This window comes from Macaca nemestrina, chromosome 6, assembly GCF_043159975.1.
Source record: "Macaca nemestrina isolate mMacNem1 chromosome 6, mMacNem.hap1, whole genome shotgun sequence".
Taxonomy (NCBI): domain Eukaryota; kingdom Metazoa; phylum Chordata; class Mammalia; order Primates; family Cercopithecidae; genus Macaca; species Macaca nemestrina.
Window position 1 is genome coordinate 170,574,491 of NC_092130.1, and position 121,896 is coordinate 170,696,386.

Consider the following 121,896-nt stretch of genomic DNA (forward strand, 5'->3'; position numbering starts at 1 on the left):
TAGGGACACCATCCACCCCGGAGGGGTCCCCTCCTCTCAGAAGGCCCCAGGCCAGGCCTCTTCACCACGCCTTACTCTAGGCTCTGGGAGAAACGGGGGGCTTCTCCTGGGGACTGCTCGCCTATTCTTACCAGGATTGGAAAGATTTGGGCCCAGATGGTCTGGGACGCTGTTGCTGGTACTGAGGACACCACGGGGTCTTCCAGACCATGATGACAGCATGGCCCTAGGGGCAAGGAGCAGGGGTATCTCTTCACCAGCTGGAAGGCCATGCACGGTGTAAGGCAGTGCACCAGAGCCAGGGCTCACACAGGGCCTGGGGCAAAGAGCTGTGGCCTGATTCTCCTGGAGACCTATAATGGAAGGCGTGATCATTCAGAAGGATTTTAAACAGCAGTCCCCAACCTTTTCGACACCAGGAACTGGTTTTGTGAAAAAAAAATTTTCCAATGACTAGGAGTGGGTGGGTGGCCAGAGAGGGGGCAGCAGATGGTTTCAGAAGGAAACTGTTCCCCCTCAGATCATGAGGCAGGTACTAGATTCTCATAAGGAGTGTGAGACCTAGATCTCTCGCATGTGCAGTTCACAATAGGGTTCACGCTCCTATGAGAATCTAATGCCACCGCTGATCTGACAGGAGGCGGAGCCCAGGCGGTAATGCTCGCCCACCCGCTGCTCACCTCTTGCTGTGTGGCCTTGGTCCAGGGGTTGGGGCCCCTGCTTTAAAACACACCCCACTGCAGGCTGTATTATGCTGATCTACCTTCCATCAAGAATCGCTGGGGGGTGGCGGAGTTTGGGGAACTGCTCCTGATCACTGGGAGAGTGTGGAGGCAGAGATGGAGAACTCCTGAGGACTGTCAGTCAAGGTGATGGGCACAGAGTCTATGCTCAGAGTGGCCCCCAGCATCGTTCTGTCCAGGACTGGCCCAGGCAGGGTTTGCAGCGAATTCAGAAATTCGCTCTTCTCTAGGACGTAACACCCTGTCAGAGTCACACAGAGAGTATGCATCCAAGGCTGGAGAAACTGTGTAGCCAGGGCTGGAACCCCGCCTCTGCCCCAAAGCCCCCTCCCCACACAGCCTAGAATATGTGGACTGCTGCTGGGTTTCATTAAGCTGGCACAGTGCCTTCATCCAGTCTGCTTTTCTGGGAGGAGAGCCAAGCCAAGCCTAATGGAGCAGGTACTTTCCGCGTTGCTGTCTCCTGGAGGGCTGATTTCACTTGTTTCCATTGTCATTTAATATGTCCCTAGTCAAACAATGCCCTCATTGAAGCAGGCTAATCAGCAATGTCCTGCAGCATTTGGGAGGACAGCCACCTCCCACAGGCCAATAGGCAGCCCCTGGCGGCAGGTCACTTTTCTGACCCCTGGGCACAAGGGAGGAGGTGGACCACTGCCCTGAGCCTCGCTTCTGGCTTCCTCCAGCTCCTGCTCCTCTCCCAGGAAGGCAGCTCTGTCCCTGGGAATGAGTCACTGCCAGAGATGCAGAGGGGAACAGGTGCCAACGGGGGAGCCGGAAACCCCAGCTGGGCCCTGGGCCCTGGAGCGCGGAGTGACTGGAGGCCCTCTCTCCGCTCCTGCCTCTCTGTGGGGCGCAGGGGGCTTTCATCTGGGGTCACTGGGTGGGTTTGGTCAGGTTCCAGCTGTGAACATTCTTTTAGTCTCAGGAATGGAAAAGCCCAGGCAGCCACGGCTGTGGGCCCTGAATAGTCAAGAAACTTAGAGCTGATGGAAAGTGAGCCGGTGGGCGTGGCAGACAGGGGTGGGGTTGGGTTAAAACTGCCCTCCCTCACCTGCAGCCTCAGTGACTGACCCTCGGGAAGATGACCCTGGGTGGTCCTGGGTTTTGTAGCCATCTGTTATTTAGTTTGAAGCAGGACAGAGGAAGGCAGGAAACCACCTTTCAGTGACCTCCAACTCTGCAGCAGCCTCGTTAAAGATCTGAGTCGAATTTCTGTCATTTAATTAAATTGTTATGCAAACCCTACAATCCCCACTTTACAAATGAGGACCCTGGGCATGGGAAATTAAATAACATGCCCACACCACAGCCAACGCGGGCAGAGTTGACCCACAGGCCATGCCGTGACTCCGAGGTCCAGGCTGCCGCTGCCGGGGTGAAGAGCTGGGCTCTGCTCACGGCCCCTGCTCAGTCGCGAGGCCCAAGTCAAAACGTGGCCCCGGCTCTCCTCTCTGTCAGCTCACAAATACCAGGTAGCAACTCCCGTGGGCCAAGCCCAGTTTAGGTGCTGGGACGGACGCATCATGGGGAATGGACTCCAGGCAGAAGAGTAGAGAAAATGCCATAAAGGAAAGAGGAGAGTGACAGGGGGCAGTGCACTTCAAGGGGAGCTAAATTTAGCTGGGGGTCCGGCAAGGACCTGAGCAATGACACTGGGCTGAAGGCCGAGCAGGGAAAGCAGGAAGAGGAACAAGCAGGTAGGCCACACCCCATGGGCCTCCAGGCCATGGGCCAGGGGCTGGGTGGCTTTTCTAGGTGCAACCAAAGACTGCTGGCAGGTTTTGAGCAGGACAGCGGCAGGATCCCATCCATACCCTCAACAGATCCTCTGCCCATTGTGGGAAGGATGGATTTGCGGGGAACGAACGTGTAATGAGGCCGTTGTCAGGGAGGTGTGATGGTAGCTCAGGTTAGGCTGGTAGCAGAGAACGGGTGAACGATTTGAGGTCTATTTCACAAATAATACAATATAAAGCCTGAAATTAAAATTCAAGATGTTTTGCTCCTGACACTGGGTGAACCCAGGAGAGAACGGAGTGGTCCAACCATGCGCTGTGCTCCCTGCTCTGCTGCCGTGGATACGGCCCCCAGCCAACCTGCCCTCCTGTCACCGGACCAGATACAGTCCTGTACTGCTCTGCTGCCGTGGATACGGCCCTCAGCCAACCTGCCCTCCTGTCACCGGACCAGATGCAGTCCTGCTACCCCTACAGAGCGGCTTCCATGGCCCACCAGCCCCTGCAATGTTCCTAACAAGCCGATTGTATCTTCCTGTGGAGATGGGGTGGGGGCACCCCACCTTCTCGATACCACAGAGCCTGCCTCACCCAGGCCCTGGTTGTTTACACTGTTCCCCCTGTGGTCTGACAGGCAGTGGCCTCCTCCCGGGCTGTGAGTGCGTGTGATAAATACACCACTGTTGATTGAGTGTGCCCAGTGTCGGGTGTTGGGTGTGCAGCCATCCCGATGCCCCGGGGTGGAAATGTCTCCCTCACACAGATGGAGAAGTTGCCATCAGATTTGCAGCTGGCCAGGGTGGTGGGGTGAGGGCCCTTCCAGGCTCTCAGCATCCTGATTCAATAGTCTGTGGTAGTGGTGTGGGTTTAATTGTGTCCCCCCCAAAATATGTTCAAGTTCTAACCCATGTCCCTGTGAATGTGACCTTATTTGGAAATAGGGTCTCTGTACATACAAGCAAGTTAAGATGAGGTTGCACTGGATGAGGGTAGCGATGAGCCAATGGCTGGTGGTCTTATAGAAAGAGGAACATTTGGACACACACACAAAGAAGATGGCCTCGTGATGACAGAAACTAGAGCGATGCTGCTACAAGCTAAGGAATACCAAGGGTCGCCAGCAGCCGCCAGAGGCTGGAGGAGGTGGGAGGGAATTCCCCCAGAGCCTTCAGGGGGAGTGCGGCCCTGACAACATCACGTGACCTTGAACTTCTGTCCTCCAAAGCTTTGAGAGAATACATTTATTTCAAGCTATCCATGTTTGTGGTAATTGGCTAAGGCAACTCGAAGAAAGGCATACAGGTGGGGCTGGAGAACCTGCATTTCTACAGTTTTCCAGGTGATGCCGATGTTACTGGTCCGGGGACCGCCCACGGAGAACCACGGTGCAGGTAACTGCGGTTCATCACCGAGAAGATAAGAGTTGCTGCAACGTCTCAAGGGCCCGCTGGCCCTGAGTCCACAATGAGGACCAGCGTGTGGAGTTAGAGGAAAACAGCCTGGGGCTGGGCACGTGGAGGAGACCCTCAGGGGCAGCACCTGCAAAGCAGGGGGAGGAAGCGCAGGTGGCCGTGGTTCTACCACCCCACCTGCCCCCTCACACCCTCCAACAGACATTGTGGGCTTAAATCAAGCCAGGAGAAGCTCGTGTGCACCTGGGAGGCCCTTTCAGATGGGGCTTGGCGAGGCAGGACTTCTCATCCCTTCAAATGGTCACCGTGGACTACGAGCAGGTCAGGGCCCCTGTCACGGGGTGAAGGGGCATTGGGGTGCTCAGGGCTGACACCAAGGCAGGCCCTTTTGGCAGGACACAGACCAGCCATCTTTAGCCCAGGCTGGAGGGCGGCTTCCCCAGGTACCCCCTTGCACTGGGCGTGAGGACATTCCACAGCGTTTTTCAGTACAGGGCACCGGCTTCCCCGCACAGTTCGTGCACCCGAACCCTCCTGTCTCCCACGGCCCAGAGAGGGGCCTCCGGGTCTAGCTTCTCACCTAGGCTGTGGGGATTAATAAGGCTTTTCTTACATAAGAGCTGACAAAATGGTGAAGTCTTTTCCTTGCAGCTGACCGATTTCTTGATTTCTTGTTTTAAAAATACTGCTTTTGGAATATCAAGGTGCTTTTGAGTTGGATTGATGTATTTTAATTATTTTTACCCAAAAGAACCTATTAACCTTTTGCTAGGTTTCTGTTGGCTTTTTAAGGGAGAGCAGTAAAGGGCTTAGGCAGCATAAGGCTGGAAGTACAGGCAATGTGAGGGGTATGGCAGTGGCGGCCGTCCTGCCCGGGGGCTGTCACCCCTTCCCCACTCCTGCCCAGGCCACACTGCTGGGGGAACAGTGACCCCTCAGGTCTGGGAAGCCCCTGGCTGGCAAGCTGACAATTTCTGCCTGAGCAATTTGCACATCAAAGTTGTCATCAGACTGGAAGCTTTGGGGCCACCTTTCATGTCCCTGGATGGAAACCAGCCTGGACATCATCAAGGAAAATGGCAGGCATGACCTGCTGGGAGCAAAGACCACGTAAAGGGTCTTGGTGAAGGAGGAGCACAAGGGGCTATGTGCAAAATCCTCAGCGGACATTCTGGACCGCTTCAGCCCAGCGTGGGCAGACACAGCCGCGAGGCAGCTGGACTGGGCGAGCTCCCTGGGAAGGTTCTCCTCTCTTCCACAGGAAAGAACTTAGCGCACGTGCCCCCAGTATCTCCAGTCAGGAAGATGAAGGAGACAAGACCACCTTTCTCCTAGCCCTCCCCAACCCCATTTCCCTTTTCCCATCCCAGTTCTCTGGATTTCCCATGGGGATCCTCCCTTGTGTGTTACCTTCCTTTTCTTTTTTTTTTTTTTTTTTTTTTAATTAATTTATTATTATTATACTTTAAGTTGTAGGGTACATGTGCATAACGTGCAGGTTTGTTACATATGTATACTTGTGCCATGTTGGTGTGCTGCACCCATCAACTCCTCATTTACATCAGGTATAACTCCCAGTGCAATCCCTCCCCCCGTCCCCCTCCCCATGATAGGCCCCGGTGTGTGATGTTCCCCTTTCTGAGTCCAAGTGATCTCATTGTTCAGTTCCCACCTATGAGTGAGAACATGCGGTGTTTGGTTTTCTGTTCTTGTGATAGTTTGCTAAGAATGATGGTTTCCAGCTGAATCCATGTCTCTACAAAGGACACAAACTCATCCTTTTTTATGGCTGCATAGTATTCCATGTATATGTGCCACATTTTCTTAATCCAATCTGTCACTGATGGACATTTGGGTTGATTCCAAGTCTTTGCTATTGTGAATAGTGCTGCAATAAACATACGTGTGCATGTGTCTTTATAGCAGCATAATTTATAATCCTTTGGGTATATACCCAGTAATGGGATGGCTGGGTCATATGGTACATCTAGTTCTAGATCCTTGAGGAATCGCCATACTGTTTTCCATAATGGTTGAACTAGTTTACAATCCCACCAACAGTGTAAAAGTGTTCCTATTTCTCCACATCCTCTCCAGCACCTGTTGTTTCCTGACTTTTGAATGATCGCCATTCTAACTGGTGTGAGATGGTATCTCATTGTGGTTTTGATTTGCATTTCTCTGATGGCCAGTGATGATGAGCATTTTTTCATGTGTCTGTTGGCTGTATGAATGTCTTCTTTTGAGAAATGTCTGTTCATATCCTTTGCCCACTTTTTGATGGGGTTGTTTGTTTTTTTCTTGTAAATTTGTTTGAGTTCTTTGTAGGTTCTGGATATTAGCCCTTTGTCAGATGAGTAGATTGCAAAAATTTTCTCCCATTCTGTAGGTTGCCTGTTCACTCTGATGGTAGTTTCTTTTGCTGTGCAGAAGCTCTTTAGTTTAATGAGATCCCATTTGTCAATTTTGGCTTTTGCTGCCGTTGCTTTTGGTGTTTTAGACATGAAGTCTTTGCCCATGCCTATGTCCTGAATGGTACTACCTAGGTTTTCCTCTAGGATTTTTATGGTATTAGGTCTAACATTTAAGTCTCTAATCCATCTTGAATTAATTTTCGTATAAGGAGTAAGGAAAGGATCCAGTTTCAGCTTTCTACTTATGGCTAGCCAATTTTCCCAGCACCATTTATTAAATAGGGAATCCTTTCCCCATTTCTTGTTTCTCTCAGGTTTGTCAAAGATCAGATGGCTGTAGATGTGTGGTATTATTTCTGAGGACTCTGTTCTGTTCCATTGGTCTATATCTCTGTTTTGGTACCAGTACCATGCTGTTTTGGTTACTGTAGCCTTGTAGTATAGTTTGAAGTCAGGTAGCGTGATGCCTCCAGCTTTGTTCTTTTGACTTAGGATTGTCATGGAGATGCGGGCTCTTTTTTGGTTCCATATGAACTTTAAAGCAGTTTTTTCCAATTCTGTGAAGAAACTCATTGGTAGCTTGATGGGGATGGCATTGAATCTATAAATTACCTTGGGCAGTATGGCCATTTTCACTATATTGATTCTTCCTATCTATGAGTATGGTATGTTCTTCCATTTGTTTGTGTCCTCTTTGATTTCACTGAGCAGTGGTTTGTAGTTCTCGTTGAAGAGGTCCTTTACATCCCTTGTAAGTTGGATTCCTAGGTATTTTATTCTCTTTGAAGCAATTGTGAATGGAAGTTCATTCCTGATTTGGCTCTCTGTTTGTCTGTTACTGGTGTATAAGAATGCTTGTGATTTTTGCACATTAATTTTGTATCCTGAGACTTTCCTGAAGTTGCTTATCAGCTTAAGGAGAATTTGGGCTGAGACAATGGGGTTTTCTAAATATACAATCATGTCATCTGCAAACAGGGACAATTTGACTTCTTCTTTTCCTAACTGAATACCCTTGATTTCTTTCTCTTGCCTAATTGCCCTAGCCAGAACTTCCAACACTATGTTGAATAGGAGTGGTGAGAGAGGGCATCCCTGTCTTGTGCCAGTTTTCAAAGGGAATGTTTCCAGTTTTTGCCCATTCAGTATGATATTGGCTGTGGGTTTGTCATAAATAGCTGTTATTATTTTGAGGTACGTTCCATCAATACCGAATTTATTGAGCATTTTTAGCATGAAGGGCTGTTGAATTTTGTCAAAAGCCTTTTCTGCATCTATTGAGATAATCATGTGGTTCTTGTCTTTGGTTCTGTTTATATGCTGGATTATGTTTATTGATTTGCGAATGTTGAACCAGCCTTGCATCCCAGGGATGAAGCCCACTTGATCATGGTGGATAAGCTTTTTGATGTGTTGCTGAATCCGGTTTGCCAGTATTTTATTGAGGATTTTTGCATCGATGTTCATCAGGGATATTGGTCTAAAATTCTCTTTTTTTGTTGTGTCTCTGCCAGGCTTTGGTATCAGGATGATGTTGGCCTCATAAAATGAGTTAGGGAGGATTCCCTCTTTTTCTATTGATTGGAATAGTTTCAGAAGGAATGGTACCAACTCCTCCTTGTACCTCTGGTAGAATTCAGCTGTGAATCCATCTGGTCCTGGACTTTTTTTGGTTGGTAGGCTATTAATTATTGCCTCAATTTCAGAGCCTGCTATTGGTCTATTCAGGGATTCAACTTCTTCCTGGTTTAGTCTTGGAAGAGTGTAAGCGTCCAGGAAATTATCCATTTCTTCTAGATTTTCCAGTTTATTTGCGTAGAGGTGTTTATAGTATTCTCTGATGGTAGTTTGTATTTCTTTGGGGTCGGTGGTGATATCCCCTTTATCATTTTTAATTGCGTGAATTTGATTCTTCTCTCTTTTCTTTATTAGTCTTGCTAGTGGTCTGTCAATTTTGTTGATCTTTTCAAAAAACCAACTCCTGGATTCATTGATTTTTTGGAGAGTTTTTTGTGTCTCTATCTCCTTCAGTTCTGCTCTGATCTTAGTTATTTCTTGCCTTCTGCTAGCTTTCGAATGTGTTTGCTCTTGCTTCTCTAGTTCTTTTAATTGCGATGTTAGAGTGTCAATTTTAGATCTTTCCTGCTTTCTCTTGTGGGCATTTAGTGCTATAAATTTCCCTCTACACACTGCTTTAAATGTGTCCCAGAGATTCTGGTATGTTGTATCTTTGTTCTCATTGGTTTCAAAGAACATCTTTATTTCTGCCTTCATTTCGTTATGTACCCAGTAGTCATTCAGGAGCAGGTTGTTCAGTTTCCATGTAGTTGAGTGGTTTTGATTGAGTTTCTTAGTCCTGAGTTCTAGTTTGATTGCACTGTGGTCTGAGAGACAGTTTGTTATAATTTCTGTTCTTGTACATTTGCTGAGGATTGCTTTACTTCCAATTACGTGGTCGATTTTGGAGTAAGTACGATGTGGTGCTGAGAAGAATGTATATTCTGTTGATTTGGGGTGGAGAGTTCTATAGATGTCTATTAGGTCTGCTTGCTGCAGAGATGAGTTCAATTCCTGGATATCCTTGTTAACTTTCTGTCTCCTTGATCTGTCTAATGTTGACAGTGGAGTGTTGAAGTCTCCCATTATTATTGTATGGGAGTCTAAGTCTCTTTGTAAGTCTCTAAGGACTTGCTTGATGAATCTGGGTGCTCCTGTATTGGGTGCATATATATTTAGGATAGTTAGCTCTTCCTGTTGAATTGATCCCTTTACCATTATGTAATGGCCTTCTTTGTCTCTTTTGATCTTTGATGGTTTAAAGTCTGTTTTATCAGAGACTAGTATTGCAACCCCCGCTTTTTTTTGTTCTCCATTTGCTTGGTAAATCTTCCTCCATCCCTTTATTTTGAGCCTATGTATGTCTCTGCGTGTGAGATGGGTCTCCTGAATACAGCAGACTGATGGGTCTTAACTCTTTATCCAGTTTGCCAGTCTGTGTCTTTTAATTGGAGCATTTAGTCCATTTACATTTAAGGTTAAGATTGTTATGTGTGAACTTGATCCTGCCATTATGATATTAACTGGTTATTTTGCTCGTTAGTTGATGCAGTTTCTTCCTAGCCTCGATGGTCTTTACATTTTGGCATGTTTTTGCAATGGCTGGTACCGGTTGTTCCTTTCCATGTTGAGTGCTTCCTTCAGGGTCTCTTGTAAGGCAGGCCTAGTGGTGACAAAATCTCTAAGCATTTGCTTATCTGTAAAGGATTGTATTTCTCCTTCACTTATGAAACTTAGTTTGGCTGGATATGAAATTCTGGGTTTAAAATTCTTTTCTTTAAGAATGTTGAATATTGGCCCCCACTCTCTTCTGGCTTGGAGAGTTTCTGCCGAGAGATCTGCTGTTAGTCTGATGGGCTTCCCTTTGTGGGTAACCCGACCTTTCTCTCTGGCTGCCCTTAAGATTTTTTCCTTCATTTCAACTTTGGTGAATCTGGCAATTATGTGTCTTGGAGTTGCTCTTCTCGAGGAGTATCTTTGTGGCGTTCTCTGTATTTCCTGGATTTGAATGTTGGCCTGCCCTACTAGGTTGGGGAAGTTCTCCTGGATGATATCCTGAAGAGTGTTTTCCAACTTGGTTCCATTTTCCCCCTCACTTTCAGGCACCCCAATCAGACGTAGATTTGGTCTTTTTACATAATCCCATACTTCTTGCAGGCTTTGTTCATTTCTTTTTCTTCTTTTTTCTTTTGGTTTCTCTTCTCGCTTCATTTCATTCATTTGATCCTCAATCACAGATACTCTTTCTTCCAGTTGATCGAGTCGGTTACTGAAGCTTGTGCATTTGTCACGTATTTCTCGTGTCATGGTTTTCATCTCTTTCATTTCGTTTATGACCTTCTCTGCATTAATTACTCTAGCCATCAATTCTTCCACTTTTTTTTCAAGATTTTTAGTTTCTTTGCGCTGGGTACGTAATTCCTCCTTTAGCTCTGAGAAATTTGATGGACTGAAGCCTTCTTCTCTCATCTCGTCAAAGTCATTCTCCGTCCAGCTTTGATCCGTTGCTGGCGATGAGCTGCGCTCCTTTGCCGGGGGAGATGCGCTCTTATTTTTTGAATTTCCAGCTTTTCTGCCCTGCTTTTTCCCCATCTTTGTGGTTTTATCTGCCTCTGGTCTTTGAGGATGGTGATGTACTGATGGGGTTTTGGTGTAGGTGTCCTTCCTGTTTGATAGTTTTCCTTCTAACAGTCAGGACCCTCAGCTGTAGGTCTGTTGGAGATTGCTTGAGGTCCACTCCAGACCCTGTTTGCCTGGGTATCCCGCAGCAGAGGTTGCAGAAGATAGAATATTTCTGAACAGCGAGTGTACCTGTCTGATTCTTGCTTTGGAAGCTTCCTCTCAGGGGTGTACTCCACCCTGTGAGGTGTGGGGTGTCAGACTGCCCCTAGTGGGGGATGTCTCCCAGTTAGTCTACTCAGGGGTCAGGGACCCACTTGAGCAGGGAGTCTGTCCCTTCTCAGATCTCAACCTCCGTGTTGGGAGATCCACTGCTCTCTTCAAATCTGTCAGACAGAGTCGTTTGCGTCTGCAGAGGTTTCGGCTGTGTTTGTTATTGCCCTGTCCCCAGAGGTGGAGTCTACAGAGACAGGCAGGTTTCCTTGAGCTGCTGTGAGCTCCACCCAGTTCGAGCTTCCCAGCAGCTTTGTTTACCTACTTAAGCCTCAGCAATGGTGGGCGCCCCTCCCCCAGCCTCGCTGCTGCCTTGTGGCGAGATCGCAGACTGCTGTGCTAGCAATGAGGAAGGCTCCGTGGGTGTGGGACCCTCCCGGCCAGGTGTGGGATATGATCTCCTGGTGTGCCTGTTTGCTTAAAGCGCAGTATTGGGGTGGGAGTTACCCGATTTTCCAGGTGTTGTGTGTCTCAGTTCCCCTGGCTAGGAAAAGGGATTCCCTTCCCCCTTGCGCTTCCCAGGTGAGGCAATGCCTCGCCCTGCTTCAGCTCTCGCTGGTCGGGCTGCAGCAGCTGACCAGCACCGATCTTCCGGCACTCCCCAGTGAGATGAACCCAGTACCTCAGTTGAAAATGCAGAAATCACCGGTCTTCTGTGTCGCTCGCGCTGGGAGTTGGAGACTGGAGCTGTTCCTATTCGGCCATCTTGCTCCGCCCCCCTTACCTTCCTTTTCAATCATATTTCACCCAACACACAGGCACATTGGCTCTTTCACAAATGAGCACAAATAATCGCCCATAACATTCTCCCCCTAGGACAAAGGTTCATAGATAACATTTTATTCCCTACTTAGACCCTTCCTTAATAATCACGTAGGATTATGATATTTAATGATTGAGACTTCCAATTTCCTACATTCAAAACGGAGCTTCCCAAATAAATAGGGGCTGGTTGTTTTCAGTCCCATCAGATACAACCTAAGTGAGTTGTGTACACATGTACATGTCTTTCAGCTAAAGGGAAACAAAGTACCTATATGTCATTAGAAGAAAGTATAGAAGAAAAAGATTGTTCATTGGGGGTAGGAAAGGCCTTTTTTAAAAAAACACAGGATGCAAATAACAAAACAAACAAAAGTTGGACAAATTTGACTTAATTATAATTTAAATCTTCTACATTACAGAAGATACCTTAATAAGTGATAAAACAAGAGAAAATGCACGCCACATGAATGAAATATGATCCCAAATACATATCAACCTCCAGCAAAAATGACACCAAAAAGTGAAATGAAAACCAAATGAGGGGCCAGGTGTGGTGGCTCACGCCAGTAATCCTAGCACTTTGGGAGGCCGAGGCAGGCGGATCACTCGAGATCAGCAGTTCGAGACAAGCCTAGCCAACATGGCAAAACCCATCTCTACTAAAAATACAAAAATTAGTGCCCGTAATCCCAGCTACTCGGGAGGCTGAGGCGGGAGAATCGCTTGAACCCAGGAGGCAGAGGTTGAAGTGAGCCAAGATTATGCCACTGCACTCCAGCCTGGGAGACAGAGTGAGACTCCGTCTCAAAAATAAAAAAGTAAAATAAAATTCCACCCACCACTCCCACCCTTAGGAAAAAAAAAAAAAAAAAAAACCAACATCAGATGAGACATGGATACAATGTGTAAAAATAGGAAATTAAAATGGCTGAAAAACAGGTGAAAAGATGTTCAGCCTCATCAACAACTGGGAACAAGAAAATTAAAACGAGATACAATTTTCTAACTGTTGGGAAAGGACCTCTCTTGCCCCCTGCTGGTGGTTGCACACACCGCAGAGCTTTGAAAAGGCCGCCATGGCAGTGACTATGGCAATTAAAACACATATTCTTTAAACCCCGGCAGATCTCACTTCTGCACTGCTATCTTAAAAGATATCCATTTGTGTATATAATTGGGTAGGTACAAGGATCTTCATTACTAGCAAATCGTAACAACCGGGACCATTTGAATAGTTCACCCATGAGAAAATGGTTAAATGAACCATGGTGCACTTCTGCTAAGGAATACTACACAGCAGTGAAAAAGAACAAAGTGGGGACCAACACACCCTTCTCAAAACACAGTGAGTGAATGGGACTGTATGTCCCATGGGGTCCTGTTTGCACAGCACAGAGGGAAGAAAGCATTAAAAAGATATTTCTAGAAGGATGTACAAATAGCTGGTCTGAGGGACTGCCCTGGGGGAAGGTAAGTCACTTTCATCTGAGAACTTTGTAAAATGTTTCGGTTTTTTTCTCTCATATTTGTGTATTACTTTTTTAGCTGTCAAAAGAAAATAAAACTAATATTTAAATTATTTAAAAATCTCTCTAGGGACATATTTTAAGTAAAGAAAAGAAACTGACAGACAACCTGTACAGTATACCATTTAGGCAAAAGAACACACGGAAACTGAACTATATTCTTGTTTTTATGTATGTACATAAATTCATGGCAACACCCCTGAAGGATGCCCACCTGCCAGTGGGTTCTTCTGAGAAGAGGCGGATTGTAATGAGATCATCTGAACATGTGACAAACTATTTGTGGGGAACTCACAATTTTTAAATATTATCTTTGAAAAATAAAGTGAAAGTTTGTCACAATAAGAAGGTGCACGTCTATTTCAATGAAAAGAAGGGAGTGACATGAAAAAATCCTGGTATAGTTCACTGTATCACTCTCTAATTTATACACACTCAAGTTTATTCAAATATCACACATTTGGACCATAAGAATGTGTTTTAACAAGTGATTTTTTATTCTTTAGCTACAATTCTCCCACATTTTTACATTATCCCATTTTTTCCATATTTTTTTAAACATTAGTACATAATTTGTTAGAAGTTAAAAGGGAAAAACATTTTTTTCTGACTAATATCACATTATATTTAGCTTAAAGATTATTAACTTTTTGAATATCAAAAATTGAAGCTGCTGGGAATCACATTTATTTGTAGGTTCCCAAATAGCCCTGAGGTCTGAATAGGAAAATATCTTTTATAAACTATAACAAAACTCTCACCTCAAAATAAAACACTATGAAATTTACACAATATATCTGTACTTAGTATCTTTACAATATCCAGAAACCTAATGGATTATTAGAAATGACAATGCAAATAGGTTTACATTCAGAAAAAAAGACAGCTTATACTAAGAGGACCTAACTTGCAACCTGGCACCCTGTGCAGGAATCTGTTCAATCCTTAGAATGGCCATAAAGTCATCTTTGTTAAAAACACAGGTCCTTGGACACCCCCAAATGCCGGGCAGACCAAAGACAATTCCAGTACACTGGCTTTTACAGTTCATCTGAATGGGGTATAAGTTTCAAATTCCTTCGGATGCCCCGAAGGCTCACAGGGATGCTGGTCATATTTCTGGGACTGTCATCGCCTTTTGCAGTTTTCATCAGGTGTATCCATAGCTGTGCAGTTCTAAACCAGCTACCAGAACTTTTGCTCAAAAAACTGGTGTTAAGGTGCCTCCATACCTACCTCCCCAAACTTCTTAAAGCATCAGGCCAACACAGACCATTGCTTTACCGGATGGAAAGTTTCGTGGTTTTTTTTTTTTTTTTTCTTTTTATTTAAATACAATAGAAGGGTGTAGTATTATGACAAAACTAGTTCCTTCAAAAACCAAACTGTGTTAGCATTGATTAGAGTATCTAATACATAGGCAGACTTGGGGAAATACCAGGGCTTCCTCAGGATAAGGTGTTGATTCTACGGGTAACCTGCAGCCAAATGTCAAGGGCTGTAGGCTGAATTCCTGGGGAGCTCTTCCAGGGGTAAAGAATCCTCTTGGGCCTGGGCCCCTTGGGTTTGGGTTCCTCCGTGCAGCCAAGGTAGGGCAGAGGCAGAGAGATGGCCCAGAGCTGGCCAAATGGGTTCTCTATGAGCCGCCTGGGTCAACGCTGCCTTTCAATAAAAACCTGGACTATGATGACCCTAGCCGTGTTCTGTGCCACAGCAGGCGGAATGCTGACAGTGAGACCCCACTGAGTACACTGAACAACACACCATCAAAGCAGGTTCCATCTGACATTGCCCACAGCCAAGCTATAGCAGCATTGTAACCTTTGCCAGCACAAAGCCCAGTGTCCCTTTAGTTCATTTGTGTGTATGAGTACACACACGTGTGCTCGCCTGTGCACACACTCACACCTTAGTGTACACTGGCCACATTGGCACTGCCTGCTGCCGAGGGCTGTGCCTTTTATCAAGTCTTATTCAGGCTGGGTGAGCCTGAGGAAACTGTGTATGTAATACCGGCTTTCAGCTGAGTCGCTCGAAAGTAAGTCAAAGCAATCCAGGTAGTGTGTGTTTCTTTTTCCTGTTTCTTTCAAAACAACCTCCAGAGGAGATTTTTTAGTCACTTATTTAAAATGTTAATGAAGGAACCTGGGAGTGCAAGGGCACAGAAATGAGCAGCTGATTCAAGAGTTATACCAGTGCGTAAGCAAGTTCCAAACGCACCGAGAGGCGTGGAGGGGAAGATGCAAGCAGCGCCTTGAGAGACACTGCTTTTGTTGTAAGCTCTCCGCAGCTCCCAGCATGACCGCCGCAACGGCATTCATCCCACTGCAGTTGTCATCAATGGGACTTTATTGTTTTAGAAAGATGTCATAGTCACGGTCCCACCTGTCCTTCCCTGGACCGTGGCCCTCCAGGCAGTCCCAGGCAGGTGCCGGCTGAAACAGGCTGGTGTAGAAACCAAGGACCAGGCCCAAAGAAACAGGGTCCCCAGGTGTTTCCAAGGGGAAGCACTGATTGCCAGGTGCAGAATCCACACAGTTACCCACTGTGGGAGGCAGAGGGACCTTTGCAAATCCCCAGGGAGTGTGCTAGAATTTCCCCAAATACTGCAAAAGGGAAAAAGTGCTTGCGCTTTATCATGTGAAAGACTAATGGTGTCTAGGAGCTGACACAGCACAGGGGGACTCTGACCACTCAGGAACAGTGAGCTGTGTCAGGACGGAAATGAGCAAGCCTGAGTCTCCAGTGCACCTGGGGAAAGAGTAGCGCAGGGCGCACATCAGGGCTGTGCCTCACTCCGCAGAGCACACTCGGGTCCCCAGGGTACAGATGAACAGCAGCCTTCCCACGTCATGTAGTGTGGACAGCGGGGCTGGGGGGAATGTAGTGCTCTTGCAGGCGGGCTACCAGGGATATGGCAGACCCACTTTTCAGGGCCCATTCATTTCCTCTCTGGGATGCATTTCATCATAATCACTCGGTACCCACGCTTCTTCCCAACAGCCTGGAAACAGCAGGCTGTGCATCCTTTTCAGGCCTGGGGCCTGGCCCTACTCCAGGGGCTTCTGTTTCACTCACAACAGCCTCATCTCCACTCCTGAAACCTGGTCACCACCAACAGCAGGGAGAGAAGCGGGCAGAGGGGCCCAGCATGGCCCTCCTGCATCCATAAATCCTATTTTCCAACCGACATCACGGACTCCCTCTCTCCCGCTCCCAGGAGGAGCCTCTTGCCTCAGGAGTGGCCACGCTGAGATGACAAAGCCATTGCAATTCTGATCTCCATAGTCCTGAGGTCTCCAGTGCTGCCAGGAGTCTGTCAGGAGGAGCTTGACAGGACGGAGGACGTCCACGATGTTCCCAAGTGCAGCCAAGGGGCAGCCTCTGCACACCGAGGTAATTCCAGATGAACGGCTCCAGGCTGTTCCCTCCTCCTTTCTGGTGAGTTTAGTGCTGGGCTGACTGTAGAACACTTTATTCACAGAAACAAGTAGAAACAATTGTCACTCTTAGTTCATGTGCTCCAATGTCAGACCGGGAGCAGCCGGTTCCGGAGGGAAGAGAGAGGACTGGCCTATCTGTGTTCTCATCAGCCGCCTCCATGCACACGGAGGTGGATTTCATTGTTGTTGATACACATGTTCCATCCACAAGAGGCAACTCAGAGGGACTGAAGCGACTTCACACCCACCCCAAAGCCATTTCTGCCACCAAAGTCCCCGATCTAGAATCACCAAGAAGTCTCCATCAAGGGTAAGCCCCAGGTATCTCAGTTGTTACCAGCAGCATCGACATTGTCTGAGAAATATTTTTTCTGTCCAGTTAAAGCATAATTTACTCAAACACTAAAAAGTAGTAAAATAGACTTCAACTTTTCCTCTATTTTTATATATAAATTTATATATAAATCCCTGAGAAGGTACCTGTCAACTTGAAATTCACTATCTACAGTTAATCAACATCAGGGTGCAGGTAGGGACCCCAAGTCCCATCCCTCTGCACAGCAGGGGCTGCGCTGTCCTGGCAGGAGAGCAAACCAGGCCTCCCTTCCGAGCAAAGAAGAGGCGGTGGGAGAGGCACAGCTGTGGAGGAATTCGAAGCCATCAGCGCAGACACTAGCAGGCCTGCCACTCATTCAGTCTGGGGTCTAGGAGGTCCCACCATGATAACCCCGCAGGGACACCACATGCCTCGCAGAGGCCCTGGCTTTTCTGTCCTTGGTAGACCTTAGTGTAGGTGGTGCCAGGGATGATCAAGAACTTAACCAGCTGGGAGAAGAAAACAGGCAAAGGAAGGAAAGGCTAATGAGGAAGAAGAGATGAGGTGATGGGGGCAGGAGAATGTGGAGGCAAAGCCAGAGAGGGCACTGCCGTGGCCACTGACAGAAGAGGAGAAGGGGTCGGTGCTCATCGGTCCCCTCCTCCCTGAACCACATTGGGGATGCAGGGAGGGTGAGCCCTCGGTGAGTGAATGCAGCTGTTCAAAGCAATGAAAATAGACAAAAATGAAAAATGTTCTCTGAAGACACTAGGCTTTTGGAGAGGCCACTGTGAGACCCCTGACTGCCAGATACCCAGCAGTGCTGAGTGGGGATGGGACAAGAAGCCTGCCCCTCCCAGCCCTGTCCACATCCTGAGACCGAGGGGCCTGTGTCACCAGTACCTAGGGCTGGAGGAAAGGGCTTCCAAATGGCTCAGGAAGATGAGGGGGTGTTTCTCCCCACCTCTATGACCAGATGACCACACCTCCCGTGAGGAATCCCTTACCCAAAAGAAGTGAACATAATAATGTTGCTTAAGTATAAACTGACCCGTCAGGTCACCCCGACACTGACTCCATGACACCCCCTCAAGGTGGCTCTGTTTCCCCATCATCTGGGCTTCCCTCCCTGGTCTCCTGCACTCCCTGAGCCTGACTGAGGGCCCACCTGTCCCCTCTGTGCCCACTCCAAAGAGAACAAGAAACAAAGAGCAGAAGGCCCCCCACAGGTCAAGGCTAGAGGCTTGGCAACACTTCCTTGACTTGAAAAATTCCTCTACTAGCAAATCTGCTTCCACATGGCAAAAATGAGAAGTGCTGGGCCAGCAGCCATGAGCACAGCTGCAGGAGCTGACTGGACCCACTGCATGGGCCAAAGGGAAGGGCTGTCCACAGGCAGGCTATGGCTAGAATGAGTCTAGAGAGGGACTGGGGAGAGTCTCCAACTCAATCAGGAATGACCCTTCCTTCAGTTGGGTATGGCAGGTTTTCAAAATCCAATCTTTCCACTGAGGCCACACCAAAGCTCCCCGGGAGGTCAGGCTTCCCCCCATGCAGCTGTCGTTTTCCCTCAAGTTGCAAACACTGGCCAGGTAACAGCAGCTTCCACTCACCAGGCAAGTGGCCAGCCCTCCTTCAGGTTTGCCAAAGAAATCCATGTCCTGCCCCACGCTTGTTGGCTCAGCAGGCTTTTCAAAATGCAGGTATCTCTAGAGCTGTTTTGTGGACACCAGGAGCATCACTGGACAAGCCCTTTGCTGGCCCCAGAGTATCCTGTGTACATGGATGAGGCTGGAACACATTGGAGGCAGGGCCGTAACACGCCCACTCCAGAACAGCGTGGGACCTGGGGAAATCACCAGTCATTTGCTGTCCCATCACTGCTGTTCCACACAACCCTGGAGACTCTGAGCATGGGTTGTGGTGAGGTAGCAGCTGGGCAGGACCAGAAATGTCCATTTTTGATATGGAAGCAGCAGACACCCAGGCTTGGGGTAGAAGTGGGGGCTCCATACCACTCCCATACCATTGCCAGGAATGCCTGGCAACCCACCAAGGGTCAGATGCCACGTCAGCCCAAGCAGAAGCTGCCTGGCCCTGGCTGTTCCAATGACAATCAGACATTCTTGGGAAGGTGGAGCCTTTGTGGGAGCTCAGAATGGGTGTCCTCCCGAAATCACTATGTTAGAGCCGCAGTTCTCAATGCAGGCTGCAGTGCAGTCACCTGCAGAGCTTTAGGACGCTCCCAGGGCTCAGCTCCTGGGACCAGGACCTTGAGAACTTTCACAGCAGGGGTCGCCGGTGTTGAGAAGTGTGCCTGGGAGACCACGTGGCACTGCCTGGCTGGGTCCTCGGTTGACAGAGGTGAGGGTGGGGCTCGTGGTGTCTTGGTAATGCTGTGAATTATGTACATGTGGCAGGAAGGTGCCACATGCCAAAAGAGTCAGAAAAGACAACCCCCAAAGATAACCAGTCTCAGTCACAGTCCCCACCTCCTCAAAGGGGACATGGCCAATCCCAACTCCTTGGCCACGAGAGTGACCCACAGTCAACTAATATCTGCAGTTCTCAAAGAGGGACCAGTCTCCTGCGGCATTCATCACGGTACCTTTCTGGGATTAAGGAGGAACTCACTGCAATCTGACCTTAAACACTGTATCATCATCGCACCAATCTTCCATTAACCTGGGTGCAGCCTGCAGTCCTGTTCAATGGAGTTTTTGGAGAGGCCAGTTTAGGATCCCTGGTTGCTCGATGCCTGATGGTGCCAAGTGGAAGGGAGTATGAAGAAGCCTGCACCAGCCCTGCCTGCGTCCTGAGACAGACACTCTGTATCACGATGTATCTAGGGTTATTAGGGTTATAGTACAGAGCCTCCAAATAGGCCTGTGATTGTGCGTGTCCAAGTATTTAATACTGAAATAAAGTGCATATGTGACAGATACTCTACAACCCACACAGCCAGAGCCATTAGAATTAGAAGCTCCTGCCTGAGTTTCCAGCTTTCATACCCTGCACTGCCAAATTAGAATGCTGCAAATCTGATAATGATTAAAAATACAAAAATATGCAGAAAACCCCCTTTGATAAATTCAAATTTGATCACCGAGAAAAGTGATCTTCATGTCACCTTGGAGAGAAAAGTGATCTCCATGTGACTTTGGAGATAAAAGTGTGGATTTAAAACCCTCACCGAGAGCTTGTGACCCAAGGCAAATCACACCCGTGCCCTGCCCTGCTCAGGGCCCCGCATCTTGGAAATTCTATGAGGTCGGCATGAGGATGAACTAAACACCAAGTGCAGCCCTCAAAGGAAAAGGAAAAGAAATACCCACACAAGGGACTCTTTGGAACTGAGCCTGGAGGAGGGGGCTGCCCCGTCTACTCCAGGAGAATTTGCCGAAAACAAGTCTGTTCCCCATTCCATTCGCCTGTTCTACAAATCGCCTCCTCCCCATTCCTGTAATTTGTATCATTCTGGGCTCCTGACTCTTGTTGCATCTTTTTGACGTATTAAGGATATCTGGATTTGAATTACTTAAGAGCACATATGGCTTAATTTTGTATTTCTGGTAATCATTTATTAAATTTGCCCCATTTTATCGAATGACAGTTTTTTTCTCATATCTATTTTTAATGTTAAAGATTTCCTATCCAGTTTATCTAAAACCCTTTGCTTAAAATGAGTTTAATTCTAGCAATAAATAGATGTTTATCTCTCCATTGTTTTATAATTTGACAATATGTTTTCCCTCAATATATTACTGTATGGATAAGAGTTTTAAAAAGATACAATAACATCTGATCTCTCTGTCTCACCTGATCATGTGGCTAAACGAGTCAATGCCTCTGTCAAACAGAACTATCTGGCATCACTTAAGCTAATTAGTAAGAACATCCAGTGCACACCTACACCCACGAGGAGGAGAAAAGACCAAACAATCAAAAAGGGGGAGAATCCTATGATGTCTGTGTGAACTCATACAGGTATCATGAATACTTATTGCTAGAAACAGTATTTTAAACAAAAGGTCTTCAGGCAAGTGTATTAAAACTGCCTTGGATATAAGGGGCCCTATCACTTGTAAAACGTTGCAAATTTGATAAATAATGATTAAAAATACAAAATTACGCAGAAAACGCCCTTTGATAAATTGATCTTAAAAAAAAAAAAAATCCTAATTGAGGTTCTCTAAATGGAGCCTTTTAGGCAACGTGCCCGCTAGGTGTACTGATTGCTAGGAGGGCTGGTGACAGGCGAATCGATGTGGCTCTCCCAGCCCTCTCCTGGAAGCAGCCTGGACAGACAGCCTGGAAATGCGCGTGGCCCCGTGGTCCATGGAGCGTCCGTGGCGCGATGCGCAACGAGGCCGCCTCCTTCTCCGCGACCAGCCCCGCGGCCTCGCCCCGGACCCGGCCCCTGCCCCGGCCCCCACGCCAGGCACACAGGCCCTCACGTCCTCTTCTTCCAGGGCGCGGAGCGCCTCTCCTTCTGCGCCTCGGCCTGGCGCTTCTTCTCAGCCTCCTCTGCCTTCCGCTTCTCCTCCTTGGCCTCCTTGTACCGCCACTTGGGGATCTGCAGGTGGCCGCTGTCCTTGGTGCTGCCCTTCCGCGCCGGCCGCTCGGGCTGGAAGGTGGGTGCCGGCGCCTTGCTGACTCGGACCCGGGGCACCACCACGCCGGGCCTCACGCTTCTCCGCCGCAGGCGCTGCAGGGGCAGGAGGCTGGCCTTCCGCGAGGAGGGCGCGGCGGGGCCCCGGGACGGGGGCGGGAGGTCGGCTCTCGGGGAGCCCTCCCGGCAGTGCACATCCTCCGTGCCGGTCTGCCCGCGTTGCCCTGCGCCTCCCACCTCATCCGCCTCCTGCGCCTGGGGGCCCCGCGCCGCCCGCGCCGCCAGGATCTCCTGCACCGCCAGCCGCCTCTTCCCCACGCACGGGGGGCTCTCGGGGCACACGGTCTGGCACACGATGGCCACGGCGGGGCTGTAGAGGCTCGTGGTCATCCGGACCATGTGGTCCAGGGCACCCCCGTCCTCCGGGCCCCGCATGGTGCGCGGCGTCAGCGCGGACAGCACGCAGTCCGTGAGCCTCTGCAGGCAGTTCTTGGAGCCCGCGGGCTTCCGCGCCGCTTCGGGGGGCGGCGGCAGCTCGGGCCGGTACTTCTCCCAGAACTGCTCCGGGCAAGGGCGCTCCAGCAGCCTCTGCATGAGGCGGACGGCATCCACGCGGCCCGTGTAAGTGGCCCATTCCTGCGGCGACATCCCACGGCGAGGGTCCCTCGCGTGGACATCCGCCCCTGCAAAACGCAAAACACACACAGGAGTGGGTGGCGGCAACAAGGACTCTTCCCTCCCAAGGCAGAGCCTGGGGCAAAGCCGAGCCTCCTAACAGAGGGCACCCTAGACCCGGCCACTGCGCGAACCCTGCGCTTATCGGAGCACCCAAAGTTGGGCCTGGAGTGCAGTGATGGGAACACGGCCCACTGCAGCCTCGACCTCCTAGGCTCAAACCATCCTCCCAAGTCAGCCTCCCGAGTAGCTGGGACTACACCACGGCCCACCTGTAGAGATGGGGCCTTGCTCGGTTGCGCAAGCTGGTTTCGAACTGCTGGGCTCAAGCAATTCTCCCGCCTCCACCTTCCAAAGTGCTGGGATTACAGGCGTGAGCCACCGTTGCCCAGCCCAGTCCAGCCTGCCTTTTAAGTGCTCCATTTGATTATCTGTCTTGAATGAAACCCTGCCTGAATTCAGCACCTACATTACAGATTTTTTTTTTTTTTTTTTTAAGATGGAATTTCGCTCTTGTTGCCCAGGCTAGAGTGCAATGGTGCGACCTCGGCTCACCGCAACCTCTGCCTCCTGGGTTCAAGCGCTTCTCCTGCCTCAGCCTCCCAAGTAGCTGGGATTACAAGCATGTGCCACCACAGCCGGCTAATTTTGTATTTGTGGTAGAAAGGGGGTTTCTCCATGTTGGTCAGGCTAGTCTTGAACTCTTGACCTCAGCTGATCCGCCCGCCTTGGCCTCCCAAAGTGCTGGGATTACAGGCATGAGCCACCACACCCGGCCAAATTACAGAATTTTTTAAAGAAATAAGATCCTATAGCTTTCTGTCAATGGAGAGAAGAACAGACAATAAAGCTGCCTTGGATACCTGAATGCTGTGGTTAGAATATTCTAAAAATACGACTAGTAACAGTCACTCGCAAAGTGCTGGTGCCCCAGCTGTGGCCTCACTCTGAGGACTGCCATGGGTCCTGGACTGTGGGAAATGGGTGGTCCTTTGCTTCTCCCACTGCAGACTAGCTGGCCGAGCTCTGTCTATCTTTAACAGATGGTGGGCTTTTCCAGAATAGAAAAATTCATTTTTGTTTGCTCAACACATCTCATCCTGGTGGGTAGGGGGCATGAATTTTAAAAAGGCTTGTTGCAAAATGAATGGCAGTCACAGTGGCTGTGGGACCTGCCTGAGACCCCCAAGCTAGTAACAAGAGAGAGGGTCTAAGACTTGGGTGTCCTAACCTCAGTCTAATATACTTCCTACCACCCGGCAGGCCCGGTGTGACGGTTAGTTTTAGTTTTCTATGTCAACTTGGCTAGGCTAGAATACCAAGTGATTTAATCAGACATGGATCTAAGTGTTGCCCCGAAGGTATTTTGCAGCTGTGGTTAACATCTATAATCAGTTGACTTTAAGTCAAGATTGCCCTCCATAATGTGGGTGGGCCTCGCCCAATCTGCTGAGGGCCTTCAGAGCAAAGACCAAGGTTTCCTGGAGAAAAATAAATTCCTCCTCAAGACTGCAGCATCTACGTACTCCTGCCTGAGTTTCCAGCCTTCAAGCCTACTGCACCAATTTCAGACTCACCAATCCCCACAACCACACAGTCAGCTCCTTAAAATAAATCTCTTGATATCCACAGCCTATTGGTTGACTGACAGGTCCCCTTACACAGTCTCCCTGACACTAGTCACTAGTCACTTAATAAATCTCCCCAGGCCACCCACTGCCCCCAAATATTAAATATGGCAAAGTTAAACTTCAACTCAACTTGATGAAATCTGCATAAATTTCAATGTTGCAGTATAGAAATTAATATGGAATTGCTGTTCAATTAATACTGGTCCAATCTCAATCCCACATACTGTTAAAAATTATTGAGGGGCCAGGCGCAGTGGCTCACACCTGTAATCCTAGCACTTTGGGAGGGCGAGGAGGGAAGATTACCTGAGGTCAGGAGTTTGAGACCAACCTGGCCAACACATGGTGAAACCCCATCTCCACTAAAAACACACAAAATATTCGCTTGGCGTGGCGATGGGCACCTGTAATCCCAACTACTCAGGAGGCTGAGGCAGGAGAATTGCTTCAACCGGGAGGGGGAGGTTGCAGTGAACCGAGATGGCGCCACCGCACTCCAGCCTGACTAACAGAGCCAGACTCCATTTCAAAACCAAAGAAACCATTGAGGATTTCAAGTCCCATTAGTCCCATCTCCACCAGCAAAGCAACGTGGAGAACTAGGGCAGTTATCTAGTCTGTGAGCTCCTCGGGGACTGGGCCCAACAGACGCTTCTTCATGTATATCTCATGCGGACCCAGACCCAGTTGTCTGACATGTGATGGCTGATCAATATGTGCTGAACTGAGGAAGGCCAGGTCCCCAGCCGCTGCCCTGGCCTGCCGGCCCACAGTGGCCTCATGGCTCCCGCAGACCCAGTTCACCTGAGCTGGCCTGGTAAGGATCTGAATTCTGTGACACATTAAAGAATAGCCATATTAGAAGAGTGGTAATTATTTGGAACTGGATATCAGGATGGAACTCATTAGCGAGAGTACAATTTATAAACTGACTAAAATGAAAAGGGGGCAGTAAAAGTGTCATAGCAAAAAATAGATGACACATTAAACCTTAATTAATTGCATGTCACTTAAAAAAGGAACAAACTGCAAAATTAAAATCTTAATGAACACTGCCTGAAAGAGACATTTTTCAAATGCTAATGGAAAACTAGAGGAAGAGCTGTCCAAAGTTTTGCACTCTTCGTCCTGATGTTCACCTATCTTTTCAAAATGATCTCAGAAAAGACAAAGACTCTAAGGAACAAAGGCCACTGGATCCTAGAATCCGAGTCATGCTATAAATTAGGGATCAGCTGCCTTAGGAAGAGACTGTAAAGGGTCATATTAATGACCTGAACACAGTAATTAAATTATAAAAGATAAGTACTGATTAATAACATTTTATGCAAACACCTTTCAGAGAATACAGAGGATTTCTGAAATGCCACTGTATCCATCTTCCTGCCAGCAGACCCCCCAGCATCCTCACCTCCCACCTAGTGTCGTTTTGCCCAGGGCGCAACCATATGGACAAAAGTGGGGCTGCCGCCCATGGGTCCACTTGCTGCCTTGTTGAGTGCTCTAAGTCTACACAAAAATCCTCTATTTCACTTGAGGGAGCAACATCCTCAGTTCTTGGCAATGCATCACAATCAGTCTAACCCAGGACTTCTGAACCTCAGCACTATTGACATATTAGGCCAGGTAATTATTTGGTATGGGTTGTCCTGTGCATTGGAGAACACTTAACAGCATCCCTGATCTCTACCTTCTTCTAGATGCCAGTAGCACTCTGCCAGTTCTGACAACCAAAAATGTCTCCAGATGGTCAAATGTCCCCTGGGGCAACATTACCTCCAGCTGAGAAGCACTAGTCGAATCTAATGGCTGCAATCCTGTTCCCCATTCTTCCAGCCTCCCTTACAGCTACAAGTAGCCAAGCAACCCAGCAGTGGTGACTGAGCCCTAAAGACGGTTTTGCATCCTGACGAAAGGGACCAGCATGGTTGGTGCTGCTGCAGCTTCCTGTCTGAAATACGGATTGGGTGATTCTTGTGGAATCAAGGGGTGACAGATCAACAGGCTAAGGGGAGCCAAATGGACAGGAGGAAACCACTGGGGTCTGTGTTGTCCTCACGAAGTCCAGGGCCAGCTGTGGAGGGTGACTGCCAACCTCAGACTTCTAAGGAGCTGAGAAATGCAGCCTGTTTTCTTTAAGCCACTGTCTAGTCAGGATTTCTGTTACTTGCAGCCAAAAACATTCCAAACAGGTGCTAATGGGAAAAAAAAATCTATACTTTCCATCACTTATTCTCAAGAAGGCTTTCTCCAAGAGCCATGGCCAGGCCCAGGACTAGCAGGAGGTGGGTGGAGCGTGAAGCCCTGAATGTGTCACTTCCCTTCCTGTTTCTCCACCAGCCCCCACCCACCCCCATGTTATCCACCCTATAGACCCCAGCTCAGGTCTCTCTCTTGCAAGGGGGCCTTTCCTGGCCACAGGGGACCACTATGGACCAGCCCTCCACTGCTTCCTCTTGTGCCACCTCCAGCCTGTATCTTGGGCATTGTGGGTATAATCAGGATGACAAATCTGGATTAGGGTCCCGAGAAAGAGCTTGTGCTCCAGCCCAGCAGGGAGGACAAGCTACCCCCGCCACACAGCAGGTGGGAAGTGTGCTCAAAGTTCTCATCTCCCCTCAAAGAGGGACTGGAGTTGGAAAATAAACGTCCCAGCATCTCTGCGATATCTTTTCCTCATATTGGAGGGTCCAGGGGATCTGAGTCCCAGCTGCCCACAAGGGGAAGCTGCTCATTGGTGGACATTTCTTAGCTTCCATTCTTCCCAGTCTCACTTCCCGCTCCCTCACTCCACTTCCTGGGGCCACCTTCCTACGAAACTACTTGCCCTCAAGTCCTTGTCTCAAGGTTTGCTTTTCAGGTGACACAGAATGCTTGACTTTTCATCCTTCCTCTGCCTAATGACTTCAAACAATTCTACATGGCAAATTCACACTTCATAGGAAACTTATGTTTTCCTTATAAACAGAAAGAAACCTCTATATGGTTGGAAATCATCTGACTTTCCAGGAGATATCAGGGCTTCCCTGAGACAAGAGCAACCCTCCGACCCACAGTGGGAGCATCTGTGATCTCTGTTCCTCACCGTCCTTTAAATCCACTTTGCTCCTTGGAATCACAGCAAGATTTGAGGTTACTGCTGCTTGTTTTTGCTTCCTGAAGGCTGGGGCAGTTACACCACACTTCAGGTCTGAAAGTGAACTCCCTTAAGCAAGCCTGGAACCTGCTAACCTCCACAGATTCTGCCTGTCTTCAGAAAAAAATCACATCCTCGATATGCTTCTCGGAGTCACCTATTTAAACAGACCTGTCACTGTGGGCCTTAATATTTCAATGAATTAACAAGGTTCTGCAACTCCCCTTGCAATGCTCTTCAGAACAGCCTGAGTTATTCCTTACGAGGCCAAAACCAAAGATGCAATCAATCAGCCTCTCAGAACCCGGTTATACTTTTTATTAAAATCTGAAGTGTCCGTCTAAAACAAAGGCTCTGGCTATTAGTTTCTTTAAATGGTTTAATTTTTCTTAATATCACATATTTAAATGGAAAGAATAAGACTTAAAATATTTGCACAAATTTTACAAATATACCAACATCTGTCCTTACTGCTGTCCACTAATCCTGGGGAAGCAATTCAACACTTTTTTTTTTTTTTTACAATACTTATCCATCTATTGGAAAAGGAAAATAAAACCCACTTTTCTTGGGCGAACTGTAAGCTTAGTAGTAATAGTAGAAGATGAAAATTTTCTATAAGTTCTACACTACAACCAAAGCTTAAGAGGCAGCTCAAAAGCTCCCTAAAAAATACATTACTTTTTTTTTTTTGAGACAGAGTTTCATCTGCTGCCCAGGCTGGAGTGCAGTGGCACGATATCGGCTCACTGCAACCTCCACCTCCTAGGTTCAAGCAACTCTCTTGCCTCAGCCTCCTGAGTAGCCGGGATTACGGGCGTGTGCTACCTCACCCGGTTAAATTTTGTTTGTATTTTTAGTAGAGGCGGGATTTCACCATGTTGGCCAGGCTGGTCTCGAACTTCTGTCCTCAGGTGATCCACCCACCTTAGTCTCCCATAGTGCTGAGATTACAGACGTTAGCCACGGTGCCCGGCCAAGATGTCACACTTTTATTTGAGGGAGGAATACAGAACAAGAGAGGAAGAGTACACAGAGGGGAAAATGTCTCCTCTCACTTTGTACATCCTTTCCCATTTAAATTATTTACATCAGTGGTTCTCAACGGGAAGCAATTTTTCCCCCAAACTGGGAGACTGTTAGCAACATCTAGAGATATTTTTGGTAGTCACAACTGGGGAGGTGCTACAGTCGTCTTGTGGGTAGAGGCCAGGGATGCCACTAAAAATCCTACAATTTGAAAGACAGCCCCCACAACACAGAATTATCTGGCTCTGCATGTCAGCAGTGCTGAAATTAAGAAACCCCCGGCCAGGTGCGGTGGCTCACACTTGTAATCCCAGCACTTTGGGAGGCTGAGGAGGGCAGATCACAAGGTCAGGAGTTTGAGACCAGCCTAGCCAATATGGAGAAACCCTGTATCTACTAAAAATACAAAAATTAGCTGGGCGTGGTGGCAGACGCCTGTAGTCCCAGCTACTCAGGAGGCTGAGGCAGGAGAATCGCTTGAACTCGGGAGATGGAGATTGCAGTGAGCTGAGATCGTACCACTGCACTCCAGCCTGGGCGATAGAGTGAGACTCTGTCTCAAAAGAAAAAAAAAAAAAGCAAAATACAAAAACCCTGAAGTAGGGGCTTACTACCCTCACTAAGAAAGTTTAAGTATCTCATTCACAAGATATTTTTCAAAGGGAAAAACAAACCATATTTTTTCATTCACTTAACAGATAACTATTGAACACACAAACTCACAAATAATGATAATAATAACAATAACAATAATCACAACCAACATGTCCAGAAGGCTTCTCCAAGCCTGGCAGGCACCTGGGGGCTGCTCCCACGTGAACTTGCTCAATCCACATCCCGCCTTCCTGCAGTGGGTGCTATCATTAGCCTCATTTTATAGAAGAGGAAACTGAGTCCTAGAGAGGTGAGTGACAGGCTGCAGGTGTAGAGATGGGAAGTGGAGAAGACGAATTTGAAACTGGGTCCTGGCTCCTGCGTTATTTCTGTTCAGCTCCTTGCTCTGTACCTTGTACAGGACAGGGAGAGACTCACTACAGGATCCCACAGACAATAATCTGTGGATTGTTCTAGACTGTGATGGGGGATGGGCCTGCAAAGTGGGGAACAGGGGAGGGAGAGTATAAAATCTAATGCCAAATTTGTATCCAAATAACTGATGGGGGAAAAGCAATGTCAGCAGCAAACCCACTGCCCACAGGCTCATCGTTCCAAGAGATGTGCAAGGTGTTTCTGGAATCCTCTAAATGCTGTCACACATGCCTGAAACCCCCAGGAGACCCAGGGAAGAAAGCACAGCAGTTGAACCAAATGAGGAGAGGGCAACTGACCTACAAAAGGTTTGCAGTTCAAATTAATTCAGTCGGAAAGTGCACTGATGTGACTGACATCATAAATGTTCAGTTGAAAAAGTAAATTACCAAAGATCTACACTCAATTATAACTAGATCCAGAAATAGCAAAAGCATCTGAAGCTCCCGCCAAACACAAAAGCACCACATAATCACCATTTAATTAGAAGGAACCATTTCTCATTGATAAGGGCAGGCAGGGCCAAAACTCTGTTGAAACTGATATCTCGTTGATTTTTTTTTTAAATGAAACTATCATCTCTGAATCAAAATACAATCGATGGGACTCACTTTTAATTATGATTTTTTTTCTTTATTTCCAAGAAAGTTTTCATCTTTGAAGCCTCTATTCTTATTCACTGAACTTATTTTTCTTATAGCATCCCCTAGGACTAAAGAATCCCTTAAGGTTAAAGCAGAAGGAAAGATAAATCTGAAGCAGTTGTGAATCCTGTAACTCCAGACTGATCTCGAGAAAAACAACAGATAGGCTGAGATGAGGCAGTGCTGCACACTGGCTGGAATCAAGACTGTCCCGTCACGGGCAACAGGTTATGACAGAAACTTCACAGACCCAAGAAGAGACTAGGGGTGGGATGTGGTGGCTCACGCCTGTAATCCCAACACTTTGGGAGGCTAAGGCGGGCAGATCACCTGACGTCAGGAGTTCGAGACCAACCTGGCCAATGTGGTGAAACCCCGTCTCTACTAAAAATACAAAAATTAGCCGGGTGTGGTGGTAGGTGCCTGTAATCCCAGCTACTCGGCAGGCTGAGGCAGGAGAATCACTTGAACCCGGGAGGTGGAGGTTGCAGTGAGCCCAGATTGCGCTATTGCACTTCAGCCTGGGCGACACAGTGTGTCTCAAAAAGAAGAAAGAAGAAAGAAGAAAGAAGAAGAAGAAGAAGAAGACTGGAAAGAAGAAGAAGACTGGAAAGAAGACGACGACTAGGGACAGCGACAAAGTGAGACTGTCTCAAAAAAAAAAGACAAAAAAAGAAGAAAAAGACTGGGGACAACTAAGAAGACAACTAAATGTGGGAGCCCAGCAGGGGTCCTGGAACAGAAAAGTGACATTACTGGAAGCACCGATGCCTGGGAAAACTCTGATGCCACCCTCAGGATAATCAAGACAGGGGTGATGCTGTGGTCTGAATGGTGACGACCCTCCAAAATTCCTATGCTGGAACTTTAGACTCCCTGGGATGGCATTAAGAGGTGAGGCCTTGAGGAGGTGATTAGATTACGAAGGCTGTGCCCTCCTGAATCAAACTAGTGCCTTATGAAAGAGGTTTTGAGGGTGCCTCGGCGTCCGCTCTGCCATGAGAGGAGACAGCAAGAAGGAATGGACATCAGCAGACATCGGCCCTGCCGGCACCCTGATCTTGGGCTTCTCAGCCTCCCCAGGTGTAGCAATACATTTCTACAGTTTATAAATTACCCAGGTGAGGTATTTTGTTACAGCAGCAGAACAAGTAAGAACAGAGAGGAAATCCACTTCTTCAGGAACTTGCAGTGCCAAGCAGGACTGGCTGAACCCAGTGCCAAGAGCAAAAATAAAGAGAAATTAAAATAACAGAATTAAGTAACGGTGAAAGCAGCATCGCACATTCACCGAGATTTCAGCTGCTCACTGAATCTAACACCACATGCGCTTGACACATATTTTCTCATTTAATTCTCAAAATAACCCGAAGAGGTTGCCCGAAGGATGATCATTGATTCTATTTCAGAGTGAAGAACAGAATTAAAGCTATTAGTTGTGTAGCATTTAGCTTAGTAGCTCATTGCAGCCGGATAGCCTTTAGCAGTATATAAAGTGTTGTCATATTTTAGCCTCAGGGAGGTGAGGGAGAAAGGTCATTACTCCCATTTCACAGATGGAACAGGAAAGTGCTTTCTCCAAGATGGCGCGAAAGACAAAGGGAGGTTGATTCAGTTTGATAGCCTGAGAATTTTCCACTCTATGACACATCAAAGAAAACAGAAATTGCCACATACATCACCATGCAATACCACATTGCCTACTAACATTACCACGCAACTCCGCAGTCACCTGCTAACGTCACCACGCGACTCCACGTCACCTGCTAACGTCACCACGCGACTCCACGTCACCTGCTAACGTCACCACGCGACTCCACGTCACCTGCTAACGTCACCACGCGACTCCACGTCACCTCCTAACGTCACCACGCGACTCCACGTCACCTCCTAACGTCACCACGCGACTCCACGTCACCTGCTAACGTCACCACGCGACTCCACGTCACCTCCTAACGTCACCATGTGATTCCACGTCACCTCCTAATGTTACCACACAACATGTCGTCTTCTAACGTTACCATGCAACTCCACATCACCTCCTAACTTCACCATGCAACTCCATGTTGCCTCCTAACATCACCATGCAACTCCACGTCACCTTCCAACATTACCATGCAACTCCATATCACATCCCAACATTAATATGCAACTCCGCATCACCTCCTAATGTCACCATGCAACTCCACGTCACCTCCTAACACTACCATGCAACTCCACATCACCTCCCAACGTTACCATGCAACTCCACGTCACCTCCCAACGTTACCATGCAACTCCACGTCACCTCCTAACGTTACCATGCAACTCCACATCACCTCCCAATGTTACCAGGCAACTCCGCCTCACCTCCTAACATTACCATGCAACTCCACATCGCCTCGTAACATTACTATGCAATGCCACCCACCAGCAAGCAGGGACCTAGGATGGCCTGGGCCGTTCCCACCATCCCTACACCCACCTTCAACAGCACAGTCTTGCCATTTACAGCCAAGAGATCACCCCTTTCTGAGGAAGAACAGATATGGACAGGGCTGGGGGTGTAGAATGGGTGAGCAGGAGGAAAACAGAAGGTGAGGGAAGATGCCACCCACTGCAAAGCTCAGCAGGGAGCAGGAAGGGGCGTCCTGAAGGGAACAAATGCATGGCTTCTCCCCGTGATCCTGAAAGCATTTGTTGTTGGCTTTTTAAAAAACTCAGATAATTACAGCAGTGTACCTCAGTGAAGAAACTATTCCTTATTGCAGCAGCTAGGCGTTGTTTCTATGGGAGTGATTAATCTCAAAATATATTCCTTAAAGGAGCAACTCTGGTGTCCCGGGGCCCCCGGAAGTTGCACGGGACAGGTGGACATACCTGCTAGCATCAGGGCTCGGATGCAGTCCGTTCGACCCTGCATGGCGGCTTTCATCAGGGCGGTGAACCCGAACGCGTTTCTCCTTTCAAGGTCAAGACCGGGAAAATAGTTCAACAAGTAGTTAGTGATGATAGCGTGCCCTGTAAAGAGAAGTGTACACATGTATTGGTTCCCACTTCCACAAAATGTGCTGATTCCAGCCAGGCCTTCCTAGAGGGAGAAAGAAACACCGAGTCAGCCCTGGGCCAGCCAGTCTGCTGTGTGAGTTTTTCTCGGACCCAAGATAGAATTCTCCCGGAGCCCAGGAAACAGAGGAAAGCAGAGGGCACCGCCCTGGCTGCAGCACTGCTGTTTTGGGTTCTTGCAGGTCTCCTTCCACAAAGCACTTGCGGGAGGAGCTGTCCCATCACACTGTTGGGAGTGGACGTGGGGGGCAGGGACTCTGCGGGTAGGTAGGGAGCTCAGCCTCAGACAGCCAATGCAGGCAGGAAGCCTCAACTCCAAGCAGCAGACGCCCATGCAAACAGATGCAAAGCTGCAAATGAGCTTCAGAACCACTTCCAAGTGCTCCGGAGCTGCAGGGAGGAAAAAGTCATCATCACAGCAATAGGACAGTGCCAATTCACGCTGGCACCCTCTGTTCCCACCCAGAAGCGGCAGTCTCTCTCTCTCCACCCGTATCTGCCACCCCACCTTCCCCCCCGCCGCCGTCTCTCTCTCTCTCTCTCTCCACCTACCTACCCCCACACACATCCCACAGAGTGTCGCAGGCAAGGCCCTCAGCTGTAAAGCAAAGCAGGTAAAGAGATTTCTTAGAGAACACAGATTTCTCCCCTTTCTCACCTTGCACCTCCAAAAAGGATCTAACTTTCTGCTCATTCCCAGGCACGCCCATGGTGCTCTCAGTTAATGGTGAATAAGGAGACCATCAGAGCAACAGTGCTGTTTCCAGAATTCACCCAAGGAAAACCAAAATGGAGTGGGAGAGCATCCTCTTTGGGTCAACTGTCCATGCCGCCTGATGCCAGCTAGCCCATAGGTCCTTGTGTGCGTATACCTCTCCCACTTCAGTGCCCTGGAGCAGGGTCAGTCCCAGCCTTGGCACAGTCGGCACGGGGGGCCACATGACTCTCAGTTGTGGGAACTGCCCTGCACACTGCAGGATGCTGGGCAGATCCCTGGTCTCTACACCAATAGATGCCAGTAGCAACCACCCCCACTCCCGCACAGGTTGTGACAACCAAAACTGTGTCCAGACACTGCCAAATCACCATCAGTGGGGCAACAACACCGCAGGTGAGAACCACTGTCCCCAAACTCAGACCTCATTCCTTCATGACCAACCACAGCTGGTGGAAAGAGCTTCCTCCCTCCCTCCGCCGCACCCTCCCCTTAGCTGCCACCTCCATCCAGGCCCCTGCTGATGAGGTCTGAACCCCTTGGGAACATGAGCAGTCTGCCCGAGTCTCTCCTCCTGAACTCCAGGGGAGGTGCTGGGTACCCAGTTCCCATCTTTTTTGTTTATTTAAGAGATGGAGTCTCTCTCTGTCACTCAGACTGGAGTGCAGGAGCACGATCATAGCTCACTGTAGTCTGGACCTACTGGGCTCAAGAGATCCTCCCTCCTCAGCCTCCCAAGTAACTGGGCTCACGGGCGAGCACCATCATGCCCAGCTAATTAAAAAAAATTTTTTTTTGTAGAGATGGGATCTCCTAACGTTGCCGAGGCTGGTCTCAAACTCCTGCATTCAAGCAATTCACCTGCCTTAGCCTCCCAAAGTGCTGGGATTCCAGGCGTGAGCCACTGTGCCTAGCCACAGTGCCCCATCCTGATGCACCGGGGATGCAGTGTTCAGAAATCCCCACACATTGTTCCAACTCCAGCGTGTTCCTTTCAGCCCCCACTGTTGTAGCTGCAGGGGCCTCGTGGACGTTTCTATGCACTCCCTCCTTAACTTGGTATCACCTCTCCCCAGGAACCCCTGAATCACGGAGAAGCCGGGCTCAGGGCCCGGACTCCCCACAGGCATCTGGTTTGCACAGAAACTTCCAATGGGTGGCACTGCCTGAGATTTGGGATGGGAGAGAGGTGGCAAGGACATTACTCTGGGGTCGGGCAGGCATGAGACCTGCGGTGCCTCCCCAGCCCAGTCCGCCTCTGCAGACAGAATACTAAGTGAGCATGAGGCTGCAGAGCTTCCAGCATTCCCCACTGCGGCTGAGATTCCAGCAGGCAGGGCTGGGTGCCCTTGATCTCTGCTCCCCCAGCCCCTTCAGTTCAGCAAATCCAATATGAAACCCTCCGATATATCAAGTGGCTTCTGTCTCCCCAGTCACACCCTGAGGGATAGTACTGCCGGGGCTGGAACCCAGTTTCCCTCTTTGAGGGCCACTCTGGGCTGCTGCCCCACCAGTATGAAATCCTGTGGGTTTGCTCTCCATCAATCCAAGCGAAGAAGGAACGGGCAACCAAAATCAGGAGTGAACTGTCCTGAGGAGCAAGCTCGCCATTGACCTCAGCCCGTCTCCTTTTCACATTTCACCACAAATGTGAAAAGGGGAACCTTGTATCTTTTTGAAAAAGAAGCCCTGATGAGTGTAACAGTGTTCGAGTTATAAGCAGGAAACAAAGGGTACGATCCCCTCGCTGCGTGACTCACAGCCAGTCGCTGGTGCTTTTTTGACTCATTTACACCACATTGCCCTCCCTCATCCTTTACTATGTGCGGGGAGGGGATAAGGCCAGCTGTCAGGTACCCAGAGCTGCTGAATTACTCTAAACTGGGCGGTGGTGCGGGAAGCTGGGGGAATCCTTTGATCTCAGTTTGGTTTATGGTCCAGTTAAATGCTTGGCGGCACCTGTCAGTTAGATTTAGCCAGGGTCATAGTAAAACGAATTGCAATTCATTTGGAGCCATTTCTTTAAACTGTGAAATAGCGTGTCCATCACAATCTTCAGCAGGATGTTCCTTTGCACTGATATATCCTAAGCGCTTTGAATAGGTGGAAACACGAAAAATTGAAAGTCCACAAAGCAAACCGCCCATTATACAGATCTGTTCTGCATATTATGTTGCGTTCAGAAAAACCAACATGCAGCCAGCTCGTTCTGACTATAGGCCTGAGCTTTTGATGATCCAAGAAATCACGCCCTGCTTCCCACGGGTTTTCCCAGGATGGCAGAATAATACCTCTCATCACACAGATGACCCCATTCAATGGAAATCAAAGGTGGACCCAATACTTCTAAGAATGTATAAGTATCAACCTTTATTCTCTAAAAACAATGATGAGTAACCAAATGGAGCTTTCCTTTTCTTTATATATATGAGACACACAGCCTTCCTTGCACAAGGGAACCCAAACACACGCCATATTGAAATCTACTTTAAGGCCAGGTGCAGTGGCTCACTCCTGTAATCCCAGCACTTTGGGAGGCCGAGGCAGGCAGATCACTTGAGGCCAGGACTTCGAGACCAGCCTGGGCAACATACTGAAACCCTGTCTCTACTAAAAATACAAAAATTAGCTGGGTATGGTGGTGCATGCCTATATTCCCAGCTACTCAGGAGGTCGAGACAGGAGAATTGCTTGAACCTGGGAGGTGGAGGTTGCAGTGAGATGAGATCATGCCACTGAACTCCAGCCTAGGTGACAGTGTGAGACTCTGCTTCCAAAACAAAAATCTAGTTTGAGCCCAGTCCAACTTGGACATTACGGAATCTGACTCAATTCCTGAAATCCTCAGAGAAGCCCTTTTAAAGGGTAGGCTCACCTAGAGAACCCCAGAACACCCCCTCTCCCCCAGTGAGCCCTACCCTGCTTAAGAGAAGGTGACAAGTGACCCAGGGAGGAAGTGAATTTGAATGAAATTGCATCACTCGGACACAGTGTAGACAATGAGCTCAGTACTGAAGACAGCTGGCTCTGAGAACAGCCAGGTTCAAGGGCCAGGCCTGCCACTCAGAATCTGGGTGGCTTTTGGCAGTCAGCTTTTCCACATCTGTAAAATAAGGGATAATATTCACCTCCCATTTGTGAAAATTACAGGAGACAATATGTGTAAACGGTGACCAGCAGAATAGAAAAATCCAGAAGAAAAATTCTGAGTAATCTAGGCAGGCACTCCACTCTCAAGGGGCCAGAACGTGTTCCCCTCTCCTTAACCCGCGGGCTGTGCGCAATGACTTCCCATGAAAGACTATTACACGGAAACGGGGGAGGAGGGAGAGAACCTTCCAGGGAGAAACCTGCTAACATGACCTCAGCCAGGGGACCAAGGCCAACATTATCAGCAATGGGTCAGGTTGGTTGTGTGTCTCCTGGTGCCATGTGTTGAGAATGGCCCTTTATCAGGGGCCTTCCTCTAAAAACTCATAACTCCAGTCTCATCACAAGAAAAGCATCAGACACGTCCAAATTAAGGAACATTCTGCAATGTACCCGACCAGTCCTCCTCAAAACTGTCAAGGTCTTGAAAAACAAGAGAAGTCTGAGAAGCTCACAGCCAAGAGGAGCCTGAGGAGCCATGAGTGCTAAATGCCACATGTGATCCTGCAACAGAAAAAGGAAATCCAGGAAACGCTGAGGAAATCTGAATAAAGAATAGACTTCAGTTAATAATGGTGCATTGACACAGGTCCATTCATTGTGTCCAACGCATCACAGACGTCAGATCTTAACAACAGAGGAACTGGTGTGAGGCACACAGGCATTCTCTGTACAGTGTTTGCAGTTTCTCTGTAAGCATAAACTATTCTCAAATCAAAAGTTTATTTTAAAAAAGAGGAGACAGGCCTGGTGCAGTGGCTCACGCCTGTAATCCCAGCACTCTGGGATGCCGAGGCGGGTGGATCACGTGGTCAAGAGATCAAACCATCCTAGCCAACACGGTGAAACCCCGTCTCTACTAAAAATACAAAAATTAGCTGGGAGTGGTAGCAGATGCCTGTAATCCCAGCTACTGGGGAGGCTGAGGCAAGACAATCACTTCAACCCAGGAGGTGGAGGTTGCAGTGAGCAGAGATCACACCAGCGTACTCCAGCCTGGGCAACAGAGCAAGACACTGTCTCAAAATAAATAAATAAATAAATAAAAATAAAAATAAAAAAAGGGGAGAACTAGCACAGAGCTATTCAAAATGAGTGCAAGGTTGGGATGATGATTCAGGGCTGGCTGTGCAGCCTGGTGTGGGGCCTCTCCACCCTGGACCCGAGGCTCTCCGAGTGGTGGGGAGCTCACCAGGAGACCACAGGAGCATTCAGGAGGCAGAGTTGGAGTCCAGCCCCCAACCCCGGGCGGGCAGGAGGAGGGAGTGGAGTGTTTGATTCAGAGAGCTCCTAAACGAGTGGATGCACAGGTCTGTGGTATGCAAAAGAGGAAAGCTGGAGATGACGCCTGGCCCTGCCACGCCCCTGGTTCCACTCTGCATGGATGCCAAGGTGCCTTTATTGGGAGATACACAGAGGTGGACACCCACACCACCTGGGCCCAACCGGCTTCTCAGCCTGGCCCAACAGCCCTCCTGTGCTTCCCGGTTGACTTTTCCCCAGGCCCCATGGGGAAAATGTTAAACTTTTCATATGGAAGTCACCTACCTCAGGCAAACCCCTCTCCTGGATGACTCATCTTCAAGTTCACAGAGGGAACAGAAACCACCAGAAGGGAAGTCCCTCGGCTTTCCCCCATCACCCCCCACGCTGCCCACATTCATGGGCCTCCGAGAAGGAAAAGTGAAATCCTGAGCCCTCCAACGGACTGAACCAGCCCCCTCCTGGCCAAGAGGACCCCAGAGAACTCTTGAAAACTGACTCCCGGCTATGACAGGATGGAAGGGCAATGCGCCTGTTATACCCATTCCTTGCTAACCACCGCGAGGCTTCCTTTCTAAGGCTAAACAGAAACCAGCCCGTTCTAAATACTCCTCCACTGATATAAACCAACCGCCTGATGCTGCCCCGCCCTTCTGTGATTTGGACAAAACAACCGACCAGCATTCCACCCTCGGATCCTGCTAACGCTGTCACTTTTTGAACACAGGTCCCAGGGAGAGGCACGGACCTCGGAGCTCGACTGCACACGTGCATGTTTCTCCTCTCATCAATATTCAATGCTTCTCCCATAGCTTACAGAATGTGTGTATTGAGCCACCTCGTTCACACGCATTGTTCCTCTGTCTTGTTCTTCTGCCCCTGGAAGGGTCTGTTTCTGGCTTCTGGCCAGAGGCTCTGCTTCCCTGCCACAATGGCCACCCTGCAGGCTGCAACCCTTTATGAGTAGAAAGCTCTTCTTTCCAAGTTTATGAACCTCGCCAGTCCTCAGTTCACATTTCCTACAGAAAACGCAGGGGATTCTCCTCTTGCTGAAAGAGGCGCATCCCTGCTTCTCCCCTCCTGTGCTTGACAGCCACTCCCTGCCCACTGCTGTGGAATATTTATCAGATCCCTCCTGTTTCTCTTCAATCTCTCCTTCCTTGCAGACTCACTTCCCTCAGAATGCTGTTGGGGCTTAGGAAGCAATACCCCACAGTGAAGGCCTCAGAAGCAAAGGTTTCTCTCTGCCCTCCTGCGCTCCCGTCTCTCAGTCCCTTCTTCCCAGAGGCCAACCATCCAAACCGGAATCCCTCTTCCCCAAGGCAGATCTTTGACCAGAACCCCCTTTCCCTAAAGCCAGCCATAAAACCTAAAAGTACTGCTCTAACATAAAGAAATTATCTGGCCTGCCATGTCTGACCATAGGTCTTAAGATCCCCATTCTAGAAGTGCCATTCCCAGAAGGAAGGAATGCTGCTCGGAGAAACCTGGAAGAATCTAGACAGGCGGGCCCGTGGGGTTTCCCCACTCAGTCTATTAGGAGTCCCTCTACCTGGAATATTCTGCCTCGTCTTTTTACCTGGTGACCTGCTGAGCCATCCCTTCCAATGCCAGGTCTTCCCTGGTGCCCCGGCCCCACGGTGTCTCATTGCCCACATTCCCATGCACGTGTGGGGATCCCACAGCCGCCACAGCCCTCGTTACCCAATTCACAAGCCTAAAACTTCCAACTGACTGCATGCTCTGGGGTGCTCAATAAATATGCATTAGATGAAAAGGCTGAAACATTCCTACTTCTCCTTTGGGAAAAGTTTATTTATTGAAAGTATCAGGGTGGGCAAGATGGCTCATGCCTGCAATCCCAGCAGAGAGGCCAAGGCCAGAAGAGGCCAGGGAGGCTGAAGCTAAAGGATCACTTGAGCCTAGGAGTTAGATACAAGCCTGGGCAACATGGCAAGATCCCATCTCAAAAAATAAAAATAAAAATTAGCAGGGCTGGCCAGGCGCGGTGGTTCATGCCTGTAACCCCAGCACTTTGGGAGGCCGAAGGGGATGGATCACCTGAGATCAGGAGTTCGAGACCAGCCTGGCCAACATGGTGAAACGCCATCTCTACTAAAAATACAAAAAATTAGCCGGGCGTGGTGGCAGACACCTGTAATCCCAGCTACTCGGGAGGCTGAGGCAGGAGAATCACTTGAACCCGGGAGGCGGAGATTGCTGTGAGCCAAGATCACATCATTGCACTCCAGCCTGGGCAACAAGAGCAAAACTCCATCTGAAAAAAAAAAAAAACAGGCAACGAACACAAACTGCTCTAAAAATGGGAAAATGTTACAGAATTGGGTTGTCTAAGACTTGACTGACTCAAGGCATTCAAATTGCAGTTCTCCAGACGAGGCCAGTAGAGGGGGCTGTCGGCTTTGAAACTATAACATCATACCAGCCACGCGGCATGAACATACTCCAGAAATTCTTAGCATAAGGCATTTACCATGCAGATGGCCGGGCAGGGTTAGTAGGGGAGGGCAGCATCCCTGCTCTCTGCAGAACAGGCAGGAGTCTGATGCAGGAACCGGGCAAGCCCCCACCTGGCTAAGGAGCCCTCCTGGCTGGCCAGTGGGCAGGGGTGTGGCCCTGCCATGGCCAATCAGAAGAGCTCAGAAAAGCTCGCAGGAAAAGATAAGGCAGCGTTGGGAAACCAAGACTCGTCAAGTTCTACTCTCTTGTTTGAAGCGGTACAAATTGAGAAAAAAGAAAGCACTTCCAAACAACATGAACACCACAATGAGATCACACTAAGATCGTGATCATGTGCACTGCTTAATAAAATAAGATAAATAGCATGAAGAGGCATTGTTCCTGGCTTCCGACCAAGTCATACATTCTCCTCTGAACTGGGACTCTCCCTGATTCAGCTCAGGAGCCAGGGCTCCACAGCAGCCCAAACCCACAGCCACCCCTCGGAATCCCTGCCGTTCCGTCCCCGTCTCCGGGCAGCATCCTGCCAGGCTGGCTCTCAGCACATAGCCTTCAGAATTTTACAATTAAATGCAAGAAATAACAAGCTGCAAGCACACATCAGAGGTTCCTTACACCCAAAACAAGCTTCACGGGCTCTATCCCATCACCAGCTCAAAGAGACCCCTGGCGTTTCCTCACTTCACCACGTTCATGCTGTTCTGCTAAAGCACAGCAAGGAAACAGATATAAACACACAGCTCTATCCATGGGACTCCTTATTCATTCCTTTGGTTATCTTATTTTATTTTTGTTAGAGGCGAGGTGGTGAAAGTTGAAATGACTGGCTAAATGAGATTTAGAGATTACATGAGGATTTATTTTCATACATTTCTCTCCATTTACAGACCTAGTACAGATTTGGCTGTATTTTTATTGTGCATTAGATAGCAGAGGAAATTAGACTTTTTAGAGAACACTCAAATGGCAGATGAAGGCATTTGCATCCGAATTTGTGCTCATAAATGCTGCGTCCTCCAGAAACCCAGAGCTCCCAACTCCCAGACAACCAACCTAGTTGCCATAGCAAATAATATAAACATATGGCTGCTTTAAGATTTTGCTTCACAATGCTGATTCTGCTTAGTGTGACTGCCGTCTACACAAGCCATCCTCCATCACTGGTTTGGCACAGGCTTGTGACACAACCCTGGTTGGTGAGATGACAACGACACTCCTCTGGAGCCTTCTGGAAATGTTTTCCTGTGTTATAAAAGGAAATGCCGACAGGGATTTGCTCCTCTTCCTTGACATCCCTGAGTGTTGCAACGTGAAGCCATGGCACTTCTAGCAGCTGGGGCCAGCTTGGGACCATGAGGGAAAAGGTAAAAGAACTTCTGAGAAGGGGCTCTAGGTCCCAGCATCACCCAGCTACTCAGTGAAGCAGCCCTGCAACATCACCTGCAGATCTCCTGTGTTGCAAGAGAAGGCAGCGTCCTTGTGGTTGAAGCCAAAAGCATCCTAACAGGCACTAGGCTCAAAAGAGAGCTGGGGAAATACAACTGAAAACCAGAGTTTTGGTTCGCTGTGAGTAGGGAAATACTGAAAAGACTGATCTCAGTCAGGGCTGGCAAGAACACTCTTGGTCACTCAGGGGAAAGGAGAAATCGCCACAGCTTTCTCACAGCCATTGGCAGCTGTGTACACTTAAAACAGGCACAGCCCTTGCTGAAGCAATTCTGTTCTCAGAGTGTGTCTGCACAGTGCTTCTCCTCTTCCTTGCCCTGCTTTCAGCCTAGGAAGCTGACCTGCACCACCAGCACCTGCCCGGTTTCCACCCCAGTGAGGTTTCTGGGGTGGCTCAGCAGGGGACCAGGGTGGAAGGAGCGGGATATCCAGCCCTACCTCCCACTCCAGCCCCTGATTGGGGTTCTAGGTTGAGGCTGCCTCTCAGGTTCCAGCTTCTTGGCCTGGGTCACTCTCTGCAGAGCCCCTCCCCTTAATCCTTTCAGTGTTGGTTCCCTTAACTCTACCCTTCCCCTGTAATTGACAGGCCCTCATCAAGTCCTCTGTTCAGCCCTCTGAGCACACCTGTCACTCAACATGCCTCCTGCCAGGACCCTAACACGCTCTCCTCAGAGATGCACCCCAAACCCAAGGACTTCATGACAGCCTTGCTGCCATTGGGTAACTCAAAAGTTCACCTGTCCAATAACCGGGACAGTTAAGTATACCATGGTTCATGCACTTTACACAATATCCTCTTTTCAAACAAGTATTTAGGAAGCAAGTACTTCATGTCCAAGGACTGGCCTAAGAGCCGGGTCCACCACAATGAATGAAAGCAATCAGAATGAAGCCTCCCAAACTTGAAGTCTTGGTGGGGAACTGGTATGAGCCACACATCCCATGCAGGAAGGCAGGGCTATGAGCACCCGGGAGGGCTCAGGGACACCGATGCAGCAGGAGCTCCTAGATTAATTACTAAGTGAACAAAACCACTAAACACACAATCTCAACAGAACTAGCTTAGTCATGTGAATAAAAAGTGCACATACATACGTGCGTGTTTGGAAAGGACTGAATGAGGTCTGAAGAGGTAACTCCTGAGTGCTGATAAGGGAGCTGGAATGTTTGGGAGATTGAGAAGGGATCTTTTTCTTCCTTCCTGATACTACTTTTGTAGTCATTTTTGGCTGTGAGCACATAGGCGTAGACAACTTTTGAAATTAACAAATCATCAAATAAACTGGTTATGAAATTGATTAAAATGGGACATCACCTGATTGGGCCTAAACAGCCTCTTTGGCAAAACAGCACAGGAAAGTCATTTTCACTGTAATTCCCTGATGCCTCTGTGTCTTTTCTGACAACATCTCTCCTGGGGTCTGTGACTCTGATCGTCTTCAGTGTCCACTGAGAGGCGCCCTTGGCCGTCATCAGACTAAAAACCTCCAAGCCCTCCATCCTCAACATGGGGTCCCTGGGCCAGTGGCATCAGCCTCACTGGGAAACCTGTTGATCTGCTCATTCTTGGGCCACACCCCAGGCCTATCCAAAGAAAGACTCCAGGGCCAGGGCCTGGCAGTCTGTGCTTCCACCAGACCTGTGTTAATGCTCACATGAACCAGCCCAGGTGATGCTGATGCCAGAGGCGCAAGGTTGGGAGCCAGTGTCTAAGCAACGATGCCCATGGGGATGGGGCAGCCCCTAAAGTTTCAGAAAGAAATTAAGGAAAATCTCTTCTGCACGTTGAGGCAATTAAGACACACACAAGGAAGCTTTTTAATCTGTGTTTGTTTAAATGACGTGAAGTCCCTCTCCCCTCCGCCTCCCTGTGCAACCTCAACAATTCAGTCCCAAAGCCTCAGGCAGCGGCCTAGGCTGGGTGTCCAGGGATCAGAGCCCAGGCCAGAGGGTGGGTGCACACCGAGCTGGCCACAGAGAGCTCAAGCAAATCAGTAAACAGGGGAAGATAACAAAAGCCAGTAAAAAAGAAAAAAAAAAGGCCAGGCCCGGTAGCTCACGCCTGTAATTCCAGCACTTTGGGAGGCCAAGGTGGGTGGATCACTTGAGGTCAGGAGTTCAAAACCAGTCTGCCCTACACGGTAAAACCCCGCCTTTACTGAAAATACAAAAAGTAGCTGGGCGTGGTGACTGGCGCCTATAATCCCAGCTACTCAGGAGGCTGAGGCAAGGGAATCGCTTGAACCTGGGAAATGGAGGTTGCAGAGAGCTGAGATCGTGTCCCCGCACCCCAGCCTGGGCAACAGAGCAAGACTCAGACTCAAAAAAAGAAAAAGAAAGAAAGAAAACGAGAAGACAAAATACATTATAATAATGATTTTATTTAAATGTAAAAGGCAGAGTAAACCCATCTAGGCATCAAATCATTAACAACAGTTAACTCCAGAGAGCAGAACTGGAGGAGGGCTGAGAGTGAGGTGCAGGAGATATTCACCCAGAAGTTCCTTGTTCATGTGGGGTTTTTTCCTCCCAAACACTCTGTATTGTATTTTAAAATCAGACTCCAAGAACATCAGCCAGGCCAAGTGGAGGAAGCAGGATAACGGCTGAGGCCTCTGCTCGCCTCCTCCTGTCCACCCAGGCAGGTTGCCAGCTGTGACGCTGCCCTCAGGACAGCCCGGACCCTTGTCCACACCCCGGCCATCCAATCCTGCTACTTGACTTGGACTCCAGCTCTGTCTGGCAGCCTGGGCCCCCCTGGGTAGGCCAGCTCCCAGGAGAGCTGAGAACACGGGAATCTTCGCCCCTACCCAGCTTCCCACCTGCCACAGTCTGCATGTTTCTGTCCTCCGAAACTGCTGTGCGAAAATCCTGTACCCAGGTCGATGCTACAGCAGGTGGCTTTGGGAGGTGATTAGGTCCTGAGGGAGGGGGTCCTCGTGGTGGGATTAGTGACCTCACAAAAGAGGCCCTGGAGAGCTCCTTATTTCCTTATCGCAGCCTGGGCAGCTGAAGACACCATCCGTGACCAAAGGCAACAGAGAGAAGCCAGGAGTGGACTAGAACCATCAAGGACCACCACCCTATTTCTGTTTCTTAAGTAAGATGGCAGAGACAGGCCCCTGTTGATGGGGAGGATGAGGTATTACACCTAATTCAGTGAACCCTGCAAAACTCCGGCAATGCCCCACAGATAGAAGGGCAGAAAAGGAGAGGTGGCCTATGGGGATGCTTTGAGACCCACCGATGACATCTTGCAACACCCCAGGCACGAGGCCAGGCAGGGCACTAAGCTCCCGATGCCACCTTCCCCCTAAGGTGCCACCAGGCAAAGAGCAGGGGCTCCTCCTTGGTTGTTACAGCCTCCCCTGCCACACTCAACTCGGAAGTAAAACTACACAGCGCAGGAGGGGAGTGGCTATGGGGCCTGCACCTGGTCCCGAATTCTTCCCGCCATGCCCCAGGCTGCTGGGCGCGGAGCCTGGAAAGCAGCTGGAGCCTTTTCCTCCTCTCTTTGCCAGAGCGCCCTCCAATCTCCAAGAGGACCTGTGTCATCCTTGACTTAAAATAAACCGGAGGATGAGCGCAGTCCCAGCAGAAGGATGAGCAAGCCAGAAAAAAAAAAAAACAACAACAACAAAAAACCCTGGATCAGTGTAAAGACAGTGAGATTCAAAAAGAAGGCGGCTGGGCTACAGGATCAGGGCAGCACCTTCATCTGCAATAGATTGATTGCTCCCCGGTTGTCTCGTGCCTAGGAAACCATTTTAAAAATGAAATTGGTTTATTGCAAGAAGCAAAAGAAAATTTTTCAAATTTTAACAATCCATATTCTTAGAAAAATTCAATAGGTCACTGATTCAGTGAAAAACATAAGCATTTGTGGAAAGGGAAGCAATTTGAAATCTGGAGAGACGGCAAGAAGTTAAAAAAAATTGAACTGCGTTTTTGAATATGGTGTATAAGACCAAATAACTTTTGGTGGAATATATTGGAAGAAAACAATCACAAAGAAATAACGGGCTTTTACTTAGCAGGTCTGATGTTGGTAGCAGTGGTGGTATTCTAATTTCTGACTCTTTGGTAAAATAAATAAATAAATAAACAAACAAACAAACTATCCATAGCTGGAAACTGAGCTAATGAGGTGACTGGGTCTCTTTTCCCTCCAGGAAAGTGCTGGTGCTGGGTGCTGGGTGCTGGGTCTGGGTGCTGGGTGCTGTCCAGGGGACCCTCTGGGAGTACTTACTTCCTAGGCGGCTCCACAACTCTACGGGCATAGAAGTTAAGCTGTAAAACTGATTGTCTACAGCAAGGCAATGGCACTGTATCTGGTAGAGATATAATTTACTTCCTGTTATAGCTCAGGCTGCTATAACAAAATACCATAGACTGGATGGCTTAAACAACAGACATGTATTTCTCACAGTTCTGGAGACTGTGAAGTCGAAGAACAAGGCACCAACAGATTCCTTTGCTGATGAGGCTCCTCCTCCTGGTTTACAGGCAGCTGTCTTCTCACTGTGTCCTCACATGGTGGGGAAAGAGCGAGCTCCAGTCTCTTCCTCTTCTTATAAGGACACTAATCCCATCATGGTGGCCCTACTCTCATGACCTCATCTAAACTTAATTACTTCCCCAAATCCCCCCCTTCTAATGCATCATATTGGGGGTTGGCGTTTCAACACATGAATTTGACAGGGGGGGACATAAACATTCAGTCTATAACATCACCTTATAGAAAAGATAACCCACAACATTATATTATATTGCTTTATAGGATATTAACCAGTTTTGCATCTATTAGCAGATGTATTTCAGCATTTGTGACTGCCTCTATGTGCCTGTTCTTCAAATTTCCTTTGAACTGGCCTTAACTAATTACTAGCCCATCACTAATTAATGAGTTTTCACTTTCTATCCACCTAACAGTCAAGTTTTAAGCTTTTGAAAATTATCCTTTAGTATCACCATTTTGTGCACATCTGTCACAGGACAGGAAAATGAGTAAATGCATTGTGATTGCAGCAAACCAGGTTTCTTGCTGACAAAGAATGGGGAGAAGCATATAGAGGGTGAAGAGGGGGAAGACTATGGTGTTGCATTTGGATTGGAGGTATCCTTATTTTTAAAATTTTTTTTCTAACTCTGCTCACTGAAATGCCTAGAAGCAATAACATTTAGTGCAAATGAGCACAGCTAGAGGCCAGATTTTGGTTTCTAAACACCATTCCCCACTAAAAAAGAGCTATCATTCCTTGAAGATACAGCTGGTTGCAGATGGGGACTGGGAAAGTCCAGGGAGAATGTGGAACACTTTGGTGTGCCATAAATCAAGAAAATACTCAAAACTGACAGAAACATGACAAAAAGACACTGGAGCCATCTTCAGGGTTACCCACTGGCTAGGTTTGGGATAACTTCAGCACTGAAAAGAACGAAGGTGTTATTGAAGTAGAACACACAACATTTTAAAAAAATGAGTAATGGTACTGAAAAAAAGGGTGGGGCTAAAGGAAAGCTCTTCTTTATAGAAAAATATCAGATAATAAGTGTAAAATAAATTATTCAGAAAAGGATTATCAAGGGCAAAAATTGGTGGGGAGACAGGATATTTATACAATCTCTAAGTATCACCTTGCAGATTACTTCTTAATTACAGAGGGGAAATATCTGCCTTTAAAATGGAGAAATGTGGTGATTCTCACAGTAAGCAGTTCATCAAATTTTAGCATCACCCACATCAGGACAAACTGGCGGTATGCGTTCCTGATCGGACACACCAAGGATATAGCACGGCCAATGCCATATTCTTGCCAAAAATATACACTGTGCTCCAGACTCTGAAGAAACAATCATGGGTGAATACGAAATCAAAACACTTGCAAATAGGCAAGACTTTGGGAAGTACCTCATGAGTATCAAAGCACAGCTATTATCTCTAACACACAAAGAGCTCTGGCAGATCAGTAAGAAAAGAAATCCCTTCTTATCGTACAGTCTCATACCGTCATGACCTAATCCATGTCCCAGCTCTCACCAGCAACACCTGTCCCTCATCTGGATTTCTAGCAGGGACCAGATTTTGGAGCTCCATCTCTTCCTGACTTGCCATGGAGACCTCTTTACTTAGAGGTCTCAGAGCATTTCAAAGTTATGAGAGCCAGCTCAAAACCAGTGTTCCTCCCATTCCTCTTCTTTTACTTATATGCCTTTTGCAGTTGGTGTTATCCCCTGTCCCAAAGCCCAAAGCCATCCTAGATCCCCAGCTCTCCTCAACGGCCCACATCACCACCACCGCCACCTGTGTTTCCAGCCGCACAGCTCCCGGCCCTTCCCTGTGCTCTGAGCCCTCTGCTAGGCCCCCAGGATCCTCTCACCCCTGTCACCACTCACACAGCCTCACGCTACTGAAATACATTCTCTTGCACTGTGCTTAGACTTTTAATGGTCTGGTCCCCGTCCTCCCCTCATCTCTCCTAGACACATGCCATCCTACAGCCATGCCCACCTACACTGTCCCTAAGACTCGCCATTCCTGAGAACTGCCCGGCTCCCTCTCTGCCCCAAGAAGGTCTGCCCCTTCTTGCAAGACCTCTAGCCTTCAGGCTAGATGGAGTGTTCTTGTCCCACAGCACCGAGCTCCAGCAGACAGATGGTGCTGGGCTTCGCGTCTGTTTCTCTGTCCCATGAGCTGCAGAATTACTCAAGGATGGGGCTGCCCTGTACTTCTGTATCCTTGGTCCCTGACATGGCAGCTGGCCCACGAGAGGAAATGAATCACTGAATGCCTTACAAAGCCTTTTCACACTCTTGCTAGGCTTTCAAAGCCTGGAATCCTCCATGGAGGTGATGCCTCACGCTCCGAAACCTGAGGAGGTGAACCATGTTAGCGCAGCCCCTAGCCCTTTCTAAGTTTGGAGAGTTCCCCACTCTATTCGTCTTGATTGAAAAGTGGGGTGCCCAGACCACTCCCACCATGGGGGATGAAACTGTCAAACACTGGTTTTTCCAGCCTCCCTGGCCCCCCACCCATCAGATCCACCCAGGGTGGCTTTGGTACAGGGGCTTGTGAAGCAACAAGGGACAAGGAGGTCTCCCTTTGGTGACAGCAACAGCTGTTTCCCAACCAGAATCAACATACAGTGTGGTCCGGGGCACTTCCTCCAGTTTCCAGGCCCTGAGTGGGATTCTCAACAACCCCTGACAACCGTGTGAGCTTCCCCTGCTTCCCTCAACACACAAGCGCCTGTCCTTCCTGGCTCAGCCACAGGCAGCTTCTTTGTTTGCAACTGAGAACCTGACCAATGAAACAGACAGAATCTTTGGAGGCCAAGAAATTTGAAAGGGGTCAGTGATAAACCTGGTCAAGACCACTGTTCCAAATGAAGTGTAATTATGAAGAGGCAAGCATAGGTTTCATGTCAGTCCTCAAAAAAATGTCTGGATACAATTCCAAAGGAGGAGAGCCGCCATGCACTTGGCAACACTGACATAAGCGCTGTCCTCTCGATGACTATGATGGGCTGAGGGCCACGTGCTTGGATACCCGCTCACAAGAGGCTCCCACTAATTTCGTCTCAGCTTGTTACACGGATACTCTAACAGCTCTCAGAAACAGTTCCTGGCATTTCTTTAATTCTACAGGTAAAGTGCAAGGTCACCTTCTACACGTGTCTACTTTCATGATTAACTATTACCGAGACACACGACTGTGTCTCTTCCACTGGTGGGTCTGCCAGCCTTGTGCCACCCCGTCTTTGGAGCAGGATGGAGTGTGAGGCTCCAGGTGAAGCGGTGACAAGGGTGGCTTTCTGGTGCAGATTCATATTCAAAAACTTTGGACAGTATCAGAGCTTGATCTGCCCACACTGAATTCTGAACAAGTGGGTAAATGCATAGTGTCCCAAATGCACAGCTTGTGCACTCACAGCGATCAGCCCTTCCCTGGCAACCCTCGGTAGCAGGACATGGTTTCCGATCATTTCCATCCTGACTGCATCGTACCGGGAGCCCGGGCTGCCTGGGGGCGGTGCTCTGGCCACGGCTCTGGGAGGAAAGGGGGAAGCCAGCTCTTACCTGCCTGTGCAGCTGTGATTAGGGCTGTGTTCCCCTCGCTGTCCTGCCAGTTGACGTCAACGTGGGGGCACTCTGCTAAGGCCACCACGGTATCCACAAAGCCGTGGTAGCAGGCGACAATAAGGCCGGTCTAGAAATGAAGAGGGGAAGCGGGTCAGAGGGGCAGAGCCGGAGCATGGTGGGTCAGCACTGGGGACCCCAAGGGGCACCCACTACCCTCCAGGGGGCTGGACAGGGCAATGACAGGGACCTGGAGTCCCAATTCTCAGAGGTGGTTTAGAGTGAGCCAGCTGCTCGATCCTTCTCAAATGTGTGTTGAGCACTGACTCGAGTGAGGGCCTAGACGTGAAAACATCAGTGAACTGCTAAGGCCTCAGCCCTCCTGGGGTGTGCTTCCCCCAGGGAGGGAAACGCACCAACTATGGGGCTCGTAGAGATATAAACGACAGAGCACGGCAGACGGCGATGGGGTAAAAAAGGTGCGTGCAGGGCAGGGTGCAGCTCTCTAGGGAATAGGGTGGTCAGGCTGGGCTTGGCAGAAGTGAGGTTGGGGTCTGTGCGTGAAAGAGGCAAGGCAATGGGCCACAGGGATAAAGAGAGGGGGAACGCCCCAGTAGAGGAAACAGCTCAAGCAAAGGCCCCAAGTCAGGACCGTGCCTGGTGCATCCAGGGAGCGACCCAGAGGCCGGCGGGGCTAGAGCAGAGTGAGTGAGAAGAAGAGGAGTAACCTGGGTCCAGGAGGCAACAGGGGGTCTCAGAGGCCGTGGACAGGGCCCTGGGGACCCCCTGAGTAGGGGGAGTGTCCTGAGCCATCGGCTGCCAATCATCCGCATCCACTCTGGCTGCTGGGCAGGAAACAGGCTCTAGAAGAACAGGGTGGAAGCGGGAGCTGGTGGGAGACCACTGTGGGGCCAGGCAGGCGAGGATGGTGTCACACCAGGGTGGGGGCAGCAGTTGGGGAGGCAAATTTGGATTCTGGAAAGGAAGATTTGCTGTTAGAATGGAGGTGACGTTGAGTAGAAAAAGAGCCCAGGATGACCCCAAAGTTTTGGCCCTAGCAGCTGAGAGGATGCAGTTGCCATCAAATGAGAGGGACAGGCTATGGGACAGGGTGGGCGTGGGGACAGATGGCCTGCAGACTTCAGTGTATTGTATGATACTGTCTCTGGACAACCCAGTGGTGACGTCAGGTAGAGATGGATAGCAGCGTGGAGTCATGGAGAGAGAACCAAGCTCGATAGATACACTGAGAGTTGATTTTGTACATCTATCAATTAAATATTACCAAACGTTAAAATCTTAGCTCCCAGTGGAATGGCGCAAGAAGTGGGGCTTTGGCGGGGTGATTAAATCACAAGGGTGGAGCTCTCATGGATGGGATTAGTGTCCTATAAAAGGGACCTCAAGAGCTCTCTTGTGCCTTTCTCCTCCAAGTGAGGACACAGGCAGAAGTCTGCAGTCTGCATACTGGAAGAGGGCCCAGGCCAGAACCCCACCGTGCTGGTGCCCTGATCCTGGGCTTCCAGCCTCCAGGAATGTGAGAAATAAATTTCCACTCTTTGTAAGATCTTAGCCTTCCAGCCCCTAGAACTGTGAGGAATAAACTTCCATTATAAGTAAGTACCCCGTCTGTGGTGTTTTGTTGCAGCAGCCCAAGTTGACAAGGAGACTTTATAACAAAGGAAAACAGCGTAGACTCAGGTGTGAGGCTCACCGCCTCACAGACGTACATAAAGTGAGATGCTAAAATTCAACCCAGGGTAGGAGCTAATGACCAAGCAATCAAGTGTCACTCTTGGCAGTGCCAGCCACACCACCACTGCATGGGAGGCACAAAGTTTACCTTGAGAGCCACTCCACAGTGGCCCAGCCGATTTTCACCAGATTTATTGATTTATTTATTTTTTTGAGACAGAGTTTCGCTCTTGTTGCCCAGGCTGGAGTGCAATGGCGCAATTTCAGCTCATTGCAACCTCCACCTCCTGGGTTCAAGTGATTCTCTTGCCTCAGTCTCTCAAGTAACTGGGACTACAGTCATGTGCCACCACACCCGGCTAATTTTGTATTTTTAGTAGAGACAGAGTTTCGTCATGTTGGTCAGGCTGGTCTTGAAATCCTGACCTCATGATCCACCCGCCTCGGTCTCCCAAAGGGCTGGGATTATAGGCGTGAGCCAACACGCCCGGCCAATTTTTAGTAAGAATATAATTTTTCATGGAACAATAAGAGGACTCGAGTAGCTCTGCCCACTTACCTCAATAAGGCTCCTAGTTGCCCCACAGAAGAATATTAAATCACAAATATTCATGTTTTTAAAGTTCTACAGAATACCATTGATTTTCTAACACTGACATCCATACCACGGCATAATGAACTCAATAACTGTTGACTATGGAAAAGGGTCTTTAATACACTCTAGCTTATGCGCCCTTTGAAATAGGTCATTCCATCGATACGGTAACATATTTCACAAGAATCTAATTTTAAATAGAAAAGAGTGGGCTGCAGGCAGGCTCTCCTTAGAAGCTGCTGATGTTTTCAGCCTCTCTGGGAACTAAGAGTTCGCTGCCGCCACCACCTCCATTCTCCCAGCTAACCTACCAGCCTGCTTTCGCATAAATGTGCCGGAAAACTTGTCATTCCACCCAGGGAGCGCCCAAAAACCGTTTTTAGCTTCTTTGGATGGAGATATTGCTCTAGTATTCTACAATTTCCTGACTTATAAATAAAACATATTGAACATAATGTAACATCTTCCTCTGCATATAATTACACAAGTAGCTCATATTTATTGCAGAAAAAGATCCAAAAATTAAAGAGAAGAAGTAAAGTTATAGACCAGACACACACATATGCCCACATTTTTCTTTAAACTAAAACAGGACCATTTGCTATATGTCTTAGTTAGGACTATATCAGCAATATCTTCACATCAATAAAAGTAACTCTGTGTCAAAATTTCTGATAGATACGGAGTATTCTATTCTATGTGGGGTAGAATTGTCATTATTTAACAAACCCCTATTCTCGGATACTCAGATGATCTGTTTCTCACTTTCTCATGAGTAAAACCTGCAATGAAAGCCCTGGAGCTAAGGCTTTGTGTATTCTGTTTCTTGTTTTCTCAGGAAACATTGTTAGGAGCAGGATTTCTGGATTAAAGAAAATAGGTATTTTGAAAGCTTTTAGCATATATTGCAAACCTGCCCTTCAGGAAGGTCCCAGATGGCATCTGCCTTTGCCAACCCTGACATCCAACCTGCACTTAAAGGGCTCAGGTTAAAAGGAACGCCTTCCCTAGGTGGCTACAAGAGGGACATGCTCAGGGCTCCGGAAGTATCTGGCTCCTGAATTAGGTCTCTTTCAGGACCACCCTCCCCTCCCCTCCTTCTCACCTCAACCAGGGAAGGGTTCTGCTCTGGACAGATAGCACCTCCTCCCTCCACCACACTCCTCCAGCTTCCTAAGGTAAAACTTCCCAAAATGTGCAGCAGGCACCTGCTGGCAGCCACCTTGGGAAGGCTGATATAGTATTTAGAAACCTAAAAACATCACGTTTTTTTTTTTTTTTTTTTTTTTTTTTTTGAGACAGAGTTTTGCTCTGTGGCCCAGGGTAGAGTACAGTGGTGCGATCTTGCCTCACTGCAACCTCTGCCTCCCGGGTTCAAGCCATTCTCCTGCCTCAGCCTCCCGAGTAGCTGGGACTACAGGTGCCTGCCACCAAGCCCAGCTAATTTTTGTATTTTTTAATAGAGACAGGGTTTTACCATGTTGGCCAGGCTGGTCTTGAACTCCTGACCTTGAATGATCTACCTCAGCCTCCCAAAGTGTTGGGATTACAGGCATGAGCCACAGCACCCAGCCAGAACATCACTTATTATATTAACAAATTAAATGAGGCCAGGTGCAGTGGCTTGTGCCTATAATTCCAGCACTTTGGGAGGCCAAGGTGGGAAGACCACTTGAGGCCAGGAGTTTGAGACCAGCCTGGGCAAGACAGTGAGACACCATCTCTACAAAAAAAAAATTTTTTTAATTAGCCATACATGGTGGCACATGCCTGTCGTCCCAGCTACTCAGGAGGCTGAGATGGGAGGATTGCTTGTGCCCGGGAAGTCAAGGCTGCAGTGAGCCGAGATCACGCCACTGAACGCCAGGCTGGGTGACAAAGCAAGACCCTGTCTCAAAAAAAAATTGGGGATGGGAGGAAGATGATCATTATCTAAGTGAGTTAAAGCTCTCAACACATACACATGCACACACAGGAAACTGCATAGAAAACATCTAGAAGAACCACACCAAAATATTAAGAACAGAAGGAACATGAATGGGAGGTATGTGATGGTTAATTTCATGTATCAACTTGGCTAGGCCACAGTACCTAGGTATTTGGTCAAACATTATTCTAGATATTTCTGTGAAGGTATTCTTTAAATGAGACTGATACTTAAATCAACAGACTTTGAGTAAAGTAGATGCCCTCCGTCATGTGAGTGGGCCTCATCCAATCAGCTAAAAACCTTAAGAGGAAAAAGGCTAGCCTCCCCACACCCTGGGAAGAAAAAACTTGACCAGCAGCACTGCCTTCGGAGTCAAACTGCAACTCTCCCCCAGATCTCCAGGTTTGAACTTGCCAGCCCCTACAATCACACACGCCACTTCCTTAAAACAAATCTCTTTCTCTACATATATGTACACACACACACACACACACACACACACACACATACAATTTCTCTGGAGACCCCTGACTAATCCAGGGTGGGTGGGGTGGTGAAGGAATATTTTGGAAGAACTACTTTCACTTTTTTTTTTTTTTTAAGATGGAGTCTCACTGTCACCAGGCTGGAGGGCAGTGACGCGATCTCAGCTCACTACAACCTCCACCTCCTGGGTTCAAGCGATTCTCCTGCCTCAGCTTCCCACGTAGCTGGGACTACAGGCGCATGCCACCACGCCCAGCCAATTTTTGTATTTTTAGTAGAGACAGGGGTTTCACCATATTGGCCAGGATGGTCTCAATCTCCTGACCCTGTGATCCGCCCTCCTCGGCCTCCCAAAGTGCTGGGATTACAGATGTGAGCCACCCCATATGATTCTGTGCAGTTAGAATTCTTATGTAAAACAAAGCTGTATTCATGAGGAAATGATATCGTTTTAATTAACATTGAAAAAAGCAAGCAAACACAATGTTTACATTAATAACATCCTCATTAAGAAATAGTTTCACAATAACCACTGTAAACAAATGCAAACAAGAGCTGTCTGTGAAGGAAAAAGGAGGGCTGGGTGCTGTGTGAGGCCCAGCACAGTCTACAGAAGAAGAAGTGGGAGTCCACGACAGCCAGGGGAGAGACCGAGGCACCAGAGGCCCAGGGAGCCCCAGAACCACGTGGGGCCTATGGTACCACAGTAGGGGAGCCATCATCCTGATGACCCAGAATAAAAAGGATGTCACCATGCTTGAGTGTGAGAAAAAATTCCAAGAACCAAGAGAGTACATTTCAGATACTTAAAAATCCATTTCTATAAAACCCCATAATAACACCAGCAATAGGTCAGGGGAGATGTCTGTGTGGCTTTATGAATGAATGCAAGAATTCTGGCCTCTAAAGAGCTACTATATTTCTAAAAGGTGGCCATGAGCTCCTGCTAACACATGTCTGATTTGCTGGGTAAACTATTTTAGGCAAGTTTCAATCGTCTCAGGATATTTTAAGACAATGCAAATTAAAATCATCAGGGGTCTAAGAAAAGAATCTTGCATTGGGGACGGGGTGGGCATCCAGGATAAACATCAATGATAGCATTTGGTCGCAGCAGCTGCAATGGCACAAGAGAGATGGATTCCCTGTGAGGAGCCGACTTCCCGGTTCAGTTCACACAGGTAATTTAGGAATACTCAGGCGGCATGAATGAAGACTGACTCAAATGCTCCATTCTGAATGTCCTCTGGAGACAGAGCCTTACTATCTGCCATGCACGGAACATTTGTGTCCCTTCAAAATTCATATGTTGAAATCCTAACCCTCACGGTGATGGTATTAGGAGATGCAGCCGCTGGGAGGTAACCAGGTCATAAGGGCAGCGCCAATGGGATTGGTGCCCTTATACAAGAGGACCCCAAGAGCTGCCTTGCCCTCTCCACCCTGTAGGGACACAGTAAGAAAGTGCTGTCTATGAACCAGAAAGCAGGCCCATGATCTTGGACTTCTCAGCCTCCAGAACGGTCAGAAATAAATCTCCATTGTTTATAAGTCACCCAGTTTACTGTATTGCGTTATAGCAGCCTCAGCAGACTAAGACATCATCTAATTAAGCTATTCTCCAAACAAGATTCCAAAGGAAAGGATACTTCATACAAGTCTTAAAAATTCTAAGATCCCTCAACACCAGTTCATTGCTTCAACATATCATAGAAAAGCAGTGAGTACTGCAGCCTCAAGCCCAGCGCCACAGACAGGAATCCTTTCCCTGGGCCTAAATGGAATGAAAGAGCATGAGAGGGAGGCCCCAGGAAGACAGGGAGTCTTCAACACATGTGGCTTGTAGAGAAGACCAAGTGTGCACATCAACCACCACTGCTGGCCTTAAATTCCACACTACGCTATGCACTGGGTGTCATACAAGGCAAACCCTTCCCGGTCAATTCTCAAGGCTGGTAAATGAATTCAGCTGCAAAGACCAGCCAGCAAACTTCCTTTCTGAAGGGTCTCCCTAGGAGTTCCGATTTGTCTGCAATTTCTATGATATGACATCTATTTTCTTTTAAATACACTCCCTAAGTGTGATTGTTAGTATCTCGAACCAGATACTTTCTGGGATGTGTTGTTAGAAGTTTGGAGGGTAAAGGTCGGGTCCAGTTCTAGTGCAGAGGGGTGGCAAGTGGCAAGGGGAGAGGATTTCCTGGCCAGGAGGCAGGACCCAGCACTGCAGGTCAGACACCACCACTTCAGTCCACTGCCTCTCCAAAGCCAGCTCATTATAAAGAATCCCGTGGAACGTTCCGTGCACCAAACCTTAACCATGGATCAGTGTTGGGGAAAAGCGGGCGAACCACACAGACACAGGGACAACCCCAGTGAGCTGCCTGGACTCAGGCAGCCCCTGTTCCAAGTGCCCTTTGGTATGTGTGTATGAGTGTTTATTACGAAAAAAATTCCAAAAATAGAGAAAAGTAAAATAGAAAGTAAGATAAGTAAGATAAACACCCATGTCTTCATCGGTTACATTAACGAAGGTCAATATTTTGTCATAACTGCTTCAAACTTTTTAAAGGAATCCGCATTACAGAAAAAGTTGAAATGCCTTTTTGTACTTTCTTCTCCGTCCCTCCCAGAGGTGATCACTATTTGGTGCTGCTGTGAATGCTCTGATTTTGCTTTTGCATTTTTATTACATATGCATGTATCCATAAACAATATATTTATTTATTTTTACTCATTTATTTAGAGACAGAGTTTCACTCTGCTGCCCAGGCTGGAGTGCAGTGGCACAATCTCAGCTCACTGCAACCTCTGCCCCCCAGGTTCAAGCAATTCTCCTGCCTCAGCCTCCCAGGTAGCTGGGATTACAGTCTCCTGCCACCACGCCCAACTAATTTTTTTTACTTTTAGTAGAGACAGGTGTTCGCCACGTTGGCCAAGCTGGTCTCAAACTCCTGACCTCAGGTGATCCACCCACCTCAGCCTCCCAAAGTGCTAGGATTACAGATGTGAGCCACTGTGCCCGGCCCATAAGCGATATATTTAATAGAGAGCATTATTTCCTATTTCAAATATTTGCACAAAACGCTCTGCATGTACATTTGAGCCTGAAACTTGGTTTATTCAAGCAGTGCTGGACGTGATCTAGCCAAATCACTGGCAAATGCATTGTGATTACTATAGTGTCTCTGCATGTCCATCCATGCCCCTGAACTGATAGACACTGTGTCCAAAGTTCTGTGATTACAAACACAGAGCACTGAAATTAAAACCTTGATCTGTATCTCCTGATGCACCTCAGCTGGAAATTAACTGGGATCCTTGTCTGTGTCAGTTTTTCGACTAGGGCACTATTGACAAGTGGGGCCAGATAATTCTTTATTCTGGGAGGGCTGTCCCCTGTACGATACAAACCCTGGCCTCTACCCATTAGATGTCAGGAGCATCTTCTACCCTCATTTATGACAACCCAAAATGCCTCCAGACATTGCCAAATGCACCCTGGGAAGCAAAATTGCCCCCAGGAGAGAACCAGTGCTCTAAGTGGACAAGCTGGGGGTAGAACATGAGCCAAAGTCCTCTCCAAAGCGGCTGTAACAACTTCAACTCCACCACTCATGGGTGAATGTTACAGTTTTTCTTCATTCTCACCAATTCCCAATACCTTTGCATTTTCACCAGTCGGATGCGTAAACACTGTTACTGTGTTTTCACTTCACATTCCCCTCATTGCCAGTAAGACTGGCTATCTTTCCATGTACCTATTGGCGGTCTGGATTTCCTCTTTGCTAAAGGATTTAATTATGTCTTTTGTCCATTTCCCATTGGCTTCTTTGTCTCTTCCTCATTGATCAGTATGAATTCTTTTTTGTTTTGCTTTTGTTTTTTTTTTCCGTCACCCAGGCTGTAGTGCCATGGCACGATCTCAGCTCACTGCAGCCTCCATCTCCCAGGTTCAAGCGATTCTCCCACCTCAGCTGACCAGGTAGCTGAAATTACAGGTGCCCGCCACCATGCCTGGCTAATTTTTGTATTTTTAGTAGAAATGGGGTTTCACCATGTCGGCCAGGCTGGTCTCAAACCCCTGCTCAAATTATCTGCCCGCCTCGGCCTCCCAAAGGGCTGGGATTACAGGCATGAGCTACTGCCCTTGGCTGATAATTTTAAATTTTCTAGTGGCCAAATTAATAAAAGCCAAATGAAATCCTAATAAATATATTGATTTAACTCAACATATCCAAAATATTACCATTTCAAAACGCAATCAATAGAAAAATTTTAATGAGCTATTTTACTTTTTGGAGATGAATCTAGTGCATATTTTACACTTACAGCACACCTCAGTTGCACTGTGTCCAACAGCCACCTGGAGCTACCAGCTACACTACTGGGCAACACAACTCTGGACACTAAAGCTGGCATCAGGATGGCACTGGTGCCCAAGGCTGACACTAAGATGTAGCAAAGGAGGCCCTGGGACACGAAATTTAAAGAGGCGATCCATCTCAGGCACCACAGAGAGTAGGTGCCTCTGTTAGTGCTGCCCCTGAAGCTCTGTCGAGGGTGTTGCAATTGTTTTCTCTACACCACTTGCTTTTTCATTTACCATCCCATTTCACATTTCTTTCTTTCTTTTTTTTTTTTTTTTTTTTTTTTTTTTTTGAGACAGAGTCTCGCTCTGTCGCCCAAGCTGGAATGCAGTGGTGCTATCTCGGCTCACTGCAAGCTCCGCCTCCCAGGTTCACGCCTTTCTCCTGCCTCAGCCTCCTGAGTAGCTGGGACCACAGGTGCCCGCTGCCACGCCCGGCTAATTTTTTGTATTTTTGGTAGAGATGGGGTTTCACTGTGTCAGCCAGGATGGTCTCGATCTCCTGACCTTGTGATCCGCCCACCTCGGCCTCCCAAAGTGCTGGGATTACAGGCCTGAGCCACCACGCTCGGCGCCCATTTTACATTTCAATGCAGTCATATTATTAATCTTTTCTTTCATGGGAATGCTTTTTGTCATGTGTTTAAGCAATGTCTCTTATTCAAAAACCCTAAAGATATTCCTCTGTATTTAATTTCAAAAGTTTCGAAGTTTATTTTTTTTCACAGTGAGGTCTTGAATCCACCATGGTTTTTATTATGGAAATTTAAATTTACTTTTTTCTGTTTTCCTAGCACAATATATGAACACATGCATTCTTTTCCCATTGGTAGTAACAGCATGCTCAAGCACATCCCACCTCCCCATAAGCACACGAATGCACTGAGAGTTGCTTCCGTTGGTCTAGCAATCTACCTTGGCCCCAAGGCAATCCTGATTCCACACTGTAGCCTTGTGTTTTGCAAGGAAGAAACCTTCCTTGCTCTTCCCCTTCAGAACTGCCATGGCTCTTTTTTTTTTTTTTTTTTTTTTTGAGACGGAGTCTTGCTCTGTTGCCCAGGCTGGAGTGCAGTGGCGCAATCTCGGCTTACTGCAATCCTCATGGGTTCACGCCATTCTCCTGCCTTAGCCTCCTGAGTAGCTAAGACTACAGTCATGCACTACCACGCCCAGCTTTTTTTTTTTTTTTTTTTGTATTTTTTGAGTAGAGACAGGGTTTCACCATGTTGATCAGGCTGGTCTCAAACTCCTGACCTCAAGTGATTCACCCGCCTCAGCCTCCCAAAGTCCTGAGATTACAGGCGTGAGCCCCCACACTCAGCCAGCTGTTACTATTCTTGATTACCAAGCTTCGTTTTAAAATCAAATTCAGTTCTCAATCCTCCTAGAAGACGTGGTGAAGAAGACTGTGCAAAACACCAGACCATAGGTCACCAGAGGACACCTAAGACGACATGCCCGGACTGCCAGGAATAGGCATTTGTCTCCTCCTAGAGAGGGCTAAAGGAAGCTGCTGCTGGGAGGCACTCAGTAACAAGGAGCTATAAATAAGAAGATGAACTCACAGACAGTCCAGCAGGAAAACAAGCAGCTGGAAGCTCATCATCCAGCGTGTTTCACCGCCCCAAGTAGACCTCAGTATTCCTCAAAAACGTCCCTGACAACACCCTCCATTCTCTTCCATTTATCCTATACAGTAGCACGCACAGGAGGAAGATTCATTCAAGTATGGGCGACGGTCTGTGAAGAAGCCGGTGAAAGTACACACATACAGTCTTTTTTAATTGTTTGAACCAGGACTATTCAGTTGCACTGGATTCAGCCGCAGTACGCACTGGCATTATTCCATTATCTATTTCTTCCTGCCTCTCGGTAAAATTGCATTTCCCCACCCTTTCTGAGTTCTGACTTGACCATCTGGTTTGCTTTGGGTAATGAAATGTAAGTGAAATAGCAGGTGTCGCTTCCAGGAGGGAAGTTTCGAGAGACGGTGGACGATGTGCCACCTTCCCTTTTCTCTGTCTTGACTGCCCATGAAGCTCGGAGATGGGACGGCTCTCAGCCTGGGCCTCTGGGGTGAGGGCAAAGAGAGCAGAGCCCTGCCCCCTCCAGCCAGTGCACAAGAGCATGAATGAGTGAGAGGCAAACCTTTGTTATTTTAAGCCACTGAGACTTGAGGTGGTTTGTTATCACAGCAACACAGTTGAGTGTGTGTGCGTGTGTGTAACAGCAGCGTACATCATCTATGCATGTGTCAGGTTGCCTACTTTTTGTTCCCCTTGGGAAGAACTGTCCTTTATTTTAAGATTATGTCTTTGCTACTTGATTGGGCACAAAACATACTTATAAAATGGGTTGGGCGTGGTGGCTTATGCCTGTAACCCCAACACTTTGGGAGGCTGAGGTGGGTGGATCACTTGTGATCAGGAGTTCAAGACCAGCCTGGCCAACATGGTGAAATCCTGTCTCTAAAAATACAAAAGAATGAGCCAAGTGTGGTAAGGCACACCTGTAATCGCAACTACTCAGGAGGCTGAGGCACAAGAATTGCTTGAACCCAGGAGGTGGAGGTTCCAGTAAGCCGAGATCGCACCACTGCACTCCAGGCTGGGTGACAGAGTGAGACCCTGTCTCAAAAATAAATAAATAAATAAATAAAATGATGATGACATGCGTTATGACTTTTAAATTTATTTCTTAGCTTGTAAAACAATAATTTGGCAATCACGTCATGCCACCTATTCCAAAACCATTTTACACCAGGTGAACCCAGCAGCCTGGGCGCCACGGTCCTGTGCTGCGCCACTGAGCGGCCGAGCATGCTGCAGCCATAGCTTCTGAACTCCCCCATGGCCACACCAAGCCCCTGGTGGTCTGTGTTCCCCCTGGTGCCGTGCCTCATGTTTTCAGGCCTCAAAGCCTTTGCAGGTGCAGTGGCCTCCGCCGGGAATGCCCATCCTCCCTGCCCCTGACCCTATCACCAAGTCGGCCTACACATTTCTGAGTCTCCTGCCAGTATGGCCCAAGCCCTTTGACGCCCATTTTCTGACGGTCTCACGGGGCTGCCGTTCACACACCAGCCCTCACTGAACAATAAGCTCCAAGTGGAGGAAGATCATATCTTTTTAATTTTGCTTCCCAAGTGCCTGACATCTACAAGACGCTCAATAAGCACTTGCTGAATGAAGGCACATACCCCTGAAATGGATCAGTGCCTCCTACCCGGAATAACACCCAGCTTACTCTAAACTGCGGGCCGACACGCAGTGCCATGAGCTTGAAGCTTTTTATGTTCCTTCTACAGTCAGGAAAGGAAATGAGTTCAGGTCCCCAGAGACCTCAAAGATGCAGCTCCCTTCCAGTGTGGTGTCACTCTCAGCAGGTGCCCCCAGATCTGGGGATGAACAATATAGATCTGAAAGCAAGAGCCAAACTCAAAAGAAAATGAAAGTGGACCCAAGAACTCCATTCTGAGGAATTCACTTCAGAGACAACAGTCCGTCAAGAGCTGGGCCCGGCGGCTCACACCTGTAATCCCAGCACTTTGGGAGGCCAAGGCGGGAGGAATGCTGGAGCCCAGTAGTACGAAAGCAGCCTGGACAACATAATGAGACCTTATCTCTAAAAAGAAATTTAAGAACTATCCAGGTGCAATGGCACACATGTGTACTCCCAGCAATTTGGGAGGCTAAGGCAGGAGGATCACTTGAGCCCAGGAATCAGCTACAGTGAGCTATGATCATGGCCCTGCACTCTAGCCAGGCCCTGTCTCCCTGTCTCACAAACAAAAAAGGAAGCCAAGAGATTTGTATCTGTATAAAGACCTGTAACTACACAGCCTGAAAAACACCCAAATATAAAACATACATCAAGAGATGACTGGCTAATAAAATACATGCTCTGGAACCCAGGCACAGTGGCTCTTGCCTGGAATCCCAACACTTTGGGAGGCCAAGGCAGGTGGATCATCTGAGGTCAGGAGTTCAAGACCAGCCTGGTCAACATGGTGAAATCCCGCCTCTATTAAAAATACAAAAAATGAGCTGGCTGCAGTGGTACACACCTGTAATCCCAGCTACTTGGGAGGCTGAGGCACAAGAGTCACCTGAACCTGGGAGGCAGAGGTTGCAGTGAGCCGAGGTCATGCCACTGCACTCCAGCCTGGGTGACGAGTAAGATTCTGTCTCAAAAACAACAAAAATAAATAAATATATGCTATGGGACACGATGTCACTCACCCAAAACAGGAATGAAATTATGATGCACGTGCTGATGTGGGAAGAGCTTCATAGGAGAGTCTTCAGTGAGAAGTAATAATAGTAACCACAGGTCAGAGGAGCTGATACCGTATTATTTCTTCTTGTGTGAACTTCTAAAATGTGTGCGTGCCTTTGGCATGGCTATGTTCGTAAAATGTCTTTCATTTTTCTGAAAGGGGATGTAGGAAATTTAAGTAGCCATCATCAAGGCACATAGTGAGAGGGAGCAGTCTTTTGGGATTTTATTATAGATTTTGGGTCTGTTTCAATGTCCTTTTGAGGTCACGTATTTTTAAATTACACAAATAAAGTTATGTTGGCAGCAGTGCTATAGGTGATATTTGTGTTTTTTTATTTTTTTATTTTTTTTTGAGACAGAGTCTCACTCTGTCACCCAGGCTGGAGTGCAGTGGTGCGATCTCGGGTCACTGTAACCTCCGCCTCCTAGATTCAAGCGATTCTCCTGCCTCAGCCTCCAGAGCAGCTGGGACTACAGGCGCCCGCCACCACGCCCAGCTAATTTTTGTATTTTTAGTAGAGACGGGGTTTCACCATACTGGCCAGGATGGTCTCGATCTCTTGACCTTGTGATCTGCCTGCCTCAGCCTCCCCAAAGTGCTGGGATTACAGACGTGAGCTACTGCGACAGGCCAATATTTGTATTTTTATCTATGCTTTTCTGCTTCAAATAGAGATGCCTAATAAACTGTTTTAAATAAAGAAATAAGACATTTTACTAATAAAATAAATAAATATGTAAAACACATCAAGATAATTCTTTCCAACATGGGGTCACCTTGTAGTCCTGTAATTAGGATTTGATAAATTCAAGGTTGTCAGTAATTCAAAACAATTTCTCTTTAGACTAAATTTTGCATAAAATGTAAATCTTATTATCACTGCAAACCTCTTTTGGGATTTATGATTTTAGATTAGTAATGTATGAAACTACTACTTTGTTCAACTCTAATCCCTCTACCAAGTTCATGTATATACCTAATCTATTTCTATCTCAGAGGCTCGCCTAATTTTCCCGACACCGGGAATGGTTTCCACGCAGTGATCGTACAAGCGTTCTGTGATGAAAGAAAACGAAGCCTGTTAACAGTTGACCTGAAGGCAGTGACTGTAACAATTACATGTTCTTCTGACCATTGATTCACTTAATCTTTTCGAAATTAAGCTTGGAATTTTTACAATGGATGTACAAAGCTTGACAGAGAACTTAAAGGAACTAGCAAGGCTAGAAGAGCAGAATATAGAAACTCACTCGGCCAGGCTTGGTGGCTCATGCCTATAATCCCAGCACTTTGGGAGGTTGAGGCAGGTGGATCACCAGAGGTCAGATGTTCAAGACCAGCCAGGCCAACATGGTGAAACCCCGTCTCTACTAATCATACAAACATTAGCTGGGTGTGGTGGCGAGTGCCTGCAATCCCAGCTACTTGGGAGGCTGAGGCAGGAGAATCGCTTGAACCTGGGAGGCAGAGGTTGCAGGGAGCTGAAATCTTGCCACTGCACTCCAGGCCTGGGCAATAAGAACAAAACTCCAGCTCATTGGAAAAAAAAAAAGAAGAAGAAGAAAAGGAAAGAAAGAAACTCACTCAATGAGAAAGAGCTCATGAGTATAATATTCTTATTCATTCCGCACCCTGTACTTCTAATATTCACAACCACAGTTATGGCGGCCAGTCTCCCGGATGGCCCCAGTGGTCTCTATTGCCTCCTGGTACTCACATCCTTGGTGATCACCCCTCATGCTGAATCAGGGCTGGCCCCTTATGGCAGGATTAATGGTGTATGCCTTCCACGGCCACATCCTAAAGGATCTTGCAGCTTTCACCCCAGTCTCCTGGATTGCAGGCTCTTGAGGAAGCCGGCCGCCATGCCCTGTGGACACTCAAGAGAGACCCACAGGGAGAGGAACTGAGGCCCCCGGCCAACTGCCAGCACCAATGTGCCAGCCACGAGACAGAGACACTTTGGAAGGGGACCCTCTGGCCTCAGTCAAGCCTTCAGACAACTATAGCCACAGCCAGCATCCCCACTGCAACTCACAAGAAACCCTCAGTCAGAACTGCCCAACCAGGTTCCCACATTCCCGAGCCATAGACACTGTGAGAGAAAAGAAATGATAATTATTATTTTAAACCACTATGTTTTGGGGTGATGCATGTAGCATTAGCTAATACAAACATCAACAAGTCATAAGGATAGAATGATGACAAAATCCAGTTACAATTTTCCAAAGCCTGTCATATTAACACACAATTCCATGTTTCTGTCTTGAGAACTGGATCATTCATTAAAGTTGAATATATGCTTATACAAGATAATATATAATTAAATAAAACACATTAGTATTTTATTAATAGCCATTGAGATCTACTAGATGTTAGGTGCAGCTAGATTAGATATAATTAATGCCACAAATCAGCTAAGAAAATTTCCTCTCTGGACTTCACTATATTCCCAGAAGACGTCAGGAAAGTGCTATATTTCTCTTTTTTTTTTTTTTTTTTTTTCAAATATGTTCTCCTTTTGGTAGGGCACAGTGACTCACACCTGTAATCCCAGCACTTTGGCAGGCTGAGGTGGGAAGATTGCTTGAGGTCAGGGGTTCGAGACCAGCCTGGTCAACATGGCAAAACCCCATCTCTACCAAAAAATACAAAAATTAGCCAGGTGTGGTGGTGCATGTCTGTAGTCCCCACTACTCAGGAGGCTAAGGCGGGAGAATCACTTGAACCCAGGAAGTGGAGGTTGCAGTGAGCCGAGATCACACCACTGTACTCCAGCCTGGGTGACAGAGAAAGACTCCGTCTGAGGGGGGAAAAAAAAAATTCCACGCACAGTGGCTCACACCTGTAATCCCAGCACTTTGGGAGGCTGAGGCGGGTAGATCACGAGGTCAGGAGTTTGAGACCAGCCTGGCCAACATGGTGAAACTCTGTCTCCACTAAAAATACAAAATTAGCCAGGTGTAGTGGCACACACCTGTAATCCCAGCTACTGGGGAGGCTGAGGCAGGATAATCACTTGAACTCAGGAGGCAGAGGTTACAGTGAGCCAAGATTGCACCATTGCACTCCAGCCTGGGCAACAAGAGTGAAACCCCATCTTAAAAAAAAAAAAAAAAAAGTCATCCTTTTGAAATTATTTTTAAAAGTTAAAAAAGAAAAACCCTTTTTCTATTGTATAATCTTACATGTTATCAAACAATAGTGAAATTGAGGTATATGAAGAATTTTAATCATGAGGAAACGCTTAAATTACCATAAAAAAATATACATTTAAAAAATTATATAAAATCATCTATTAACAATGCATGACAAAAAACAAGAAAGAAAATGCACTAAACCTTCAGTAGTAATTGATTCTGAATGAGGAGGTTATAAAACGTTGTAAAAAGTCTCATTTTCCCCTACGATGAACATCTATTTTTATTTAATAATCAGAAAATACAACACTTTTAAGGACGGGAGCTGGGCACAGTGGCTCACCCCTGTAATCCCAGCACTCTGGGAGGCCAACGCAGGTGGATCACCTGAGGTCAGGAGTTCAAGACCAGCCTGGGTAACATGGCAAAACCCCGTCTCTACTAAAAATACAAAACTTAACCTGGCATGGTGGTGCACACCTATAATCTCAGCTACTCAGGAGGCTGAGGCAGGAGAATCACTCGAACCTGGGAGGCAGAGGTTGCAATGAACTGAGATCACTCCACTGTACTCCAGCCTAGGCGAGGGAAAAAAAAAAAAAATTAAGGAGGAAAAAATTCTGATGAAGCTTCCTAGTCTCCTGCTTAACTATAGTTGTGTACAAATAGGTTCACAGGCTGTGAGAAAACTACAGAAGACAGAAAGCTGCTTCCCATCCTTTTCTAGAAAGAGAGAGGAGGATATAAATAGACAATCAGACTGGGCACGGTGGCTCACACCTATAAGCGCAGATCCTTGGGAGGCTGAGGAGGAAGGATGGCTTCAGTTCAGAAGTTCGAGACCAGCCTGGGCAACATGTCAAAACCCTGTGTCTACAAAAATATACAAAAATTGGCTGGGTGTGGTGGTGCACACCTGTAGTCCTAGCTACTCCAGAGGCTGAGGCAGAGGGATTGGTTGAGTTTGGAAGGTCAAGTCTGCAGTGAGCGAGCTGCGATCATGCCACTGTGCTCCAACCTGGGTGACAGACTAAAACACAGTCTCAAAAAAAAAAAAAAAAAATGACAAGCAAATTGGACCTTTCAGGATCTCTGGACTATGATCAGCTTCATAAGCTCCTTGCAAAACGCTGCATAAAATTTCAAGAAAGGAATCTACATTGTCCATTTGTTTCAGACTCAAAGACTTGAAACCCTTTTTGGATTTTTTACCTACTCTGCCAAGTGGTTCCCACTCCGGAGGCTCCCAGACAGCTGCTCTGAAGCAGGCTCTCAGATGACAGCATGTTCCACTCATGAGAAATAAAACTCTCCAACTATTTTCAAGGCAATGTTTTCACAAATGTCGGGCCTGTCATGCACAAATACTGGTCTACCTCACAAAAAGTGTGGCCTAATTTAGTACAACCCAACCTAATGGATGCAGAATTAACAACCTGGCTAATGATTTAGCCAAATGACCTATTTACTGTTTTCTGCCAGGCGCAGGTTTGACTTCCGCCACTCATAGTGCAGTCCCAGGACCAGCAGCATCAGCGTCCCCTGGGAGTGTGTGAGAAACGCAGACTCTCCGGCCTCAGCCTACGCTCCTGGCTGGGAGCCTGTAATGACTTTTGTCTACAGGACCTAAAGTGTGAGCATGCTATGCTGATGCCCTGGGTGAGGCTCCGGGATGGACAGTGGTGGTGTCACCTCTACACCCAGGAACGGAGGCTGCTCAGTCACCCCTTCAGGGACACAGGACACAGAGCTCAGCTTGTGTTCTTGTTCATTTTCACTTGATTGGCTTTCTTTCAGTGGGGAAATGCGCCCACCTTCTTGTCCCGCCCAGTCTCTGCTAGACACAAATCCAAATAAATTCTTGCCTAGTCCTGGCCTTGGTGCCTACAGCACTCCCTCACATGCCCCCTAACTGGTCTTGTTCTCATCTGCACCAGCTCCTGGGTGCTCTACCCGACTCATCCCTGGCCCCACAGGGGGAAATGGCAGCCCCTTGTCACAGGCTGGGGTGGAGTGGTCAAAGGAGAAGGGCAGATCTCGAGATATTGTGGTGTGTACTTTGTTTTACAGATTTAAGAATATATAGGTGTCGTCACACTTAAAATGTGTGTGACTAAACCAGCACATCCACAGAGAGCATGCCCCGCAGGGAGGAGGGCTGCACTGCTTTCAGCTGGCTGTTGTCATCACTCATGAGCATTTATTCACCATCAGCAGGCTCACTGGTCGCTGGCTGGGTGTTGAAAATACAATGATCGCTGAAATGAAAGTCCCTCCCTTCAGGACATTCAGTCTGGGGAACGAGGCAGAGAAGTAAACAATGACCACGCCAGGCTCAGCCCAGGGGACGGTGGGAGCACAGACGACTGGCAACTGGCCCAGGCTGGGAGGAGTTGGCACCCAGCCAGGTTGTGCCTCGTTAGCCAAGCAATGGAGGCGGGAGGTCTGCAGCACTAGAGAGGGTGAAGGGACCGTGTCCCAGGCGGGAGGCAAGCATGTGCAAAGGCGTGGAGCTGACGAGTGGGGAATTCTGTGCCAGGACGGGCTTCCACGGAGGGCTGAGGAGGCTGAAGTGCATCCAAAGCTAGTGGAGAATCTCGCAGGGTCTTAGAAAGCATCATGATCAGATTTTCCTGCTAAATATCTGGCTCTCAGGTGGGAGCTGGTGTGGGAGGAGAGAGCCTTGCCATTTTCTTCTATTTTCAAAATATTCTTTAAATATATGCCCCCCAACCCTATTCTTTTTAAACTGACTTGGCAACTCATTTGTGATTTAAGGTGTAACTGAAACTGACATCTGTCTGTCTGACTCATAGCTGTCAGGGCAGCGGCTTCCACATGATATTCTGGGCTTTGGGATGTCTGTTCTGCAGGTGTTTATTAACGTCTTCTAACTTGATTTCTTTTTAATGTACAAAATTTAAATTATAACCTTTTCCAAATGTGAAAGGGCTCGATATCATTAGTCACAGGGAAATGCAAATTAAACCCACAATGAGATACCACCATACACCCACCAGAATGGCTAAAATTAAAAAGACTGACAATACCAAATGTTGGCAAGGGTGCGGAACTCTCATGTTCCCAGCAGGTGGGAGTGTAAAATGGAAGAACCACATTGGGAAACTGGCAGTTTCTATTAAAGTTTAACACATGTCTACCTTATAAGCCAGCAATTCCATTCACGGATACACTCTCAAAATAAATTAAAGTCTATATCCACATGAAGATGTGTACAAGAATGTTCAGGACAGCTTTATCCATAACATCCAAAAATTGCAGACAACCCAAATATTCATCAAGAGACTAAATAAGCAAAGTCTGCTATAATCAAACTTGAGAATTCTACTGAACAACAAAAGAAGAACAAAATCCTGATACACACAGCAGTACCAGTGGATCTCATGCATATTACATTGAACAAAATACGCCAGACATCAAAAAGTGCATGCTGTTGGATTCTATTTAACGAAATCCAAGGACAGGCAAGACGAATACTGTATACAGTAATAAAAAATAGTGAAGGGGGTTATTAGAAAGTGGCACAAGAGAACTTTCTGGGGTAATGGAATCATATCTTAATCTGAGTGATATTTACATGTGCACATTCGTTTGTGAAAATTCATTGAACTATACACTTAAGAGTTGTGCATTTCACTGTATGTAAATTATCTCTCGATGAAGTAATGATAGCAGAAAAAGCAAATTTGCTTTTTATGCAGACATACAATGGTGAATAAGCCTATGAAAAAATGCTCAACATCATTAGTCATTGAGTCATGAGAAATGCTCATCTAAATCACAAAAAGAAATCACTTCACCCTTGTTAGGATGGCTACAATTTAAAACACACCTATATATAAAAATAACAAGTGTTTGGTAAGGATGTGAAGAAACAAACCCTTGTGCATTGCTGGTCAGAGTCTAACGTGGTGCAGCCACTGTGGAAAGTAGCTTGGTTTTACCTCAAAAAGCTCAACCTAGAATTGCCATATGATCCAGTAATTCCACTCCTAGGTATATGCCCAAATGAGTTTAAAGCAGAAGTTGAAACAGAGATTTGTACACTCATGTTCCTAACAGCATTATTCACAGTAGTGAAAACATGGAATACCCGAATGTCCATCAACAGATAAATGGATAAGCAAAATGTGGTATACACATGATGGAATATGTTCAATCTTTAAAAAAAAGGAAATTCTGATATATTTTATAACATAGATGAACACTGAGAACATCATGCTAAGTGATATAACCCATATGCAAAAAGACAAATATTGTATGATTCTATTTATGCAAATATCTAGAATACGCAAATTCATAAAGACAGAAAATAGGGGAGCGGTTACCAGGGGCTGAGGGGAAGAAGGAAGGAGGACGAAGGGACTGCGGGGAGAGGGATGATAAAAACATTTTGGAAATAGTGGTAATGTTTGCACCACATTGCAAATGCCACTGAATTGTACACTGGTTACAATGGTTAAAATGAACAATTTTATGTTGTACATATTTCACCACAATTTTTAAAATTAATAATGGAATATGCCCCAAACTATCAAGTTGTATACTTTAATGAATTGTCAAAAGAGCTGTTAAATATGGAAAGAAAAAAAAAGCAACCTAATGGTACACACAACATGGCTAAATCTCAAAACCATTATGTTGAGTGAAAGAATCCAGGCACCAGAGCACACACTGTGTGATTCCACTTAAGTTTCAATACTGGCTAAACTAATCCATGGTGACAGAAATCTGAACAGGTCTTTGCCTCTGATGGGATGGGGACTGAGTAGAAAGGGGCAAGAGGAAATTTACTATGGTGATGGAAAAGCTCTATATCTTGAGTAGGGGGATGACTGCACAGGTATATATATTTGTCAAAATCATACAGCTGTTCATTTAGAATTTGTGTTCTTCCTCATATATCAATTATACCTCAACAAAGTATTTTTTTTTCTTTTATTTTTTCTAAAGACAGAATTTCTCTGTGTTGCTCAGGCTAGTCTCAAACTTCTGGGCTTAAGCGATTCACCTGCCTCAGCCTCCCAAAGTGTTGGGATTATGGGCATGAGACACCACGCCTGGCTAACCAAGTGTTATTAACATAAAATATGACTGGCCAGGTATAGTAGCTAATGCCTGTAATCCCAGAACTTTGGGAGGCTGAAGTGGGGGGATTGCTAGAGCCTAGTAGTTCCAAGACCAGTCTGTGCAACATAGTAAGACTCTGTCTCTAAACATTTAAAAAAATTTTTTAATTAAAAAAATAACAACAACGAAAACACGGCCAGACACGGCAACTCGTACCTGTAATCCCAGCACTTTGGGAGGCCGAGGTGGGTGGATCACCTGAGGTCAGGTGTTCGAGACCAAGCTGGCTAATATGGTGAAACCCCATCTCTACTAAAAATACAAAAATTAGCCAGGCATGGTGGCACACACCTGTAATCCCAGCTACCTGGGAGGCTGAAGAAGGAGAACTGCTTGAACCCAGGAGGCAGAGGTTGCCGTGAGCCAAGATTGCGCCATTGCACTCTAGCCTGGGCAACAGAGCAAGACTCCAGCTAAAAAAAAAAAAAAAAATATATATATATATATATATATATATATATATATATATATATATATATATATATATATGGTTAAAACGCAACAAGGCATTGAGAGTGCTAGAAGGGGCAGGCTAGAAGTCAGAAAATACTCAAAAGGCTCCTAGGAGTCACTAGGTAGAGATGACACCACTGAATGGGGTGGTCGCTTCCAGGTGCTGAGAGGAGAAGGCAAACTTAGAAGAGATGGAGGCTGGATAACAGACACCTGGATGAGGGAGGAGTGAGGAAAAAGTAGTGGTAATTAGATTCTGACTCCAACCCCTCAGAAGGATCAAAGTCATATGCCAAGAAAAGGAACACAGCAAGAAAATCTAGTACTCCTGGTAAACATGTCAAGGTCCAGAAATCCAAAACTAAAAGGAAAATCACATGTATGTACAAGATATAATCAAGAATCAGAGGTTCATATTAGAAAGCATAATTAGTTTGTGCTGTGGTCTGAAAGACTGTATGTTATGATTTCAGTTATTTTGCATTTGCTGAGGAGAGTTTTACTTCTGATTATGTGATCAACTTTAGAGAAAGTGCCATGTGGTGATGAGAGCAATGTATATTCTGTTGTTTTTGGGTGGAGAGTTCTGTAGATATCTATCAGGTCTGTTTGATCCAGAGCTGAGTTCAGGTCCTGAATATTTGTTAATTTTCTGTCTTGATGATCTAATATTGTCAGTGGGGTGTTAAAGTCTCCCATTATTATTGTGTGAGAGTCTAAGTCTCTTTGTAGGTCTCTAAGAATTTGCCTTATGAATCTGGGTGCCCCTGTGTTGGGTGCCTATATATTGAGGATAGTTAGCTCTTCTTGTTGAATCGACTCCTTTACCATTATGCAATTCCCTTCTTTGTCTTTTTTTATCTTTGTTGGTTTAAAGCCTGTTTTGTCAGAAATTAGAATTGCAGCCCCTGCTTTTTTCTGTTTTCCATTTGCATGGTAAATTTTCCTCCATCCCTTCATTTTCGGCCTACATATGTCTTTGCATGTGAGATGAGTCTCTTGAAGAAAGCACACTGATAGGTCTTGACTCTTTATCCAGCATGCTATTCTGTGTCTTTTAATTGGGACATTTAGCCAATTTACACTTAAGGTTAATGTTGCTATGTGTGAGTCTGATCCTCTCATCATGATGCTAGCTGGTTATTTGCAGAGTTGTTTATGTTGTTGCCTCATAGTGTCACTTGTCTGTGTACTTCAGTGTGTTTCTGTAGTGGCTGGGAGTGCTTTTTCCTTTCCATATTTAGTGCTACCTTCAGGAGCTCTTGCAAGCCAGGCCTGATGGTGACAAATTCCCTCAGCATTTGCTTGTCTGAAAAGGATCTTATTTCCCCTTCACTTATGAATACTTAGATTGGCTGGATACGAAACTGAGTTGGAATTTTTCTTCTTTAGGAATGTTGAATATTGTCCCCCAGTCTCTTCTGGCTTGTGGGGTTTCTGCCGAGACGTCCACTGTTTTTAGTCTGATAGGCTTCCCTTTGTAGATAACCTGGCCTTTCTCTTTGGCTGCCCTTAATATTTTTTCTTTCATTTCAACCTTGGAGAATCTGATGATGATGTGTCTTGGGGTTGATTGTCTCATGGAGCATCTTACTTGGTTTCTCTGCATTTCCTGAATTTGAATGTTGGCCTGTCTTGCTAGGTTAGGGAAGTTCTCACAGATGATATCCTGAAGTATGTTTTCCAAATTGGTTTCATTCTCCCCATGTCTTTCAGGTACCCCAATCAGTTGTAGGTTCAATCTCTTTACATAATCTTATAAACCATGGAATACTATGTAGCCATAAAAAGGAACAAAATCATGTCCTTCACAGGAACATGGATGGTGCCTGAAGGCATTATCCTCAGCAAACTAATGCAGAAACAGAAAAACAAACACCGCATGTTCTCACTTATAAGTGGGAGCTGATCGATGAGAACACATGGACACACAGTGGGGAATCAATGCACACATGGGCTTATCAGGGGGTGGGAGGCGGGAGAGCATCAGGAAGAAAAGCTAAAGAATTCTGCGCTTTATACCTAGCTGATGGGTTGATCTGTGCAGCAAACCACAATGGGCATGGCACACTGCCTGTGTAACAAACCTGCACATCCTGCACACGTGCCTCAGAACTTAAACTGAAAGTTGAGGGAAAAAAAAGCAAGCAAGCATAATTAATTTTAAAGGGTGCTGGTACATAATTAAGTCATTCTGTTGTTTTGTTTGGCTTAGTTTTTTCTGACCTGGAACAATCTGCTCAGCTTATGCCAAAAACAAAGATCCCCCAGGCACAGGCGAAACATGATCTTTTCAAACTTTTCCATGAGTCAGCGAAGGCAGTTTCACTTTTGTCCTGGGACACGTAATTCCAGGAAGCGCCTCCCCTGCCCTGGTACGCTCAGCCTTCTCCCTCTCTGGTTTCAGGCCATCACACCTGCTCGTTCACAGAGGAGACAAAAATATGGATGACGGACAGAGATTTCCAGAGTCATAATCATCCAGATGGTGGCCACTAGAAAAGACTGGAGAAAATGTCCAGGGTTGGAGTGCAGAGATAAGCCCAGGAAAGATGACATCGCAAGCAATAGCTGAACCTCTGAAGAAGGAAAGATGACATCGCAAGCAATAGCTGAACCTCTGAAGATTCGTTTCTTCTCTTAAGGGGCTGTCCAGGTCTCTCCTCTGCACATCGGGCCCCACTGGAGGAATCTGAGCCCCTCTCCTTCAGTTACCCACTAACTGCCTGTAGTAGGTTGAAATGTATCTCCCAGAAAAGATAGGTCCACGTCCTGACCCCGGGCCCTGTGAAGGAGACTTTGTTGGGAAATCACATCTTTATAGACCATAATTAAGGATCCTAAGATGAGATCATCCTGGAGATTTGAGACACAGATGTGCAGAGAGGACAGATGAGGACAGAGAGAGATTGGAACGATGCTGCTACAGACCACAGAATCCCCGGCTCTGCCAGAGGGAGCGCAGCCCTGCCGTCCCCTGGACTTCAGACATCTGCCCCCAACAATTGTGTGAGAATCCATTTCTGATGTTTAAACCACCTACTTCGTGGTCATCTGTCATGGCAGCCTTAGGAAAAAAAATCCACTGCCCATCTAGCACCACCACAACCGCCCATGTCCCCCAAGCCGCTCCTCCACCTGGCCTCCTCCCTCCTCTCCTGCTCAGAACGTCACCCTCAGGTCTGGCCCCAACGGAGCACCTCCCTCTGGCCTGACTCCTCTCCACCCTCCACACTCACAGGGCACACTCTCTAGAGATATGATCCATATTTGGTGTTTCCTCCCTGCTTAAAAACATCTGCTCCTGCAACTCTCTTACTTGCCATAGGAAAAGTCCAGGACTGCCCCTGCTGGGTCCCACCGATCACCCGGGGAGTGAAATCCCATCTGCTCAGCCCAGCTCCTTCAACTCTATTTGCAGTTCACCCAGCCTCTACCAAGACAATCACCACTCCTGTTGCCTGCACCTGGAAGGCACTTTCCTACCACCCCCTCCATCGGCAGTCAAATCCTCCTTTCTCCTAAGGCCCCCCACACAAGGTTTCCCAATGCCGAATCCCACCCACATCGCAGGCAGCTCTGGGTTCCTGGCATGTATCCGTGAATTCCTTCCCTGTTACCTCATTTTCTGCCAAGAAGTCATTCTTCTTAGGTTCACATCTTACCCCACCTAATGAATCAAATAACCTCTGAGGGCTTCAGTTTTGAGGCCGTGAACCCCATGCGGCTCCCAGGGACCTTCCAGAACATGTGCCCTTGGCATGCATGGGGATGAGTGCACGCACGGGAATGAGTGCACGCACGGGGATGAGTGCACGCACGGGGATGAGTGCACGCACGGGAATGAGTGCACGCACGGGAATGAGTGCACGCACGAAGGGAATAAGAAGTAGAAATAAGGATGTGTTTTTTGGCCGGGTGCAGTGGCTCATGCCTGTAATCCCAGCACTTTGGGAGGCCGAGGTGGGCAGATCACCTAAGGTCAGGAGTTCAAGACCAGCCTGACCAACATGGAGAAACCCCGTCTCTGCTAAAAATACAAAAATTAGCCGGGCGTGGTGGCACATGCCTCTAATCCCAACTCCTCGGGAGGCTGAGGCAGGAGAATCACTTGAACCCGGAGCGGAGGCTGTGGTGAGCCGAGATCGTGTCATTGCACTCCAGCCTGGGCAACAAGAGCGAAACTCTGTCTTAAAAAAAAAAAAAAAAGAAGGATGTGTGTTTTCAAAATGCATATGTTCTGCAGCACTGGAGATCAACAAATAAATATATGATATCTTTAAACATCACTCCCTGAATAAGAAGTGAGGAAAAGCTTTAAGTAAGGAATAGATCTGTGACAATGAAGAGAATTCCTGGCCCTGGAGAGGAGAGAAAATCCCCATGAGCTGACAGCTCCCACATGTGGTTACTCCTCGCTGTTGAGTCTTTGGGCTTTGCTCACTGCAGAGACTCTGGGGCAGGTTCTGCCTTGCCACAGGACCAGAATTTGGCTCAGAGACAGCACAGGCCTTGGGTCTGAAAAAACTGTAGCTCAACAGCCAAGAGTAGTCTCACAGCAGAAAGCAGATAAACTATCCTTAAATAGGAGAGGGATCATGGGAGGTGAGGGTAAGTGAGTTGAGAGGGGTGGGGGTTGTGCTGGAATGGGGATCCAGGTGAGCCAGGTCAGGGGAGTTGAGCCAGGGTGAGGGGTTGAGGAGTGAATGGGGCATTGAGTCAGGGTCTGATGTGAGCCCTCCTGCCCGGGAGGTGGTGACTTGGAGAGGGGCTGGAGACGGGAAGACTCAGGGCTCTCGAGGTGAGCTAGGGTTGGAGGAGTTGAGCTGGAGTCATGGCGAGCGGGAGGTTGAGCCAGGGTGGGGTTGGGATGAGCAGGGTCGGGTGTGGACTAAGACAGGGGTGAGGTACAGTGCAAGGGAAGTTAAGGCACTAAAAAGTAAATGTCACACAACAAATGTGTAGATGGCCCCTTTGAGGAGCTCCCCACTCAAATATTCAGTGTCTAAAGGGGAGGAAAGTATTCTCTCATTGCAGATGGGGTAGCACATTCATTGATGGCACAGGTTTTTGCTTTATTTTGTTCTTTCTTAAAAGAGTCAATAGCTAACACTTAAAAAAAAAAGTAAACAGAGTAAAATATATTATCTGCTATAATAATTTAAAATATGTTACTGCACAGGAAAAAAAAGGTAGTCCTAGCATGCCAGTTGACCCAACTAATAATAGTTGTAGTATTATAACAATATAAGGGTTACTTGTTTTCTACCTTTGGAATCAAACTATAAAGTTGAAATAATAAGCATAATTAATCCAAGAAAATGTTATTAGTCTTGTAAGTGGAAAGTTAGTGAAGACAATATGAAGGGTAGATGCGGGGCGGTGGGAAAAGGTTAGGAAGGTCCTTACCTAACAGAGGAGAAGTCAGGAAATACCAACTAGAATTGACGGAGAAGGAACTGGGGTTGAAAAAAATACACACGAAAAATGACAGGTGGATGGGTCTGATCAGAGAGGTGAAAAGGGCAAGTCAGCAAAAAGCTCTACTGCCATTGCACACAATCATCTCCACTGCTTCAAATGGGCAAACCAAGAGGAGCTATGACGAGCAGGTTGCAATTGGCAGGGAGGGGACTGCCAGGTGAAATGAAAGCAGGAATGGTGGCAAGTGACAGCTCTGAGAAGCAGACGGGTGGCCCAGAAGCCTGGGATCTCTCACTGCAAGCTCATCTGCAGAATTCTATTTTCCTTTCTTTTTCTTTTTCTCTTTCTCTTTTTCTTCTTTTGAGACAGAGTCTCGCTCTGTCGCCCAGGCTGGAGTGCAATGGTGCAATCTCGGCTCAAGCAATTCTCATGCTCAGCCTCCCAAGTAACTGGGATTACAGGTGCCCACCACCACACCCAGCTAATTTTTTGTTGTTGTTTGTTTGTTTTTTAAGTAGAGATGGGGTTTCACCATGTTGGCCAGGCTGATCTTAAACTACTGACCTTAGGTGATCCACCCGCCTTGGCCTCCCAAAGTGCTGGGATTACAGGCATGAGCACCACCACGCCCGGCCAGGATTCTATTTTCTATCACATATATGCTCTGTTTAACAAAAATGAGAGACAAGAAAGGTAGAATACTAACAGAATAAAGTTTCCCCACCAATTAGTGAGAAGAAAATAAAGCAGATGGCCCAAAATAAGACCCTGTCTTTAAAGGGGAACATGTGTTGAAGGAGCAATCTGGGCAATGATGGATGACTCAACCAACATTGCTGGAAAAGTTGATTACCGAGCAGCAAACACACACACACACCATACAATCAAAAGATAATACAAAAGGACTAAAAAGTTAAGGGTATAATGTACATACATACATACATACATACATACATACATACTTATAATCCTAAAATAGTTTACTGATTGAGGTAAGAAAGAGATTCAAAAGCTAAAAATAAAGAAGATAACAATAAATATATAAATGTACTTTACTACATAAATATAATATTCCTTATATAAAAATCATAAGTAAAATTGAAAGAAAAATGAAAAAGAGCAATCAAGATTAGTGACATTCACAGTATGATTTAAATATCAACAGAAATATTATATTAAATATCAGCATAAACACACCAAGAGGACAATTTTTCAAGGGTAAAGGAATGAGTAGAAAAACCAAACAATAGCAAAAAGCCAGTAAATACATGTAAAATATATATAATCTCACTAGTAAGCAAAATAATGGAAATTAAAATATTAATGAGACGCCATATGTTTAACAATAAATATTGTATTTCAGATCCTCACAAAAGATGAATTAATTAATGGCTCTGGACAAAAGTCCTAGTCACATGGAAAAAAATAAGGTTGGATCTTCATCTCATATCTCAGGTTGAAATGAATCATTAAATATTCAACCATAAAAACACTAAAAAGTCTCGGTGCAGTGACTCATGCCTGTAATCCCAGCACTTTGGGAGGCCAGGCTGGCAGATCATAAGGTCAGGAGTTCGAGACTAGTCTGACCAATATGGTGAAATCCTGTCTCTACCAAAAGTACAAAAAAAATTAGCTGGGCATGGTGGCATGCACCTGTTGTCCCACCTACTCAGGAGGCTGAGGCAGGAGAACTGCTTGAAACCAGGAAGGGGAGGTTGCAGTGAGCCGAGATGGTGCCACTGGACTCCAGCCTAGGCAACAGAGCAAGACTCCATCTCAAAAAAAAACAAAAACAAAAACAAAAAAAAAAACACTAAAAAAAATTTAGATGACTATTTCTATAAACCTGGCTTAGAAACAGCATTTTGAAGCAATATAGCAAGGCCGGAAACCATAAAGAAATAGATACATCTGACTACACAAAAAATTTAAACCTTCTCAGCAAAACAACAGTGTAAACAAAGTAAAAAGGCAAATGACAGGGACTCTCACTTTCAGCTCTGAGAAACTGGCTTCAATCAGAGGCACTTTTCCCCTGAGAACAACTGAATACTTTTTTTCCCGAAATACTATTTGGAGGCATCCAGTTTCCAAGACAACCAGGACTTGCAGGCCTGACTGTATTCCAGAAAGAAGGCGGAAGTCCCGAGATGAGCTTCCACTCTCATAGCTTTCCCTAAGGGCATTTGCTGAGTCGTAAGGCTGGGTGCTGAGAAACCAAGCAGAGAGCAGTAGTGAAGGGTAGGAGGAGCTAAGCAGAGTCTGTCATACTCTCAAGGGTTTGCAGGGAGGGGTATCCAATCTTTTGGCTTCCCTGGGCCTCAATGGAAGAACTGTCTTGGGCCACACATAAAATATACTAACACTAACACTGGCTGAAAACAAACATACACACACACACACACACAAATCTCATAATATTTTTAAAAAGTCTACAAATTTGTGTTGGGCTGCATTCAAAGCCATCCTAGGCCTCGTGCGGCCTGCAGGCCACAGGTTGGATAAGCTTGGGTTAAGGAGACAAAAGTGGCATTCATGGTCTGCCCAGGCCATATTTCTATAGGAAGCCAAAAGGGCTATCCCCTACAAGACAGGCTAGAAAGAGGCCAGATCTTATAAAAACTACAACCTAGCCTAAATCTTCTGTCCCACTCTGTCTGCCACAGGCAAATTAAATACTCCCTGGACAAGATAACATAATCTAGTGCTACTTCAATTTTCATACACAATGTCTGGCATTCCAAAAATTACCAGATGTATCAGGAGACATTGCCAAGAGAAAAACGGAAAATAGAAAATATCCCCAGAAGATCCAGATATTAGAATTATCAGGCTTTAAAATAACTAATATGTAAAAGCAAACAACGACAAATGAAGGACTTTATCACAGAAATAGAATCAATAGTCAGAAATTTTAGAAATACAACATAATTGAAATTAAGAATGTAAAAAGCAATTAAATAGTAGATTAGGGTAAAGATATAATTAGTGAATCAAAAGATAAGTTTAATCAAAAATGCCCACAAAATTTTTTTTTAAAAGATTTAAAAGATAGGAAGAAAAGCATAACATACACAGGCAGCATGGTGTAAAAGGTCTGACGTGTGTGAATTTGGTGTCACAGGATAGGAAGAAAAAGGGATTGGAACAAAAACAATACTTGACAAGATAATGGCAGAGAATTTTCCAAAACTGACAAAAGATATCAAGCCACATATTCAGGAAATTCTATAAACCCCAAACAGGATTTTTTAAATGACAAATTAGAAAAAGAAGGTAGAATATAATAACTTTAGCATATGTAAAAGTAGCCTTAGACCTCAAGAAGACAAGACAGACTAATCAAAAAATTGACAAAAGAATTGGCAAAGTAGTTCAAAGAAAGAAATACAAAGGGCTAGTAAACGTGTGATATGAAATACGTCTCAGCCTCACTAATCAACAAAAATACACAAATAAAAGTGAGGTATCATTTTTTTGACAAGTGGGAAAAAAGTAAAAAGAGTCAAATTAATTGGTGTTGGCAAAAGTGTGGAAGGAAATGGACTCCCTTACCTTGCTAGTAAGCTTAAGTGTTGTGATGTTAAGTGAGGTAGTGAGGCTTGATGTAGTCAGGTGCAGCACAGTGTGGGACACTCAGACTGGAAAATGAATCAAGTTTACTACTCACAGGTCTGGAAAGAAGAGGACAGCACCCCTGGCAAGACCAAAGAGAAGAGGGGAGGAGCCATCCAGGACCTGCTCCTTCGACCAGCAGGTGGGAAACAAGAGAGAAATGGAGGGGCCTGTGGGTTGGATCCTTTATGGGGTTACCTAAGTGGGTTTCCCACAGCACAGTTGGATTAGTTCACTTGAAGGAAGCATGAGCCTCAGCACAGGAACTCAGGGGTTACCTTATCAGATCCCCCAGGCTTAAAGCAGAAGTAATGTGGTTAAGCAGCTCAGGGTATGGCATCTTATCCACCCAGAACATGAGAACAGGAGCTGCATGAAGACTGCCTCAAAATATGTTAGCCAAGGGTGACAAGCCAGGAACAGAACAAGCAGATGGATGCCCAGGCAGTATTCATATGCATGAGTGATAACAATAAGCAAGTTCACTCTTTCTAGGGGGCCCCTGGCTAATATGCATTCGGTGGGTCGGGGGGAGTTAGACTGTGCAGCAGAACAAGCAATCTCCACGTCCCAACAGCACAGGACAAACGTCTGCTTCCTGCTCATGCCACATGGTTGGTATGCAGCTTTTTTCCACATTGTTTTCCCTTCCAGGACTCAGGATGGTGCAGAAAACTCTACCTGGAAAATTGTGGGTTGCCTGGAAGGGGGAAAAAGGATATGGCAAATCATATGCTGGATTTTAAAACTTCTGGCCAAGAGTTACCCAAGTCACTTCTCACTGAATTGGCCAAGCAAGTGACATGGCCAAGTGTGATGTTATGGGGAGAGAAGTCTAATCCTACCCCAGGGAAAGGCAGATTTACTTTCAAAAATAAGAGAACCTACTACACAGATCCAAACAAAATCTAACAATTTCCTAAGACAGTCAGTAGGTTTTTGTACAAAGATGTGCAAATCTCTGTGTTGTTACTAAACTGCAAACTAGAAATAACCACTAGGAAGTCATAGGTTAAAGAAATAAACAGATCCAGAAAGATTACATTGTAGTCATTAAAAATGAGATGTATTTGCTGGCAAAGAAAGGTGCCCTCATGAAGTTGCTAAAGAAAAAAGATTATAAGTATCATGTTATATTAAATGTCACTAAAGTTATACCTCAGATACATAAATATGCCTAGATCATGAATTGGCAGTCACTTTTTTTTTCATCTTTGGCATTTTACCTTTTTATGTTACCTGACTACTTTATAATAAGCATGCATGACTTAATATTTTGAAAATCAGCAAAGCCATTTCAATATTTTTGATAGTTAACATTTGGTGTGATGAGGATACAGTGAAACAGGTAATTTCATACCCTGTTGGTGGGAGGAAAACTTGGTACAGTAATAACATACCAATAATATACCTTCTTGGAATTGATCTAAAGAGAAATGCTCAAAGAGCCAATAGACACATACTTAGACATTCATACATCAGAGCATTATTTATATAGCAAAAATTTCAGAAACAAAAAAACACCTAAAATTAGTGAATAAACTATGATATATGCAGAAGACGGATTTTTAAAATCAAGATTCTGAAGTATTTCTAGTATAGAAATGACCCCTACAAGTGAATAAAACAGGACTCAAAACTTTATCTATAGATAGATAACTTTACAGATAACTAATCAGACAGAGCACATATATTTCACAGCACACGTCAGAAAAGAACACCGAATGTTCACTATCATTAGCTCCAGGTACTGGGAATACAGGTGACTGGTTTTTGGTTTTTTTCTTTGTACTTCTCTTTTTTTTTCATTTTCCACACATACAAAAAAATTCTATCAGAATAATAATAAAATACCTAATAAATATTACTATTCAATGTTGTCCGAGTAAAAGAATAAGGATCATGTTGTGAATGTGATCATTCACAGTGAAAATAAAGTAACTCTACTCAGAAAGATCTTTAACATCACTAAAATCTGGCAGGGTGCGGTGGTTCACGTCTGTAATCCCAGCACTTTGGGAGGCTGAGGCAAGTGGATCACTTGAGGTCAGGAGTTCAAGACCAACCTGGCCAACATGGTGAAACGCCATCTCTACTAAAAATAAAAAAATTAGCCAGGCGTGGTGGCAGGTGTCCGTAATTCCAGCTACTTGGGAGGCTGAGGTGGGAGAATTCTTGAACCCAAGAGGCAGAGGCTGCAGTGACCCGAGATCGCACCACTGCACTCCAGCTTGGGCAACAGAATGAGACTCCATCTCAAAATAAATAAATAAATTAATTAATTAATTAATTAATTAAAATCACTAAAATTGGAAACACTCTCCCACAATGAAAACTTCACATACTCCCAAATTCATTGCTTTTTTAAATTCAGTAAGCAAAAAATTCTCCCAACTTCTTAGCTAAGCAAATACTGCTGTTGAGTTAAAAGCCAGGCAACACATGACAAATATCCTGGTCCATGTAAATGTATCGGAAAAGGCCCATATTTGCAGTGCTGTGAAGTTAAAAGCCAGGAAACAAATGAGTAATGTCCCGGGATATGTAAATTATTGGAAAAGGCCATGTTTGCACTGGAAAGATCCTTCACCAACTGATTCTGGCTGTGACTGCAAGATACCAAGAGCAATTTCCTAAATTGTGCATTAAGATGCCACACAGCAAAACTTATTCGGCACTAAAAGACTGAAGATGAGAACTGTTTGTTGGTCTAAATGTCCTCTTATAAACTGTATGGAAAATAAAGAGAAGAAAGCAGTACACACATATACACACACACACACACACACACACAAGTTACAAGAACCCAATGCACATCGTATTCTCACAGTGTATCAGGTCTAAACAAGAACTTCCAATCAAGTAAAGAGCCACTGGCTGTGGCACCAACACCAGACCTTTCTTTCTTCTTTATGTAGGGCTGCGTTACAGTTGAACCTTAAACAACTCTTGAACTCTCAGAATACACTTACAGGTAGATTTTTTTCAACCAAATAGTAGGAAGTGAAATCTACCTACAAAGGGCTGACTCTTTGTATACAGGGGCTCCACAAAGCGGACTGTGGGACTTGAGTATATGCAGATTTGGGTATAGGTGGGGGAGTCCTAGAACAAATTCCTCACATGTCCTGAACAATGACTGTATTTCTCGGTGTTACATAATGGATGAAAGAAATGCTATGCAATTGGCATTGAGCAGAGACAACAGAAAAACTCCCAAGACCCACAATAACATAGAATTCAGGTTCTTCACCATAGCCTGTGTTGCCGCCTGTTGGGTCCTTGAGGATAGAGCCCCATGGCTTGTACTTGTCTTGGCCTCCAGTCTCCTGTGGAAAGCCTGGCATGCAGAAGCCATCACCAAAACTCTGGGATGGGCAAAAGACTGATGGCTGCATCTGCTTAAGGTGAGGACAGAGAGGAGAGGCCCTGCGGTAAGTCCCATCTGTCAGACCCTAGGCCCACAGCTCTGCTTCACGCATGGCCCTCATGGCCCCATGCTTTACGCTGTTGGCACAGCGCCTTCACCCAGCATGGTAACCCATCAAACACCTGGGCCCAGGGCATCATCTTTCGTGAGGGTGCCCAGCAAGGCTACAACCCAGACATCTCCAGCACACCTGTTAGCCACACAGGCCTTGGGGCAGCCACGTCTCCAGGGCTAACAGAGGAAGCCACAAACGCCCAGGAAGTGCTAATTCTAGGTGTTTCTCAGTGCGTTTCTTTTCCCCAGAACAAGCAAAGCCACATGCTCCACAGACCCCATCTAACCACATACTTAAACTCCCTTTGTCAAATGGAAATGACTGCAGAGACTCGAAGTCAGACTTAAAACGCCTAAGCTGAGGACCGCAGGTCAGCATCCCAAATATGGATTTGTCCATCAAGGACAATGTTTAGGGGACCTCAGGTTCCAGCTCTATATGCATCCAGGAAAACACTTGTTGATTTAGACAAACACTGAAAAGGCATTGATCTAATCAAGCACAATATAAGAGACGAGCTCTCACCACAACCAGAACCTAAGAAGATCTGCCCTGGAAGACTTTGTCCACTTGAAAGAGGACCAAACTTCCACAAGACGCTAGCAAAGCTCTCACTAACGACTGGAGGTGGGTCTTCTTCCTTCCCCTCCAGCAATCTTTACCCAAGTCTGTCCTTCCCTTTGTGAGTTAAGCACTGGTCGCTTCTGACCTCATCTCCTGCCCTCTCCCCACGGTGCTCTGCTCTAGTCCCCCTAGCCTCCTGGCTCTTCTAGAACATTCCAGGCTCTACCACCTGCTCCACCAGCCTGGAAGGCTCTTTCCTAGACCTCCAAACAGCAAGACTTTCACTTCCTTCTAGGTCTTTACTCAAAGGTTCCTTCCTCAGTGAGGATGGAAATTTTCAGCTTCAGCCCAGTGCTACAAAACCCTTTCCCTGCCTGCCTTATCGCATCTCCTGAGCACTTGCTCCCTCCCCTGAGAAGGTGTGCATGTATTTAAGCTTGTTATTGTTTCTCTCCCCAACAATCACATAAGCTGCACTTCAGCAGCAATCTCCATTCCTGTCTGGCATTCTGTCCCCTAGAACAAAGCCTGGCACAGGTACTTCCGTCCAATAAATATTTGCTAAATAAATAAATACATTAAACTGAAAAAGAGGCAACTTCATGCTGAATCAAGAGGCTTATTTAAGGCAAACTGTTCTGTGACATTTTTTTATTTATTTTTTATGTTTTTGGAGACAGGGTCTTCTTGCTCTGTCTCCCAGGCTGGAATGCAGTGGCATGATCATGGCTCACTGCAGCTTCAACTTTCTGGCCCAAGTGATCCTCCTGCCTCAGCCTCCAAAGTAGCTGGGATTATAGGCATGTACCACCACATCTGACTAATTTTTGCATTTTTTGCAGAGACAGGGTCTCACTATGTTGCCTAGACTGGTCTCGAACTCCCAAGCTCAAGTGACCAGCCCACTTCAGCCTCCCAAAGTGCTGGGATTACACGCATAAGTCACCGCCCCCAGCTGACAGTTCTTTTTAAAGGGAGAATTCCAACAGAGAAAGTGCCTGCTTGAAGTGTTATTAGTTCATAAAAATCACTTTGAAAATCAAAGCCAAATGCATGGTTTCTTGGTAAAACACGTGTCATGCGGTTCTGTTAGGTGTAAAACAGTCGTCTCTGGCCCCTCATTAACTTCCTGTCAATTACGTTTTCACCGGGCAGGTGGCAGCTGCCGCCACTCGTCTTCTAGGCTGCTCATGCCAGGCACTGGATAAACATGGCAGGTGTCCTCAAAAGACCAACTGTGATCTTCAGAGGGATATTTCATGCCTCCTGGGGCTAATCTCCCCAGATTACACTTTTAAAAGCTCCTTTGTCCTATTACAAATCCAAGAGGAAAATACGGTCAAATGTTAAGATTCAAACAACAAACACTCCAAATAACAAACAAGAGAATCATTTACAGAGCCAGGAACTCTAATTGTAGGTATTTTCCATCTTACAGAATAGGACCACTTGTTGTTGGAGGGGCTGGTAAACACAATTTTCCTACCAAAGTACATAAATTCTTTAACTGTAAAAAGCACCTGACAAAACTCTTGGTGAGGAAGAGGCAGGAGAGAGCAGCGAGGAGTGCCAAATACCGCAGATCCTTCCAGGTAAGAAGGCGTCCAGGTTCACAACTCCAACAGTGTTACTCCCTTCAGTCTCTATTCCAGTGACTTCAACAGGGGAAACTGGCAATGTCTGGAGACTTTGGTTGTCACAAAGGGGAAGGCACAGGTGCTGGCATCCAGTGGGCAAGGGCCAGGGATGCTACTCAGCACCTTGCCATGCACAGGACAGGTTCCCACAGCAAAGGATTATTGGAACCGAAATGTCCACAGTGCTGAGACCTGCCTTATTTTTAAGAACTTTCAAAATAGTGTATGTAACTGGCAACAGGGCATGGTACTTGAATCATGTTCAAAAAGCAAGGACAGGCCGGGCGCGGTGGCTCGCGCCTGTAATCCCAGCACTTTGGGAGGCCCAGGGCAGGCGGATTACCTAAGGTCAGGAGTTCAAGACCAGTCTGGCCAACATGGGGAAACCCTGTCTCTACTAATAGTACAAAAAACTTACCCAGACGTGGTAGCATGCACTTGTAGTCCCAGCTACTCGGGAGGCTGAGGCAGGAGAATCACTTGAACCCTGGAGGCGGAGGTTGCAGTTAGCCAAGATCACCCCATTGCACTCCAGCCTGGGCGACAGAGCAAGACTCCATCCCCAAAAAAGAAAAAAGAAAAAAAAAGCAGGGACAATCATCCACCAACCATGTGCAACAAACTGCTGGACTGCACAGGGCAGAAACTGAATGAGGTTGAGCATCTCCCTCATGCAGCTGACCGAGCTTCAAGAGAAAATATCCACCAATCAGTACAAAACAATGTAGAATGAAAGGCATCTACGCCAAGTTGCAAACTGCAATGAGGGTCCAAAGTCGGGGAAGCCATGCAGCAAAGGGGGCCACGGGAAGTCCATGGGAGGGGACCTCTAAGTGGCCTGTAGTCAAAGGAGGGAGAGGTATGTGGTCCATGGAGAACAAGGATCCACTGTGGTGGATCAGGGAGCAGGAGGCACAGCGCACGGCTGGGGGGACAGCAAGTCACCTGGCTTCCGTGACACAGAGGGAAGCATCTGGAGAACTAATGGGAGGGGCCCTCCAGGGAGAGTTTCCAAAGACGAGTTGCTGTAAAAAAGAAAATAAAAAAGCCACATACATGAAGATAAATCTAGAAGCAGCAGCAGAACAGACTGGCGAGAGACTCCAGGGCGGGGAGTTATACCACTTGTTTAAGTGAGACCCCAGTGAAACGTGGGAGACCATCATGGTGGACATCCCCCTGCTTGGGAAGTGACTGGATACAGGAGACGAGGAAGGCTGGGCTGACTCTTGGATTGTAAACATGGGCAGTCAGAAATGCAGGGACAGCCAGGACCAGTTCTGTACTTCGCAGCCCCAGTACAAAATGAAAATGCATGCCCTGGTTCAAAACCACTAAGAATTTCAAAACAGTAACAGCAGAGCGTTATACCAGACACAGGGCCCTTTGAAGCACAGGCCTGTGGACTGCACAGGCTGTACACCCAGGAAGCTGGCCCCAGAGTCAACAGGAACACATTAAGAAGGAGAAGCTGGGAGAAGACTGGCAGGAGGAACTCTGCACATGAGGTTGAATGCACACGTGACTCTTAGGAAAGTGGTCCAGGGCTGAGAGCTGGCACCAGCTTCGTGAGTCTGCGGAGGCTCTGCCAGCAGACAGTGTTCCTACGGGAATGCATCAGTCAGGGCTCTCCAGAGCGACAGAACCAAGAGGAGACACAGACATAAAGAGATTTATTTTAAGAAATTGGCTCATGGGATTGTGGGGGCTGGCAAGTCCAAAATCTACAGGGCAGGCAGGAAGGCAGGCTGGAAACTCAGGCAGGAGTTTCTACTTTGAGGAAGAATTTTTCTCCTCCAAGAAACCTGTTTTTCTTCAATGGATTGAATGAGGTCCACCCAAATTATAGAGAGTAACCTCCTTGACTTAAAGTCAACTAATTGTAGATGTTAACTATAGCTACAAAATACCTGCACAGAACACCTAGACCAGTGTTTGACTGAATACCTGGGTTCTGTGGCCTAGCCCAGCTGACTCATAAAACTAACCATGACAGGGAGTAAATAGGCCAGCCTGTGAAAAGCACCTCGTGGAACAAAGGAAGGGAAACCAGACCGTCCAGGGGAGACCAAAAATGAGCAGTGTAAAGAAGCAAAAAGAGGCTCCCGGGTCCAGGGTGGAGGCTGTGGTGTCAGGATCCCAGACGCAGAGCAGTTCCCAGGAGCTACAGTGTTGGCGAGCCCAGAGCGCCGGGCCACTGTGCACCTCGAACAGGCTGCTCACACCTAGGACACCTGGTTGAGAGGCAAGGGGCCAAGGGAATCTGAGACTCTGCCCTGGCATCCCAGCCCCCAAAGCAGGTTTGTCACCATGTTCCAATTCTGACAATAGTGCCCAAAACGCTTGGGGAGGAGGAGGCAGCCCTGCCAAGGTCATGAGAAGTCTCAGTGGGTTGGATGGGGAAGAAATCAGGACTCAAGGGGTAGGCCCAGGCCCCAGGCACCGATGCTTTCATGACACCCACCAATAAAGCCAACATATGCTGTGGAGAAGCAGCCTGAGAAGGCAGAAGCCCTGGGCTGGCAAGGGCAGAACCAGTCCACCCCAAGGCTGGAGGCAGGATGAGGACTCAGGACCCACCAATTGGCAGCCCTTTGGCCTGGGGAAGCAGAAGATTTAGAGGACCTGCCGGAGCCCAACCCACTGCCAAATGAGTTTGGGGTTTGGGGTTGGTTCTGTTTTTATGACAGGAGGGATCTAAGTATGTTCATGAAAAGGAGGGAAAGAACCAGCAGAAAGGGAAGGATGAAGGAGGCAGTGGGAGGAAGCCACTGACAAGACCTGATCCAGGGGCAAGTCCGGACCCAAGCCACTGGCAGAAGCAGATGTCCACCAACATCTATCCACTCCCGAGTCCCTCCCAAGCCCCACCCCTGGACACCCCACCAAGGGCAAAGCCATATGGCCTACTCTCCACAGAGTTCTCCCACCCCAAACGGGAAGCAGGAGCAAGAAAAGAAAGAAAAGAGAGGAAGGGAACAGACAAGACCCAGAGAAACCAATCGCAACCTTCTCTTCAGAAAAGAAAGCAGGAGAGAAAACCTGAAGGGTGGTGGGGTAGGGGCGGCAGGGCCGGGGGTGGAGGGGGTAAGAAACATCAAAATAGACGATGTCCTGAAAGCAGTCCATCCATGGTGCTCAAAGGTGAGCAGGCAACAGAATCCGCTGGAGGGTTTGCTCAACAGTGATGCTGACCCTGCCCCAGCAAGGGGTCTAAGGTAAGGTCCCAAGTGAGGTTGGGTGGGGACCACACCCTGAGGACCTCTGCAGCGACAGGTCAGCAAACCAACTAGAGATGAATGAACGGACAGCATGGCCCAATGCTCAACACAGAATGAGTCAGACTTAGGGCTTTGCCTACTTGAAAAGACTCAGCCCCTCATCCTCCACTGTAATTGACAGGTAATTTATGGTGAGACACTGACAGGTAGAACCCGCATATGTCTTGCATGTGGCAGCCACTCCTGGGGGTAGAGTGAATGCCCTACTCTCTTACTGAGGAAAATATCAAGACAGGGTAACATAAAGTTATAAGGATCTGGTTCTTTCATAAAAATCCTCCCATAAGTCATGTAAATAGGCACACAAAGTAGACTAATGGTTGCTTAGGGCTGGAGAGGGTGGGGAATAGAGGGTAAAACCTAAAAGGTATGCGGTTCTTTCTGAATTGATGAAAACGTTCTGAAATTAACTGTGGGGACAATTGCACAATTCTGTGAACATGCTGAAAACCACTGATTGGTAGACATTAAACGGTTGAATTGTATGGTATGTGAATTCTGTATCAATACAGCTGTTATTTGAAAGGTTCCTCTTTCTTCACTTTGCCTTTCAAATTACTTCCTTTTATTATGCTTTTTGGGGATTTCCCATTACTTTGACCTTTTCCATTAGGTTTCTTTAAAAAAAAATTTCTGTTCCTAGTCATCCCGTGACGACTTTATTTTAATCATTTAATTCTAATCATTTAATTTTTTTAATCATAAGATAGAATCCCATCAATTTCTAGAGCTAGAGATAATCTATTTGAGCATCGATTAATTTTCCAGATAAAGACCCTGGCATTTTTTGAGTGAAAGTGACTTTTTCAAAGTCATGCACAAGTAGTTATATTCAGAAATTTTAAAAACTACATACCTCTTCTGCGAGTGGAAAGACACTCAAAATACAGAATTTCAAAATTATCCCTTCAACACGTGATATTGTGTTTTAATAAAGTTCAGGAAAATCTATTCTTTTCCAAAAAAAAACATTACTCACAGTCTTCTTGGATTTTACTGATAGGAAACATAGCCTTCCTGTCTATGTTAGAACTCACACACCCAAACCAATTCGTAAGAATGATACGAGTATTTAAGTATTTTCAAGGTCCCTCTGCCAGATTAAAACAAGGGAATTTTTAAAAAAGGAGAGTATCTTTTTTTTTTCTTTTTCTTTTTTGAGACACAGTATCACTTCCCTTGCCCAGACTACAGTGCAGTGGCGCGATCACCACTCACTGCAGCCTTGACTTCCTGGGCTCAGGTGACTCTCCAGCCTCAGCCTCCTGTGTGACTGGGATTACAGATGCATGCCACATGACCAGAAAACTTTTGTATTTTTTTGTAGAGATGGGGTTTTGCCATGTTGCCCAGCCTGGTATTGAACTCCTGGGCTCAGGCAATCCACCCACCTCAGCCCCTCAAAGCACTGGGGGATTAGAGGCATGAGCCACTGCGCCCAGCCAAGAGTATCTTAAATATTCTTAGACCCAATAAAATTATTAGTAGAGTCACTGTAAGTCACTGTCTCTAACAAATGAGATAGGTTTGGGGTTTTTCAAAATTAACTCAAAACACTTGTGCCTCATAAACCCAATGGTTCAAATTTGTTCACACTTGATAAAATTTAAAAATGATGATTTCTATTAAACAGAAATGGACCATAGATTCTCTAGCATCTCTTAAGTAACCGAATTTTTTCAAGAAATGTACTTAATCTACTTTTCCCCAGCTCCAATTCAGTCCCACCCTCCACCCCATGGGCCCTCTCTGATCAAGGGCTCTCCTATCTCCCAAAATCCTCCCAAGAAGATCTATCTCTTCTGTGTCCCCGTGTGGGCCCTGCCCCTGGCTGGGTGATGGCTTTCTTGTGTGATAAAAGAACGCAGTATAAGGGACTAAGTTTAGTCCAATGCTTCCTTCCATATAATGTAACTTCACACGCTGCTTTCCTCCGAAGTCAGAGGCCAGATAGTGCTAAAGGAGAAATTCTGTGGTTGGTGGGTGCTTCAGCTTCTCTTAGGCAGCACTCTGTGTGCAGCCTCAGCCTAAGGGTGGCCTTGCTCATAGGCAGGGTGACTATCCCAGTTCCCTGGGGACAGAGGGGTTTCCCAGGATGCAGGATTTTCAGTGCTAAAAACAAAAAACAGGAAAGTCCCAGGCAAACCAGAATGAGCTGCCTGCCTACAGGACCTGTACTTGCAGCTGGAAGTGGCCTTCCACCCATCACAGTGTGTGAAAGAGCCTCAGAGACAGCCTGGTGCAGTTCACTCTTCAACAGAGGACATGCAGGTGACAAGGCACTGCCCCTTCCCTCACTCCTGAGGGCCCATCCCAGGCCGTGCCAGCTTCCCAAAACATGACTCTTATGTGTCTAGGGCCTTTGCACTCGCAAGGAAACACGTCCCCCAAAGACCTGGACCCTCCAAAGCATGGAAGTCAGCAGGGAGATGACTGAAGGACCCCACGGTGCCACAAGGTGGGGTCAAGGTCTCCAGTGAGGTCAACTGAACCCGGCTCTACATGGAATTCATTTCCTAGAAACCTGCCCATTATCTAACACCAGAGACAAAAGCTGAATTCCCAGTGCCAGCAAAACTGACTGCGGAGCTATGTCACTGCTGCTATTTTTAGGAGATGACTATTGTCCCTCGAGTTTTAAAATGCAAAAGCTGTAAGGTCTAGAAGGAAAGGATGCAGACTGACCCTCCCGCTACACATGGAGAGGACCAGGCCCTTTGGATGGCTGCCTTGACAGCGTTCAACGGAAGCAGATGTGGGGAGAACCTGGGAATCCACCACAGTCACCTGTGCATAGCCCAACACCAGACAGAATCAGTCCCTGCAAGACCCAGGATGGACCCCGACTCCAGGGGTCTTTGCAGTAACTGGTACTCAAGGGAAATGCTGAAGAAAAGAGAAAGGCAGCCAGGCATGCTGGCTCACGCCTGTAATCCCAGCACTATGGAAGGCGGAGGTGGGTGGATCACTTGAGGTCAGGAGTTCAAGACATGCCAGGCCAACATGGTGAAACCCCGTTTCTACTAAAAATACAAAACTTAGCCGGGTGTGGTGGTGGGTGCCTGTAATCCCAGCTACTCGGGAGGCTGAGGCAGGAGAATTGCTTGAGCCCGGGAGGCAAAGGTTGCAGTGAGCCGAGATGGCACCATTGCACCACTCCAGCCTGGGCAAAAAGAGCGAAACTCCATCTCAAAAGAAAAAAAAAAAGAAAGAAAGAAAAGGGAAAGGCTTGTGACCATCCCCGGCACGAGCTTCTTCCCCCTCCTTGAAAAGCTCTCCTCATGCCACTTCCGAATCTCCTCCCACTCGCGATAGGCTTCTGTTCCATTTCCTGGGCCAGCGTCTCAGGCTCTACCCTCGCGTCATCAGAGGTGCCCACAAGATGCATCAGAAGCCCCAGCACCCTCCTCTGCTCCCTTCTGGGCTTCTCCCCATGGCACTGGCTGCCACTCTTAACAGTTACAAAAGAGGCCTCACCATGTGGATGTGCTATTTTCTTAACTACTCCTCTTTGGTTAAACATTCACTTTGCTTCCACTTTTCCCCTTGGCTAAAATGGAACTAGCAGTACTGGAAAACCGTCTGGAGATTCATTCGCCCCTAGAAACAACAGCTCTGTTTACTGGGTGTCTATTATGGCACAAGCACGTTCTCTATAACTTACTCGTTAATTCTGCCTAGAACCTCTAGGAGGTGTTATTACCTTCATAGTAAGCCTCCCAATTTCTAGATGGGGATCTAAAGGAACCTGAAGATCAAAAGATCACGGGACTTGTCCAGGATCATGTAACCAACAAACTGGATTTCTACTCTAAGAAAAGTTCTAGAGCTCCTGAAACTTAAATGTATGTGCAAATTGTCTCAGGACCTTAAAATGCAGATTCTCAGGGGCCTGAGATCCTGCATTTGGTAGACGCTCCCAGGCGATGCCAATGCTGCTGGCCCATGAGCCACAGTGAAGGTAGCCAGGTTCTGTCACCCAATATTTCCAGGGAGTTCTCTTCCCACCTATTAACAACTAGGTCTGACCCTGCTTTCATGTCCAAAATTTGATTGATTGATGGAAGCAAAGCTACAGAAAAAAGGTCATGTGTGCAGCCTTTCACGCTCATTCAACTTTTTATTTTGAAATAGTTACAGCCCCACAAGAACTTGTACCCTTCACCTGTCCTCCCCAAAGGTAGCATCTTGCACAATTACCATATAATAACAATGCCATGAACTTGACATTGCTGCAATCCAAGCAGCTTATTCAGATTGCACCTGTATGCACACAATCGTGCGTGCGTGTGCGTGCGTGTGTGTGTGTGTATACGTCCGTCTATGCACGTAGCTTCCTGTAACCACCACAATCAAGGCGCAGAACGGCTCCAGCGCTGAAAGGCCCCCTCCAGCTACCCCTTTGTGGTAACACTTTTCCCCTCCCCACCCTCGGCTCCAGCAGCCTCTGATCAGTTCTCCGTCTCCACAACAGCATTATTTCAAGACTGTGATGTCAATGGAAGCACACAGCATATAACCTTCTGAGACTGGCTCTTTCCACTCCCTGTAATTCCCTGTCCTTCCTTTATTTTTAAATCAGCAAGAGTAAGTCAGTGTCCCCGTGAAGGGAAGCAGAGTGGCCTGGAAGTGCTTGAATGTGCAGCAGAAGGTCTCTGGAGATGGTGTCAGCCATACTCTGGAAAGCTACAGGAAGCTCTCCAACTTAAATAGGGGACTCTGTCACATTTACCCTTAGCTTTAGCTCTAAAGGACAGAAAACTGGTTTCATTTGCCAGGCTCTGTTTACTTATTCATAAAGGTAAGGCCCAACAATGGCATGGAATTAGGACTACGGGGAAGGAGTAATAAATCCAGCAAGACCTTTTTTTTTTTTTTTTTTTTTTTTGAGACGGAGTCTCACTCTGTCACCAGGCTGGAGTGCAGTGGCGCGATCTCAGCTCACTGCAACCTCCACCTCACGGGTTCAAGCGATTCTCCTGCCCTGCCTCAGCTTCCTTAGTAGCTGGGATTATAAGCACGCACCACCACATCCAGCTAATTTTTGTATTTTTAGTAGAGATGGGGTTTCACCATGTTGGCCAGGATGGTCTTGATCTCTTGACCTCATGATCTGCCCACCTCGGCCTCCCAAAGTATTGGGATTACAGGTGTGAGCCACCGCGCCTGGCCCGCCAGCAAGACTCTTAAGTGAGAATTGTTTGTTTGTTTGTTTCTTGGAAACAGGGTTTCATCGTGTCATCCAGGCTGAGTGCAGTGGCACCATCCTAGCTCATCCTCAGCCTTGAATTCCTGGGCTCAAGTGATCCTCCCACCTCAGCCTTCCCAGTAGCTGAGACAACAGGCATGTGCCACCACACCTGACTAATTTTTAATTTTTTTTTTTTTTTTTGGTAGCGACAGAGTCTTGCTATGTTGCCCACGCTGGTCTTGAGCACCTGGCCTTAAGCAACTCTCCTGCTTCAGCCTCCCAAAGCGCTGGGATTACAGGCGTGAGCCACTGCACCTGGCCAGTTTTAAAATGTAATAGGATGACATTCTTATAGGATCTCTTTGTAATCTTTGTTATAACTGTGCTATAATCTGTTATCCTGTATTTTCAAATTTGTGCTATTTCTCTTTTTTATGACAACTATTGTCAAAAATATCTATTTTATTATTACTTTCAGAGAATCAGCTTTTGTCCTGGATCTATAATCTTCATCGTTTCATCAATTTCTGCTTTTCATTTGATTATTTCCTTCCCTTAGTTTTATTCTACCTATAATTTTCCTTCAAGATATCACTTTTGCTTTTCCCCACAAATTTTGATATGTAGTATTTTTATTACTTTTCAGCTCTAATTTATATTATGGTTTCCCTTTTTACCTAGGAGTTTACAATTGTGTTAGATTTAGAAAAAAAGAAATTAACCAAATTCAGAGAATATGGTGTTTATGACACCACTTTTTTGCATTTTCTTGAGCTTGGCTTTACAGACTACTGGGCTAATAATTCTAAATCATAACCATGTGAAATTTTTCTCCAAATTAAGTCAAGACAATTCCATATGTAAAAGAATACATAAATCCTTTTAATTAAAAGAAATAAGGGTGTAGAAAAGTTATTAAAATATGTGAACAAAGAAAATATGCTTCGTTCACAAAAGGTGGCACTCTTTTAGACAGCCGGTGGATGATATGTGTGTATGTGTGTGTATTCACATGCTCACTCATGTTTGTGCGTGTGTAAAGGAGCCCATGGGCAAGGAAGGAGTTGATGGCTGTCACACAGACCTGAAGAGCATGACTGAGAAGATGCCCCTTTTAGTCGTGACGGGGAATGGAGGGGTATGATGGTGTTACCTGTTTGTAGATCTGATGATGTCAGAGTTTAAGATAAAGCAGGGTGTCAGGAGTCCTTGATGTAATTAAGTATGTGATATGGTTTCCCTGTGTCCCCACGCAAATCCCATCTCAAATTGTAATCCCCACATGTCAGAGGAGGGGCCTGGTGGGAGGTCATTAGATCTTGGGGATGGATTTCCCCCTTGCTGTTCTCATGATAGTGAGTTCTCACAAGATCTGATGGTTTTAATGTGGCACTTCCCCCCTCGCTCTCTCTCTCTCTCTCTCTCTCATGACACCATGTAGTAAGACACGCCTTGCTTCCCCTTCGCCTTTTGCCATGATTGTAAGTTCCCTGGGGCCTCCCCAGCCATGCGGAACTGTGAGTCAATTAAACCTCTTATAATTATAAATAAAGAATATAATTATAAATAAAGAACTGCCCAGTTCCGGGCAGTTCTTTATTTCTTTATAGCAGTATGAAAATAGACTAATACAGTATGTATGTCCATAAAAGAATTGGAAGAGTTTTTTTGTTTGTTCATTTTGTTTTTGTTTGTTTGTTTGTTTGTTTTTTGAGATGTAGTCTCACTCTGTTGCCCAGGCTGGAGTGCAGTGGCGCGATCTCGGGTCACTGCAACCTCTGCCTCCCAGGTTCAAGTGATTCTCCTGCCTCAGCCTCCCAAGTAGTTGGGAATACAGGAGTTTGCCACCACACCCAGCTAATTTTTTGTATTTTTGATAAAGACGGGGTTTCACCATGTTAGTCAGGATGGTCTCAATCTCCTGACCTCATGATCTGCCCACCTCAGCCTCCCAGAGTGCTGGGATTACAGGGGTGAGCCACCGCGCCCAGCTGGAAGAGATTATTTTTAAATGATGTCCCTGAATTTAAAGGACAGCTGAAGGTGGATTTTTCTTATTTCTACTAACTCAGAGATACAGAAATTGAGGTAGAAGTGAAATCCCATGTCACAGCTGGCTCAGTGGCAACTGATTGGATTGGAGTGGTGGGATTTGAGAGCAATTTCAAAGAAACGGAGAAACAACAATGTATGCTTCCAGAGGCATATTTGTGTTGGGTCTGATGAAACTCAGATCAGAAGCAGGCCTCTGATCACACGGGAATGAAGAATGAAGCATTTCCCTCTGGCCTCTGTCTCTGGGATGCTTACCTGGCTCTTGAATTAGGACCCATACCTCTGGCAAGGGACATTCCAGCTGGGAGAGGCACAGACAGGGAGGCCCAGGAAGAAGCAGGCATAACCATGTCAGCCTGTGCTCAGCAGAGGTGCCCAGTGAACGGTGTTAAGCGCATTCACAGTGGCACACTTTTTCTGAGACAAGGAAAGATAGAAGTCGCATTCCAGTGTCCACTTGGGGAACAGGCCCAGACCGGGCTGCCTGTCACTAATGCTGTGGCATGGGCAGTAGGTGAAGCCATGTGTTGTGGGGATGCGAAGTTTCAGACTCAGATTGCACTGGAACTGCCTCCTGGTTCCACCACGGGAGCGCCTATGGTACCTCCCTGAACCTGTGACTTCATCCTTTCACCACAGACACCCACGTCCACATCTCAGCGCTCCGAGAGTGGAATGAGATGCTCTGTGCTAAGGCTTCTCAAAGGCTCCATTGCTCCCAAAGCCCCTGGCAGGTTTTGCTGAAAAGTAGGCCCTGACTCAGCAGGTCTTGGTGGGGAGGGCTGGGATTCTGTACGCCTAACAAGTTCCCCAGCAGGGAACCCCCTGCTCCGGGTCTGAGGACCCCACTTTGAGTTCAAGAGTCTGCACCAGTGGTTGTCAATGTTGGCTGCACACTGAACTGACTCTGGGAGCTTTAGAAAATACGGATGTCCTGGCCGGGCGTGGTGGCTCACTCCTGTAATCCCAGCACTTTGGGAGGCCGAGGTGGGTGGATCATCTGAGGTCAGGAGTTCGAGACCAGCCTGGCCAACATGGTAAAACCCCATCTCTACTAAAAATACAAAAATTGGTCAGATGTGGTGGCAGGTGCCTGTAATCCCAGCTACTTGAGAGGTTGAAGCAGGAAAATCACTTGAACCTGGGAAGCGGAGGTTGCAGTGAGCCAAGATTGTACCATTGCACTCCAGCCTGGGCAATAAGAACAAAACTCCGTCTCAAAAAAAAGAAAAAAGAAAAAAGAAAATACTGATGTCTTATCTCACCCTCAGATTCTCAGTTAATTCTGAGATGTGGCCTGGGCACTTGGACTTTTACAGACCTTTCCAGATGATTCTAATGTACAATCCAAGCTGGGAACCACCATCGCTGGGAGACTACCTGGTGCAAAACACCTCAGAAATCTGGACTCACATTTTTTTAAACTTTGTCATTGTTGTTCAAATTTATCCAAATTTTGTTTTTTAAATTTATTTCAGAAAACTATTAACTCCTTGAGGTGATGGATATTTCCTCAATCTAAAAAATCAGAGCTGGAGATCAGGACTAGGAAACGAAAAGCACGCTCTGGGGTCCAGGCGCAAGCCCCAGTGTGGACACCTGTTGGCTCAAATAAACACTCAAGAGGCCAGGTGCGGTGGCTCACGCCTGCAATCCCAGCACTTTGGGAGGCCGAGGTGGGTGAATCACCTGAGGTCAGGAGTTTGAGACCAGCCTGACCAACATGGTGAAACTCCATCTCTACTCAAAATTCAAAATTTAGCTGGGCGTCGTGGTGCACGCCTGTAATCCCAGCTACTCAGGAGGCTGAGGCAGGACAATCGCTTGAGCCTGGGAGGTGGAGGTTGCAGTGGGCCGAGATCGCACTACTGCACTCCAGCCTGGGCAACAGAGCGAGATCCATCTCAAAAAAATAAATAAATAAACAAATAAGATTTTAAAATAAGTACTCAAGAAACCCAAACGCAGCAGAGCCCCCTCTCCATTTCACACTGAAGATCAGGGGCAAAGTCACAGACTGTGGGGGAAATCAGCACTGTAAGTACAGACTTGAAATGGGTTATTCTACCTGTTCTGTTTGTTTTCATGGCAGCTGACCAATAATGATAATAATTACAATATTATAAACACAAACACACTTATATCAAGGAATTTTTTTTTAAAACTCAGTGCCTGTTTTCTCTTCTTTAACGAGTCCTAATTGACAAAAAAAAAAGATATTCGGGTCATGTTGTTAAAGAATCTCATTGAAAAGAATAAAGGAGGCCAGGCATGGTAGCTCATGCCTGTAATCCCAGCACCTTGGGAGGCCGAGGCAGGAGGACTGCTTGATGCCAGGAGTTTGAGACCAGCCTGGGCAACATAGCAAGATCCTGTCTCTACAAAAAATAAATAAAAATTAGCCTGGCATGGTGGTGTGCACCTGTAGTCCCAGCTACTCAGTAGGCTGAGGTGGGAGGTTCATTTGTGTCCAGGAGGTCAAGGCTCAGTGAGCTAGGATTATGCCATTGTACTCCAGCCTGGGCAACAGAGTGAGACTCTATCTCAATATAAAATAAAATGAAGAAGCAATACCTGACAAAGCAGCCACACTGCATCAGTCAGAAAACTCCTGCAAATCCTACTGACTCCTTCGGACCTCAAGCTCCCCTCCAGGGACTCCACGGCTCCCCAGCCCCAGCTCAAAAGCTAGAAGCACACTGCAGACCACATGTCCAGCCTGAGATGCCCCAGAGGGAGAGCTCATCAGAAAACCCCTATCAAAGTCTCATCCTTATTCTGGCAGACCAACTGCAAAAATGGCTAAAATTATTCCCCTCCCTTTATCCACACCTCTCTTGTTATGTGACTTTGCATTGAGAGGAGTCTATTTTCCTACCTCTTGAATCTGGGCTTGGCCTTGCGGCTTGCTTCAGCAGAAGTGATACTGAACCTCAGCCAAGCTGAAGTATCATGAGGCCATATTTGCTCAGCCTGCTCTCCTGGAACCCTACCCCTGCCATGGAAAACAAGCCGAGCCAGCCTGCTGGAGGATGAGAGACCAAAGGGAGCAACGATGAGTCCTCCCAGTTAAGACTGTTTTGGTCTTGCCATTCGCAGCTGACCACCAGTTGAATGCAGATGAATGAGCAAATCCAGCCTCCGTCAGCTAAGCCAGGCCACTCCCAGTAAAACATTTACAGTTGCAAACACCCGTGAGATGTTGTAGCTATTTGTTAGGCAACATGATTGTGGCCACAGATGACTGACACTCTTATATCAAAAACACATGGGGGCTGGGTGCAGTGGCTCATGCCTGTAATCCCAGCACTTTGGGAGGCCGAGGTGCGTGGATCACTTGAGCTCAGGAATTCAAGACTAGCCTGGCCAACATGGTGCAACCGCATCTCTACTCAAAACACAAAACTTAGTCGGACGTGGTGGTGCGTGCCTGTAATCCCAGCTACTCAGGAGGCTGAGGCAGGAGAATCGCTTGGATCTGGAAGGTGGAGGTTGCAGTGAGCTGAGATCACACTACTGCACTCTAGACTGGGTGACAGTGCGAGACTCCAACTCAAAAAACAAACAAACAAACAAAAAACACATGGGCATCTCTACTGCTGCTAGACCCAGAGCGCCCCCAATCGCCCACCTGCCACCAAACCCACTTCAGCTGAGTCCTCCTCTGACTCCAGCCCCTCGGACTCCCGGTCTAGCATTCTGCTCAATTCGCCCTCCTCATCCCCTTTCTCACAGTTCAAAATCTGGTGATGCAACTAAAACACTAGCATACATGCCTTTATTTATTTATTTTCAAACGCGGGTTTTGTTCTGTCGCCCAGGCTGGGGCGCACTGGTGCAATCTCAACTCACTGCAACCTCCGCCTCCTGGGCTCAAACGATTCTCCTGCCTCAGCCTCCCTGGTAGTTGAGACTACAGGCGTCCACCACCATGCCTGGCTAATTTTTGTATTTTTTTTAGAGACGGGCATTCACCACATTGCCCAGGCTGTTCTCAAACTCCTAGGCTCAAGTGATCTGACTGCCCCGGCCTCCCAAAGTGCTGGGATTACAGGAAGGAGCCACCACGCCCAGCCTAACATACATTCCTAAAAAGCAAAGCAAACCTCTCGCTTGTGCTTGCAGGCCCTTGGCAAGCATACAGAGGCCTGAGGTCAGAATTAACTTTCTGTGGTAACTAACAAGAACCAGAGAAGTCACTTTCTATGCTAATCAGCCCATTTCAGTGCACACACAGGCCATGAGCACGGAGGCCCGGTAAGGATGAAGGACTGTTCCAGTAACTGGAGTCTCATTTTAGGGGAAAAGTGATTCTGAAGCTTATAAATCTTTCTGAAGCATATAAAAAAATAAAATAAAATAAAAATAAAATTTTCTCACATACATTTCAAGATAAAGCCCTGATCATAGCTATAAATCTATGAAAATGAAGTTTTAATTTTAAGCACCTCAAGAGTAAAGGGAAACACCCACACTGGGTGTGATGTGGGCTTTGCTGACCTAACAAAACAAACCAATGGAGGGGCCTTTGGAAAACGTCACCAAGAGACCCTGGAAATTTAAATATACAGAAGCGGGCCAGGCACGGTGGCTCACACCTGTAATCCCAGAACCTGAGAGGCCACGCAAGAGGATCACTTGAGGTCAGGAGTTCGAGACCAGCCTGGCCATCATGGTGAAACCCCATCTCTACTAAAAATACAAAAATTAGCCGGGCGTGGTGGCGCACACCTGTAATCCCAGCTACTCGGGAGGCTGAGGCAGGAGATTCACTTGAACCCAGGAGGCGGAAGTTGCAGCGAACAGAGATTTTGCCACTGCACTCCAGCCTGGGTGATAGAGTAAGACTCAGCCTCAAAAACAAACAAGCACAAACATGCAGAAGCAGAATCCCATCAAGAGAGGAGTGCAATATTTTAAATTGAACACATATTTGGACCTAATTAAGTCCAAGAGCTGTCTGACATTTAAACTGCCCTTCTGCAACAATTAAAACAGCACACTTTGTTTGTTTTCACTGTCATCTCAAGAGCCACCAAGGCCATAAAGGTGAACTTCAGGTGATAATAAGTGGAAGAGAAGAATTAAGAAAAAGAATTATGGCAGCTTTCACTGCCTCAAGTCAGAAGGAACAAAACCACCATAAATCCGGACGAGATCAGGAGCACCCTTTGAATGTTTCTGGGCAATTATTTGACAAATATTTACATGTTGCATATTAAATCATGCAATGCTTTTAGAGCAATAAATATTTTAGAAGGAAAATGGTGTGCTGAGCCACATCCAACATTCTATCAATCTCAGGAGGCAGGAGAGAATGCACTTTCTTAAACAAAACGCATCTGACCCTTAGTTACCCAGACCAAATGGAATGCCTGTCAGCTCAGGCAAAGCTCCCTTCTTAAACGCCCAGAGATGAAGAGCTCAACAAGCACGTCCCAGAAAAGTTTTGACGCCTTTTGAGATCATTTCCTCCTAGAAAGGCAGCTGTGGGCTGTACCTGTGAGCTGTCGTTCTGTCATTAATGCAATTACCCCTCCACTGCACCAAAGCTCTCCCGGCCTTCTTTAAGGTTTTCAATATCACTAATCATGATAAGCTTGGAGACCAGGCTCCAACGAGGTTCCCACCCCAGAGTCTCTGCACACACTGTTTCCTCCGTCTAACTCCTCTTTCCCCTAGATACCATCTCTGCTCAAATGTCACCTGCTCTCTAAATGATCATCCTATTTATAATTTCAGCCCTCAATGTCTGAATGCCTACATCACCCTTGTTCAGCTTTCAGGTTCTGTAGGCTTGGAGAGGAAACAGAAAAGCATCCCAGGGAAGGTGCCCTTAAACCAGGAGCCTGCAGGCAGTGAGGGAGTGAGCCCTGCTGCCGTCGGGGAGACTGGACACCGTCATGCGAAAAGCAGTCCGTCTCCCAGTTTCCTAGGTCTTAGCTAGCTGCTCTTCCTCTGCAAGTTCTTTTCCTCACTAAAAGGCTAGGACTCTCAAAGGCAGGGACTGCTGGATTCAGCTTTGAGTCTGCTAAAGCACCTAGCGGGAGCACAGTAGGTTTGCAGTAAACTTTAGCAATGACTCACTGCATTTACCACAGAGCGGGCCATCAGGGCTTTGCCACACTTGATTCTTTCAGCTGTTTTTCAGGAAGATGTCTGATCAGCAGCCTTGAGGCTCCTGCCTCACTCCCCCCACTGACCCCCCAAAGCACAGAACACAGGTCCTGCTCCCTCTGATCCAAAGATGAAGGAGTCCAGGGGTCTCTAAGTCAGCAGGCTATGTACGGGCCTACATCATTATTTTACGTGATACAGAGACACAAAGTCTTCACTTCTGCTGTCATCAAGGGGGAAGAAAAGCAGAGAGAGAAAAAGCCTTGCCTGGCAGAAGACAAAAAACAAAACAAAATAAAACTGGAAGGTGCTCTCTTCCAAGCCAAGAGAAGGCAGGTGAATGAGAAACAAGATGGTGAATACAGGCCTGGGGCCGGGACGGTACTAAGCCATTTTATGCTCACATCCTAGGAGGAGAGGCTGCCGTTATCCCTATTTTACAGATGAGGAAACTGAGGCAGAGAGCTGCTGGGAGGCTGGAGCTAGCCTCCCATACCACAGCCCTCCCCTGCCTCTCTGCTGTGTGGCCTGGAGACTCAGTCTGTTAGGCTCAAGCCCCTGGGGATGGTTTACATTGCTGTCAGTTTTCTCCAATGCAGCTGTTTTCAAACATTTACATTTTGCCCCTAAAGGAAACATTATATAAAGCTGAGCCCAGTGGTGCCCTAGAGTGGGGACTGGGCGAGCCAGGCCCCTCCTGTGCCCATTCCAGCCCACTGGAGGCAACCAGGCTGCCCAGGAAGCAGGAGAGACCCACCCCTCCTGTTCCTTTATGAGCTTGGTGGGGCTTCCTTTAAAGCTGGTCCCCATACTGGCTTCCAGAAAGCAAGGTTTCTGATACACACATTTGTGCCTGAAAACTCACAGTTAAACCAAATGTAGAGCTTGAGAAACAGGCCCTAGGACTTCGGGAGGGGCTCCAAGCCCTAATCACATGCCAGCCAGGGCATCTGTCGCCCGGGCTGGGGGAGGGGGCACTGCAAGGGGAACAGCAGCAGGAATTACAGGACTCCAGGTGATGCTACCCACGGGGACCCCACATCTGATCTCACTGCCTAACACATGACAAGGGCAGACCCTTCCTCCAAGTTCAAATGCTGTGGGATATGGTTTGGCTGTGTCCCCACCCAAATCTCATCTTGAATTCCCACGTGCTGTGGGAGGGACCAGGTGGAGGTAATCGAATCACGGGGGCAATGTAGTACAAGCAGAAAGCGACATTCAAGGGCTTCCCATCCACCTAAGCCCAGCCCAAACCACAGTCAGGGCAAACCACCTGCCCCACCCACTGCAGGATAAACCAAAGGCACAAGGTCACCCCGGTCCCCAAGTCAAAGCACATGTTTTCTATCAGCTGCAGGCTCCTGAGCAAAAGCATTTGCATTTGTGCTAGGCTGCATCTGCAGATACAAGGTACCTCGGGGAATATAAAAATCAGGTGAGAACGCTGCCATTTGCCCACTGAGCACAGACTAATGGGCACTTGGCCATCGTGGTCTCTCTGCAGTTTTCCCTTGAAGTGCTTTGCTTGGTGGAAGGTGTTCCATCAGCCAGTCCTTCTCAGGTCTTCTTAAGCCAACTTTTTCTTTTCTTTTCTAAACATCTCTTGCTTTCTCTGAGTCTGATCATAACGAATGGATAGCCTGTGCCTGCCTCCACGCCGCCTGCCCTCCCGGAGTGCCCTACCCCCGCGGCTCTGGGGCTCTCCCCAGGCCCTGCCTCTGGGGAGCCCCGGCTGTCTCTGGCTCGCGGAGGTGACCGTGCGGACAGACCAGTCAGAGATCACGTTGGCTGGTCGCGGCGCGGGCCACAAGGCTCAGCGGAGGTGGGGTAGGGGACCAAGCTGTCCCGGCGAGGGAATAAACTGTTGCTTCCTAATCACTGCGACTGGAGGAGCCGATCTGAGCCCCAGCGTGTTAGAACAAGGGCGGCGCGAGGGGCCCAGGGGACAAATGGGGCGCTGGGCAGGAGGGGCTGTCTCCTGCAGGCGAGAAGGAATGGTCCCCTGCCAGGGGCCTGGGGAAAGGTAACGGTCAGGAGGGGCCCGGGTTGAAGAAACCCCGCAAAAAGCCAATCCTGGATTGCAGCACTGGCCGCCAGCGCGAAATCAGTCAGGAGGTCCTTGGGGGCCGGTAAACGAGAAGGAGATGGGGTGAGGACGCCGGACTGGCGTTTCCTGCCGCGCTGCCACCGCGGGCAGAGCAAACTGCTCCTCCCCGCACCGCGTCCCCCAGCCTGGGACGGGGAGGCCACCTAGGGCACCCCACACACCGCGCTCCCAAACAGCGGCGAAAAGGAGCTCTGGGCGGCGGCTGAGTGACCAAGGGACCCGTCCGGAGCCAGGACCTGGGAGGCGCGGGGATGTGGTTGGGAGGAGGGGAGCGGAGCAGTAGGGTGCTCAAATCCTGCGGGGACGCCCGCTTACCCGGCCGTTGCGGTCAGTCTCCTGCGCCTCCTCGACGCTCACCCCCCGCCGCAGCAGCGTCCGCAGCAGCCCCACGTTGTTGGCGCAGGCGGCGCGCAGGAGGGTGGCCGCCTCCGGGACGCCCTCCGGGACGCTCTCCGCGCTCTCGACGCCTTGCTCCTCCTCGTCCTCGAAAGGGTAGAAAGAGTCGTCCGAGGCGATGCTGCGGGTGTCGGGCAGACTCGAGAAGTCCTCAAACTCTTCGTAGTCAGTGGGGTCCTCCTCGACCTGCGCTCCCCGGGGTGGGGACGGCGGTGGCGGGGTCATGCAGCGCGCCCCGCCGCCCTCCGGCCCGGTCCCGGCCAGCAGCACCATGCCTGCGGCCGGGGCGCGGGCCGGGGGCCGGGGCGCGGGCAAGGAGAGCGGGACGCGGGGCGCGCGCCGAGGTCCCCGCTTCTCGCTTCTGCGTCCCCAGGGAAGCCGTGGCCCGCGCGCTCCAGCTCGGCGGAAACCGGCGCCAGGCGGCTGCGCTCAACGAAAAAAGTCTGTGGAGGCTGAGCGAGTCCCTGGGGTGGGCGGGACCGCGGGGGCTTTCCGAGGCGGGGCGGGGCGGGGCGCAGGGACACGCCTTCACCCGGGGCCTTCCCCGGGGCCAGTTCCTGGCCAGAGTTCAGAGCCAGGCACGCGCTCTCCCGAGCGCCGGGACGGGGCACCTGGCAGCGTTGCCCCAGAGCTGGGGACAGCTCAAGCAGGAGAAACAGAAGCAATCACTAAAGAAGCCGAACCCGAGTCTCGGGCGGCGAGCCGCCCCGCCCCCCCTCCGCCGGCCCGCGGGATGGGGGCGGAGGTGGCGGTGGGGGGACGCCGGGGTGGAGCCGGCCTCCAGCTTCGGGAACTTGGGACCCCTGGAGCCGACCCCCGCCAAGGGCGTCGGGCCCCCGCGCCAGGGTGGGGCCAGTTTCTCCCGCGGCTTCGGAGGTGCCGAGCGAGTTTTCTCCCTTCGGGGGATCCCGGGCTTTGGGGCGGACTCCACCCGGCAGCGGCTGCTTTGAGGCCGGGGAATCCCCGGGGCGCTTGGCGGGCGGAGGAGGCGGGAGCCGGAGCGGAGCCGTCCACCTGGGACCTGGGCCCGGGGAGCGCTGCGGGGGGGCTGCCACTCTGAACTGGGGGCCGTCGGCTGCCGTAGGGGAGTCCCAGCCGGGAGGGGAGGATGATCCTGAGTCCCCCGGTCTCGCAGAACCCGGGCCTGCCGTGGCTTGTGGGTTGGTCACACCCTGGGATTGGGAGCATGGTGTTCCGGAACCTCAGGGAGCATCGGGGTGGGAACGGACGACGAGGAGTTCCCCGACCCCACGCCTGGCCTGTGTCACGTGCTGGGATCTGCGGATTCACCCCCGGAGGCTGCCCAAAAGAGCAAGGACCGCGGGCGACAGCCGCAGTCCAGGCCCAGAGCCCCTCTGGCCGGGCCTTGCCCTCTCCCCGTCAGTCCTGGCGCCGGGGATGGGCGGGGAGAAGGAGGGCCTGTGAGGATTTGCCACGGGGAGCCCCTGACTTCGGGGTCGGAGGCGTCTTGAGCCAATCTTGGGGGACAGTCTGTGTGCAAAGGCACGGTGGTGCCCTCGCGCCCGTCGCAGGTCAAAGAGTGCGGAGGCCACCAGCCCTGCGTCCCCCTAGCCTCCTTCCTTCCTTCTTTTCCCCCGATCTTGACAGCGTGTCCATCAGCTGCCAGCCGGTGGGAGGCCCTCGCAGCCCCAAGGTGAACACAGCTAGGCGGGCGCAGCCGCTAGGGACAAGGCTTGAGGCCCACGTGCCGCTGGGCAAGCTGAGGGGGCACGAGGGCACCGAATCCAAAACAGCCGTGGGAGGTGTAGGCTGCGGACAGGTTTAAACTGCGAAGCCGCTCGAGCCCCCGTGTCACACCGCACTGGCCCGACCCGCTGCCCTGGTCGCCTGGTCTTCCAGTGTCTCCAGCAGGAGCCGAAGGGCCTGGTGCCGGCCCAGGACCCGGCATCTGCGGGGCGCCGGAGGCTGGGGCGCGCGGGAGCAGCGATTTCTGGTGAAGACGCCCCCGCACCTGGGCGGCTCTGAGCGAGCGGCGAACTGAGCCTCGCTGGCCGCCTTCTCTACTCGGGGGATTCTTTCTGCAACAAAAATACCCCCCAGATTACGGTATATTCTCTACCTTTTTGTGTAACTGACCACAGTTTGCGTCAATTCCCACTGGGAATTTCCCCTTTCAAGGTTGAGGGTTGTTTCCAAAGGCCTGGGGTATTTACAATTTCAAGTGCCCCCTGAGGGCTGAGCTGGGTTTGCTGGACCCACCGTCCTCCCAGGGAGAGCACTGCGTCACTTTACAGCAAGAGTCCTGGCTGCGCGTCACCAGGGCCCGGGTGGACAGGACCAGGCCCTGAAAGGGGGGCACCACGCAGCCTCTTCTGGCCTCCCGCAGGCGACTGGTGCTCACTGACCCCGTCACTCGGCAAGGAAATTGAGGCTCTATCTTCAGAGTTTACCACTTCCTTTTCTTCCTTAGAAATTTGAGTCCAAATAGCATTTGAATGTGTTTCCCCTTAAATATAAACTAAAATGTCATCGTCTGCTCCAAAGAAGAACTATCGTTTATAAGTGGTCCGATTCAGGATGCAAGCTGATCATTTTCCTGTCTTTTAAAAATAAACTGCTAGGAAGAAACAATAAACAAAAAATAAAATATGCTCCTTTTACAGCAAAGACAGTAGAGTCTGGACATTTCTGGAAGATGGGCTAAAAGAAACAGAAAATCAGCCGGGCGCGGTGGCTCATGCCTGTAATCCCAGCACTTTGGGAGGCCGAGGTGGGCGGATCACGAGGTCAGGAGATCCAGACCATTCTGGCTAACACAGTGAAACTCCGTCTCTACTAAAAATACACAAACAAAATTAGCCAGGCGTGGTGGTGGGCGCCTGTAACCCCATCTACTGGGGAGGCTGAGGCCAGAGAATGGCGTGAACCTGGGAGGCGGAGCTTGCCACTGCACTCCAGCCTGGGTGACAGAGGGAGACCCAGTCTCAAAAAAAAAAAAAAAAAACCGAAGCAAAAAGACACAAAATCAGGCATGGACATTTTTAGTAAAGCCAACATTTATTATGTGTACAAAATCTGCATAGGTAGGAGAAAGTAGCTTATCAAAACTGCCGACTCAGGATAATTTTTAAGTTAATAACATTCTGAGGCCAGGTGTGGTGGCTCATGCCTGTAATTTCAATATTTTGGGAGGTTGAGTCTAGCGGATCCCTTGAGCCCCAGGAGTTCAAGACCAGCCTGGGCAACATGGCGAAACCCTATCTCTGCAAAACATACAAAACATAGCCTAGTGTGGTGGCGCGTGCCTGCGGTCCCAGCTACTTGGGAGGCTGAGGTGGGAGGATCACCTGAGCCTGGGAGGTTGAGGCTGCACTGGACCCTGATGGTGCCGCTCCACTCCAGCCTGGGCAACAGAGTGAGACCGTGTCTCAAAACAAAAAGAGAAGTTCTGAGAAATTATACTTCATCCAACTGTCAAGTTTCAATGAATTATTTTGTTATGATTTTGGGATATACATAGCAATTACATAATTTGTTCACTTAGTTGAATAATTTGTCTTTGGACCATTTTTTAAAAATTCAGCACTAGCTCAGTTATCTGTCTGTAACATGCCTTTCAAAATTACAAGCAGTGTGTTTATCTTGAAGAGAGAGAAAACTGCACGCACCTATAGGGCCCACCCCACCTTGGTTTGGAAGGAGGGAGGTGGGGGGAACCTAATGGTGGAGGAGCACACAACTGTACCACAGTGTTACAAATAACCAGTGTCATAAAATAACCAGCTCCGGCACTTTGGGAGGCCAAGGTGAGTGGATCACTTGAGGTCAGGAGTTCGAGACCAGCCTGGCCAAGATGGTGAAACCCCATCTCTACTAAAAATATAAAAATTAGCCAAATGTGGTGCTGCACGCCTATAGTCCCCACTACACAGGACGCTAAGGCGGGAAAATTGCTTGAACCTGGGAGGCGGAGGTTACGGTGAGCCAAGATTGTGCCACTGTACTCCAGCATGGGTGACAGAGTAAGGCTCCATCCCCCTCAAAAAAGAAAAGAAAATAACCAGCTCCCACCTCCCAAGGCTAAATGAAGAACTGAACGAAAGAGTGATTTAAAACCTTCCCACACTGTCTGGAGTTTGGCAACAGCAAGTGTTAACTTTCATTAGTATGAAAATTAAAGTATCCATTCGCCTTGATATAAATTGTTCTGTAGGAGCTGCTTCTCCAGATTCATTGCCTTATTTGCCGAGAGAACCAGCCAGGTGAAGTGAATGAGAAATGCATATAGAAGGCAGTGCAGCTTGGGGTAAAGACCTGATAGTGATATCAGACAGCCTGGCTTCCAATTATGGCTTTACGACTGCTAAGTTACAATGATAATAGTTCTGGATTTTGAACGTCTATTACTGTGGGGGTACCAATCTCCTATTCTTAATGTTTAAGGTATTTCCAGCATTTTCCTTAGAGGACACAAATGCACTCTTGTCCAGGTATTTCCTCAGAAAAACATCCCACCTCAAGTGGCTTGAGTTTTTTAAACCCCAGCATTATGTGTAAAAATTGTTCTCAGTGAGAGAGACTTGGAGAGCCATACCTCGAGCTCAGATGGGAAGACTCAGGGCTCTAAAGATCCTATTTGTCTTCGTACTGTTCTAGAAATGACATGACCAAATTCCTGTGTGAATTCTTGGAGGGGAACATGACAACACTAATCTAAAGTAGATCTCATGAAATAACAACCATCTGATCATTTCTTTTGCTGCTGTTGTTTTCATTGTCATTGACTAAAGCTTTCTATAGTTTCTGTTACTAGCAACTAAAACTCAGTTCAGCAAAACAGCATATTAAGAAAAAAAAACTCGGCCGGGTACGGTGGCTCACGCCTGTAATCCCAGCACAAAAAGAAAGAAAGAAAGAAAAAAAGCTAAATGGGGAAAAAAATCATTAATTTCAGAAAAAATCATTAATTGTGCTGCTTGTGACAAGTGGTTAGGATGATAGCCAAAATGTAGAGAGAATTCACAAACCAAGAAGGAAAAGCTGAGCATAGTTATTAATTGGTTTAGCCCCTGTTGTTCCATAGTGAGGGAAATACCGCTCATTACAATGAAAAAGACTCATTCGCTTGCCTTAGGTGGCCGAGGGGAAACTGTGCCAGGGAGGCGTGGGCTCTGCTTTCTTCAGAAACTGGGCTGAGTGGTAGCCATAGTTAAAGGGAAACAGGCCAATCCTTGAAGTTGGATGCCAGAGAAGAAAACGAGGGTCTGGGGTCAGTCCAGGCTGCAGAGGTGACCTTAAGGTTCAGCTTCACGAAGGCTGGATGCTTTGTTTTCTCAGTACCACCTTCCTGTAAGTCATCTTCTCAAAAGACAGAGCTGGGAGATGCTCATGAGCTGAGGTTTGTAACAGGCTCCTCCAGCTTTCCCACTGCCTACGAGAGAAGAAGTGAGTGGGGAATGGGACATTTCTTAGTCACTCATTTTTTAAAAAGCAGTTTTAAAACACTCATGTTTTTAAAAACCAAAATGATTTGTTTTGGAGTTTTTGCAAATTTCTCCGAGTTGATTCCCACACTCGTGGGAGCAACCTAGAGTGTCCTGAAATCAACCTGCAGAATCGCTGGGCCAGATTACCTTTCTCATCAGCTTAGGAATGTAAAGAAAGCTCTCTGTGTATTTCTGGATCTCCCTATTAAAGAGATTAGTTGCTGTTTGGGCCTCACTCCATTCAACTGACAGCAACTAGATCCCTCCTGTTATAATCTCAATTCATGTCACCATTTCGGAACTTCAGCCTCTTTTAAGGAAGTTTTTTGCCTTTGTGGTTAAATATCTAGAAGTAAATGCACATGTGCACTTAACTGCCAGTTCTGCCACCTTTTTCCTGCTCTGCATGGGATTAGCAATAGTGGGGTATCACTAGAAAATCCATGCCTACTCTAAGAACAAAAGGCCTTGGGTCTGTTGTCAACGGACCCCTTTATTCAACAGAATAAATGTGGTTGGATTCACAAGGCCAGTTGAGGGAGTCCTATGAGGTGACAGCCTGTTAAAAGACTTACTCGTCGACCAGGCGTGGTGGCTCTCGCCTGTAATCCCAGCACTTTGGGAAGTTGAGGTGGACAGATCATGAGGTCAGGAGTTTGAGATCGGCCTGGTTAACATAGTGAAACCCCACCTCTACTAAAAATACAAAAATTAGCCAGACGTGGTGGCACGTGCCTATAATCCCAGCTACTTGGGAGGCTGAGGCAGGAGAATTGCTTGAACCCAGGAGGTGGAGGTTGTAGTGACCCAAGATCATGCCACTGTAGCCCAGCCTGGGCAACAGAGCAAGACTCCATCTCAAAAAAAAAAAAATACTAATCAAGGGTTTCCCCATGACCCACCCTGATTCCCCGAAGTGCAGGAGAAACTCCACCCTTTTCCCTATCACTTCCCCTATTACATGCCTCTATAATCACTCTTTTTTTTTTTTTTTTTTTGAGACGGACTCTTGCTCTGTCGCCCAGGCTGGAGTGCAGTGGCACGATCTCAGCTCCCTGCAAGCTCCGCCTCCTGGGTTTACGCCATTCTCCTGCCTCAGCCTCCCGAGTAGCTGGGACTACAGGCGCCCGCCACCACGCCCGGCTAATTTTTTATATTTCAGTAGAGACGGAGTTTCACCGTGTTAGCCAGGATGTTCTCAATCTCCTGACCTCATGATCCTCCCGCCTCAGCCTCCCAAAGTGCTGGGATTACAGGTGTGAACCACTGCCCAGCCTATAATCACTCTTATTGCTCTGCTTTCCCGTATGTTTTTGTAAAACTACCTTCCTTTGTAAGCTGACAGTTTGCCAAAAGCAGGAACCAGGTCTCATTAATTTCTTTTTGAATCCCCAGCATCTAAAGGATGCCTCACCACCTTGGCTGATGTTCAACAGATGCGTTAAACAAAAGAGAAGGCGATGCCTGCTAGACCCGGCTCTGCTGCATCTTGGAGCCTTCTGAATGTACACAAGGTCAGCACAGAGCAGCCGATCACCAGGAACCTGAGCTTTCTTTAGCCACTTACACTTCAAAGTCTTTGTATCTTCAGGACTTTTTTTAAAAACTTCCTGCCATAGGTAGGTAAATGTGGGACCCAGGAGGACACTCAGATTCTGTGTCAGCTTCTGAGGATCAACAGCCCTCTGTAAAGCTGGATTCATGCCTTAGCACGAGTAAAACTGCCAGACTGAGACTTCGGGGGCACCAAGCAAGGGGACTGGAGCTGATAGAGGCAGCACCTTGTGAACCAGGAGGGATGGGGGCATCGTGCCTGGCTCTCAGCTGGGACCAGTGTGCTTAATGCCAGGCCTACAAGTTGCCACCCCATCCTCTCCCTAACTGAGCATACATTCAGTCAGCAAAGCAAAGCCTAAATCAGGATTTTAAACTACTGTGGTGAATCACACAGTTTGGCTTCCCTTGTCACTTAGCTTATTCTCTCTTGGTCAAAATGTGCCCATGGGGACAAAGCTGAAGGCAGGGAGAATGCAGGCTGGGCAGCGACCGCATGTCAGGAGGCTCAGCCATCAGCATCCCTGACTTTGTCATTCTGATCTCTGGGAACGGAGAAGAGGACCGTCCCCTGCAGCCAAACCCTGAGCCCTCCTTCCCTGGGACTCTGGATCCCCCCAACCCTTCCTGAGGTCCTCCCGTCATGGTTTGGCATCTGCTTCTGCATCCACAGCCCACCAGATCCCCACAACACAACAGACTTTACGCCCCCACACGCTCCTGCGCTACCCCCACCAGCTTAGCTCACAGCTGAACCTTCTGCAAGACAGATCTGCACAAGCTGCAGTTTTTCATCTTCCATTTCTTCATTTGACATATGTATGTACATATAATCGAAAATTACAAAAGTAGTGCACGCTTCTTGGGAAAACCCACAAACATTATGCTCTACACAGTAAGAAGGCGGTGTCAGCCAGGCATGTGGCTGTGCAGAGCTCTCATCCCAGCTACTTGGGAGGCTGAGGCAGGAGGATTGCTGGAACCTGAGAAGTTGAGGCTATAGTGAGCTGTGGTCACACCACTGCACTTCAACCTCAGTAACAGAGCAAGACCCTGTCTCAAAAAGTAAAATAAAATAAAATAAAAATTTAAAGAAGGTAACGCCTTTACTTTCATTTCCTCCTGTTGCTCTTTGAATTGCTGCCATCTGCTCCTGCCCCACCCACCCTCACCATCCCTGGCTTCCCCAAGGATCCCACAAGGGTTTCTTTCCTGTGAAATTCAGTGGACATTTCCAGCCCTGAGCCAAATTTGATGACGACATGCGTCCCATACTTTTCCTGAACAGTGATCATCTCCAGGAAATACAGACACGGTCCCCTGGGTTCCCTTCAACTGTCCATACTATGGTCATCCAAGCACTGCAAACAGAGCTGGAAGGTGGGGATCCCCATACTCCACGCCCCTGGCAGTCCTGAGACCACAGGAAGGGAGAGGAGCCTGGAGTTCTGCTCACAGCCTTGCAGAGGGGCAGGGCTGCGGACTGTGAATTCTCCAGAACAGAGACTGTTCCCTGTTGTATCCTAAAGCAGCAGGTGGCCCTAAGTGCCTGGGAAACATTTCTGATGACTAAGTGAAGGAGGGATGGCTGAGCCAGCCCAGCTCTCCTGTGGCCCTAAACCTAAAGCAACCTATTCTATCTACCTAACCCGGAAGCGACATGCTTAGCAGTGCCAAAGCTCAGCTCAACGCTGGCACAAAGTGTGTGGGAACTAAATCCATGCTTCTAAGACGTGGACTGCAGTGGAGCTGATGGTTACTAATTTTCTTCCTTTTCTTTTCTTTCTTTCTTTCTTTTATCTTTTCTTTTTCTTTTTTTTTTTTTCTGAGACAGGGTCTTGCTCTATCACCCAGACTGGGATGCAGTGGCAAGTCATAACTCACCTCAGCCTCCAACTCCTGGGCTCAAGCAATCCTCCCACCTCAGCCTCCCAAGTAGCTGGGACCACAGGCGTGTATCACCATGCCCGGCTAACTTTTCATTTTTTGTAGAGATATGGTCTCGCTATGCTATATTGTCCAGGCTGGTTTCAAACTCCTTGACTCAAGCCATCCTCCTGCTATGTCCTCCCAAAGTGCTGGGATTACAGGTGCAGGCCACTGCACCTGGCCAGTTACTACTTTCCATTAGCACACTTTTATTTTTTGCACTTGAGTACGATTGCCTCTGTTTCCATGGCTGTATATGTATATAGGGTATAGATTTTCTCAAACAATTCACCAGAACATTTTGGTATTTTATTTTTAGAACCAAAAATACCCCAAGTTTATAATGATAAAAATTCCCAAATTCTATTCTCTCTCCTAATCTGGAGTTATTCAGTCAACTGGCTCACTGAGCGCGGCAGATGCACGCTCCACTTCTCAATATGCACATTTTGTCATGGTTTTCCTCCTCAGAGGCCCCCACTGGTGACTCATGCCCACATTCCCTGTGTCAGCAGCCGGCTCCCAGGCCCCACAGCAGACCTGCCAGGATGCCTCGGGGCTTGTGGCTTCTGGTCTCTTTGTTGGCATAGACTTCCTCTCCCATCCCTTGCAAACGTTTTCCTCAATAATATTTACTCAGTATTGATGTATCAGTTACATATGTAGTCCAGACATCCACTGCAGGCATTGAGAGGGAGAGAACAGGATCCCGGTGTCATCCTGCTTGCAATTATTCATAATGATGAGATTCCTGTGTGTGCAACCTGTTCACCGGATGTGCAGCTACAGAGCACTCAAACGGGAAGGGCGGGAAGGTGTTGCTGAAGAGGTGGGATGTCACCAAAAAGCACAGGATCTCAGTAAAGCTCTGGAGTTTAGGTGGTGGAGCAGAAAGTATGGTCTGTTGAGGGGAAAGGACCAGACACACACACACACACACACACACACACACACACACACACACACACACATATGCCTCAGAGGACAGAGCAGCACAGCTGGTTTTGACTTCATATAAGAATTCTTTCTCTCTCTCTGTCTTTTTTTGGGCAGGTTTGTTGTTGTTGTTGTTGTTGTTGTTGTTGTTGTTGTTGTTTTTGAGACAGAATTTTGTTCTTATTGACCAGGCTGATGTCAGTGGTACGATCTCAACTCACTGCAACCTCCGCCTTCCAAGTTCAGGCAATTCTCCTGTCTCAGCCTCCCGAGGATTACAGGCGCCTGCCACCACGCCCGGCTAATTTTCGTACTTTTAGTAGAGATGGGTTTCACCATGTTGGACAGGCTGGTCTCGAACTCCTGACCTCAAGGGATCCGCCTGCCTCAGCCTCCAAAAGTGCTGAGATTACAAGCATGAGCCACGGCACCCAGCCTCTTTCTCTGTCTTGCATATAGTTTTTCACTGCACCTCAACTCATCCTCTACTCTCTCTCTTTGAGTTCCGGATTCTGGGGCCCGAATTGTGTTTCCCCAGGTTGTCAGAAGAATGGAACCAAATCTCACCTCTCCCTTAGTTTCAGATCATCCACCCCTTGAAGAAGGTATCTGAACCCTATCAGTGTATTTTTTAAGTCTTTTTTTCCTAAGCCCTAATGATATCTTCAACTGAAAGCCCTTCCTTTTCCCCACCCTAGCACTCTAGGGACCCTTGCTTTGGGCCCTCTATTGGGGCCGCTTCCTCCACTTCCCTCACACTGCCTCCAACACCTGGCAGCTCCTTTCCACTGCTTCTTCCTCTTGCACCTTCCCACCGTCCCCAGCCTCTCATCCTATCCAGTCCACTCCACACTGACGTGGTTCTCACACTTCCCAGATATCACTGCACAATCAGAGGGCCACGGGGGAGCCACCATCCATTACACATATGTTTAATCCCACCCCGTGAACTGGGATCACTCTCACCAGCGGAAAATCTACCTTTATTGGCACAACATGAAATCACAAGTGCCCTCCACCCTCCACCCAGCACACCTGCATGCACACACACACACACACACACACGTACACACACATACACATACACACACACACACATGTACACACACATACACATACACAAGCTCTCCAGTGAAGCACGAGTGTGTCTCTCAGTAAGGATCTCCAGTCATAGGTACAGTGCTTACTGCTCATTTATTCCCATGGTCATCTAGGAACATTTGCCACTAAACAGTAAAAGGCACTGAAAGTAACGGTAAATGTTGGCGTAAAAGACACTGAAAATGGAGATGGCAGAATTCCTCAGAGCCAGCATTTTTCTGTGCATTGGGAAAAGGCTGCCTGTTTTATTCTAGCTGTGGCTATTTCAGGTGGCTTAGGGAGCTTTCCACCTGGCCTCTCTCCTGACCTCCGCGCCTCCTTTGACCTTGCCCTAGGCCTTGCCCCTAAATCTCTCAACCCTTTTCACCACCCAGATTGCCCCAAAAGGTTTGAGGCTGTGCTCCTAAACCCTGCAGCTGCTGAGAGGCTGGACAACTGCCCTGGGCTCGGGCGGTGGCCCCAAGGCGACTCACCAATGCTTCACTTTCTGGCACCCTTTAGGGGTAATAGCTCAACCCTTTTCACCACCCAGCACCACAACCCTGCTCTTCTGGTTTGTTTCCTTTCCTGCCTCGGGTCACTAGCTGGTCTCACATGAACGCCTCTCTTATCAAATTGTCTCCTTGCCCTGCCTTAAGCATCTGTAAGCCCCACACCATCCTCGCTGCTGAGGACCGCCCCGCAAAAGTCACACTGCTGAAAAAGAAAGCTACTTAAAAACGCAGGTGTCGGCCGGACATGGTGGCTCACGCCTGTCATCCCAGCACTTTGGGAGGCCGAGGCGGGTGGATCACTTGAGGTCAGGAGTTTGAGACCAGCCTGGCCAACATGGCGAAAACCTGCCTCTACTAAAAATACAAAAATTGGCCAGGCATGGTGGTGCATACCTGCATGCCTAATATCCGAGCTACTTGGGAGACTGAGGCAGGATAATTGCTTGAACCCAGGATCTGAGCCAAGATCGTGCTACTGCACTCCAGCCTGGGCAATGGAGCAAGATTCTAAAAAAAAAAAAAAAATGTGGGTGTGGTCTGCACACAGGAAGTTCCCAGTCACTCAGCAGTTCTTGCACTTGGCCTTGCTTTGTAAACAGTCACCACTTTCTCTCAGTCCCACCCCACTTCGTCTGAGCAGTCAACATCACTCTCCAGTGGTGGGGGTGGAGGGCCCAAGGCGCAAGGCTTGTCTCTGTGCCCTCCCTCCCTAGGCACCTAATCTTCAGCCCTGGCTGGCCCCCTCACACCTAGGGTTCCCATCAAGCTTAAAGAGGCATAGCCAGACGGCACCCTGGATAGTACTTCCTGGGGTCACACAGGCACCTGGAGACTCCCCAAGCCTGACTAACATGACACTACCATCTGCCCAGGAGGCCTCCCTCTGTAGCTCCTGCTTCTCATCCCTCCCTCTGCATTCCCACTGCCACCTCAGGTGTCTTCTCTGTAGGCCTCCACATCCACATGGTGATCTATGCCATGGCACCACTCTTGAGTCTAGAGTAGGCACATCTAAGCTCAAAACCCCACTTAGCACCAACCCTGTGACTCAGTCATTCCACTCCTGGGCACGTACCCAGCAGAAATGTGTACATATGGCCAACCAAAGCCATGAACGGGAATGTTCATAGAAACTTTATTCACCGTGGCAAGAAAGAAAGAGAGGAAACAAATGTTCCCCGACAATAGATTGGATAGAGTAGTTGCGGCACATTCATCATTGCAGCACCGTACAACAGTGAGAACAGGTGAGCTGCACGCGACGACAGAAAGGAATGCCGCCCACTTAGGGTTGACCAAAAGAAAGCAAACACAGAAGAGCACATGCGGTATGATTCCATCGATAGAAGCTTAGAAATCGGGCTAAACTAATCGCTAGTGCTGGAAATCACGATAGTGTCTACCTTTTGGCAGGAAGATGGGGTAGTGATTGGGAAGGGGACAAGGGAGGTTTTGGGGGCACTAGAAATGGCCTATCTGTTGTCCCGATGGGTTCACTTTAACATGATTTCATCAATGTATATACTTCAGATTTTTCTGAATGTTTGCAACCCTTCAATAAGTTTGTTTGTTTTTTGTAGAGAGTCCTCCTGCCTGGACCTCCCAAAGTGCTGGGATTATAGGCAGGAGCCACCATGCCCGGCCCTTTTAAAAAAACTCAGCTCTTTTTAGCTTGGGTAAGTTAAGTATCCCTCTCCAGGAATACCAACACCTGCCTCATGAAGTGGTAATGGAAGACAGAGGAAAGCAATGCATGAGAGGCATCTAGTGTGGAGCCTGAAACTGAGCAAGCGCTCAATTAATATGAGCTGTGATTATTAATTAACACTTAGCAAATGCAGAAGGAAGCTAAACCCACTGCCCCAGCTCTCTCCCTATCCCAGAAATTCTCCTGATTCCCGTAACCCCTCTCCTGTAAGAGGCGCCCTGGGAACCACCTCAGTGCTAGAGCCCACGCCCTGTGGCCTCCCACTGAGAATGGAATTCCTAGCCCCGCTCCCTCCAGTGGTGGAAGGAAGGCTCCCTCCCAGTTCCGGGCCTCCTCCGGGTGGGGATTCCAAGCAGCCCATTGGATTTCAGGATCCTTTGTAGTGCTACTCACAGTTTAGGCATTTCTTGTTGGCTCTTGAGCTTAATGATTCATATCATTGTTTACCCCAAACTCCCCAGGGCCAGATCACTGGTTGGGAATGCCCACCCCGGGTGTCCTCAGACTTTGGCTGCACGTTTAACCCAGAGAGTGCCACTGATGATGAAGAATGTGCTCATTAGCTCCCAGCCCACAACAAGACTGACAATAAACACGTGTCTTCTGGCCGGGCGCTAGAGCTCCCGCCTGTAATCCCAGCACTTTGGGAGGCCGAAGCAGGCAGATCACCTGAGGTAAGGAGTTTGAGACCAGCTTTGCCCAAAGGGTAAAACCCCATCTCTACTAAAAATACAAAAACTAGCCAGGTGTGGTGGCAAGCACCTGTAATCCCAGCTACTTGGGAAGTTGTGGCAGGATAATCACTTGAACCCAGGTTGCAGTGAGCCAAGATCATACCACTGCACTCCAGCTTTGGGCGATAAGAGTGAAACTCTGTCTCAAACAAACAAACGAAAACACTGGCCTTCAGATGGGCTTTTTCTGGGGGGCATTATAACACCCTAGGCTCAGGAAATGTATCAGCTTCTCTTGACAAGTAGAACAGTCTTTCAGCTACTGTCTAACCTCTTTGTGCTTCTATTTTCCTATCTATAAAGATGGGAGTGAGAATAGAGCATTTCTCTTAGTTTTTTGGTGAGGATTAAATGAGCTAATTTATTTAAAATTCCTAAAACAGCACGTGGCACATAAGAAGCATTGCATAAGCGTTAGGATTGGCATTCCTGCTATTGCTGGTAGAACACAGAGCATTGCTTCTCTAATTGAACTGTCCTGGGGCTGTGCAGTGGTCCTACCTACTCCAAGCAGCCTCCGGTCATACTAGAGTCCGGAAGACAAATTGGAGAAACCAAGGGCAGCTTGGCAAGGGTACTAGTCACTTGAGGCCTGGGTGCAATTCTGGAAGATTAAAAACGGCAGCAGAGAAAAACATGAAGGGCTTAGGCAGAGAGGTCATCAATGTCGTGTCCACACCTCCAATGCCTCAGGTGCCAAAAAGTAAGGTACTGGAGAATCACCTTGGGGCCACTGCCCCAAGCCCAGGGCAGCGGTCCAGCCTCTCAGCACCTGCAGGATCCTTTTCCTCCAGCATGTTCCTCCTTCCCGAAGCCACACCTGAGCCCTTCTCTAGTTGTGTAGTTAGACACAGTCACCTCCACTCTGACTGCCTTCTTTCCTTGTGGCCCAGGACAGGAGCACAAAAATAACAAACATGGAAGCGTTTCCAGAACCTTACGATTTCTACAACCACAGGCGTGGTCTGGAGTTGCCAGCTCCTTCCACTATAACAACTGGAAAACCCACTGATTTCTCCCCTGCCACTCTCTCCTATGGGCAGGCATAATCTTTCCCACCAGAGTGTCTGCTTCCCAGCCCTGAAGTTAGAAAAACCACTCGAAGCAAGGCGGGGTGCAGTGGCTGACACCTGTAATCCCAGCACTTCTGGAGGCCAAGGCAGGTGGATCACCTGAGGTCAGGAGTTCAAGACCAGCCTGACCAACATGGTGAAACTCCACCTCTAGTAAAAATACAAAATTAGGCAGGCGTGGTGACAGGTGCCTGTAATCCCAGCTACTTTGGGAGGCTGAGGCAGGAGAATTGCTTGAACCCGGGAGGTGGAGGTTGCAATGAGCCGAGATTGTGGCACTGCACTCCAGACTGGGCAACAAGAGTGAAATTCCATCTGAAGAAGAAGAAGGAGGAGGAGGAGGAGGAGGAGGGAGGAGGAGGAGGAGGAGGAGGGGGACACACACAGAGAGAAGGCCATGTGAACGTGTGCAGATAGAGGCAGAGGTTGAGGTGATACTGCTCGAAGTTAATGAATGCCAAGGATTGCTGAGAACCACCAGAGTCTGGAAGAGGCAGGAAGGAGTCTCCCCTACATTGTCCTGCAGATGCCTTGATTTCAAGCTTCCAGCTTTTAGGACCATGAGACCATTCACTTCTGTTGTAAGATACCTGGTTTCTGGGACTCGGTTATGGCAGCTCTAGCAAACCAACACACCTGCTAACACATGCCAACACACATGCTTACAACACAAATCTGCAGCCTTCTTCATGGCCGTGTAGCACTGAACGGCATTGCCATGCCATCATGCATTCAAATGATCCAATGGTGATGAGCCCCTGGCTTATTTCCAGTGGTCACTACTGTAAACAAAGGTGCAATGCACAGCCTTGTGTATCTATCTTGGCTCAACTGTCTTTTATATGCTTATAATTATTTCTACAAGTGGAATTATTTATATATTTTTTCAAGCTTTATTGATGCATAATAGGCATATGAAAAAACTGTACCTAATTAACATATACAATTTGGTGAGTGTGGCCATATAAATATCCTCATGTTACCACAACTGAGGTAATAAACATGCTCATCACAGAAGTTTTCTTGTATACCTTGGTTGTTCCTGTTTGTGTGTTTGTTTTAGAGACTGGGTCTCATTATGTTGCCCAGGCTGGCCTCGAACTCCTGGGCTCAAGCAATCCTCTTGCCTTGGCTTCCTGAATAGCCAGGACTGCAGGTGTAAGCCACCATACCTGGCTCCATATACCTTTGAAAGGCTTTTG

The 121,896-nt window shown here is 47.6% G+C and overlaps 1 protein-coding gene across 1 annotated transcript; it reads right to left on the minus strand.

The window, feature by feature from the left end:
- Positions 1–13,658: 13,658 nt before the first annotated feature.
- Positions 13,659–106,347, minus strand: LOC105489504 (ankyrin repeat domain 33B). The gene is made up of 4 exons (XM_011754337.3): positions 105,638–106,347; positions 49,743–49,872; positions 32,423–32,563; positions 13,659–22,102 (listed from the first exon to the last, which is right to left on the minus strand). Exons 1-4 carry the CDS (start codon positions 105,989–105,991, stop codon positions 21,261–21,263), a joined length of 1,467 nt encoding a protein of 488 aa, XP_011752639.1. The 5' UTR covers positions 105,992–106,347; the 3' UTR covers positions 13,659–21,260.
- Between the last annotated feature and the right edge of the window lie 15,549 nt (positions 106,348–121,896).

Excerpts from the sequence above, each read along its gene's own strand:
- LOC105489504 (XM_011754337.3), bottom strand. The coding sequence starts at position 105,991 with ATGGTGCTGCTGGCCGGGACCGGGCCGGAGGGCGGCGGGGCGCGCTGC. Across the intron at positions 32,564-49,742 it reads AATCACAGCTGCACAGGCAG|GGCACGCTATCATCACTAAC; the intron begins GTAAGAGCTGGC and ends TTCTCTTTACAG. Across the intron at positions 22,103-32,422 it reads CCGAGCCCTGATGCTAGCAG|GGGCGGATGTCCACGCGAGG; the intron begins GTATGTCCACCT and ends TGCGTTTTGCAG.